The 144,179-nt window shown below is 41.5% G+C and overlaps 1 protein-coding gene, 2 long non-coding RNA genes and 1 pseudogene across 8 annotated transcripts; 1 reads left to right on the forward strand and 3 right to left on the reverse strand.

Moving 5' to 3' along the window:
• Nucleotides 1-2,303: 2,303 nt before the first annotated feature.
• LOC117530488 (gastrula zinc finger protein XlCGF57.1-like) lies at nt 2,304-69,211 on the reverse strand. 6 transcript variants are annotated; one of them, XM_034193404.1, is made up of 7 exons: nt 68,873-69,211; nt 64,616-64,734; nt 64,366-64,534; nt 48,129-48,732; nt 39,419-39,427; nt 30,490-30,494; nt 2,530-2,634 (listed from the first exon to the last, which is right to left on the reverse strand). In XM_034193404.1, coding segments are annotated over exons 2-7 (906 nt in total). In that variant the 5' UTR covers nt 64,733-64,734; nt 68,873-69,211; the 3' UTR covers nt 2,530-2,632. The 6 variants fall into 6 exon arrangements, with proteins under 6 accessions (XP_034049293.1, XP_034049292.1, XP_034049290.1 ...); XM_034193402.1 differs by lacking the exons at nt 30,490-30,494; nt 39,419-39,427; nt 48,129-48,732 and having other exon boundaries at nt 2,304-3,798; nt 68,873-68,938; nt 69,032-69,211; XM_034193401.1 differs by lacking the exons at nt 30,490-30,494; nt 39,419-39,427; nt 48,129-48,732 and having other exon boundaries at nt 2,304-3,798.
• On the forward strand, nt 3,466-48,433 carry LOC117530521. Its single transcript, XR_004566400.1, has 3 exons — nt 3,466-3,508; nt 11,854-11,858; nt 48,376-48,433. It is a non-coding gene; the product is annotated as an uncharacterized LOC117530521 (long non-coding RNA).
• A 38,550-nt stretch (nt 69,212-107,761) lies between the features above and the next one.
• Nucleotides 107,762-108,645, reverse strand: LOC117531356 (annotated as a pseudogene).
• A 12,772-nt stretch (nt 108,646-121,417) lies between these two features.
• On the reverse strand, nt 121,418-132,075 carry LOC117531133. Its single transcript, XR_004566537.1, has 3 exons — nt 132,065-132,075; nt 130,457-130,466; nt 121,418-122,114 (listed from the first exon to the last, which is right to left on the reverse strand). It is a non-coding gene; the product is annotated as an uncharacterized LOC117531133 (long non-coding RNA).
• Between the last annotated feature and the right edge of the window lie 12,104 nt (nt 132,076-144,179).

The raw sequence follows: 144,179 nt of genomic DNA on the forward strand, positions 1-144,179 counted from the left end.
GCAAAACACAGAAGAAAGAGTGGACTTCTGCTACGAGGTTCTTTCAGAGACTGCTTGTCAGTGTGGCCGGGGACGGAGCTGTGACTCGCCCGGTGTGAGGCCGGGTAGAGAGAGACAGCAGCCTACGGAACAGCAAACTTTGACTGTGGATACCCGGCTGCCGGGTCAATAGTCACTCCCACGCAGAGCAGACCGTGTACTTTTCAAAAATAGACAAACACACTTTCACTTTAAATGCGCAGTAAGTCTATTTCAGATGATCAGCGTGGACCGTCTTTCTCTTAAAAGGCTTTATTCTACTCTGTGTGTCACGTTGGAAAGCTGTAGCTTTTTGTGCTAAATTGATTAACGTTTACATGACTTATGTGCACTTACGCGCATCATTATCTTCTGTTTTTTTTTGGGAGGGGGGGGGGAATGTTACAGCGCCACACACAGGCCTGACATATGTACTATAACGTTAAACGGAGCTTCAAGGCACAGAATTTGCCTCGAACATTTTTTGTAATCGAATTATTAGTTACTCAACTAATCATTTCAGTCCTACTGGATCACTGGATCTATACTGGATCACAGTATTTTACTTTGCCTATACTGATCCAGTACAGACCCCTAATTCAAATATTGATATTGTTTCTCTTACAGCAGCTGTTTCAGATCACTCCCTTATTAAAGTCCATTTCAGTGGTAAATAAAATGAGAGAAATTAAGCCATAAACATGGGGAATTTAGCCTAAATTCACCTGCTGCTGGTCAGATTTGACCTGCATTGTTGATTGCAATTGTTGATTTTAGTGACATCATCTTTGAAACTGTCCTCTGAGCCACTGTGGCTGATGTATTGGAATAGAATGGGAAGAGTGTAATTTCTTACAGCTGAAATTAGTTTTTCGTGTTGTTGCATGGTAAATACATGCAAAAGAAGGTGAGAGCATTTTTTTTTAATGCCTCCTGGACAGACTGCAGAAATGAAGTTCGCAAAGCTTGGGAAAAGGCTTTAAAGGAAAAGAAAATGCACTGATAATTTATGATTGGGTTTGTAGATGATGATATTGAGAGACCATATGAAAAGCTGTAGGCATGTGTGATCATTTAAGTGCGTTCTTGTACGGCTGGTCTAAAGCCACCAGCAGCTGGCCATGCCGGCTGCTGGTGGCTTGGGAACAGGGTACGTCACATGGGAACAGAGGTTCAACACACTGGCAGTGTTGCTCTTCAGTATACTAGGGGCAAAGCTGATCCCACATCAATATCGGGTTCCAATACTGACGTAATTCGTGGATCGGAATTTCCCAATCCAACCTGCGGGATTTTCAGATACTGGAGAGAAGCCACGTCTGTGAAACCTCGCTCATGCTGCCTACTCTCTGCTGTGTTTATTGCTGAACGGGAGGAGAGGAGGGGGAATGGGAGGTTTCTGCACTGAAGTCGAGCTGTTTCTTCCGCGCGCCGCAGCCGAGACGAGGTTTTAAGCCACCCTTAATGGCAAATTTCCGCCCGGCTCTTGGGTTCAAATGATCTGTGCTGCTGAGCATTGATTTTCCAAAAAATGAACTGAACTGTTACCGAAAAATCAGCCGCTTCAACATCCCAAGGCTGTGAAACACTTTAACAGCAGCTCAGAGCACAGCTGAGGAGGACAGCCGAACAGAGGTTCACTTTCTCTCCGCTGAATGGGGGAAAAATCCTTCAGTGTTGACCCAGTTACTCCCGTGAGCACCTCTGATGATACATTTAGAAATTTAGTTTATTTTACAGTTGAAAGTTTTCATGCTTGCTCAGCAGGAAAACGGCGAGTGAGAGGAGGAGGAGGCGGGGGGGGGGGGGGGGGGGGGGGGGGGGAGGAGCGAGAGAGAGAAAGACTTACATCAGCTTGTGTTCATCATCTGTAGCTTTCTGTGCCCATGCTATGTCACAGCAGTTCCGCAAGTGATCCGGGGTTTTTTCTGATTGGTTAAAATTGTGTCAATGGCAGCATTTATAGCATTTAAAAAACTGATGTAACAAAGGATTATAGCTTTTCCACGTGTGCCCAGGAGAACTCTAAAAAAAGCATTTTGCCTCTCCTGAAAGCGTGGAACTGGCCATGATTTTGGTTTGTGCTGTGTCACTCCAGGCTAAGATAAGCTACCGGAGCTGGTGAGACTGGTGGAGGAATGCCATTTGCTGTGGACAAATGACAGTGCAGGCAGCTGAACAATTTTACATACTGAACACAGCAGGAGTAAAATCAGCAATGCACCTTTCAGGATATGTATTTATTATTGCTTTGTGATTAGCCAGTCTTACTGAGATGCAAGTAATTTTTTTTGTCTTTTCTCAATACACCACAGGTTATAAATAGGTGGAGACGGATCATATGTTGATCACAAAAAATACAAGAATTGAATGAATTAAAGCCATATTACATTTATAGACAAAACGCAACCAGCACAAGTGGAATAGTACTATGCTTTTATAGCTTTCCTTTATGGATTTTCATGTGTCTGACTAGACTGCTCTTATGACCAAATCTTTTACCACAATCAGAACAGCCAAATGGTTTTTCTCCTGTATGAATTCTTGTGTGCTTCATCAGATCAACCTTCTGTCCAAATGTTTTGCCACACACAGAACACCCAAATGGTTTCTGTCCTGTATGAATTCTCATGTGTTTGAACATATTGCTCTTATGTCTAAAACTTTTACCACACTCAGAACAGTCAAATGGTTTCTGTCCCGTATGAATTCTCATGTGTGTGATCAGATTTCCCTTTTGTCCAAATCTTTTACCACACTCAGAACAGCCAAAAGGTTTCTCCCCCGTATGAATTCTTGTGTGTGTGATCAGATTATCCTTATGTCTAAATCTTTTACCACATTCAGAACAGACAAATAGTTTCTGTCCTGAATGAATTCTCATGTGTATGATTAGACTGCTCTTTTGTCCAAATCTTTTACCACAATCTGAGCAGCAAAAGGTTTTCTCTCCTGAATGAGTTCTCATATGTGCGATGAGGTTGCCCTTTCGTCCAAATCTTTTTCCACACTCCGAACAGCTAAAAGTTTTCTCTCCTGAATGAACTCTCATGTGTGTAATCAGATTCCCCTTCAGGCCAAATCTTTTCCCACAATCAGAACAGGTAAAAGGTTTCTCTCCCGTATGAATTCTAATGTGTGTGATCAAATTGCTCTTATGTCCAAATCTCTTACCACAACCAGAACAGCCAAAAGGTTTCTCGCCAGGATGAATTATGTGTTTGTTCAGATCATTCTTATGTTTAAATCTTTTGCCACAATCAGAGGAGCCAAAAGGTTTCTTTCCGGTATGAATTCTTATGTGTTTGTTCAATTTACCCTTCAATCCAAATCTTTTACCACATTCAAAACAGTCAAATGGTTTCTCACTTGCTTGTATTTCTCTATGTTGTTTTGTCTGAGAGTTTAAACCTGAATGAAGTTCTCTGGCCTGTTTCAATTCACAACTGTTGTCAGTCTCAGTTTCAGAACAGTCTGAACTCCTACCACTGTGGTCTGGTTGTAAATGACTACTTGCACTTGAGTTTCTGATTGGCTGTGGTGCAGGCTCTGTGCTCGCATCAGTTTGCCTTTGATAAACTTGTGGTGACTGTGGTTTTTCATCATCATATTCATTCTTCACAGGGACAGCAGTGAAAGGGAACTCTGTTATATCAGCCTCATCCAGCTGGTGAAGCTGCTGCTCATGCTGACCTATCCAAAGTGTCTCTTGCTCCTCTTTAAGGTCTTCCTGGTGTTCTGGGAGAATTTCTTCTTTAGCCACCAACAAATGCTGCATGTCTGCAATGAAACAATGAAATTGTTAATATTCAGAAAAACACTCTTTAAATATTGATAAAGCTGCAGATGGTGACTGTGACCTGACCAAAGTTAAATTCTTGGACTGACTGAACTGATCGTATGGAAACATACATCACGAGTAGGGATGGGTATCGAGAACCGGTTCTTTTCGGTTATCATTAAGAAATGATTCGATCCACCAACATCAATAGCCTTTTTGCTTAACGATTCCCTTACTAGTCCTTCAGAGGAGCCGTTGTTTTTGAGGGTGTTTGTCGGGGAAAATGATAATTTTAGCATCTTAGCAACGTATATCGTAGCTTACAAAATAGTTGGTTCTTTTGTGTTTGATAACCCACAATAATTCATACTTTTGCCCACATTTATTTTATACGTATTTGTTAATACCGTTACTGTAGGTTTAACTACTCTATTATACTTTATACACTAATTACCGTTTTTGTTTACCGTGTTAGCTTGCTGGGTACGGTTGGTTTATTTACGGCTAATTTAGCTCTTCTACTATAACTAGCTTATTTTCGCCATTTACAATTCTATTTTACATGGTGTAAATTTTTAATGATTCATCAGTTTATGTGTTCCTTTAAAGATATCAACATATAGTACCTAGGTTCTTAGGTTTCCATTTGATAGCATAATGATTATACTTTTTATTTTCCTATACAACCCCTGGCAAAAATTATGGAATCACTGGCCTCGGAGGATGTTCATTCAGTTGTTTAATTTTGTAGAAAAAAAAGCAGATCACAGACATGACACAAAACTAAAGTCATTTCAAATGGCAACTTTCTGGCTTTAAGAAACACTATAAGAAATCAGGAAAAATAATTGTAGCAGTCAGTAACGGGTTACTTTTTTAGACCAAGCAGAGGGGAAAAAATATGGACTCACTCAATTCTGACGAATAAATTATGGAATCACCCTGTAAATTTTCATCCCCAAAACTAACACCTGCATCAAATCAGATCTGCTCGTTAGTCTGCATCTAAAAAGGAGTGATCACACCTTGGAGAGCTGTTGCACCAAGTGGACTGACATGAATCATGGCTCCAACATGAGAGATGTCAATTGAAACAAAGGAGAGGATTATCAAACTCTTAAGAGGGTAAATCATCACGCAACATTGCAAAAGATGTTGGTTGAAGAAATCAGGAAAAAAAAAATTGTGGCAGTCAGTAACGGTTACTTTTTTAGACCAAGCAGAGGGAAAAAAATATGGAATCACTCAATTCTGAAGAAAAAATTATGGAATCATGAAAAACAAAAGAACGCTCCAACACATCACTAGTATTTTGTTGCACCACCTCTGGCTTTTATAACAGCTTGCAGTCTCTGAGGCATGGACTTAATGAGTGACAAACAGTACTCGTCATCAATGTGGCTCCAGCTTTCTCTGATTGCTGTTGCCAGATCAGCTTTGCAGGTTGGAGCCTTGTCATGGACCATTTTCTTCAACTTCCAAAGATTTTCAATTGGATTAAGATCTGGACTATTTGCAGGCCATGACATTGACCCTATGTGTCTTTTTGCAAGGAATGTTTTCACAGTTTTTGCTCTATGGCAAGATGCATTATCATCTTGAAAAATGATATCATCATCCCCAAACATCCTTTCAATTGATGGGATAAGTGTCCAAAATATCAACGTAAACTTGTGCATTTATTGATGATGTAATGACAGCAATCTCCCCAGTGCCTTTACCTGACATGCAGCCCCATATCATCAATGACTGTGGAAATTTACATGTTCTCTTCAGGCAGTCATCTTTATAAATCTCATTGGAACGGCACCAAACAAAAGTTCCAGCATCATCACCTTGCCCAATGCAGATTCGAGATTCATCACTGAATATGACTTTCATCCAGTCATCCACAGTCCATGATTGCTTTTCCTTAGCCCATTGTAACCTTGTTTTTTTCTGTTTAGGTGTTAATGATGCCTTTCGTTTAGCTTATCTGTATGTAAATCCCATTTCCTTTAGGCGGTTTCTTACAGTTCGGTCACAGACGTCGACTCCAGTTTCCTCCCATTCGTTCCTCATTTGTTTTGTTGTGCATTTTCGATTTTTGAGACATATTGCTTTAAGTTTTCTGTCTTGACGCTTTGATGTCTTCCTTGGTCTACCAGTATGTTTGCCTTTAACAACTTTCCCATGTTGTTTGTATTTGGTCCAGAGTTTAGACACAGCTGACTGTGAACAACCAACGTCTTTTGCAACATCGCGTGATGATTTACCCTCTTTTAAGAGTTTGATAATCCTCTCCTTTGTTTCAATTGACATCTCTCGTGTTGGAGCCATGATTCATGTCAGTCCACTTGGTGCAACAGCTTTCCAAGGTGTGATCACTCCTTTTTAGATGCAGACTAACGAGCAGATCTGATTTGATGCAAGTGTTAGTTTTGGGGATGAAAATTTACAGGGTGATTCCATAATTTATTCCTCAGAATTGAGTGAGTCCATATTTTTTTCCCTCTGCTTGGTCTAAAAAAGTAACCGTTACTGACTGCCACAATAATTTTTCCTGCTTTCTTATAGTGTTTCTTAAAGCCAGAAAGTTTCCATTTGAAATGACTTTAGTTTTGTGTCATGTCTGTGATCTGCTTTTTTTCTACAAAATTAAACAACTGAATGAACATCCTTCGAGGCCGGTGATTCCATAATTATTGCCAGGGGTTGTAGTATGCTAACAGAGTTACTTTAGATAGACACCAGTACACTCACACACACTCATAGCTTCTGCTTCTATAGCTTAGCCTACTAACTATATTTGATTTTACTACTAGTCTACATACTAAATTACCTATACTACAATCTTCTCCTGTGATGTCTTATCCTTCTTATGTCTTATTATTTATTATATATACCTTTTTCTTGAGCTGCTTGGGTGGGTAAGGAGAGTTCCCATGAGATAAAAAAAGCTTTTTAACATACCATCCCTGGTTCTCAAGACCAGGCACCTAAGTGGCTCTACTCTACTCTTTTCTACTCTCCTATTTTACTCTTCCTTATTAGACATTTAGATATACCTTTGTATACTGGCATAGTTCCACTGTAGAACAGGAATATAATATATAAGATATACCTTACTAAATTTTCATTTCTCTACGATGATGTAATCAACTGTTTCTGCAGCGCGGCTTTGATTTGAACCTCGAACCAATGAAGCAGTGCTTTGATCCGCTGCTTCGTTGGATCTTTGCTTCGCTCCTCTTCAGAAGCATCAACTCTGCTTCTTATCCCCTCTCAAAGCCATTAAAATATGTCAATCGTGAGTCACTTTTGTGCGGATTAAAGTGACTAACTGGGACTCCTGTCTTGTTGCAAGAAAGAAACGAGACTCATCCTCTGTTCTGTCCGCTCGGAATTTATAATTTCAAAGCGAATCGCCATTTAAATCAAATGACACCTCTTTCCAAACGTTGTAATACAATCAACTGCAACTGATCGAAATGGGTTTTTTTCCCTCCCAAAATGAGACGTCCTGGCTGACGTGCAGCAGCCCAAGACTGTATGGCTGCAGTCCCGCAGACTCCAGCAGCCAGCTGAGCTCAGCTCAGACGTATGGAGAGAAATCTATGCCGTTAATGTCTGAAAGGAAATGCTTTTGACAAAATCTACAGATTTTTTTCTATGTCCAGAGATCAAGGATCCAGTGACCAATTTCATATTTACTTACTTTAAGACTCAATAAAATGTTGACATAGAAAACCTGTAAAGCCTACTTGTACCACACAGAAAATTCACAGTTGGTATCGATAAGGGAATCGATAAGAAATCGGATTGATAAGCATCGATAATGGCATCGATGTCGATAAAATCTTATCAATACCCATACCTAATCACGAGTGTTTGGTCGATGTTTCACACATTATTGAATTGCAGCCAGACATTACATTTTCACAATTTTAATGATTAGTCCAGTCGAATCTGAGTCACAATTTTTTACTGTGACAGGACATGACTGGACAAAAGTGACATCAGCAATGACAGTTGAGTGCAGTGCAAATTCCTGTCAAACACTGACTACTCGTTTTGATAGTTTTTTGTTGTTGTTTACATGACTATTGTGACTGAGAAATTAGTTTTGTTGGCTCTTGTCTGTTCCATTTGGTTAACCCTTATCCAACACATATGTGGAGGACATCTAGTGATTCAACTGGCTATTGCATGGATATCTGTATCAGTACTTGGGATCATTTTAGCACTCCCATGTTTCAAGCACAGTGCAATATGTAATTACCTCCTGACCCTTGGAGTAGATACGTCTAACAGTTGTTTTCACTTTTTTTCAGAACTAGTGGATTCACACGTGTGAATGCTTACATGATACTTTATCAGATGTTATCTATTAGCATGACTAGCCTGTTGATTTTTCCTCATGCATGCTACCTTGTTAGAGAGTATTGTGTAAAAGTATATATAAGTTTATAGTATGTGGGACACCTGGGTAATGGAACAAGTAGGGCATTGCCTGTTGGGGTGCAATACAGTGGAGAAATTGTGTGCCCCATGCCCACTACGGTAACCATGAAGGCCCAACAGGAACCTTGAACACAAGATGGCTAACGGGGCTCTGTTAAAAAAGACGTCTTCAACGGCAGATCAGGCAGAGGAGGTGACAGCTTGTAACCCAACAGCTGTGGAGGCACATTAAAGATTGCAGCACGTCCTCAGAACCCAATTGTCTGGGACTTCCCAGCCATTGCACCAGGCTAAGGATCTCTCAAGATCCATGTTTTTGTCTATGTGCAACAACATTCCCACAGGCATCTCTAGATCAACCCTGGATGTAGATTTTCTATGCTGTGCTGCACATCCACAAGTCTTTTGGTGGTGGACAAAGCGTGACAAGGGCAGGATTGTGAATCTGGAAGTCTTTAGTTCTGACCCGGCATGGAAATGGACGTTGGACCCTTGGAAGTAGTAAGTGGGTTTTTCAGTAGCTGTATCTGCGACTTTGCAGCCATATTTAGGATCTGTTCTGCCCACCCTAAACAAGAAGGGGGCTAGAAAAGGTGCTCCTAAACAATGGACACGGTAATCCAGACAGGTTAAGGTGAAGCAGACTGAGGGTCACCAACTCTGCAGTAGAAAAACAAAAACACAAGTGACGAAATTTGGTGCATGGAGCATACAAACCTTGATGGAAAACAAAAAATTAGCACCAACCAGAAAGGCAAGCAGCTCTCATCTCATGCAAACTCCAGAAACTTGACCTCAACATAGTCACCTTGAGTGAAACAAGACCAGGAGAAGGCCAGCTATGGGAGGGGCTACACTTTCTTCTAGAAAGAGCTTCCTGAAGAGAAACAACAAATTCACAGTGTCTGTTTCATCACCAAGTAGCCTCTCCTTCCAAAATATCCTGAACTCCTGGTGGGTGTCAGTAAAGAACTGATGACACTCCATCTCCAACTTGTGAGTGAGTGCCACCATCATCCGTGATTATGCACCAACACTTGTTGCCAACCATGAAGTGAAGAAAACCTTCTATAGCAAGCTGGACACCATTCTGTCTGCTATCCCTGCATCTGACAAGATCATCCTCCTCTGCAACTTCAATTCTTGGTTAATCAAGGACCACCAGGTCTGAAACAGAACCATCAGGAGAAACAGAGTGGGAAAGTTAATGTCAACAACACCATGCTTCTCAGAAAGTGTGCCAAATAAGATCGCATTATCACCAACACCATCTTCAGACAAAAGCAAAACTTTAAAGTCTCCTAGCAACACCCTCACTCTAAGCACTGGCACCTGCTCAACTACATCATCATTCGAAGATGTGGCCAGAAAGATGTCCCGTGTACCAAGGCAATGACTGCTGCAGGTGACCGTTCAGTCATGAAAGTGGCCCTTGAAAAAAGAATTTTTTTTTTCCCCCAAGATGTTGGGGTTGCTGCAGCTACTGGGGGACCGGGTGTCTGGGGGAAATACTACATGCAATTTGATGCAATCTGGTGCAATTAATAAGCTAAATGAGAGCTATTATCTAAGTCCCATTTTCTTGCTCATTTTAGTCATAAAAACCACATTTACTCATACTGGCAATATGACAGAACTATAATCCACAGTCTGTCATATGGATTACAATACGGTGTTTTTACTATTCCATAAAAATCACATTTGCATTGGACTGTTACTGTTCTCTCTCTACATTTATATAAACATTTGACTTCAGCAACTGGTGCTTTATTTATAATGACTGATAGTGTCTTAACATGAACAAAAATAAAATTTGGTACCAGTAAAGCTGCACTTACTGTTCATTAAGTTAAACAATATTTAACTTAATGAACAGTAAGATTCAGATGGCTTTCGGTGATGATCCTATGGGCATCACACAGATTAAGGAGCGGTACAACCGGTTTAAAGACGTCCGTACAACGGTGGAGAGCGAACCACGCTCCGGTCGGCCATCAACATGCTGAAATGACCAGGTCATTTCCAAAGTGAACACTGTGGTGATGCGGGACCGTCGTGTGACTGTCCGAGAAATTGCGGAAGAGGTGGACATCAGCACTTTTTCGGTACATTCCACTGTGACAGAAGATCTGGCCATGAAAAGAGTGGCTGTGAAATCCATGCTGCTGTTAACGGCGGAGCAAAAGCGCCTTTGTGCTGAAGTCTCACAGGACATGCTGTGACATGCCCACCTCTTCCACAATTTCTCGGATAGTCACACGACTGAAAAGTCACCGAAAACCGTCTGAATCATCCGAATGGTTTCCACCTGGCTGTCGCCCAGTTTCTGGCAAAATTTGATGCGGCACTGCTCCAGTCGTTCCATCTTTTTCCTTGCAATGAAAATCCGCCGAGCGCACTGCACATGTCCTCACACAAAGGCTACTTACCAGCAAATGAGGTTGGCTCATGCAAGCACACGTGATTCAAATCCATCAGGTTTTTGCAAAAAATAAAAAGGTCTGATACTTTTCTAACAGACCTCGTATTTGACTTTTAGAGCATGTACTTTCCTCCAGTTGGATATTTCATGCCCATGTAATAGATGAACCCTAAGATGCAGATTTAGCAGGCTGGAGTTTGCATGAAGACAATCTGAAGACAATTCTTCCCAAAGACAGATTTTGCAACATGATATAAATGTAACGCAATGCTAAAATACCCTTGGCTGTGTGAGCATTGTGTTCTTTATAATTTGCAGTTGTTTAATTAATTATTATGATGCTATTGTCTTATGTACAATTTGCACATGCTTAATAAAGCTTTACATAACATTTTACAAATAACAGAGTCACAGCAACAATAAAAAGAAAAGAAAATGCAACAAACCCCAGAAACTAAGTCACACACTGGCTTGTGATCATTTAGATTTTGCACATCATAAAATAGCAAAAAGTAAAGTGAGGGCCAAAGCAGGGGCATATAAAGGAGACATTTCTGATGCACAGAGGGAAGCTGTCATGCCAACGGATGGGAGTCAATGAACCAAGTCAGCTTGGTGTCTCCCATACACTTGGCACATCTGCACTCGGCAACTGTCGGCCATTAGCTGATTTTACACTGATTCAATACAGACAAACAAACACGTTCACACTCACGCACACACACACACCTACAGACAATTTAAAATTTCCAATTCACCTAACTTGCATGTCTTTTGGTTGTGGGAGGAAGCCGGATCACCCGGAGAGAACCCACACAAACACAGAGAGAACATACAAACTCCACACAAAAAGGCCACAGATGGGAATCGATCCCATAACCTTCTTGCTGTGCTAGAACAACAGTGCTAACCACTAAGCCACTGTGCTGCCCTGCTTTAAGTTTGTTAATACAAGAAAAAAAAATTGAACTGAAAATCTAAGTTCTGATTTTGCACTTTTAAAAATGCAACAATATTTCATGCTGAGAAAGACCACTATGATGCAATGTTAGCTGATGGAGAAGGCCTGAAGGCAATGCTTTGTGTATTTATGGATTCAGAGAAAGTGTCTGACAGGGTACCAAGAGAAGAGTTGTGGTATTGTCTAAGGACATCTGGTGTGGCAAAGACGTATGTGAGAGTGGTGCAGGATATGTACAAGGACAGCGTGACAACTGTGAGATCTGCAGTAGGAATGACACATGCATTCAAAGTGGAGGTGGGATTACATCAAGAGTCTTTTCTTGTTTGCACTAGTGATGGGCAGGCTGACGAATGAGATCAGACAGGAGTCTCCATTGACTTTGCAGATGGCATTGTGATCTACAGTGAGAGTAGAAAGCAGGTTGAGACAGGCCCAAAGATGTGGAAATACACTCTGGACAGAAGAGGACTCTCAGTAGAAGCAAGACTGAATACATGTTTGTGTAAATGAGAGGGAACCCGGTGAAATAGTGCGATTGCAAGAAGCAGAGATAGTGAAGATAAAATAAGTTTAAATACTTTGGGTCAACGATCCAAAATAATGGACAGTGAGGTAGAGAGGTGAAGAAGAGAGCAGTTACAGTGGAATGGGTAGAGAAAGGTGACAGGAGTAATTAGTAACAAAAGAGTTACAAGACAGAAGTGAGTCCAGCTATGTTGTACTGCTTAGCTTAGCGCTAACAAAATGAAAGGAGGCAGAGCTGGAAGGGGCAGAGGTGAAAATGCTGCAATTTTCCTTGGGTGTGACAAGGATGTTCAGGATTCAGACTGAACAAAGAGGGATAGCTCAGGTCGGGCGATTATCAGAGAAAGTCTGAGAGGTCAGATTGAGATCCTTTGGACATGTGCAAAGGAGGGACCCAGGGTACATAGGGAGAGGGATACTGAGGATGGAGCCACCAGGTGAGCAGGAGAGCCTTTCCCAGGGCCAGCACATTTCTGAATTTTGCATGAACAGAGAGAGGACCCGATGCAGCAGCATGCAACACGCCTGTTCAAGGTCAGATTTAACTGAAGAAAAACAGCTTGGCTGTGTGCTTTTTAATCCGGACGTCAGTGCACCAGGTAAATTCTCTTGGCGAGAAGGCGTCACAGAGTTATTTGATTTCCTCGCCGTTGCAGCCACACTGAAAACCAGCACGAGTAGACCCTGTCATCACACAATCACAGTGAGGTGCTGAATGCAGCTCTCTGTGGTGCCAATGGAAATTTCGACATCATCTGTCCATCAGAGCCCCAAATCCACGAAAGACCAATGGATTATGCAATTTTGCTGCTGAAGGAAGTATTTAAATACGTAATTAATACATTTGCTCTATCCATCACAGTGTGACACAGCCTTTAGACATAATCCAACCACTAGGAGCAGTTAGTTAGCAGTATATTAGTTCAAAACAAAATTGTACCTTATTTTGATTAACAGTTTCAAATGTTTTTAGAAATATATTATTGATTGGTTTTGAAAACATACTGAAAATCAATTACATGCTTTAAAATTCAGAGAAAAAAATTGTAAAAAAACCCAAAAACAAATATGAACTTGATCAAATCTGACAGATTTCTCTACGTAAATTGTGTATACAAGTTATATTTTGAGCACCATGCTTTAGTGATTTCAGCAACAACCATATAACACACTGAACATAAATTATACTCAAAAATATAAACGCAACACTTTTGGTTTTGCACCCATTTTGTATGAGATGAACTCAAAGATCTAAAACTTTTTCCACATACACAATATCAGACAGATGAGTGCGCTGCTGACTTTCAGGTTCCGGGTGTTCTCTGTTTTTTTTTCCAGTTTGGAGTAATTTCTCTTGTCGCCATTGCTTTTCTGTGCAATGTCATAAAGAACAGATCACACAATGATTCAACGTGCAAGACTCACACGTCATTGGTCTGGTTAACTCTCACGCAAAAAATAAAGCCCCGTTATTGGCGGAAACTCGGAAAGCATGGATCATGTGATGATTCAACATGGAAGACTCGCACATCATTGGTCTGGTTAACTCTCACACAAAAAATAAAGCGATTTAAAAGCACCATTTCCCACGGGGAAGGTTCACAAACAACGTCAGCTGACTCTCTGTTCACGTGAATCATGACACAGCACAACTGGTACACACAAGTGGATCAGAGAACTATTTTGGCTTTTCTTTGTGTGGTCTCTGGCGGTAACCACCATCCATTAAACAAAGAACCATTGAAACCTCCAGTATGTAAAAAAAAAAAAAAAAAACACACAAAAGGATAAAAAAGTGCACATCACACAAATACAATGAAAAAACAAGTTCGATACTTGTAAGTTTATTTATTTTTCTATTTTTCAATTTGTGGGAAGGAAGCAGAATCTCTTTTTATCAGATGATGCTTTTCCTCGTCTCTTCTGCATATGAAGTTGCAGGAAATGAAATGACTTCCAATGATATTTGAAAGGCAAAGTGCTACAGCTTCTCCTCCCCCTGTACCCAAGCGCCACCATACTCTAAATTTCTCGTGACAGCCGTGGGATGAATGTTTTTATCCAGAAAGAGTTTTGAAATTATTCTTGTCACCTTCTCACCAGAAAATGTGGACAACCTCATCTCTTGTTAAAAAAAAAAAAAAAATCAAATCAGTTTTTACTGTCTTTTGTACTTTTCATAGTTTTGACAGAGGCAGACTTTTTATTCAGCAATTCTGTTAATGTTGCAATTTAATCCAAGTTGTTCTTAAGTATTTTAAAGCAGTGGTTTTCAAACTGTGAGGCGTGCTCCCCCTGGGGGGCATCAGAGTTCTTCGGGGGGGTGCAAGGGATGGGTATCAAGAATCATTAAGAAATTATTCAATCCACCGACATCAATAGCCTTTTTGCCGATTCCCTTATCGGTCCTTCAGAGCAGCCATTGTTTTTGAGGGTGTTTTATCAGAAAAATTATCTTCTTTTTTTTTTACATTGATTGCAGACTATGCAGCAGGGCTGTAATCAACCGCTTCTGCAGAAGCTGTTCTTGAAGACCCACTGCTTCGTTGGTTCATTGCTTCGCTGCTTTTCAGAAGTGCAAGTCCGCTTCTTACCCCCTCTCAAAGCCATTTAAAAATGTCAATCTTGAGTCACTTTTGTACGGATTAAAGTCACTAACTGGGACTCTTGTCTTGTTGCGGGCAAGAAACAAGAATTGTCCTCCGTTACATTCACACAGCTCCAAACAATGTGCCACACTCTGCCGAGTCAAGTTAAAGTCCGGCAGGAATCAATAACTTCAAAGTGAATCACCGTTTTAAATCAAACATAAAATGACACCTCTTTCCAAATGTTGTACCACAGACAACAAACTACAACAGACTAAAATGTTTTTTCCCCTCCCAAAATGAGACGTCCTGTGTTCTTTATGAATTACAACAATGCTGATTTGCAGCGCAGCTGGCTGAGCTCAGAGGTATGGAATGACATTCATGCCATTAATGTTTGAAAGGAAATGCTTTTGAGAATTGTTTGTTTATTTTTATTTGTGCCCAGAGATCAAGGATCCAGTAACCAATTTCATATTTACTTACTTTAAAACTCAATAAAATGTTATTGACATATAAAACCTGTAAAACCTACTTTTAGTACACAGAAAATTCACAGGAGGTATTGATAAGGGAATCGATAAGGAATCGGATCGATAAGTGGAACTGATATCGGTAAATTCTTATCAATACCCATCCCTGAAGTTGAATTAATATTATTTATGTTAAAGTGTGTTAGTTATGCCAACGACATTTAAAAACACACAGAGATGCTTAAGTGTTAAAAAAAGATGTTTAAAATATGACAAAAGGTAAAAATAGAACAGAAAGTTCTTTAAAAACACGTTTAACATGTTTGAAAAGGGTGTAAAATGTGTGAAAGAATAGAAAGTTCTTTAAAAACATGTTTAAAATGTTTACAAAGGCTGTAAAATGTGTAAATGCATAGACAGTTCCTTAAAAACACACAAATACTTTTAAAATGTGTTTAAGATGTGTAAAAGTATAAAAAGAAACACGAAAATGTTGAAATTGTGTGTATGTGTGTCGTGGGGGAAGGGGAGCTCACTCTCCCACACGTTGAAAACGTATTCTGTAAGTATTCTGTAAAGCCGGGGTCGCAAACTCATGGCCAGCGGGCCAAATCCGGCCCACAAATTCATTTAATCCGGCCCACCACTTGATATCAACTTATAGTGAAATCCGGCCCGCTGTCGGGACTGAGAAAGAAATTTTCGATTTCCGAGGTGACCCTGAACGCACCATATTTACCAAGCCAAAAAAAAAAAAAAAAAAAAACATTCGGCACACTGGCAGCACCTTAACAACAAAAGAAAAGTTGATGTCAAGCACAAAGTGTTTCAGGAGAGGTGGAAAAATGATTATTTCTTTGTGGAGCTTAAGGGGAACGCCACCTCCCTTATCTGCAAGCAGAAAGTTGCCGTTCTGAAGGAATATAATCTCAAACGGCATTTTTTAACTAAACATGCAGAGCAGTATGCAAAGGTCGAGGGAGAAGAGCGGACACAGCGAGCTGCACAGTTAAAGAAAGAGCTGTCATCTCAACAAAATTTATTCCAGAGAGCCAAAAAGGAGGCCGATGCAGCACTTGAAACAAGTTACGTCATGAGTGAGATGATCGCCAAAGTGGGAAAGCTGTTCACTGAAGGTCAGTTTGTGAAAGACTTCATGCAGAAAGTTGCAGATATTGTCTGTCCAGAAAAAAAAGAGCCAATTCAGCAACATCAGTCTATCAGCCAACACAGTGGCAGAGCGGATCACTGAGCTCTCAAATGACATTTATGAACAGTTACGTGACAGAGGCAAACGTTTCAGCGCGTACTCTGGCTCTGGATGACAGCACAGACATTAATGACACGGCTCAGCTCGCCATTTATGTCTTAAGTTTTAACGGCCAGTTCGAATTAACAGAAGAGCTGCTCAGTGTGAACCCGATGCAAAATCGTACCACAGCTAAGGATGTATTTCAGCTGCTGTGTGACACAACTGAGCAGGCTGGCCTCTCCTGGAAGTCTCTGGTAGGAATAACGACAGACGGCGCACCTTCAATGATGTGGAGGAAAAACGGACTCATAGTGCTTGTTCAAAAAAAAAAAAAAAATGGAGGAGGAAGGTGCAGATTCTGCAATTGCTCTGCACTGCATTATCCACCAGCAGGCGCTGTGCAGCAGGTGCTTAAAGTTTGACAATGTGATGTCTATTGTCGTGAAATGCATCAATTTCATCAGATCCAGATCCTTACAGCACCGCCAGTTCCGTGCCTTTTTAGAGGAAATTGATGCATCATATGGAGATGTGCTGTACTTCACAGAGGTACGGTGGCTCAGCAGGGGAAATGTCCTGAAGAGGTTTTTTTGAGATGAGAACAGAAGTGAAGATGTTCATGGAGGAGGGCAGGCTGGACCTTCCTGAGCTTGATGATCCCAAGTGGCTGATGGACCTGGCTTTCCTAGTTGACATCACAGAGGAACTGAACACACTCAACCTGAAGTTGCAGGGCCCAGGCCAGCTTGTCACTGCAGCTTTGAAAATGTCAGAGCTTTCATGACAAAACTGATGTTATGGAAAGCTCAGATCTCTGAGAAAAAACTCTTCCACTTCCCAGCATGCAGCTCTCTTGTGGAGGAGGGCAAAGCATTCAGTGGTGAAAAATGTTGCTGCCATTGAGAAGTTACAGCAGGAATTTGACCAGCGGTTTGCAGACTTCAAGACACACAGTGCCACATTCCAAATGTTTGCTGACCTTCTCCTTTGATGTGCAGAATGCTCCTAGTGTGCTACAAATGGCCAAGTTCAGAGAGACCAATGGAAAAGCAGAAATGCTTGGAAAATTTCTCAGAGAAATACCCCCATCTTTCCCAGAGCTTTCCAGGATATTCAAGAGGACCATGTGTCTTTTTGGAAGCACATATCTCTGTGAAAAACTATTCTCAACCATGAACTTTAATAAATCAAAGTACAGATCCAGACTCAGCGATGACCATCTTAAAGCCATACTGAGGGTTTCAACTGCCACCTCCCTCAGAGCAAATGTGGTTAAGCTGTCTGAGAAAAAGCGTTCTCAGGTGTCTGGGAGCAAGCATTAGACAAAAAAAAAAAAAAAGCAAAATATGAATGTAAAATAGTTCATGTTGCGAAGGACAGTTGTTCGAAGCGGCCCTCTTGTAACAACATTGGATGCTCAGTGGCCCTCTGGTAATTTGAGTTTGAGACCCCTGCTGTAAAGCTTCAGACACCTTGTTCTCATTCAGGACCACAGACAAGCGCTCCTTATTTTCATTGCTCATTACATTTTTGTCAATGGGCATCTTTATTATTGGTACATTATCACTGAATAACTAGCTTGTGCTGATATTATTTCAAAGCCTGTAACTGTAATATAAAGATGGATGTTTGCTATATGACTATTTCTCTATTCAAATACTGAATATTACTGTAGAAACATGACTTGCTATAATCCTTTCAATTGCTAATTCAAGCTTTGTATAATAATTTCTCAAACTCTGTTTTTCTATTAGTGCAACTGAATACTGAAGAGTCTTAAGTACAAGTTGGATACTTTTACTGCTGTGCACAAAATAGGCATACTGCTGGGGACAGATCAATATCAGTATATTATCATATACCTATAAATGATACGCCAATATGATTGGATAAAACACTAAAGAATAAATAGCAATACACCCTTTTCGCAGACGGGTATTATTTTTCATACCACCCGAGTAATCAGCCAATCAGGTGTCACGTACAATTCTTTCCGCCTCGCTTAGAAAACAGTGCTTGGAACTCAAGGTGGATGGACGATGAAAGAAGCAAAACACCTTCGCAATTTATGTTGATATTTTGATGAATTTCTTCATTTACAGCAGTTTCATTAAACAAATGTACTCGAATGATTATCAGCACGACGGCGAGCTTACAGGCTAACCTCCGCTAACACTAGAAGACAGTTGCCAGTTATGGCTTCTGAAACAAGGGAGAAAAAAACCCCCAAAAAAAACAGCACCGTTCAGCTGAAGCATTATTGGACGTAAAATATTCTGTCTGTTAAGAGCCTCACCTCTTGTTCCACGTGTGTATTTCCCACCGGTGTCAAATACGTCCACTAATGCTTCAGCTGAACTGTGCTGTTTCTTTTTTTTTCTCCCTGGTTTCAGAAGCCATAACTGGCAACTGTCTTCTAGTGTTAGCGGAGGTTAGCCTGTAAGCTCACCGCCGTGCTGATAATCATTTGAGTACATTTGTTTAATGAAGCTGCTGTAAATGAAGAACTCATCAAAAATTCATCAAAATATCGACATAAATTGCGAAGGTGTTTTGCTTCTTTCATCACCCATCCACCTCAAGTTCCAAGCGCTGTTTCCTAAGCGAGGCGGAAAGAATTGTACGGCAGAAACAATTGTACGTGACACCGGTCGGCATCACTGCAATTACGCTTGCCGTTTTGATGAACAGCGCACGCTGCATGGTCTCGGTAACCGCAGCCGCAGAGGTCCGTGGCCATGACTTGGATTCTTTGCGGGTCCCGCATCCGTACCCCTGGAGGCAGTGAGCGAAGGGAGAGCATGTGCATTGTTTTTGCGTGCATTTATTATTTATAGGTATATGATAAAATCGTTATCAAGTTGTTTTACCAATGAATATGGCTTCGGCCGAAGGGTGTATGGTTTTCTTCAGGGTGTATAAAGCCATATTCATTGGTGAACAACTTGATAACTGATAATATTACTGTCACAACATATTTAACCTCCTAGGGCCTGGCATCCACATATGTGGACATGACATTTTTGGTTGTCTAGACCATAATACTAAGTTTTGTTTCATGAGAACCTCCGGGTCTTAGGAGGATAACTGTAACTTTGCTAAAAATACTCAGACTGCTGTATTTCACAACATTTTCACAAAACTTCTCATCAAAGTCTCATTAAATTCTTTCAATTTATTGTTCTAAAATGTATTTCAGAACACTGAGAACATTTCGGCTTCCCATTCTGAGGATTTACTTTTCCTCGGATTTATCTATTAGTGAATTACAACCCTGATATATAAACACAGAATCGCTGAAGGAGTATGCATGCAAGAGCATCCCTCGGAAGCTGGAGTTTGCGGTGAAGTTTTCATATTAACAAAAGTTACAAAAGGAAGAACAATGTCATTTCTGAAGCTGCCATCGCCAAACCCGTTGACATGGGGCAAGTCAGGACAGCAAGAAAACAAGCTGGTCTCTCATTCCGCTTATCCTATAGGACATGTCCCGGAAAATGCTCAATGTCTATGTTTGCAAATGTCATCAGTGTCAATGTGAGAACAGTCAGAACTCTTACCATCAGTATGTGGTTGTAAATGACTGCATGGCTGTGAGTTGCTGGCTGGTTGTGATCCTCCACAGTCATCTCCATCAGCTTCTATTTTCAGTGTTCTTGGTTCAGTTGAGTTGCTGGCCAGAAGTTCCACCTCCCTGCTCTCATCTTTTTTGCTTTGATGAAGCTGTGATGACTGTGGTTTTTCATCAGCTTCACTCTTCACGGAGACAAGCAAAAGGAAACTTAGTGATATCAGCCTCCCCCAGCCCATGAAGCTGTTTTTTCTCCTGACTTACCCAGAGTTCCTCTTTAATGTTTGGCGGCTCAGAGTCCTTTTGGTTCAGACTTGGATTCTGTTTTCCCTGATCAGGGAGAACATCATCTTTATTTACAAATGGCCGGTGCATGTCTGCAAGGAATAATTTAATGGATAAAATTAAGAACAATATTCAGTCTAATATATCAGTAGATTGGTGTGTCAGTGTCAGACGTGCCTACAGCATGTCCTATGAAATTCGAGTAAGGTCAGGCAACATATGCTGGTGCTGTGTGTTGCTGCATCCACCACACTACAGAAGTGCACAGGGTCCTGGTCTTCAACCTACCACAACTCCATCACCACCTCCAAAAGTAGCCGTGTCCTTGACTTTTTCCCATTATTGTTGTTCTTTACACTGAGGCACCTGGTCTCAAGATCATGCTCAGGGAAGTGCTCCACAAGGCTTTCATGTCATAGCTGATGTTACCTCACAAAGCAACAGCGGTACTCCTCATCTCAGTCTCTGTAAATAACCATTAATTTCACACATCATTCTGGTGCCCAAGGAAACTCCAGAGATGATCACAAAACAGTTAACTATTTTTTTGTATTATTATTATTGCAGTCATATGATATTGCGTTATTAATGACTCCAACATAACAGGTATAAGTCTGATGTGGTGAAGTTCACAGCATTAATTCATTTTCCATACCTGTTTATTCTAATCAAAGGTCACGGGGAAGATGCCAGGCTACTGCAGGCCCACATATAGACAGATAAACTCAGTCACACCCACCTGCACCCCTACAGTTAAGTTAAAATCTTCAATTCACCTAACCTGCATGTCTTTGGAAGTAGGAGGAATGCTGCGCACCAGGAGAGAATCCACACAAACACCGGAGAACATGCAAAGTCCACATAGAAAGGACCAGGCAGGAAGCGATCCAACGACATTCTTGCTGTGAGGCAACAGTGCTAACCACTAAGCCACCCTGTCGCAGAGTTCACTACAAAAATGCTAAATTTTACCAAGTATGTATATTCCTCTAATTTCCTGTCAAAATATCTAACTGTTCTTAATGTCTTTAAAATCTTCATAATTGAATGAGTCTTGAAAACATCTTTTGAGTCATATCTGAGACGAAACAGTTTTTGACTAACCTTAAGTTTTGTAAGCTCTACAGTTATTTGTAAAACACTACACACTTTGAAATAGCAGTAAAATAAAGATCAAAATGAGGTTTCTCAGCCAATTTCAAGAACTCTGAAGTGAATTTTCAGTTCTATTTTCATTTTTTTAACTTGTTGAATTTTGAATTGAATTTATTTCTATAAACATATACATACATGTAAAATACAGAGTAACCGCAATAAAGCAAAATTCACTTGTTTCCATTGTGGTCCAGAAATATCATAGACTCAAATAGCAAGAAAAGGACAGAATATGAAATGATATAATACATTGAAGATTAATATAAAACGATTATTTGCACAATATATTTATACATTTTACACAAATGTTAAAAAAGTTGTATATTAAAATAAAACAACTAATAACACAAAAATGTGTTGTTCTGTAAGTTTTATATTTTTTGAAACAGGTGTTTTACCCTTCTTTTTAACCAGACAAAGTATTGACAGTTGTATTTGACGAGGCAACTGTTCCACAACTTAACACCTGTGAACAGGAATGTTGAAGCACCAACGGATTTGAGTGATGGGAAGACCAAGGATGAGGCACTAAATCTGGTATTTCTGCTGTGAACTCGGACGTGAATTTAATGGGGGAGGATAGAGAGCTAGGAGGCCAAATTGTTCACAATTTTAAATGTGATTTAATTTGAGTTGTTGAAACCTGTTGTACTCCACTAGACGCAAACCGAACCATCACAATTCAGGAAGCCCTAGTGGGTCCTGGGGTGAGCATCTAGGAGGAAGCATATTATTTTGTTCTGCACTACCTGCAGCTTCCCCTGATATTTCTTAGGCCTGAGTACCAAGATGAACTATCATAGTCCATAGAACGCTGTGTAAGTGTTGACACCAGTAGCTGTTTTGTTTTAATGTGAACTGTTTGGCCTGTCCTGTACAAGAATTTCAATTTTGGCAATTAAATTTACTAATAATATCAGCAATCTGATCTACACTAACTATCAGATCAAGGGCCAGACCAATGCACTGCACACAGGATTTACTATTAATGCAGGCATATGAAGTGTAATTAGACATTTTGACAAGAAATAAGAACACGTTGCTAGAACACGGACACCATTGTGAAGCGAGGACAGCAGAGACTTTATCTTCTCCGTAATTGAATTGCTTTTCTGTCAGGCCTGCCTTCCTTTGTCGTTTTTATCAGTCTTTTATTGAGTCTTTTGTGTTTTTCATTTATCTGCTGGTTTCGCAGCCTCTCAGTGACAGACAGAAACAGCCTGAACAGCATTGTTAAAATCTGTTCAAAGATTATCGGAGTGAAACAAAGAGACTTACACTCTTTTTGTAATCAACCAATCCTCCGGAAGGCTGAAAGCATCTTGTCCTTGTCAGGTCGTGTTCTTTTAGGAGAGTTTTCTCTGCTTCCTTCAGGATGCTGTTACGTAGTGATGGGTCTGACAACACAGATGCGTCGGCGCATGCCTCGAGCTCATAGAGCAAAAACCCGTGTCGGTGCGAGTATTGCTTTAAGAAAGTCACATGACTGATACAGGAACTGTTTCGAACTGACACTGATGCGCCAAACTGAGTTTATATGGAAGTGTATCTGTCCATGCCTGGCAACACTTCTAGACCCCAGATTTAAATCACTCGGGTTCCGCAGTTCCTCCAAGTACAATGAGGCCATCAGTAGACTGCGGTCAGAATGTGCGTCTGTAATTGGACACAAAGGAGCCCCAGCAGGGACCGTCTTCACAACAGCTGTCTGCACCCACTTCAGGCATGTTATTCAGCATTATTTGTTGTCAGTAGGGCTGCAACAAACGATTATTTGGGTAATCGATTAATCTGATGGGGTTTCGACATGATTAATCGATTAATCGGATTAGCGGGGAATTTTTAAAAAAATGTTCCAGGGAAACAATTTTTCTCTCCTTCCATCAGTTTATTTAACAGTAAGTCCCTTCGGCTGCTCCCTTGTTTGCACTCGGGGTCGCCACAGCAAATCCAAGGTGGATCTGCATGTTGAATTGGCACAGGTTTTACGCCGGATGCCCTTCCTGACGCAACTCCACATTACATGGAGAAAGGTGGCGGGGGTGGGATTTGAACCCGGAACCTTCTGCACTGAAACCAAGTGCATTAACCACTTGGCCACCACCCCCTTCATCACTTTACTTAACAACAGAACATTATTTGAAAACTTAAAATACTTAAAAACTTATTTTAAAAACTTAAAATAAAAGTGCTGAGTTGCCATAAAACAACACTGAAACATATAAATGTTATAAAATACGTATATGGTGAAAAAATAGGTATTTTATTGCTGCAAATAAGCAATTAGCATAACCAGTTAACCATAAAACCTAAATCAAAAACTGTAGCCTGACTCACTATATGTGCAACATTCTCTGTATAACTTGTAAACTATGTGGTCATTTCACAATGACACGTGACTCATCCCACAAATACGTATTTCTCTCTCTCGCTCCTCCTCTCTCTCTCTCGCTCTCTCCTCCTCTCCCTCTCCTCCTCTCTCTCTCTCGCTCTCTCCTCCTCTCCCTCTCTCTCTCGCTCTCTCCTCCTCTCCCTCTCTCTCTCTCTCCTCCTCTCCCTCTCTCTCCTCCTCTCCCTCTCTCTCTCTCCCTCCCTCTCTCTCTCTCTCTCCTCCTCTCCCCCTATCCTCCTCTCCCACTCCCTCTCTCTCTCTCACACACACACACCGTACTTCAGCAAACTTTGGAAACATGAAGACTTTCAACAGTAAAATAAAGCCTATAAATGAATTTCTGGAGCTATACATCCAGAAGGAGCTCGTTTTATGTGAAGACTGACGGAGGTTTTTTCCGCTGCAGCGTCTGCGGGGGTGGGGTGGGGGGGCGGCGGCCACTTCTGCACAAACAGCCTGGCTGAATTTTTAAAAAATTCCTGAGAGCATGGCAGAGTGTGACAGCACTGTCAGAGCACTGATGGCGCGGCGTCATTGTTCCACTGTCTGGGTAGAACTCGGTGTTATCCATCCATCCATCCATCCATCCATCCATCCATTTTCTTCCACTTTATCCGGAGTCGGGTCGCGGGGGCAGCAGCTCAAGCAAAGCCGCCCAGACCTCCCGATCCACACACACCTCCCCCAGCTCCTCCTTGGGAACCCCAAGGCGTTCCCAAGCCAACTGACTCCTTTCGACGTGGAGGAGCAGTGGCTCGACTCCGAGCTCCTCCCGATGTTCGGTGTTATGTTTTCCGATTGTCCGCTGCGTGGAGTGTGGCAGGAAAAACCGAAAACGCTTTCTCGCGAGGTGCGAGAAGGATTTAAACGTTTTAAACCAAGAAAAAAAAACAAAAAAATGCCACTTGTCCGGTCGGACAACGATTTAGAACTTTTACTTGTCCGATCACATTTTACACTTGTCCCGGACAATCGGACAGGCGTTAATGTCGATGGTAGGACTTTGACAACATTAATAAAAAACTGTCGGTGCTGTTACTGTTCTTTCTTTTTCTCTCCCTCTCTGCCCCTCACCTTGCTGCTCTGGGAGACGCGCAGACAGCCTGAGCCTCCCGTCCCATGCGAGGTCCGACTTGCAAATGTTGCAGTTAACAAACGTCTTTGCGTTGTTTAACGTAAAGTGCTCCCACACTTTTAAAATCTTAACTTTCTTTCGTCTACTTGCATCTGCCATATTCTGTGTAGTTGTACGAAACAGCATCTGATCTGCTCTGTGCACTGGTCGCCGTCAGAAGCGGCCAGCAGCTTCTGGCTGCCATAATCGCTCAACACAACGCATCGATGATGCAATGTGTTGCCAACGCCTGTTGTAATTGATTTTTATCGATTTTATCGATTCGTTGTTGCAGCCCTAGTTGTCAGTAAATCATGTACTAAAATGCCAATTTGTTGTTTGTTAGATAACCTTTGGCAACATCTTGACATTGAAGTGGGCAGGCAGTCCAAAAGTGCCACAGCTGATGCCATCCAGGAGATGCAGAGATACCTGGCAGAGGGCAATATTGCCAGGTCCCAGGATTATTATTAGTTTTATTGTTGTTATATTGTTACATTAGTGTTTTGTTTTTTTAAACGGACTGCTCAAATTAAATGGCCCCTTGTGGGATTAATAAAGTTGTTGATTGATTGATAAGATTTTGGGTTGGTTAGTGCGCTTGGTTTCAGTGCGTAAGGTTCCCGGTTCAATCCCCACCCAACACATTTCTCCATGTAATGTGGAGTTGCGTCAGGAAAGGCACCCGGCGTAAACCTTGTGCCAATTCAACATGTAGATCCACCTCGGAGCTGCTGTGGCGACCGAGTGAAAATTAGGACGGCCGAACGGACTTACTGGTCTAAAATAAAATTTAGTGAACAAACCTGCTCTGTAGCAGCAAAGATCCGGCTTGGAAACAGCATCCAACACGTTGACTCGTTGCTTCTCTTTTTTAAGCCAATTTGTTCTTACGCTGTGTTTTTGTTTCTCTCTCCATTAGCAGCAGTTAGCCGCTGTTTCAACAAACTCCTCAGCTGTTGGACGTTTTTGCACAAACTTCGTCTTTTCTTCTTCGCTCGGTTTACTGTCTGTTTTTCCGGCTCTGGAGCTCTTTGTGAAACACAAGAGGTTTAGAGAGTATTTTTTTTTTTGTTGTTTGTTTGTTTTTTTTTGTATCTTTAACGAGGATTCCTGCGTTGACAGCTAGCTTCGGAAGCTAACAGGAAACAGTAGCGCTTCTTTTTCTTCTTTGCTTACTTTTATGGTACAAGTGCGCTACCGCCACCTACTGTGTCGGAGTGAACGACCCCCAACCTATTAAACCAGACCCAATCACTTTGAAAATAATAACAATAATAGAGATGGCAAGGGCGCAATTTAGAACTAGAAATTGGGGGGGACAAAGTGCGAGGCCCGCATGGCCGAAGCTCATAGGCCAGGGCTTTAGGCCCCCAGAAGCCAACAGTTTCTAGATAAGCTCAGATGCATTCTGAGCATCCAGAACAGTAATTTTAATGTTTTGAGAAAACCTTAAAGTGGACACCATTTGACTTATGCAATTTGAAACTGTGGATATAAGTACTTTATTCTGAGAATAGCTAGCATTGTTTTTATTAACATCCTGGTGTAAATAAGGTATCACCACATGTGTAGAACTCAAAAAGAATGATAGGTTGAGTTTTTATTAAACAAAAAAAACAACTGCAATGTGGTAAAATGTAATCATAAATATGAAAGAACAGGCTCTTAATAATTATTAACTATCGCATACTGTATTTTTTTCTCAAGATTTGTTTTTGCATAAGTTTGAAAAAACAGCAGATCATAAGTTTAGGATAAATTACTTATGAATTTAATTTTCAAAGTGGCACTAATGACAACACTCATACTGAACATAATTTTGCTTGCATAGAATGATTTTGGAGATCAAGCAATAATTGCAGATGGGCTTTCTGAGGTCCCAGATAGCTTTTCTCGTTTCTTTTTCTAACTTTCAGAATTTAGTAAATTAGCACATGGTCCATTGATACTTATGTGTAGACACTAGTCCCTAGAGGCAACTATTTTGGTTTCAAATCTGGGCAAATGCAGTCCCAGAAAATTCCAAATGTGACAAACAAGAAACAGGTGTTGTAAACAAGTCAATGCTGCTAAAAATACAAACTTGCAGAAACAAAGATACTATTCTGACATGGTTTTGCACATAAGACTGGCATAGTATGTTTCAAGTACACACATATACGAGGTCTGTTAGAAAAGTATCTGACCTTTTTATTTTTTCAAAAACCTGATGGATTTGAATCACGTGTACTTGCATGAGCCAACCTTGAACCTTTGTGCGCATGCGTGATTTTTTTCACGCCTGTCGGTTGCGTCATTTGCTTGTAAGCAGCCTTTGTGTGAGGACGTGCAGTGCGCTCGGCAGATTTTCATTTCAAGGTAAATGGCGGAACGACTGGAGCAGCACGACTGCATTAAATTTTTGCCACAAACTGGGCAATAGCCAGGTGGAAACCATTTGGATTATTCAGATGGCTTTCGGTGACGATCCTCTGGGCATCACACAGATTAAGGAGCAGTACAACCGGTTTAAAGACGGCCTGCCACAACGGTGGAGGGCGCGCCACGCTCCGATCGGCATCAACACGCTGAAACGACCAGATCATTTCCAAAGTGAATGCTGTGGTGATGTGGGGACCGTCGTGTGATTATCCGAGAAATTGCGGAAGGAGGTGGACATCAGCACTTTTTCGGCACATTCCACTGTGAAAGAAGATTTTGCCATGAAAAGAGTGGCGGTGAAATTCATCGGCACAAAGCTGATGGCGCAGCAACAGCGCCTCCGTGTTGAAGTCTCACAGGATATGTTGTAACATGCCCAGCTCGTCAACCATTCAGAAGATTCAGACGGCTTTCGGTGGCTTTTCAGTCGTGTGACTATCCGAGAAATTGTGGACAAGCTTGACATGTCAGGGCATGTTACAACATGTCCTGTGAGGCTTCATCACGGAGGCGCTGTTGCTCCGCCATCAGCTTCGTGCCAATGAATTTCGCCGCCACTCTTTTCACGGCAAAATCTTCTTTCACAGTGGAATGTGCCGAAAAAGTGCTGATGTCCACCTCTTCCGCAGTTTCTCGGATAATCACACGACGGTCCCACATCACCACAGCGTTCATTTTGGAAATGATTCGGTCGTTCCAGCGTGTTGATGCCGATCGGAGCGTGGCGCACCCTCCACTGTTGTGCGGACGTCTTTAAACCGGTTGTACCGCTCCTTAATCTGTGTGATGCCTAGAGGATCATCACCGAAAGCCATCTGAATAATCCAAATGGTTTCCACCTGGCTATTGCCCAGTTTGTGGCAAAATTTGATGCAGTCGCACTGCTCCAGTCGTTCCGCCATTTCCTAGCAAAGAAAAAACGATGAGAGACTACACCCATCCTCACACAAAGGCTGCTTACAAGCAAATGACGCAACCGACAGGCGTGAAAAAAATCACGCATGCGCACAAAGGTTCAAGGTTGGCTCATGCAAGCACACGTGATTCAAATCCATCAGGTTTTTGAAAAAAATAAAAAGGTCGGATACTTTTCTAACAGACCTCATATGTCAGAAGGTGGGTGGACATACCATATTCTGTCCCCCCTGGCTGAAAAGGCGGGGGGGACATGTCCCCCCCATCCCCCAACCAAATTGCGCCCATGACGGAGATGGAGACATTCAAGGAAGAAGTCAAAAGTCAAGTTTGGGAGCATACGCTGGTCCTGCACTTTGCTGCATCCACGACAATACAAAACCACCTTACGTTCTGGGTGGGCAGACAGACAACCAGTCCATCCCCACATCTCAAAAATAGCCATCTACCTGCTGCAGTCAGAGAAATGGGGTGTTCCCTTGGCCTTCTCCCGCGACTGGGGTCCTCTGCATTCAGGCACCTGCATGCTGGTTCATGCACAGAGAAATGGCCAAAATCTCGAAGCTTATGCTTCCTCACAATGCAAGTAATACTCCTCATCTTCATCTCTCCAAGTAACCACTCATTTGACAGAGTCATTCCAGTGGTACCCAAGAACCATCTGAAGAGACCGAGTACCAAAGACATCCAGTTGTCGCCTTACGTCACTGGTTAGTGTCCAAATCTCACAATGGTACATACACTAAGACAGGCAACACCAGGACTTGAAAGACTTGGACCTTTGATCTCCTGCAAAGATACTGGCATTGCCAAACAGCTTGTGGATTAGTGGTTAGCAAGTCCGTGGCCTGACAGGACACGTCCGGCCAGCTCACACATGCATGGTAGGTGGACTTGTTCAGCCACTTCCAGAAATGATGTTCCTCTTTGATCATATAAAAGGAAAAGTGTGTGTCAACCCCTCAAATTGTCCCACATGTTGTGCACATTCTGAGTCACAGAGACTACACATTGAGGGGTATGAGGTGCCCACCTGAATACTTGGTGAGGAAGTTTGTCGCACAAATTTTTGGTTCTGTTCAAAAATCAAGTGACACATGGGCACTGTGCCACAGGCGAAGGGACGGTGAGCACTCCTGAATGTTACGCTAAACTGCGCATATTCCCTCACGGATGCTATTCACAGGCTGTAGCAGCCCAATGAGACAGTAGCCTCAGATGAATTGAAGGAAACTCATCTAATCCATCAAGAACTTAAGGAGATGAAGCATTTTGTGTTAATTTTACTGCTTTCAACACAAAAAGTTCATATTTTTCCTAAAATTCACAATTTCAAATTTCTGCAAAATCAAAATCTCTCAAGAAATCTATCACAGCTTGAGGTCTACCAGGAAAACTCAGTTTTAAAGCTTTCATTCATACTCACCAACCCAGAAACAGCGGTATTATTAATAGGAAGCAGCTGGGTCACATTTTAATTATCAGCTCACAACCAATTGGAAAGATACACATTATTTAAAAATGTCAGTTCTAACTCACCTTTCTGCCAATTGTAGTTGTTGGCCAGAAATATGACCTCCACCAAGTTGGTTCCTGTGTCCACCCATGCCTTTTCCCAATAGCATGGGCCAATGAGGCTCCTGCAGCTGTTAAACAACGTGCCAAATCAACACATGGTTCAATACTGAATCTACCGTGGCAACCCCACATGAAAAAAGGAACAGTCACAACAATGGAAAAATCTAATTATGTGAGGGTTTCTTTTGTTTAGTTTTTTTTTTTTGACAGATATTACAATTATGATTATAGTTTTTGAAAGTTCCAGATTCAGTTCCGTATTCACTATGTACAACACTATGCAAAACAATATTGAGCTTCACAATTTCAGAGAACACTGAAATAATATGTATATGTCGGGGACATAAATGAATGAAGCTCTTCAGCATCTCACCAGGTTATTTAGGGATGGGTATTAAGATTTTATCGATATCAATGCCATTATCGATTCTGCTTACTGATCCGATTCCTTATCAATACCTCATGTCAATTTTCTGTGTACTAAAAGTAGGCTTTACAGGTTTTCTATGTTAGCAACATTTTATTGTCTTAAAGTAAATAAATATGAAATTGGTCACTGGATCCTTGATCTCTGGATATAAATAGAAACAAAATCTGTAGTTTTCATCAAAATCATTTCCTTTCAGACATTAATGGCATGAATGTCACTCCATACCTCTGAGCTCAGCTCAGCCGGCTGTGCTGCACATACAGCGAGTAAATACGAGGTCTATTAGAAAAGTATCCGACCTTATTATTTTTTTCAAAAACCATATGATTTTAATCACGTGTGATTGCGTCAGACAAGCTTGAACCCTCATGCACATGCGTGAGTTTTTCCACGCCTGTCGGTTGCGTCATTCAACCTGTGAGCAGGCTTTGAGTGAGGAGTGTCCACCCCCTTGGCAGATTTTTCATTGTCAGGAAATGGCGGAATAATTTGGGCTTTTTTCCAAACTGTTAGAGACTGACAGCTGGAAACCATTCGAAAAATGTATCTAGCTTTCGGTGAAAATTTTACAGGCTTCACAGAGAATAAGGACTGTTACTACAGCTTTAAGGACGGCTTTATGGATGCTCGGCGCGCCGCGCTCCGTGCCACCATCGAGAGCCACAAACCACCGGATCATTTCTAATGGATGGCTCTGTGGAGCTGGGACCGTCGTGTGCACTTTCTCTGGTTATCACAAGAGCTGGACATCAACCATTTTCCGGCAGATTTCACTTTTAACAAGAGATTTTGTCGTGGAAAGCCGAGTGGAGGCTTCGTGCGTCATGATGGATTCGCTACTGGAGCGAGACAAAACCACCTCCGTTTTGGTCTCACAGGACGGCTTTGAGATGGCGTTCAGACAGCTGTCGGTGGTTTTTCCATTGAGTGATTATCTGAGAAATTGTGGATGTGCCTGGACATGCCAGAACATGTCCCGTGAGGCTTCATCACGGCGTTGCTGTGCGACGCACGGAATTCCTCCGCTCCTCTTTCCATGACAAAAACTCCTGTAACAGTGGAATGTGCCGTTCATTTCCAAACTGGACACTGTGTTTTATCTGGGATGTCCTCTGACTAGCACAGGAATTGTGAAAAGACGTGGACATCAGCACTTTTTCGGCACATTGAGACAGACGTGTGGAGGAATTCCGCGCGTCACGGTGGAGCCGCATGGCGCAAAGCAACGCTGTAATGAAGCCTCACAGGACATGTTCTGGCATGTCCAGGCTCATCCACAATTTCTCGGTTAGTCACACGACTAAAAACCCACCGACAGCCGTCTGAAAGCCATCTCAAAGCCGTCCTGTGAGACCAACACGGAGGTGGTTTTGTGCCGCGCCATGAGCGGCACGGTGGCGCAATCCTCCGCTTTTCTTTCCATGAAAAAAACTCCTGTAACAGTGGAATGTGCCGAAAAAGTACTGATGTCCACGTCTCCTGCCATTTTTGTGTAAGTCAGACGACGTCCCGGATCAACAAAGCCTTCACATTGGATATGATCTGGTTGTTTCAGCGGGGTTTGAGCCTGTCGATCGGCGCTCGGAGCGCGGCGCACTCTCAGCAGCTGTGGGCGGTCTTTAAACCGGCTGGAACACTCCTTAATCTGTGTAATCCCCATAAAATCGTCCCTCAAAGCCATTTGAATTTTCCGAATGGTTACCACCTGGAGGTCTCTCACAGTTTCTGGAAAAAATTGATGCAGCAAAGCTCCAAATCGTTCAGACATTTATTCGCAATAAAAATCCAATGAGAGGGGTGGACCACTGCTCACACAAAGCCTGCTCACAGGCGAATGACACAACTGACAGGCGTGAAAAAACTCACGCATGCACACGAAGGTTCAAGCTTGGCTGATGCAATCACACGTAATTCAACTCCATATGGTTTTTGAAAAAAATAAAAAGGTCGGATACGTTTCTAACAGACCTCGTAATGTAAAAAAAAAAAAAAAATCCAGAAATCACAATGTATGATTTTTTTTTATAATTATTTGTATGTTACTGCTGCAAATAAGTATTTGATCACCTACCAACGAGCAAGAATTCTGGCTCACACAGACCTGTTAATTTTTCTTTAAGAAGCCCTCTTATTCTGCACTCTTTACCTGTATTAATTCCACCTGTTTGAACTTGTTACCTGTATAAAAGACACCTGTTCACACACTCAATCAATCACACTCCAACCTTTCCACCATAGCCAAGACCAAAGAGCTGTCTAAGGACACCAGGGACAAAACTATAGACCTGCACAAGGCTGGGATGGACTACAGGACAACAGGCAAGTAGCTTGGTAGAAGACAACAACTGTTATGATTATTTATTAGAAAGTGCAAGAAACACAAGATGACTGTCAATCTCCCTCGGTCTGGGATTCCATACAAGATCTCACTTTGTGGGGTAAGGATGATTCTGAGAAAGCTCAGAACTACACAGGAGGACCTGGTCAATGACCTGAAGAGAGCTGGGACCACAGTCACAAAGATTACATTAGTAACACATGATGCTGTCATGGTTTAAAATCCTGCAGGGCAGCAAGGTCCCCCTGCTCAAGCCAGCACATGTCCAGGCCCAGTGTTCACCAGTGACCATCTGTATGATCCAGAGGAGACATGGGAGAAGGTCATGTGGTCAGATGAGACCAGAATAGAGCTTTTTGGAATCAACTCCACTTACTATGTTTAGAGGATGAGAACAACCCCAAGAAAACCATCCCAACCGTGAAGCATGGGGATGGAAACATCATACTCTGGAGGTGCTCTTCTACAAAGGGGACAGGACGACTGCACTGTATTGAAAGGAGGATGGATGGGGTCATGTATTGCAAGATTTTGGCAAACAACCTCCTTCCCTCAGTAAAAGCATTGAAGATGGCTCATGGCTGGGTCTTCCAGCATGACAATGACCCCAAGGACACAGCCAGGGCAACTAAGGAGGGGCTCCATAAGAAGCATTTCAAGGTCCTGGAGTGGCCTGGCAAGTCTCCAGACCTGAACTCAACAGAAAATCTTTGGAGGGAGCTGAAATTCCAAACCTGAAAGATCTAGAGAAGATCTGTATGGAGGAGTGGACCAAAATCCCTGCTAACATGGATTTTCACAGGTGTTAAAATACTTATTTGCAGCAGTAACATACAAATAAATGATTTAAAAAAATCATACATTGTGATTTCCGGATGTTTTTTTAGATTATGTCTCTTACAGTCGACATGCACCTAAGATGAAAATTTCAGACCTCTCCATGATTTCTAAGTGGGAGAACTTGCAAAACTGCAGGGTATTCAAATACTTATTTTCCTCACTGTAATTGTAATTCATAAAGAACGCAGGACATGACATTTTAGGAGGTAAAAATGGTTTAGTCAATTGTAGTTTACTGTTTGTATTACATTTGGAAAGGTGTCATTTGATTTAAAACGGTGATTCACTTTGAAGTTATTAATTCCGTCTGGACTCTAACTTGATTCTGCAGAGAGTAGTGCAGCGCTTGTACCTGTGCGAATAGAACAGAGGACGATTCTCGTCACAAAAGTGACTCATGATTGACATTTTTCAATGGCTTTGAGAAGGGATAAGAAGCGGACTTCTCGCTTCTGAAAAGCATCGAAGCAGAGAACCAACGAAGCAGCGGGTCGGAGCATTGCTTCGTTGGTTCAAGCCAGTTGCACCCTGGGTTAAACACTATTTGAGTGGGAAGAAGTCAAAAACCACATCTCACTTCAGTTAAGTAGAAAAGTTAAATTAAGTAAACATATTTTTATATGGCTCAAAAATTCCACAGTGCACAACTGTAGCAAAACATAAACAAAATAATACTGTTTATACATTTTAGATTATGCTACTATTATTAGTAGTAGTACTGGTAGTAGGAGTATTCATTTAAAAAATATCTTCAACAGAGGACTTTTACTCTAAGGGTGTTGCGGTGCTCTTTCTGTGTGGATGAGGCCATGTACTGCAGAAAGCAGGGAGTAGGAAGAACAGAGAGCTTGTGTATTTATGTGGACAAAATCAAAAGCATGACCTGACTGACAGGTAAGACATTTTTTTTTTTTCTGTGCTTTTATCTTGTGCCACGCCATCTTCAGAAACAACTTTGCATGTTTTGGGAAGGAGGTAGCTGCCATTCTCTATTTTGAGCTTCTATGTAAAAGGGCTTTTCCACAGATCACCATTCCTTGCCGTTTAGTCCCGAATAACAAATCTGGGCAAGTTTGGAAGCATCATAGCATCTTCTTGATCCATCATTGTCAATCATCACATATGTAGTAGTTCTGGCCATCATCAGCACCAGATTCAGAATCGGGATCCAATTTTTGAAGTTTTAAAATTTCATCCAAATTAGCGAAATCACTAATAGTACGTGGTAACTTCCAGGTATTCGTAGTCTTAACAGCTTCAACAACGTTCAAACTTCTTTAAACAGGGTATTTGTAGTGACTGCACCTTTAAAAGTGCTCCATCGGGGTAAAAGTTTGAAGCTGAAGCAGCGTTTGTTGCCTTTTTTTGTTCCAAGTTAAACAGCTCATGCTCCTTTCTTTTGTTTTTAGGCGGGTTGCCAAGTCTGTACTTTATAAGCCAGCCTGTTCAGAGGCAAGATGGATTAGATGCCTCATCCAATTTTTTGCACTTTTTATTTGGCAATCCTAGTAGAATGGCACCCTGTGGAACAGGCCTGTTAGCTGCACTAACACAGCAGACTTTGAAAGAAACCAAAGCATGTTTGTAAAACAGCGTGGAAGGTGCTGCTCTTGTTAACTGCATCACCACCACGCTGTGGAGACAGAGAGATGACACAAACTGCTGTTTTCCCTCAACTCAGAGCTGTGCTAGTACTTTAATAATACCATGATCTGGTACAAACCCATAGACAGTACTACATGCATGATTTAATAAAACCAACATAAAAATTAAGAAGTGCAAATGCACACAAAAAACTACAAATCTCACTGTTGTTGGTGCTGGGAGCAGCCTTGTTGGATTTTGAACTCTGAGTATGTGGGCTTTGTACAAGTTGAAGAGCTGGAGTTCTGACTTCATGGAGTGTTCAGGGGTGGTGGGCAGAGGACAAGCGGACTGTCACAATAGTCTCCAGCATTATTTTTTTATTTTAATATGCTATGTGGTGGATTGTGTTGGATCATACTGTGCGCACTTCATCCTGCTGAACCCAAAGTGCCATTAAAGGATAAAAGAGATGCGCAAGATGAGATGTCATGTTTCCTGCAGCTGTAAAAGTGTCAGCAAATTAGCAGTACTATAAAGTTTTGCATTACCACAATGCCTGTTTTAATTATTTTGAGAAAAGTAGAAAATGTATTAATGCCAAACACTGAGCATGCACACACGCCTGTGCATCACAATGACATACACATAAACCTTTCACGTTGTTGGATTGCTAACAGTCCAGAGCAGGGTCAGTCACCTACATCAGCCTAATTTTAAAAAGGCAGTTTTAGCAGGTTGTCTGGGGTGCAACAGCCCCAACCCCTTTCCAGTTTTAAAATTTAGAATCAGTGAATGATGGGAGAGAGGAAGAGTGAGAATGGAGATATAGAACAAAAAGGATAAGCCACGATGTATCAATAAGCATTTTATAATAGAATTGCAGCCCCCTGAATCATAACGGAATCGAATCATGAGATGTCAAGGGATTCCCATCTCAATGGATATGCAGATGTGAGCCAAATGGTTTCTATTTTTTCCATTACTCTTGGATTTCTTTTTAATAAAATGCAATGGGCTCTAGACCCGGAGCCTATAGTTGCAGTCTAAACATTGCTGGCATTGTATGATGCCAGTAAATGGTTCAGTGATGAAAGTGGGCCATGGGGGGGTACTTGATTTTGGCAAGGGCCTAAGCCCTTGTGTGTTTTTGGGTGGTCTGGGTGTTCTCCCCTCAAAAAACCTGAAATCTCAGATGCATTCTAGTGGTCTATTTACCCACCCAAAAAAAAAAAAAAAATTTTTTTTGTTGAGTCGGGTCATTTTTTCTAACAGAAGAGTCTTTTCACAGAACTTGTATCATCACGATACAAACATTCAACTTAAGCAATTTGTGCTTTTACAACCCCTGGCAAAAATTATGGAATCACCGGCATCGGAGGATGTTCATTCAGTTGTTTAATTTTGTAGAAAAAAAGCAGATCACATACATGACACAAAACTAAAGTCATTTCAAATGGTAACTTTCTGGCTTTAAGAAACACTAAAGAAATCAGGAAAAAAAATTGTGGCAGTCAGTAACGGTTACTTTTTTAGACCAAGCAGAGGGGAAAAAAATATGGGATCACTTAATTCTGAGGAAAAAATTATGGAATCATGAATAACAAAAGAACGCTCCAACACATCACTAGTATTTTGTTGCACCACCTCTGGCTTTTATAACAGCTTGCAGTCTCTGAGGCATGGACTTAATGAGTGACAAACAGTACTCTTCATCAATCTGGCTCCAACTTTCTCTGATTGCTGTTGCCAGATCAGCTTTGCAGGTTGGAGCCTTGTCATGGACCATTTTCTTCAACTTCCACCAAAGATTTTCAATTGGATTAAGATCCGGACTATTTGCAGGCCATGACATTGACCCTATGTGTCTTTTTGCAAGGAATGTTTTCACAGTTTTTGCTTCTATCGTTTGAAGTTTCATTTGTGTGAAATAACTTGAATAATGTCAACTGACAACGAATTCCATCAAAAAAATGATATAATAAAATCGAAGACTTACTGGGAGTGTTAATGCTTCCGTATAAATGATGTAGCACATGGCCTCGCTTCGCCGTAATGAAATAAATACATTCTCAACAAAAAAACTGAGGTTTTGAACTGAGGACAGAGACTGTTGTGTTTTCACTCCTAACTGGGAAATTCCTGGTTCCATCTGGAGATAAGCTTTGGAGACACCCCCGTGGGCCTCCACTCTGGCCCCACATCACAACAGAACTGTATCTCAGAGTTTCAAAGGAGTCCTTGCTTGTTTATCAGTTAAATTTCAGTCACTGTGAATTACATGACATTATAATTGCTTCACTTCAGAATCTGAAATTTCCCAGGCCAAGAGAATCCACTTTTTATGGCCTTACGCCAAGGCCAGAAACTCTCCAGATGTGCAAGAGGAACAAATTATAAGACATGGCCATAAACTTTGAACCTTCACAACCAGCTATTATCTCTATGTCTAAGTGAAGAAAAAGGAGACCTTTGTTTAAACAGGAATGCAAGAGAACAGATTTTATGCATATATCAATCAATCAATCAATTTTTTTTTTTATATAGCGCCAAATCACAACAAACAGTTGCCCCAAGGCGCTTTATATTGTAAGGCAAGGCCATACAATAATGATGTAAAACCCCAACGGTCAAAACAACCCCCTGTGAGCAAGCACTTGGCTACAGTGGGAAGGAAAAACTCCCTTTTAACAGGAAGAAACCTCCAGCAGAACCAGGCTCAGGGAGGGGCAGTCTTCTGCTGGGACTGGTTGGGGCTGAGGGAGAGAACCAGGAAAAAGACATGCTGTGGAGGGGAGCAGAGATCGATCACTAATGATTAAATGCAGAGTGGTGCATACAGAGCAAAAAGAGAAAGAAACAGTGCATCATGGGAACCCCCCAGCAGTCTACGTCTATAGCAGCATAACTAAGGGATGGTTCAGGGTCACCTGATCCAGCCCTAACTATAAGCTTTAGCAAAAAGGAAAGTTTTAAGCCTAATCTTAAAAGTAGAGAGGGTGTCTGTCTCCCTGATCTGAATTGGGAGCTGGTTCCACAGGAGAGGAGCCTGAAAGCTGAAGGCTCTGCCTCCCATTCTACTCTTACAAACCCTAGGAACTACAAGTAAGCCTGCAGTCTGAGAGCGAAGCGCTCTATTGGGGTGATATGGTACTACGAGGTCCCTAAGATAAGATGGGACCTGATTATTCAAAACCTTATAAGTAAGAAGAAGAATTTTAAATTCTATTCTAGAATTAACAGGAAGCCAATGAAGAGAGGCCAATATGGGTGAGATATGCTCTCTCCTTCTAGTCCCCGTCAGCACTCTAGCTGCAGCATTTTGAACTAACTGAAGGCTTTTTAGGGAACTTTTAGGACAACCTGATAATAATGAATTACAATAGTCCAGCCTAGAGGAAATAAATGCATGAATTAGTTTTTCAGCATCACTCTGAGACAAGACCTTTCTGATTTTAGAGATATTGCGTAAATGCAAAAAAGCAGTCCTACATATTTGTTTAATATGCGCTTTGAATGACATATCCTGATCAAAAATGACTCCAAGATTTCTCACAGTATTACTAGAGGTCAGGGTAATGCCATCCAGAGTAAGGATCTGGTTAGACACCATGTTTCTAAGATTTGTGGGCCAAGTACAATAACTTCAGTTTTATCTGAGTTTAAAAGCAGGAAATTAGAGGTCATCCATGTCTTTATGTCTGTAAGACAATCCTGCAGTTTAGCTAATTGGTGTGTGTCCTCTGGCTTCATGGATAGATAAAGCTGGGTATCATCTGCGTAACAATGAAAATTTAAGCAATACCGTCTAATAATACTGCCTAAGGGAAGCATATATAAAGTGAATAAAATTGGTCCTAGCACAGAACCTTGTGGAACTCCATAATTAACTTTAGTCTGTGAAGAAGATTCCCCATTTACATGAACAAATTGTAATCTATTAGACAAATATGATTCAAACCACCGCAGCGCAGTGCCTTTAATACCTATGGCATGCTCTAATCTCTGTAATAAAATTTTATGGTCAACAGTATCAAAAGCAGCACTGAGGTCTAACAGAACAAGCACAGAGATGAGTCCACTGTCCGAGGCCATAAGAAGATCATTTGTAACCTTCACTAATGCTGTTTCTGTACTATGATGAATTCTAAAACCTGACTGAAACTCTTCAAATAGACCATTCCTCTGCAGATGATCAGTTAGCTGTTTTACAACTACCCTTTCAAGAATTTTGAGAGAAAAGGAAGGTTGGAGATTGGCCTATAATTAGCTAAGATAGCTGGGTCAAGTGATGGCTTTTTAAGTAATGGTTTAATTACTGCCAACTTAAAAAGCCTGTGGTACATAGCCAACTAACAAAGATAGATTGATCATATTTAAGATCGAAGCATTAAATAATGGTAGGGCTTCCTTGAGCAGCCTGGTAGGAATGGGGTCTAATAAACATGTTGATGGTTTGGATGAAGTAACTAATGAAAATAACTCAGACAGAACAATCTGAGAGAAAGAGTCTAACCAAATACCGGCATCACTGAAAGCAGCCAAAGATAACGATACGTCTTTGGGATGGTTATGAGTAATTTTTTCTCTAATAGTTAAAATTTTGTTAGCAAAGAAAGTCATGAACTCATTACTAGTTAAAGTTAATGGAATACTCAGCTCAATAGAGCTCTGACTCTTTGTCAGCCTGGCTACAGTGCTGAAAAGAAACCTGGGGTTGTTCTTATTTTCTTCAATTAGTGATGAGTAGAAAGATGTCCTAGCTTTACGGAGGGCTTTTTTATAGAGCAACAGACTCTTTTTCCAGGCTAAGTGAAGATCTTCTAAATTAGTGAGACGCCATTTCCTCTCCAACTTACGGGTTATCTGCTTTAAGCTACGAGTTTGAGAGTTATACCATGGAGTCAGACACTTCTGATTTAAAAGCTCTCTTTTTCAGAGGAGCTACAGCATCCAAAGTTGTCTTCAATGAGGATGTAAAACTATTGACGAGATACTTTATCTCCCTTACAGAGTTTAGGTAGCTACTCTGCACTGTGTTGTTATATGGCATTAGAGAACATAAAGAAGGAATCATATCCTTAAACCTAGTTACAGCGCTTTCTGAAAGACTTCTAGTGTAATGAAACTTATTCCCTACTGCTGGGTAGTCCATCAGAGTAAATGTAAATGTTATTAAAAAATGATCAGACAGAAGGGAGTTTTCAGGGAATACTGTTAAGTCTTCTATTCCATACCATAAGTCAGAACAAGATCTAAGATATGATTAAAGTGGTGGGTGGACTCATTTACTTTTTGAGCAAAGCCAATAGAGTCTAATAATAGATTAAATGCAGTGTTGAGGCTGTCATTCTCAGCATCTGTGTGGATGTTAAAATCGCCCACTATAATTATCTTATCTGAGCTAAGCACTAAGTCAGACAAAAGGTCTGAAAATTCACAGAGAAACTCACAGTAACGACCAGGTGGACGATAGATAATAACAAATAAAACTGGTTTTTGGGACTTCCAATTTGGATGGACAAGACTAAGAGACAAGCTTTCAAATGAATTAAAGCTCTGTCTGGGTTTTTGATTAATTAATAAGCTGGAATGGAAGATTGCTGCTAATCCACCGCCCCGGCCCGTGCTACGAGCATTCTGACAGTTAGTGTGACTCGGGGGTGTTGACTCATTTAAACTAACATATTCATCCTGCTGTAACCAGGTTTCTGTTAGGCAGAATAAATCAATATGTTGATCAATTATTATATCATTTACCAACAGGGACTTAGAAGAGAGAGACCTAATGTTTAATAGACCACATTTAACTGTTTTAGTCTGTGGTGCAGTTGAAGGTGCTATATTATTTTTCTTTTTGAATTTTTAGGCTTAAATAGATTTTTGCTGGTTATTGGTAGTCTGGGAGCAGGCACCGTCTCTACGGGGATGGGGTAATGAGGGGATGGCAGGGGGAGAGAAGCTGCAGAGAGGTGTGTAAGACTACAACTCTGCTTCCTGGTCCCAACCCTGGATAGTCACGGTTTGGAGGATTTAAGAAAATTAGCCAGATTTCTAGAAATGAGAGCTGCTCCATCCAAAGTGGGATGGATGCCGTCTCTCCTAACAAGACCAGGTTTTCCCCAGAAGCTTTGCCAATTATCTATGAAGCCCACCTCATTTTTTGGACACCACTCAGACAGCCAGCAATTCAAGGAGAACATGCGGCTAAACATGTCACTCCGGTCTGATTGGGGAGGGGCCCAGAGAAAACTACAGAGTCCGACATTGTTTTTGCAAAGTTACACACCGATTTAATGTTAATTTTAGTGACCTCCGATTGGCGTAACCGGGTGTCATTACTGCCGACGTGAATTACAATCTTACCAAATTTACGCTTAGCCTTAACCAGCAGTTTCAAATTTCCTTCAATGTCGCCTGCTCTGGCCCCCGGAAGACAATTGACTATGGTTGCTGGTGTCGCTAACTTCACATTTCTCAAAACAGAGTCGCCAATAACCAGAGTTTGATCCTCGGCGGGTGTGTCGTCGAGTGGGGAAAAACGGTTAGAAATGTGAACGGGTTGGCGGTGTACACGGGGCTTCTGTTTAGGGCTACGCTTCCTCCTCACAGTCACCCAGTCAGCCTGCTTTCCCGGCTGCTCGGGATCTGCCAGGGGGGAACTAACGGCGGCTAAGCTACCTTGGTCCGCACCGACTACAGGGGCCTGGCTAGCTGTAGAATTTTCCACGGTGCGGAGCCGAGTCTCCAATTCGCCCAGCCTGGCCTCCAAAGCTACGAATAAGCTACACTTATTACAAGTACCATTACTGCTAAAGGAGGCCGAGGAATAACTAAACATTTCACACCCAGAGCAGAAAAGTGCGGGAGAGACAGGAGAAGCCGCCATGCTAAATCGGCTAAGAGCTAGTAGCTACGCTAAGCTAGCGGATTCCTAAAAACACGCAAAGTGAATAATGTGTAAATAATTTAGAGGTGATTCAGCAGAAGGAGTGCTTTAGTTAAGGCACGTAAAGATTACACTGGGAAACAAATCGTAATCTAGATAACTAGATCAATCTAACTGCGCAGATTAAACAGCTAACAGATACAGAAAAACACCGCTGTGCTCCGGAACAGGAAGTGATACAATACCGCAGTGAGAGCCAACCACCAGTAGAGGCAAGCTGAGATGGAGGAAAATTCTAATGTTGTTTGTGTTGATTATTCAAACAAAATGCTTTGCATATAATCAATTCATTTAAATGACGTGTTCCTTGTAACTGATGTGTGTTTAAATGTGATCTTTCTGCATTATCAATATGTTGATGGTGAAATATTGTGTTTTAACCAAATGGAGTGGTAAAGTGACTATGAATGATGTGTATCCATTGGAGTGTCTTAGAACAAATAGTATGCCAAAACAGTTAATGTGGTTAAATAGTTGAATTATTTCTTTGTCTTTCTCTTCACATGAAGTTTCTGTGAAGTTACCCATTCACGTAGGTGGGGTTCAATTAAGGGACGTAAGTCCCTTTAAAAGTTTCAGAAAGGAGCTCTTCACTCTCTTGCCTCTTCTCTCATGCTCTGAAGCACTCGCCTCCCCTTTCGGCAACCCTTTGCTTCTCTCTTTTCTTCAAACGCTTAACTTTATTTTTAGTTCAACAAGGCCCCATGCTAACCTAGCTATGCTACTGCATGGCTTTATTCATTGTTTCATTCTTTGATAACTCTTAAATTAACAGCCTGATGTTTTTAAGGTTCGTCAAGTCTTACAAATTTTTAAGAGAACTTCCAAGCTGAACTTTTCAAAATAGCGAATTTACAGAAAAGCGACTTTCCTTTTCTGTACTTTACAACGCTGCTCTTAAAGTTTTAACTTTTTTCTAAATTCACAAAGACTTTTAATCTGGTGCCAACAAACTTTTTAAAAGCTACCAGAACCCATTTTCAACAAACGCCTTCCACCTCTGGGGTCAAGCAAGCTGACGGACCTGACTGCAAAGCATCAGCCATCCTGTCCGTAAAATCAGCCAACACTGAAGCCTTGGGATCGCCGGGGAGACCGCTGGTTTAACCCCTGACCCAAGTGAGCTCACGCTGCAAAGAGCCAGACAGTCGGTTCATCCGAACCATGTCTTCAATGGATCAGCTAAGTGACCCAGTTAAAAGTTCCACAAAAAGGGTTTTGTTATCAATGGATGCAAAGTGGCTTTTTAAACATATTCATATGTTTGTTTAATAATTTTCTTTATAACTGGCTTCAAATTTCATTACTAAATTCAAATCAGATTTATTTGTCTTTAAGCTTTATCTCACTACATTCAACGTCTCATGAGTAAGCAAATTGTGTCCATGAATGAACTTATTTAATCACTGTCCACACAAAATGCCAGTACGCTGTTCATTCTTTGTATATTTGTAAATGTAAATATTTCTGCTGTGGTTCATTTTGTGTTCAGAAGGAAACCCTTGGTCAATCGTATCGTAGAATTCACTTTCAGATTTGAGACTGATTAATTAAATTGAGACTGATTGATTAATTTGAGGCGGATTAATTCATTGTTGTTTAAGTTAAAGTACCTATTAAATAGGTGATGCCCCAAGATAATTAGATATTATTGTAATTAAGTAATTATTAAACCTTAAAATTGTTCATTATTTTGGTGACCCATTAAATGAGGTCTAGGCCAATTTAATTCAATTTGGGCATTTAACAATACTTCATTTATTTTCACTACATATTTTTGGTGCTCTCCGTGAGGCCAATAACACATGCGAGGCTTGACTACTTATTCACTACATATAAATTAGAGCCTCTGTGTGAGGTGCCATTCATTCCAAATAATTAAATTAATTTAATTTGTTACAATGATGATTAAAAAAAAGTTGGGTCAGCGTTTTGGTCCTTTTGGTCGAACCAGCCACATTTGAATTTATTCATGAGGAAGTTTAAATAGTCTCCCTGCAGCAGAATGTTTCATCCATTTCCTTTGTAATTTCAACACCATGTGGAGTTCACGGTAAAATCTGTAAAAGCATCTGTCATTCTCTGCAGTGTGGTCAAGCAGTGCTGCGTAACATTATCCTCCAGTCTCGGATCAGGATGTGAAAATGTGAGACTTAATATCCACTGTGACGTCTCGTCAGAGGTTTCCAAACAATTTTACAAATACAGACCACAGACTAAATCCGACGCGAGCCAAGAAAAGAAAAATAACCCTTTTTCTTCTTTTGAGTTTGCAAACTAACACGGTGCATTACCACCACCAACTGTTTGGGTGCGGAGCATTAATGGGTTCTGACGTATGCTACCAAAAATAGCCTGGAAGCGTTAACCACATAAATAAAAACCCAGTGTAGTTTGATGGCTTTATTGAAGATGGCGACTGTTTACTTAATTGCTGATAACTGCACCTCATGGGCACTTGCATGACCAGAGATTGCTTCGAGGTATTTCACTGGGTTTTTCTTCAGAAGCCCTGTCGCCTCGATTACAACTGGTATTGTTTATTTCTTCCAGTGACCGCGTTGTTCAAAGGTCATTTTTGTGATTTTTTTTTTTCTTTTAGCTTTATTGAGGCCAGGAACGCAGGGGTGGTGGCCAAGTGGTTCGAGCACTTGGTTTCAGTACGGAAGGTTCATAGTTCAAGCCCCGCTCATGTCATATTCTCCATGTAATGTGGAGTTGTGTCACAAAGGGCCTCTGGTGTAAAACCTGTGCCAATTCAACATGCAGATCCACCTCAAATTTGTTGTGGTGACCCCAAGTGCAAACAAGGGAGCAGTTGAAGAGGCTTACTAGCTTTATTGAGGCTAGTGGCACTGGGCACTATTAACTTCAATAATTGTGGCTGTTTTTCTTGCTTATTCCAAATGACAATATCAGGTTTTATTGCACCTCCTTTGACATATCCTCCTGCTGGTATTTCTGTCATAGAAGATGGTTACATCCCCCTTCAATGAGACCAGTGCTGGCTCATGCTCCCAGATGTTTTCCTTTACCTCCACCTTCAGCTCCTTGCATATTTTCCAGTGTTGATATTTACAGACATTGTGTCAGGATGTATAGTGTCTGTCTGCCATGAGGGTCTGGCAGGCTGATATTAGATGGTTTATACTTTCAATAGCTGTATGACAGAATTGGAACTCATAATTTTGTGAATTTAATTTGAAATTAATACATTTTTTAAACAATTTATTAGAAGTCCCTGATCTTGTGCTCCAACTATAATTCTTTCTCCATCAAAACCAAGTTCTCCATTTTTAATCCACTGCATTGATCCTTCTTTATCTATGTTTTCCTTTTCTCATCCTTCTGTGCACTCAAAGTTTCTGTTCTCTTTTGCCGTGGTTTATTTTTGCATTACCTCCCGGTCTTTGCCTTCAATTCATTTCTCTTGAATTTTTTTTGATGTATGAATTTTAACATGTCTGACTAGACTGCTCATATGGACAAATCTGTTACCACAATCAGAACAGCCAAACAGTTTATCTCCCGTATGAATTCTCATGTGTTTAATGAGATCAACTCTCTGTCCAAGTGTTTTACCGCAATCAGAACAGCCAAATGATTTCTGTCTTTTTTTTTTTTATTTCTCTTCAATTTCTTTTTTTACAGAGTGTAATGGGCCCCAACCCTGGGGTCTACAGTTACATCCTAATCATTAATCATTATTGGCATTGTATCCGAGGGCTCTCTTCAAGATGGTAACTGTTCCTTTAACTGCGGATATCTGCACCTCATGGGCACTTGGGTGACCAGGGATTGCCTCAAGATATTTCTTCAGGTTCTTCTTCATAAGCCCTGTTGCTCCCACCACGACTGGTATGATATCAATTTCTTTCAATGACCACGTTATTCGTAGATCATTTTTAAGGTCTTGGTATTTCGTAATTTTCTCCCTTTCAGCTCTATTCAGGCCATAGTCATTGGGGACTGTCACATCAATAATTTTTGCTGTCTTCTCTTGCTTGTTCCAAATGACAATATCAGGTTTTACTGCACCTCTTTCGATATGTCTTCCTGCTGGGATCTCTTTGTCATAAAAGACAGTCACTTTTCCATTGGATGAGACTGGTGCTGGCTCATACTCCCAAACGTGTCCCTCTACTTCCACCTCCAGTTCCTTGCATACTTTCCAATGTAAATACTTACAGATCTTGTTATGCCGGCTTGTGTAATGTCCGTCTGCCATGAGGATCTGACATGCTGATACTAAGTGGTTTACACTCTCAACAGCTGCATGACAGAAACGGCATTGATCATTCTGTGATATTCCTGCCATTTTTTTGAAGCCATTTGTTAATAGTCCTTGGTCTTGCGTTCCTACTATAATTCTTTCCCCATCAAAACCAAGTTCTCCGTTTGTAAGCCAGCGCACAGATCCTTCTTTGTCTATGTATTCTTTTTCAAGTTCTTCTTGGAATCGGCCAGCCCTTTTGTGCTGTTTCCATCTATTCATTCGATGTTTTTGTTCTCTTTTGCTGTATTTTTCCCTGGCCTGTCTTGCTAGTGTCGTTGCAGGTGTCAGCTCATTACTTTCTCTCTCTCGCAAAAGATCTCCGCCAAAGTTTACTGCCAATTTTATAATAGAGGTCTGTTGTGGCATAGTCTTAATATGATGTTGCATAACCTTTTTCATAACTTCTTCTTGAGAGCTCTTTAAGTACTGCCCAATACTTATTATAGATGCTCTATAAGCCTGGTTGATCTCCACTAGACCTAAGCCGCCTTCTCGACGGGGGAGATATATTCTATCCATACATTGATTTCTGTATGTAATTTTATGTAGGGTGAGCATCTTCCTAGTTTTAGTATCTAATTTGTTAAGCTCACCCTGTGGCCAGTCTACTATGCCAAAGCCATAGCTCAACACAGGCAATGCAAACTGGTTTATGGCCGTGATCTTGTTCTTTGGTATCAATTCTGATTTACAGATCTTCTTTAAGCGGTTTAAGTATTCTTGTGTTACTTTCTCTCTCATTTTTTTATGCTCTATTGTAGTATTTTCTTCAATTCCCAGATATTTGTACGTGGAATCCTCAGCCAAATCTTCAATAACGTTCCCCTCATCCAACTGTATATTTTCTGTGACCTGCTTTTTACCACCTCTGATTGTACATTTAGAGCACTTATCCAGCCCAAATTCCATACCGATTTCCTTAGAAAAAGTATGGACTGCCTCCACTAATCTCCTGAGTCCCCTCTCTGAATCTGCAAATATTTTCAAGTCGTCCATAAACAGAAGGTGACTCACCACCTGTTTATGTTTTCTTCCTCTACCTCCATCTAAGTCATACCCAATGTCCAATTCCTTGAGGATCTTGCTTAATGGATCAATACTAAGACAAAAAAGGAGTGGAGAGAGACTATCTCCCTGGAATATCCCTCGCGTCACTTTTATGTCTGGGATTATTATCTGCCCCTCTGCATGGTTTAGAGTGATGGTGGTGTTCCACTTATTCATTTGTGTTTTCAAGAGAGATCTTACTTCCTTATTGATGTTATAAAGTTCTAGGCATCTCATAATCCATGAATGTGGGATTTTATCAAATGCCTTTTTATAGTCAATCCAAGCCATGCTGAGGTTTCTCCTCCTTCTTTTGCAGTCCTCCAGGATAGCATTGTCTATCAATAATTTCTCCCATGTGAATTTTTGTGTGTGTGATCAGACTGTTCTTATGTTGAAATATTTTACCACAATCAGAACAAACAAATGGTTTCTGTCCCATATGAATTCTCTTGTGTGTTATCAGACTGTTCTTATGTTGAAATATTTTACCACAGTCAGAACAGCCAAATCGTTTCAGTCCCATATGAATTCTCATGTGTGAAATAACATTGCTCTTTTGTGTAAATCTTCTGCCACACTCTGAACAACCAAATGTTTTCTCTTCCATATGAATTCTCATGTGTGTCATCAGATTCCCCTTTCGCCCAAATTTTTTACCACACTCAGAACAAATAAACTGCTTCACTCCTGTATGAATTCTCATGTGTGTCATTAGATTACTCTTCTGACCAAACCTTTTACCACATTCAGAACAGTCAAACGGTTTCTCTCCTGAATGAATTCTCAAGTGTTTGATCAGATTGCCCTTCAGTCTAAATCTTTTACCACATTCAGAGCAGGCAAATTGTTTTTCACTTTCTTGCATTTCCATATGTTGATTTGCGACATTGGTATTTGTTTGGCAGTTGAAACCTGAATGAAGTTCTCTGGTCTGTTTCCATTCCCAACTGTTGTCAGTCTCAGTTTCAGAGCTGTCTGTATTCCTGTCATTGGGGTCTTGTTGTGAAGGACTATATGGACATGAGTTGCTGGCTTGTTGTGGTCCTCTATAATCCTCTCCATCAGCTTGTGTTGTCAGTGTTCTGAGTACAGATGAGCTGCTGGCTACTGGCTCAGGCTCTGTGCTGTCATCAAGCTGACTTTGATGAAGCTGTGATGACTGTGGTTTTTCATTGTATTCACTCTTTACAGGGACAGCAGTGAACTTAGTAATATCAACCTCCTCCAGTGGGTGAAGCTGCTGTCCCTGCTGACATATCCAGAGTTGTTGTTCTTCCTCTTTAATGCCCTTCTGGTCAACAGTCAGTTTACACTCCTGGTGTTGTGGAAGAATTTTTTCTTTAATAACCAACACCTGCCGCATGTCTGCAATGAAACAAATAAATTGATAATATTTAGGAAAATGTTCATTAAAATAATGATCCACTAATCCACTGGTGATCTGGCCAATCAGTTCAAACTGAAGCACCATTTTTATTACCAAGACATGATTGATTTTTCTCTCTCTCTCTCACACACACACACGCGCGTATTTCCCTCATGGTAATGGTACTGTCTGTCACCATCACATTATGTGAAGGCAGTTATAAAAGATTACATCATTTTGTAGACATTCAGTAATTAAATCAATCATGAATTGCTGCCTGAAGTTACTCCCCTTGCTCAGGTTGTCTGTCCCAGTGTCTGAAAAGAAATAAAACCTTTGCCCAGATCAACCACAATAAAACTCACAAATAAAGTGAGGGAAATAAGTATTTGAACACCCTGCGATTTTGCAAGTTCTCCCACTTAGAAATCATGTCGGGATCTGAACTTTTCATCTTAGGTGCATGTCCACTGTGAGAGACATAATCCCAAACATCCCCCCCCCCCCCCAAAAAAAAATCCGGAAATCACAATGTATGATTTTTTTTAAATAATTTATTTGCATGTTACTGCTGCAAATAAGTATTTCAACACCTGCCAATCAGCAAAAATTCTGGCCCTCAAAGACCTGTTAGTCCGCCTCTAAAACGTCCAGCTCCACTCCACTTATTATTCCAAATTAGAAGCACCTATTTGAGGTCTTTGGCTGCATAAAGACACCTGTTCACCCCACACAATCAGTAAGACTCCAACTACTAACATGGCTAAGACCAAAGAGCTGTCCAAAGACACCAGAGACAAAATTGTAGACCTCCACAAGGCTGGAAAGGGCTACGGGGCAATTGCCAAGCAGCTTGGTGAAAAAAGATCAACTGTTGGAGCAATTATTAGAAAATGGAAGAAGCTAAACATGACTGTCAATTTCCCTCGGACTGGGGCTCCATCCAAGATCCCACTTCGTGGCATATCAATGATCCTAAGAAAGGTGAAGAATCAGCCCAGAACTGCACGGGAGGAGCTGGTCAATGACCTGAAAAGAGCTGGCACCACTGTTTCCAAGGTTACTGTGGGTAATACAAAGTGAGACGTCATGGGTTAAAATCATGCATGGCACCGAAGGTTCCCCTGATTAAATCAGCACACGTCCAGGCCTGTCTTAACTTTGCCCATGACCATTTGGATGATCCAGAAGAGTCATGGGAGAAAGTTATGTGGTCAGATGAGACCAAAATAGAACTTTTTGGTCTTAATGCCACTCGTCATGTTTGGCGGAAGAAGAATGCTGAGTACCATCCCAAAAACACCGTCCTTACTGTGAAGCATGGGGGTGGAAGCGTCATGCTTTGGGGGTGTTTTTCTGCACATGGAACAGGACGACTGCACTGTATTAAGGAGAGGATGACCGGGGCCATGTATTGCGAGATTTTGGGGAACAACCTCCTTCCCTCAGTTAGAACATTGAAGATGGGTCATGGATGGGTCTTCCAACATGACAATGACCTGAAAAACACAGCCAGGATAACCAAGGAGTGGCTCCGTAAGAAGCATATCAAGGTTCTGGAGTGGCCTAGCCAGTTTTCAGACCTAAACCCAATAGAAAATCTTTGGAGGGAGCTCAAACTCCATGTTTCTCAGCTACAGCCCAGTAACCTGCCTAATCTAGAGAAGATCTGTGTGGAGGAATTGGCCAAAATCCCTGCTGCAGTGTGCGCAAACCTGGTGAAAAACTACAGGAAATGTTTGACCTCTGTAATTGCAAACAAAGGCTACTGTACCAAATATTAACATTGATTTTCACAGGTGTTGAAATACTTATTTGCAGCAGTAACATACAAATAAATTATATATATATAAAAAATAAAAAAAAATCATACATTGTGATTTCTGGATTTTTTTTTTTTTTTTACATTATGTCTCTCACAGTGGACATGCACCTAAGATGAAAATTTCAGACCCCTTCATGATTTCTAAGTGGGAGAACTTGCAAAATTGCAGGGTGTTCAAAAGCTTATTTTCCTTGCTGTAAACCATTTTCCCCTACCCTGATGAATAAAGACACACTTTGTCAGTCACTTCACTTGACAATTTTCACATCTGTGTATACGCATAATTAACTTTTAAAGCATATGTCAGCCGATACTATTATTTTCCCATCCTGGTGTGGCCAGGGGTGAATAATAAGAAAGGGTTAGTGGTAGAGCGGGATTTTGCTGAAATTAAAAACAGAAAATACTCAAAGGCAACTTGAAATTATTACAGATAAAGATGCATCTTGAAAATTATGACAAAGTTCAATATTTGTCATATTTCAGAAAGAGAAAACTTTATATATTTTAATCCAATTACATATAAAGTAAAATGTTTCAAGCTTTTTTATTTATTTAAGGCCTAAAGGTTAAAAAAAAAACCACGTCATCTCAAAATATTAGAATATTTCATAAAACAAAAATGAAGTAAATAAAAAACAGAACATGAAAATTTTGTTCATTTGTGCACGCAATACTTGGTTGGAGCGTCTTTTGAATGAATTACTGCATCAACACAGCATAGTATGGAGCTTGTGGCACTGTTGGGGCATTATGGACGCCCAGGTTGTTTTGATTTGAACAGGTTAGTTGTTTTGAACAGCCTTCAGCTCATCTGTATTGTTAGGTCTGGTGTCTCAAATCTTCCTCTTGACAATACTGTATAAAGAACCTATGAGGTTTTGTCTATGCTGCTAATCAAGTACAGTATCTGACTGTTGGGAAGGTGTCGTAGCACGGACCCACAACAGGGGGCGCAAATGAACGGACAATGAATAAGCCAAAAAGTAACAATTTAATGTTGTGATAATACACAACTAAATACACAGAAATTGTACAGTCAATTGACACCAGGTGACGTGTGGGCAGGCTCAAAGATAGAAGACCCCCGACGAGAGAGAAGCCGCGTCCCACACGGCTTCCACCACCAACGGTCTGAAGAACACCGGAGCCGCCAAGTCCCGAGTCCCCAGGTGGCCTCTGTCTTCGGCTGTCAACCCTAGTACTGCTGGCAGAAAGCAGAGACAAGATGAATGAGTGCGAGTCCGCACACTCAGTAATCCACAGTCTGTACACAGTTAGGAGGGAGCACCTCCACCTCCAATCACACACTCGTGCAGCTCCTGGTTAACCACTTATCTGGTTTGGAGTGTGAGGCGAAGCCGTCGCTGTCACACCAAACGCCAATCCCACAAACAAGGAAAACCACCAGGAAAACGGCTGCAACAGAAGTTCAGATTATTATACAACGTATGTGTCAGCAGAGAAATTACCTCTTCAGTAGTCGATTTCTCGGCGAGGAGGTGGAGTTGCAGTCCGGCTTATAAAGTGGTGTAGATGAGTGACAGCTGGTGCGATGAGTGACAGCTGTCACTTCTTCTGGGTCTGGTGCCCTCTCGTGCTTGGAGCCCGCACTCCAAGCAGGGCGCCCTCTGGTGGTGGTGGGCCAGCAGTACCTCCTTCAGCGGCCCACATAACATCTGACCTTGTCTTTGGTTCAGGAGTAGCTTGACATTCTGAATGTGACAATTGCAACTCATTTCCTGGACACGTTTATGAGTAGTGGCTGTTTATGTATGTATGTTCATTCAGTTGTTTAATTTTGTAGAAAAAAGCAGATCACAGAGCATGACCAGAGATTGCTTCGAGGTATTTCACTGGGTTTTTCTTCAGAAGCCCTGTCGCCTCGATTACAACTGGTATTGTTTATTTCTTCCAGTTGTTCAAAGGTCATTTTTGTGATTTTTTTTTTTCTTTTAGCTTTATTGAGGCCAGGAACGCAGGGGTGGTGGCCAAGTGGTTCGAACACTTGGTTTCAGTACGGAAGGTTCATAGTTCAAGCCCCGCTCATGTCATATTCTCCATGTAATGTGGAGTTGCGTCACGAAGGGCCTCTGGTGTAAAACCTGTGCCAATTCAACATGCAGATCCACCTCAAATTTGTTGTGGTGACCCCAAGTGCAAACAAGGGAGCAGCTGAAGAGGCTTACTAGCTTTATTGAGGCTAGTGGCACTGGGCACTATTAACTTCAATAATTGTGGCTGTTTTTCTTGCTTATTCCAAATGACAATATCAGGTTTTATTGCACCTCCTTTGACATATCCTCCTGCTGGTATTTCTGTCATAGAAGATGGTTACATCCCCCTTCAATGAGACCAGTGCTGGCTCATGCTCCCAGATGTTTTCCTTTATCTCCACCTTCAGCTCCTTGCATATTTTCCAGTGTTGATATTTACAGACATTGTGTCAGGATGTATAGTGTCTGTCTGCCATGAGGGTCTGGCAGGCTGATATTCAATAGCTGTATGACAGAATTGGAACTCATAATTTTGTGAATTTAATTTGAAATTAATACATTTTTTGAACAATTTGTTAGAAGTCCCTGATCTTGTGCTCCAACTATAATTCTTTCTCCATCAAAACCAAGTTCTCCATTTTTAATCCACTGCATTGATCCTTCTTTATCTATGTATTCCTTTTCTCATCCTTCTGTGCACTCAAAGTTTCTGTTCTCTTTTGCCGTGGTTTATTTTTGCATTACCTCCCGGTCTTTGCCTTCAATTCAGACCTTGCAGTGTGTGCAAACCTGGTGAAAAACTACAGGAAACGTTTGACCTCTGTAATTGCAAACAAAGGCTACTGTACCAAATATTAACATTGATTTTCACAGGTGTTGAAATACTTATTTGCAGCAGTAACATACAAATAAATTATATATATATATATATATATATATATATATATATATATATATATATATAAAAAAAGAAAAATCATACATTGTGATTTCTGGATTTTTTTTTTTTTTTTTTACATTATGTCTCTCACAGTGGACATGCACCTAAGATGAAAATTTCAGACCCCTTCATGATTTCTAAGTGGGAGAACTTGCAAAATTGCAGGGTGTTCAAATGCTTATTTTCCTTGCTGTAAACCATTTTCCCCTACCCTGATGAATAAAGACACACTTTGTCAGTCACTTCACTTGACAATTTTCACATCTGTGTATACGCATAATTAACTTTTAAAGCTTATGTCAGCCGATACTATTATTTTCCCATCCTGGTGTGGCCAGGGGTGAATAATAAGAACGGGTTAGTGGTGGAGCGGGATTTTGCTGAAATTAAAAACAGAAAATATTCAAAGGCAACTTGAAATTATTACAGATAAAGATGCATCTTGAAAAAATTATGACAAAGTTCAATATTTGTCATATTTCAGAAAGAGAAAACTTTATATATTTTAATCCAATTACATATAAAGTAAAATGTTTCAAGCTTTTTTATTTTAATAAGGCCTAAAGGTTAAAAAACACAACATGTCATCTCAAAATATTAGAATATTTCATAAAATAAAAACGAAGTAAATAAAAAACAGAACATGAAAATTTTGTTCATTTGTGCACGCAATACTTGGTTGGAGCGTCTTTTGAATGAATTACTGCATCAACACAGCATAGTATGGAGCTTGTGGCACTGTTGGGGCATTATGGACGCCCAGGTTGTTTTGATTTGAACAGGTTAGTTGTTTTGAACAGCCTTCAGCTCATCTGTATTGTTGGGTCTGGTGTCTCAAATCCTCCTCTTGACAATACTGTATAAAGAACCTATGAGGTTTTGTCTATGCTGCTAATCAAGTACAGTATCTGACCTTGTCTTTGGTTCAGGAGTAGCTTGACATTCTGAATGTGACAACTGCAACTCATTTCCTGGACACGTTTATGAGTAGTGGCTCTTTATGTACTATGCCAAGTTTACCCCTTGTGAAGCTCCCCCAAGTTCGTCAATCAGCTTTGCTTTTTTTTTTGACAATCTTCTCAAGGTGTTCATCCTTGTTGCTTGTGAATCTTTTCCAACCACACTTTTGCCTTCCAGTCAACTTTCTATGACTATGCTTTGACACTACACTCTGTGAACAACCAGCCCTTGGAGCAATGGGATTCTGTGACTTACCCTCCTTGTGAAAGGTGTCAATTAGTGTCTTCTGGACATCTGTTAAGTCAGCAGTCTTCCCAAGACATAAGTAGGGTGAGGTGAAAAAGTTTGAAAATGTCAATGGACTGCGAGTACCAACGATAGGAAGGGTTTGGGAGGGCTGTCCCTTTCTCAGGTGGCGGTCCGGGGGCCTCCCAGGGAAAAGTTTTTTTTTTTAAATTAGCTACAAAATGGTGCAATGTGAGCACAATTTTGGGGAAGAATATAATAAAAAGTCCCTATGTGCTCACATTTTTTTTTTTTTTTTTTGTATTTTATATATTTACACAGAGGGAGGGTAATAATAGCAGGAAAAAACTGTACTCATTTCCATTCCAATAACTTTCCATTCATGACATAGAAGTCACAGCTAGGACACTAACTCACTCACTCATCTTCTACCGCTTACTCTAGTCAAGGGTCACAAGGGGCTTGGAGCCTATCCCAGCAGTCACAGGGCGTGAGGCAGGGTACACCCTAGCCTGACAACCGGCCCAAATTAGGCTGGATACTGCCACCATTTAGGAGTAGTAATTCCTGCTTCTAAATGACCAATAGGAGAGCAGCGCTTGTGCCAGGAGTAGGCATTCCTGCAATTCTGTCCCTGGTGTCCTTAGGCAGCTCTTTGGTCTTGGCCATGGTGAATAGGTTGGAGTGTGATTGAGTCTGTGGGCAGGTGTCTTTCACACAGGTAACGAGTTCAAACAGGACCAATTAATACAGGTAAAGAGTGCAGAAGAGGAGGGTTTCTTAAAGAAAAACTAAAAGGTCTGTGAGAGCCAGAATTCTTGCTGGATGGTCAGTGATCAAATACTTATTTCATGCAATAAAATGTGAATTAATGAATCAACAGTGGATAAAATACTTACTTCCCTCACTCTACAGACAATTTAAAGTTACCATTCAGGCTAAATTGCATGTCTTTAGATGTGAAAAGAAGCTGGACCACCTGGAGGGAACCCACGTAAACACGGGGAGAACATGCAAATTCCACACAGAAAGCCACAAGTGGGAATTGAACCCATGATGACCTTGCTGTGAGGCCACAGTACTAACCACTAATTCACCATCCTGCCCTGCACAGTAAACTAATTGAACAATATTCAATTAAACTTATTTTAACTGATATTCAATAGCAGAATAAATCTGTCAATAGCTGTGTAATTCAAAACAATGAGGTTCTATGATAATATGTCATGCGGTAAAATAAAACTATTTTAACATGGCATGCCAGTGCTGCTTTATCACATATCAGTGAGAATGCAATGGCTTAGACTGTACTAAGCTAATACTGAGCCAATATAAACCTGAACCACTTGGGCACCCAAATCAACATTCAGGATTTAAGTATCCCATTGTAATTTTACACTCAACAAAAATATAAAAGCAACACTTTTGGTTTTGCTCCCATTTTGTATGAGATGAACTCAAAGATCTAAAACTTTTTCCACATACACAATATCACCATTTCCCTCAAATATTGTTCACAAACCAGTCTAAATCTGTGATAGTGAGCACTTCTCCTTTGCTGAGATAATCCATCCCACCTCACAGGTGTGCCATATCAAGAAGCTGATTAGACACCATGATTAGTGCACAGATGTGCCATAGACTGCCCACAATAAAAGGCCACTCTGAAAGGTGCAGTTTTATCACACAGCACAATGCCACAGATATCGCAAGATTTGAGGGAGCGTGCAATTGGCATGCAGACAGCAGGAATGTCAACCAGAGCTGTTGCTTGTGTACTGAATGTTCATTTCTCTACCATAAGCCGTCTCCAAAGGCGTTTCAGAGAATTTGGCAGTACATCCAACCAGCCTCACAACTGCAGACCACGTGTAACCACACCAGCCCAGGACCTCCACATCCAGCATGTTCACCTCCAAGATCGTCTGAGACCAGCCACTCGGACAGCTGCTGAAACAATCGGTTTGCATAACCAAAGAATTTCTGCACAAACTGTCAGAAACCATCTCAGGGAAGCTCATCTGCATGCTCATCGTCCTCATCGGGGTCTCGACCTGACTCCAGTTCGTCGTTGTAACCGACCTGAGTGGGCAAATGCTCACATTCGCTGACGTTTGGCACGTTGGAGAGGTGTTCTCTTTATGGATGAATCCCGGTTCACACTGTCCAGGGCAGATGGCATGTGTGGCGTTGTGTGGGTGAGCGGTTTTCTGATGTCAATGTTGTGGATCGAGTGGCCCATGGTGGCGGTGGGGTTATGGTATGGGCAGGCGTCTGTTATGGACGAAGAACACAGGTGCATTTTATTAATGGCATTTTGAATGCACAGAGATACCGTGACGAGATCCTGAGGCCCACTGTTGTGCCATACATCCAAGAACATCACCTCATGTTGCAGCAGGATAATGCACGGCCCCATGTTGCAAGGATCTGTACACAATTCTTGGAAGCTGAAAATGTCCCAGTTCTTGCATGGCCGGCATACTCACCGGACATGTCACCCATTGAGCATGTTTGGGATGCTCTGGACCGGTGTATACAACAGCGTGTACCAGTTCCTGCCAATATCCAGCAACTTCGCACAGCCATTGAAGAGGAGTGGACCAACATTCCACAGGCCACAACTGACAACCTGATCAACTCTATGTGAAGGAGATGTGTTGCACTGCATGAGGCAAATGGTGGTCACACCAGATACTGACTGGTATCCCCCCCCCCAATAAAACAAAACTGCACCTTTCAGAGTGGCCTTTTATTGTGGACAGTCTAAGGCACACCTGTGCACTAATCATGGTGTCTAATCAGCATCTTGATATGGCACACCTGTGAGGTGGGATGGATTATCTCCGCAAAGGAGAAGTGCTCACTATCACAGATTTAGACTGGTTTGTGAACAATATTTGAGGGAAATGGTGATATTGTGTATGTGGAAAAAGTTTTAGATCTTTGAGTTCATCTCATACAAAATGGGAGCAAAACCAAAAGTGTTGCGTTTATATTTTTGTTGAGTGTAAGTAGTTCACAAACATTTCCAGGTTGGTCACGGTAAAATCAGGTCACATTAAGCAAGTGGTTGACCAGCATTTCAGTCATTTCAAAACCCAGTATTAATGGGAAAACAATCACTTCCTGAACATCAGATTTGGGAAATAAGTGGTGGCTGAAAACACGCTGCAAACCAGCAGCGTGTTTTCAGCCTCACTGAACTGTTTGTCAGCTTCACTGAGCTGTTTGATGGTGTCTGAGACACACTTTAGCTCAGAACACCCCCCAAACTCAGCTCCTCTGCAGCAGCGCTGCACTTCACACAGAAGTTTTCCTGGATTAAAAAACTCTGTGGGCATTATGGTGATTAGGCGGTGGAGTCCAAATCTCTATTGCGAAGTAAGCGCAATGTTTTTGTGTTGCATCTCAGTTTAAGGCAGTCGTAAAGGGCGACAACGCTGAAAATTAACGTGAATCGACCCGATACCATTCCCAAATCCGATAGCAACCGATTCTTGCAAAATAGCCGTACTGGCGTCTGATACCGATACTGAGTATTGGCTCGGGACATCCCTAGTTTTAGCATTTAGACACATGCTGCAGTGCAGTATGGGTAAATGAGTTTCCTGACGTGAGTGGTTGGCTGCACACACAACTTACTGAAACGTGTGGTGGGTTTTACATTTGTTAAGAAAAAGGCAATCTGAAACTGAAAATTCTGTTAAGTACAACCCCTGGCAAAAATTATGGAATCACCAGCCTCGGAGGATGTTCATTCAGTTGTTTAATTTTGTAGAAAAAAAGCAGATCACAGACATGACACAAAACTAAAGTCATTTCAAATGGTAACTTTCTGGCTTTAAGAAACACTATAAGAAATCAGGAAAAAAAATTGTGGCAGTCAGTAACGGTTACTTTTTTAGACCAAGCAGAGGGAAAAAAATATGGACTCACTCAATTCTGAGGAATAAATTATGGAATCACCCTGTAAATTTTCATCCCCAAAACTAACACCTGCATCAAATCAGATCTGCTCGTTAGTCTGCATCTAAAAAGGAGTGATCACACTTTGGAGAGCTGTTGCACCAAGTGGACTGACATGAATCATGGCTCCAACACGAGAGATGTCAACTGAAACAAAGGAGAGGATTATCAAACTCTTAAAAGAGAGTAAATCATCACGCAATGTTGCAAAAGATGTTGGTTGTTCACAGTCAGCTGTGTCTAAACTCTGGACCAAATACAAACAACATGGGAAGGTTGTTAAAGGCAAACATACTGGTAGACCAAGGAAGACATCAAAGCATCGAGACAGAAAACTTAAAGCAATATGTCTCACAAATCAAAAAATGTACAACAAAACAAATGAGGAACGAATGGGAGGAAACTGGAGTCAACGTCTGTGACCGAACTGTAAGAAACCGCCTAAAGGAAATGGGATTTACATACAGAAAAGCTAAACGAAAGGCATCATTAACACCTAAACAGAAAAAAACAAGGTTACAATGGGCTAAGGAAAAGCAATTGTGGACTGTGGATGACTGGATGAAAGTCATATTCAGTGATGAATCTCGAATCTGCATTGGGCAAGGTGATGATGCTGGAACTTTTGTTTGGTGCCTTTCCAATGAGATTTATAAAGATGACTGCCTGAAGAGAACATGTAAATTTCCACAGTCATTGATGATATGGGGCTGCATGTCAGGTAAAGGCACTGGGGAGATGGCTGTCATTACATCATCAATAAATGCACAAGTTTATGTTGATATTTTGGACAATTGAAAGGATGTTTGGGGATGATGAAATCATTTTTCAAGATGCATCTTGCCATAGAGCAAAAACATTCCTTGCAAAAAGACACATAGGGTCAATGTCATGGCATAGGGTCAATGTCAATGAGCAGATCTGATTTGATGCAGGTGTTAATTTGGGGGATGAAAATTTACAGGGTGATTCCATAATTTTTTCCTCAGAATTGAGTGATTCCATATTTTTTTCTCTGCTTGGTCTAAAAAAGTAACCGTTACTGACTGCCACAATCTTTTTTTCTTGATTTCTTATAGTGTTTCTTAAAGCCAGAAAGTTGCCATTTGAAATGACTTTAGTTTTGTGTCATGTCTGTGATCTGCTTTTTTTCTACAAAATTAAACAACTGAATGAACATCCTCTGAGGCCGGTGATTCCATAATTTTTGCCAGGGGTTGTAGATTCAGCACTTTTAGCCAATGTGTGGCGGGCGGCAAATGCTGTTCATACTGCCATGAACACCGGAAGAACACATGGAAGTGTGTTCTTCCATGAGTTGTAGGCTATAAACGTTCCTCTGATGAATGCTTTAGGAGCGTCCCACACGGTGGATAATCTCTGTTGTTTCTTTATTTAATTCCTAAAATATTCTTATATCTTCCCCAAGTTTTATGGCAACTTGATCATCCTGTAACAAACTCATGTTCATTCTCCAACGTCCATCCCTTTAGCCAATGGCCACTGCCACTGGCTACTGCCGTCTTATTTGAACAAGAGATGAACGTAAATTAAATTTGTTCAAGGATAAAACCAGGATGAAAATATTCTGAATCATAGTTTTTCACACTTTTGTGTTTCACAAAGTGAGGCTGTGTGCAAAAGATGATCGTTAAGTTGCTCTGCTGTTTTAAGGAGCGTTTAGCGCTAAATTCCTTTGTTCACACAAATGATCATGTGATCATGTGATGTTATAAACAGGAGATGACATATCCCCCCAGTCCACCCAAGTACACCCTTATGTTAAATATGTATGAAATAGGTCAAATGGTTCTTGAGATATCGCACTAACAAAAGTGGCAATGACAATATCTTGAATATCTCACTGTGACCTTGAAACTGACCCCATGGTTATCGTAATAGACCAATTTCATTCACATATCACAGCCAAATCATAAGCTGTTTACCATCTACCTTATTTATACACATCCTTTTGCGATTGTGTCCTAGGGTTTAAGGTAAAACAAGGTGGAGACAGCTAAGAAAACAGTAAATTGTTCTCCTGCTGAACAAGATTATATATACAAGCCCAATTCCAATGAAGTTGGGACATTGTATAAAATGTAAATAAAAACAGAATACAATGATTTGCAAATCCTCTTCAACCTATATTCAACTGAATACACCACAAAGACAAGATACTTAATGTTCAAACTGATAAACATTATTGTTTTTGTGCAAATATTTGCTCATTTTGAAATGGATGCTGCAACACGTTTCAAAAAAGCTGGGACAGTGGTATGTTTACCACTGTGTTACATCACCTTTCCTTCTAACAACACTCAATAAGTATTTGTATTTCAACAGTCTGGGGTCTCCATTGTCATATTTTGCGCTTCATAATACGCCACACATTTTCAATGGGTGACAGGTCTGGACTGCAGGCAGGACAGTCTAGTACCCCCATTCCTTTACTATGAAGCCACACTGTTGTAACACGTGTAGAATGTGGCTTGGCATTGTCTTGCTGAAATAAGCAGGGACGTCCCTGAAAAAGACGTTGCTTGGATGGCAGCATGTGTTGCTCCAAAACCTGGATGTACCTTTCAGCATTGATGGTGCTATCACAGATGTGTAAGTTGCCCATGCCATGGGCACTAACACACCCCCAAACCATCACAGATGCTGGCTTTTGAACTTTGAGTGACTAACAACCTGGATGGTGTTTCTCCTCTTTTGTCCAAAGGACACGAGGTCCATGATTTCCAAAAACAATTTGAAATGTGGACTCATCAGACCACAGCAGACTTTTCCACTTTGCATCTGTCTATTTCAAATGAGCTCGGGCCCAGAGAAGGCAGCGGCATTTCTGGATGTTGTTGATATATGGCTTTCGCTTTGCATGGTAGAGTTTTAACTTGCGCTTGTAGATGTAGCTATGAACTGTGTTAACTGACAATGGTTTTCTGAAGCGTTTCGGTTTTTAATGCAGTGCCACCTGAGGGATCGAAAGTCATGGGCATTCAATGTTGGTTTTCAGCCTTGCCCCTTACGCGTAGAAACTTCTCCAGATTCTCTTAATCTTCTGATTATATTATGGACTGTAGATGATGGATTCCCTAAATTCCTTGCAACTGAACGTTGAGAAACACAGTTCTTAAACTGTTGGACTATTTTTTACGCAGTTGCTCACAAAATGGTGATCCTCACCCCATCTTTGCTTGTGAACGGCTGAGCCTTTTGGGGATGCTGCTTTTATACCCAATCATGACACTCACCTGTTTCCAATTAACCTGTTCACCTGTGGAATGTTCTAAACAGGTGTTATTTGAGCATTCATCAACTTTCCCAGTCTTTTGTTGTCCCTGTCCCAGCTTTTCTGAAAGGTGTTGCAGGCATCCATTTCAAAATTAGCAAATATTTACACAAAAACAATAAAGTTTATCAGTTTGAACAAATTAAATATCTTGTCTTTGTGGTGTATTCAATTGAATATAGGTTGAAGAGGATTTGAAAATCATTGTATTCTGTTTTTATTTACATTTCACACAACGTCCCGACTTCAATGGAATTGGGGTTGTAGATATTAGGGCACAGAAGACTCCACTGAATTTTGGAGGTGATCCGGATCAGGAATGGAGGACACCAGAAATCTCGGATTGCTCTTTTGTTTGCTCTACTCTGCTCCCCCTCCCCTTCTGTTTCTCCAGGTGCCACATCACTGAGCTGATTTTCCACACCTGTCTACAATCATCCTCACCTGTATATAAGCCCTGGTTTCTCCACTCCAGAAACTCAGTTCAGCTCTGTGATAACCTGACCTCTGTCTATCTTCCCTGATAGCAGTATCAGTGCTTGTTAAACTCAGTTCAGCTCTGTGATAACCTGACCTCTGTCTATCTTCCCTGATAGCAGTATCAGTGCTTGTTTTTGACTCTGTGACCTCTGTTGTTTGACCTGTCGTTTTGCTCCCATTTCAGCGTTCCTGTCTCCTGTCAGTTCCGTTGTGACCGCCTGGTTCTGGTTCCCCGCTATTCTACACATTCTGGTCTGGCCTATGTCTCCATGTTCTGGTGCCGCCTCCAAAATCATCTGCAGTATTCAATCTTCCTTTGTTCAAATAATTTATCAGCTCAACTGTAACAAACTTAGACCCAGAGTAATATTGATTTAAACATTTTATTTGTTAAAATTACTATTATAAGTACTAGCAGCATGAAAAATGTATTCAAAAGTAGATGACTAATCAATTGGTGTTGTGGAGGGAACATGCCCCCCACAATACCCTATTTCTGTCTGGATTCACTCCTGGTATGCAGTCTCTGAGCAGGAACAATCAAGAATTGGTGTATTTATGTGGAAGGCGTGACCTGATTTGAAGTAGAAAGTTTGAATAAGAAAGTTTTATGAGCGCATTTTACATTGACATACTCAGAAAGAGATTTTAGGTGTATTTTTTTTTGGGTGGGGGGGGGGGGGGGGGGGTTGTAAAAAAAAACCATTCATGTTTGTTGTTACTGCACCATGCAGGTCTGCACAACTGTATTTTTAGTTTAACCACAGCGAGGACACTCACAGACACTCAGAGCAGATTTTGAAAGAAAAGAAAAATTTAAAAATGTGTTTGTAAAACTCTGCTTTTTGCTTGCTGTGTCGGTCGTCCCGACTCTGACACACTCAAAGATATGGTGTCAGGTCGGTGCTAAAACCACTCATGTAAAAAAATGCGTTTGGCCATATTATATTATTTCGCATGCGCAAATTATCTCTGCACGTGCGCGCACTCAGAGGAAACTGCTCCTTGAGCGAGGAAAAAGGTGCTGCGGGTGAGAAACAGTGCGCCCATTCCCTCTCAAAGTTGATTTCTGCCAACGCGCAATGCATTTCTGCTCTCTTGCCCTAAACTTGGGCGAGGGTTTTGGCACTTTGGGGGAGGGAACAACAGCTTTAAATAAAGCTGTGATTAATATAATTTTGCTTCTTGTTGCCTTAAAGTATGTATCACTAGTTTAAAAAAAAAAGTCAAATGAGTTATTCTAAATAAATAAAGAATTATGAAAATATTGATGTATTGCATTTTATTTTTGGTGTCATCTGCCCTGAAAGATTAAATCAAACATGGGAAATTTAGCCTGATTTCACCTGCTGCTGATAAATACTCAGAAATATGAAGCTGTGAGGAATGTGCACTTTGATGACATAAGGGTAACACTCCTTGAGGTCCTCTATTGAAATGAATGGGGGAAAACTGAATTTTCTACAGTGTTTTTTTTTGTAGACTTTGACGGTAAATATGTCAAAATGGTTAAAATGTGCTTTAGGAGGATGTAGTCAAATTACTAGTGATGTTTATTAGGTGGACAGATTTTCCAAAAATAGTACTTTGAGGAGTGGGAGGTATTTTTATTTATTTGTTTTGAGTGCCTCTGGACAATCAGGCATATAATTGTTTAAAAGATAGTGTTTACTTATGCCCTTTAAGTATTGAATGTGACAAGTCTGACTCCAATCTGACTTGTGTACATTATTTTTCTTCCCCCAAGAGGCCTTTTTGGACAGGTACAACTTGTACGCTGGAAAATATGGTCCTCTGTTAAACTATTATACAAGCCTTCAAAAATATTTAGTACTTTCACCTTTTCAAAGTTTCAAATTTAGGCATTCCATTAACTCCAGATATCATGAGTGTCAATGTGAGAACAGTCAGAACTATTACCATCAGTATGTGGTTGGAAATGACTGCGTGGCTGTGAGTTGCTGGCTGCTTGTGATCCTCCACAGTCATCTCCATCAACTTCTATTTTCAGTGTTCTGGGTTCAGCCGAGTTGCTGGCTTTTTGGGTTTGCTGAAGTTGTGATGACTGTGGTTTTTCTTCATCCTCATTCTTCAGAGACAACAGAGAAAGCAGGAACTTAATGGCATCAGCCTCCCCCAGCCAATGAAGCTGCTTTCCCTCCTGACTTACCCACAGCTCCTCCTGTTCCTCTTTAATGTTTGGCGGATCCAAGTTCTTTTTGTCCAGATTCTGATTCCATACCTGCTGCTCAGGGAGACCATCTTTATTCACAAATGGCTCCTGCATGTCTGTAATTAAAAATTCAAATGGATAAAATTAGGAACGACATTCTTTTTAATTAAGGTGTGTTTCCTGATATAAAGCGGGATCTGACACAGTGTGTTAATCTACTGAGGTTGTGTCTGGAATCATGTGCTGGTGTTGCATGTTGCTATAGAACTGAACTGGGTCCTTGCTGGCAGCAAACCACCAAACAAACTAGAAAGTCCCTTCGGCTGCTCCGCTGTTTGCACTCGGATCACCAAATGAGATCTGCATGTTGAACTGGTGCAGGTTTTACACCGGATGCCATTCCTGATGCATCTACACATTACATCTGGTGTATTGCAGTTGTGAATCTCACGGTCTGTAACTCATACGAGAGGTCGGTTTCAGCAGAGTTCCAGTGTCAGGAGCTCAGCACTCACAGTGTAAACACATCTCATGAAGTACGGACAATAAATCAACATCGGGGCACAGCAGAAGCCCATCACAGGTGCTACACCTCCGTGAGATAACCCTTTCAACTTGGGAGAGTGTATCATAATCGCCTGTGAACTCGCTAAATCAACACCATCCACATCCTCGCTTTGGGATTATGGAAGACACTGAAGTACCGAATAGAGAAATGTGGCAGGAGTGGGGTTTGAACCGGGAACCTTACACAATGAAATCAAGCGCACTAACCACTTGGCGACCACCTGCGTAAACCACCACTTCAACACCACCTCTAAAATGGAGCCACTGAACTGATACATGGGCATATCCTTGGCAACTACGCCCTCTATCGTACTTGGGGAAGTTCACCACATGGCCACAGAGTCGTAGCTGATGTTACCTCAAAAAGCAAGTGGTACTCCTCATTTGAATCTCCCTAAGTAACCATTTCACACAGTCATTCTAGTGGTACCCAAGGATCCTCTAAAGAGCATCACACAGTCTGATTTTTTTTTTTTAATTTCTGGGTATTTTTTGTTTGTTTATATTTTGGGTAGGGGAAGGCGGTGCAAGTTGAGTCACCACCTCCCAACCACTTATGAATCAGTCAGCCAAATCAGTGGTGCCATCTATAGATAATCAATAACATTACTCCAAACTCCTCCATTTGTTTTCTAGATTGAAACAAAATGGTAAAGAGAAAAATCTAATAAAAGTAAAAAGCACTGAAATAGGTAAGTGTGTGGTTCTTCTATATGTAGCATAGATATAATATGGATATCTCGTGACAACTGTTAGCCTAGGTATGGATCTCCATGCTTATGTTTATGTGTAGACACCTCAGGAAGGTCAGACTGTTCAATATGTTCATGATGAAAATCAGGAAAATGCCATTCTGATACTGTTCGTCATTACCAAGAATAACACATGTAACTGACATGCAGCCGGCTGCTTTGATAGAAAGAGAGAGTACGTTGAATTATTGAGCAATTAAATTCAATGCATTGAAGAAAAAAATGTTTTGAGGTGGACTTTCATTACCATATACAACGTATTCAATATTTTTCTCTTTCAGAAGCACACGAGAAATGCATAACTACATGCGTAAGATTAAAAAGCACAATTTAAAAGACATGATTAAATAAAAACAAGGCAAATAGCACAATAAAAATTGTAATGCCATAAAATATTAATCATAAGAATGGAAAGCAAATACGTTTTGAGCCTAGACTTAAAAATGTCCACAGAATCAGACTGTCTCAGTGACACAGGGAGACTGTTCCACAGAGCAGGGGCCCGGTAAGCTGACCCGCTGACTTTTTTTTTCCCACCCTAGGAACACAAAGTAGTCCTGCATCCTGTAAACACAGAGCCCGGGCCGGTACAGCCTGATAGGAGGCAAGTCAGAGTAAGCCGTTTCATGCCATTTATGCACTTTTTCTGGATTGTGGAGGATGGTAATAGAATGATGTTCTGTGGAATAGGGGTGTACGAAGGACTTGCACCAAGTTTCACAAAATTCCTCCTAAAAATGTGACAGGAGTTGATTTCAGAATGCTTATAACCTTTTTGGGATGAATGAACAGAGGGATGGATGGAACTTGCCACAACATAATCCCCCTCCAGGCCTTTGGCCAGCGGGGGCAAAAAAAAAAACCCAACAGGTTTTTAATATGACGTGGTAGAGTTCACTGCAAAAACATAAATTTTTACCAAGTATATTTGTCCCCAATTTTTCATAAAAATATCCAATTACACACAACATAAAATCTCATAACAATCCCAATTTCAATTACTTATTTTTAGGAAAAATACATGTTGAAGATCTTCAGTGAAAGTGTCTCAACTGTATCATATCTGAAACAAACCTTGCTTTGACTCACCATAAGCTTTTTAAGATGCTGTTATTTGTAAAGGCAGTGTCTATAGTGCCATCCGACGGGTCCCGACTTTTTCTGATGTTCTGCCTTCACTTTCGGTGCACATGTGCAGTTTGGGTGCCGATGGCACATGAGGGGAAATGCTAGTTAACTGTCGTGCAGACATCTGATGTGCTTGATACAAGAATTAATTTTTTTGATGACGTCAAGAGAGAGAGAGGGAGAGAAACAGATGGACAAGAAGTTACACAGTGGAGTGGGGGATCTGAATGCTGACCGTGATGCTGGTGGCATTTTGATGTTCAAGGAAATGTTTGTTATTAAACATTTTGGGTACAATCCATAAATGTGTATTTTGCATTTCTGTATTTGAGTTTAGCATCCCCCCTTTCACATTGCAGAAAATAAGCTTTTCGTACTGCAGGTTTTTCGGCCACTGTGTCCCCACTGCATACCTCTTACACTTTTTCCTGAAAGCTGCGATAGTCCTTGTGTCCTTCTTCCAAAACAAAATGGACTGCGCCTTCTCAAAGACCGCTATCGCGGCTTCAACTGCCTCAAATGAGTCAAAGTTATCACCAAAGGACAGACAACTGCGCGTGCGTACCAGAAGTGAGGCAGAGTAGCAGAAAATTTGGGACCCACTCTCATGTACTGAGATTATCTCCACACCAGATTTGTATATTCTCTGTATGTATGTATGTGCAAAAAAAACAAAAAAACGGGAAATTTGTTCTGTACCGAGTTTACCCTTTCTGTGTGTGGACAAAAATCAGATTTGTTAATAAATCCTGATTTTATTCCTTAATGATATTGCTTCCCTGGACTCATTCAGCAATACTTTCTCTGGACAGGGTTTAAATCAAATGAATTGTATTTGATTTTTCTCCATATATTGAAACCAGTTCTCAGTCTTTGTGGGTAAACTCAGTACAGAACAAACATCCCATTTTTCACAGTTGCACATATACAAATCTGGTACAGGTGTAATATCAATCCGTGACACCATAGGACTGTGATTACTACAGCACTATTCTCAACATCAGGGAACCATGATCCTTTGTGCATGTGGGGAGTTACGGCCCCACGGTAACATTGTGTTGCGCTGAGATTTGTTGTTTCTTCGCAATTAGCGGGACCTTCTGTAATGGGTATGTCAATGGCACCTAATCTAGGTGTGATTCATCATAGGATCGGATGAAAAACAAACATTAACCTATGATTAATACCTTTGGTGACAGCATTTCACGCTGGTTTGATCTTTTTTGAGTTCTGTACTGAGTTTAGCTACCATGTGTGTGGATCAAAATCAGGTTTAATGTGAATAAATTCTGTTCATATGTCCACAAAAAATGTAAAGTTTGTTCCGTACTGTGTGCGCGGACCAAAATCACGTTTACAGGCGGGTTATTTTTCTCCATAAACTGAAATCAGCTTTGCACACACTGAAAAGTCAAACTTGGTACAAAACAAACTTGCCATTTTTTTGCACAATGCGCAGATAGCGAATACACAAGTCTGGTACAGGTTATCTCAGTACATGACAGCGGAACCCGCACCCTTGGGTGCAAAGGATCATGGGTCTCTGAAAGACTCTACAGACACTTCAATTTGTAAAAGAAGTAACATTTTCTAATAGTAGCTTCAAAAAACTCAAAATGATTTTTTTTTAGCCAATTACAAAAAAAGTACATTTTCACATGTTCACCTTCATTTATTTATACAATTTGACTTAACCTATTCTGTATTATACTAAGTGTAATTAGATATTTTGTCAAGAAATCTTGATGAGATTTTGCATTTTTACAGTCAGTGTTGGTCGGAAAAAAAAAAACCTTGGAGAACAAACCTGCTGCGGAGCGGCAAACATCAAGCTTGTAAACAGCATCCAGCACTTAGACTCGATTCTTGACTTCTGTTAAAACATGAATTTCTTCTTTTCACTCTGGGAGCTTCCTGCTTCTAGTAACTCAAACATTAGCAGCAGTTAGCCGCTGTTTCAACAAACCCCAAAGCTGCTGGACTTCTTGCACTAACTTCGTCTTTTCTTCTTTATCTGGTTTATTGTCGACTTTTGTGGCTCCGGAACGGTTTAAAAACATTTTAGGGGATTAAAAAGGGAAGTTTGGTTTGTTGAGAGGAGAATGGTCACGGTGTCCAGCCAGCTAGCTGTAGCAACGGAAGCTGACAGGAAACAACCACTCGTCTGTTTTGTTGCGTTCAGACGAAAGTGGATTACTGCCACCTCCTGGCTAGAGTGGGGATAACAAATTAAATTTAAAAGATTAACATAATCAAGAATAAAGTCCTCAGAGCAGCACAGATGGATAATGGCAAATAAACGGGAAATGTTCTGTGCAAGAGAAGCCCAAGGGGACGCCCACATTTCTTCTGACTGCAGCAGACAGATGGAGTGGTTGTCTGTCTGTCCACCCAGGACCCAAGGTGGTTTTGTGGTTTCATGGATGATGCAAAGCACAGCATAATCACATGCTCCCAAACTTAACTTTCTTACTTGTATGCGTTTGCTTCTCTCTCTCTTACTCTTGTTATTATTACGAGTGAAACAAATTAACGTGACAGTGATATTGGGATTGCTGGACTATAACACACTAGGTAGCGATAATGCGCATTTGTTGCCACTCACCATAAAACTGTAAGAAGTGAGTCTCTGTTAGGGCATGAGGCTACACATCCTACAAAGCAGGTGTTAGAGGATTGCTGGGAATATGGGCGCACTGTGACCTGTAGTTTTGGATGGAACAGCAATAAAGAGGCGGATGATATGGGAATCAGTACAATGCAATAACAGTCAACTTAAGCACAATTCCACCTTGGTTCTTCTGTTCACCTATAATTAACCTGGAAATGAAAAACATAGCCAAGACAACCTTTTCTGTTCAACAGTATTTAAATATCTTGTATGATGCAGTACAGATATACATAGATGAATCCACAGACCCAGCAGATAAAACAGGGTTGGCTGTTTACATTCCAAAATACAATATTTCAATTCAGAAAAGGACCTCAGATCACCTCTCAATATTCTCTGCAGAAATGATGGCCATTATTATGGCACTACAGCGGCTAGTAGAAGTTAAGCCATATAAACCTGTGATTTGTACAGATTCTACATGCTCTTTGATGAGCATCCAGAGTGGGAATTCTGCATGTAGACAGGTTCATCTACGTAGATGAAGTTTTTCAGTTGATTTTTAGAATGACTCAGTTAAAACTCACTTTACATTTCATTTGGGTTCCAGCTCATACCGGCATTGCGGGCAATGAGAAGGCAGACAAGTTGTCAAAACAGGCACTTGAAGCAGAGCAAGTAGAGGTACAGGTCCCACTCCCACTCAGTAAGTCAGAATTCAAAGCAATAATCAAAGACGGTACTCAGAAGCTTTGGCAAGACAAATGGGATAAGGGGGAGAAGGGCAGGCATCTATACAGTATTCAACAAACGGTAACAGTTAAAACTCAGTTTATTCAGACGCCAGGAGGACACCTGGTTCACCAGGTTAAGAATAGGACACACAGCACTGAACAGCAGTCTTCTCATAATAGGGAACCATGAGACGGGGATGTGTCCGTACTGCAGAGAGGCGGAAACAGTAAAGCATGTACAGCTACAATTTGCCAAAAGGTGTATCTAAAATGAAAGCCTAGATTTGATGTTTTTATGAAAGAATTAATTGCTTTAATTTTTTATAGACTTTTATAGCCTTGTTTTTATAGACTTAAAGAGAAAAGACATCACTCTCTCGTTCTGTTTGTCTCCCTCTTCCTCTCTCTCTCTTTCTCTCACTATGTCTTTCTCTCTTCCTCTGTGTCTCTCATTTGCTCTCTCTCTCCCTCGCTTTCTTTCCCTCTCTCTTTTTGGAAACACCAAGCCTTTCAAACGTAAAACCATAAATTTCTAAATGTATCATCAGTGACGTTCACGTGCAGGATTTTAATGGAGACTTTTTTTTCCCCTTTCAACGGATAGAATCTCTGTTCGGCTGCACGCTGAGCTGGCATTTTACATGCCTCTGGACGCTGAAGTGGCTAACTTTTCAGCACACATTTTCAGCAACAATTCAGTTAATTTTTCAGAAAATCTGTGCTCAACAAGATTTTTAACCCAAGAGCCGAGCGGAAATTTGCCGCTACCCGCAGCTAGAACATTGCAGAAGAGAGCTTTCTCAAACAGCCCGGCTTCAGAAAACCTACCCCTCCCCTCCTCCCTCAGCAGAAAACAAAGCAGAGAGCAAACAACAGCAGTTCAGAGGATTCACAGTGGCTCCTCATGTATTGCAAAACGTTGCGGGTCTGCGGTTCTAATTAATCTCAAAATGTGGGCAATTAAGGGGATTTGTGAATGAGACATGATATGCATCCGTAACTACAGGGGATATGGGAAGATCAAGAGCGCAGAGATGATGTGTGAGGTTATCAGATCCAGAGAACATTCAGGACAAAAAAAATGGGACCTCCATGCTTAGTATATAGATTAAGGCATTTTCTTCAAGTATTTGTATGTGAAATCCTCAGCCAAATCTTCAATGTAGCTCCCTGTAGCTCTGTCTTTGTTTTTTCATTTATCTTTGATGTCTTGTTAATAGAATGCAGTGGGCCCCAGACCTGGGGTCTAAAGTTGCACCCTAGGCTCTATAGTTACCCTAACCAGACCTGGCATTGTATCAGAGGGCTCTCTTCAAGATGGTGATTGTTCCCAAATTGCAGAAAACTGCACCTCGTGGGTGCTTGGGTGACCGGGGATTGGCTCAAGGTATTTCTTCAGGTTCTTCTTCGTCAGGCCTGTTGCTCCCACCACAACTGGAATGATATCAATGTCTTTCAATGACCACATTGTTCATAGGTAATTTTTCAGGTCTTGGTATTTTGTGATCTTTCCCCTTTCAGCTCGATTCAGGCCATAGTCATTGGGGACAGTCACATCGATGATTTTGGCTGTTTTCTCTTGCTTGTTCCAGATGACAATATCAGGTTTTATTGCACCTCCTTCGATACGTCTTCCTGCTGGGATCTCTTTGTCGTAGAAAACAGTTACTTTTCCGTTGGATGAGACTGGTGCTGGCTCATGCTCCCAGATGTTTTCCTTGACTTCCATCTCCAGTTCCTTGCATACTTTCCAGTGGAGATATTGACAGTTCTTGTTGTGTCGGGATGTATAATGTCGGTCTGCCATGAGGATCTTGCATGCTGATGTTTACACTCTCAACAGCTGTATGACAGAATCTGCATTTGTCATTTTGTGAGATCCCTGCCATTGTTTTTGAAGCAATTTGTTAGAAGTCCCTGATCTTATGCTCTAATTAGAATTCTTTCTCCATCAAGTCCAAGTTCTCCATTTTTCAGCCACTGTATTGATCCAACTTTATCAATGTACTCCTTTTCGAGTTCTTCCTGGAATTGTCCAGCCCCTTTGTGCTGTTTCCATTTGTCCACTCAATGTTTTCTGTTATGTGCTGACGCGGGTCAGAGAACCGAACCAGCATCTGACAATGGCCCAACGCTAAATAACCAGAAAGCGGTTCCAAGAAACAAATTTATTCCCCCTCATGTGCAATAATCTGTGTACAACATAAATAGTCAGCTGTCTTGGCAAGGTGAAGGACGGTGCGCTCTCCAGCGCCCAAATGGATCAAAGTCCGGCACTTCTGGGCTCAGATTCACCGCCGAACACCCCCCAGGTGAATACGACAAACTGACTCTGTGAAGGACGGAAAAGGTGAGGTAAGTCAACAGAGCTACAACAAATATCCTTCAGAGGCACACACTATCAGCAACACATTCAGGTCTGAATTTAAGCCTTATGTAAATGAGCAGCTTCTCACAACAGGTGGAGGATCATCAATCCGTACGCCACGGCAGTGAGAAGCAAACTGCACAATTCTCATCAATGTTCAAATATACTGCGTTACTATTAACGATTATTCAGACGATAATCACCTCTGATGTGTGCTGACAGCATGTGTCCCTCACCCGTCCTCCTTCACAGGCACGATGTGTCAAACCCTGGCGCGGTCCTCAGCGTCTCACAACCGAACGTCACAAGGTCGAGTTCCCGGCAATTCTGCTCAAATCACTCATGGCTTAAATGCAGAACGCCATCTCATTATCTGCTTCAGCTGAAAGTCTTTAAGTCTGCACGTGAGCATCATCCACAGGTGCTGCAAGTTGTTAAGCCTGCACGTGAACATCCTCCACAGGTGCAGCCAATCGTTCTGATAAGGGTGAAGGACTCTTCCGCCAGCACCTTCTCCACAGAAAAAAACAGTTTGCATACCACCTGGAGAGCAAAGAAAAGAAAACAGCACCCAAATGTCCAGCCAAACCCCCCAACACAAAACAGTACCCCCCCCATCAACGGGAGGCCTCCCGGCGACCAAACAGACCAGGCCCGAGAATAGCACCTCCCTCCGGGGTCCACGACAGGAAGCAGATGGTGTAACGCCTCCAAAGTCCACAGCAGACAGCAGGACAGGGCACCGCGGCTGGAAGGCCGGCTGGCATCAACAAAAACCCCAAAAGAGTCCCAAGTACAACCTAACATACAAGAAAAATACAAAACCCACCCAAACCCTCCCCAGGGGACCGTCCCATCCAACCCCGGGAAGAAAAGAAAAACTCCCAAATCCAATAACCCAACATAGCCCCGACAACACAATACAAAGACAATTTCACAAAGAAAAATAACAAACAACCCCTCCAGACGACGTGCAGAGCTCAACACCCCCCAGAAGACCTTTACCGCCAGTTCCAGGAGTAATAACCAAAGCCGGAATCCCACAGAGGTCCCCAGGTATACATGAAGCAACAGCGCCCCCCAGAGGACCGTACCATCAACCCCAGGAGGCACCCTCCCCACAACCCAGGAACCCCAGACCAGGCCACACTTGGCTAGTCGGCCCCACAATCAATTCCCCCCCAGAGGACCGTCCCATCAACCCTGGAGGTGGAACCTGGAAGGAAACATAAAAAAAACACAAAAATCCAACCCCCGGCGGACTCCACTAAACCACCCTGGGGGCAAAGAAAACAACCGGAAACCCTGTTACCCTCCCCAGCACCCCGAAAGACCCCAGATTACTCCCAGAGCCTATCATCAGTACAATTTCGGCACAAAACTACCAAGCCGGGGAAGGAAACAGGAAAAACTAACCCAGTCCCATCCCCTAAGCGCAGCGGAAAACCGGAAATACGTCCGGTGCCCCTAAACCGACCATACTACCAGCCTATCGGGAGGGGTGGAACTACCGAAATGGTGAACGGCACAGATCGGCCCACCACTCCGACTGAGGTACGTTCCGGCTGCACTACACCCCGGTAACGCCAATGACGAACGGTCAAAGGCCCACCGGGGCTGGAGTGGAACCGGGTAACAACCAAACCCAAAAAAACGCCCCTGACAACCCCCCCCAGGCGCAGAGGTTTTCTGAGAAGCGCTCAGCGTAACCAACCTGCACCACCCCACAACCCAAAAGACAAACGGTCTTAGAGTACGTGAGGTTGGGGTTAGGGAAACAGGGAAATAAAAAACAACAAAACAAAATGACCCAATCCACAAACAAAAATTACCTAAGTTCAAATAATGAAGACATACGATTACCTGAGTCCAGCCGAGCTCCGAACTGCCAGTCGTTCACCCAACCAGAACGGCCTCTAATTCCCTAAACACTTTATAACCCCTACATGAAAACAAAAACAGACCAAATAACTAAATAACCAGAGGTCTGCCCCCTTTTTCTTTTTTTTTTTTAATTTTTTATATATATTATGCCTGTCCAAAAACACCTGGAGATACGTCATCATTATCTTTCTTGACGCTTATGTGACCGGGGCAATATGGCTGTTTCACCTCGTCCGAGCTGCATGGGCTCATCCGCAAGAGGAACCAGAGGTCCCGTCGGAGGAGTCTCAGTGGGGCGAAGAAGAGGTGGCCCTGAACTGTGTCGGGGAAAGCCCCGAGACGGAAAGACCCGCTCAGATGTCCGCCCTCTCTCGCGTCCAAGCTCCTTTATCCGATCATCTAGACGAATAACCAAAGATATTAGCTCATCTAAATCTTTTGGTTCGTCATGGACTGCTAGCTCGTCTTTTAATAAATCGTTCAAACCATCCACAAACACTCCTCTCAAAGCTGCGGCATTCCAACCAGACTGAGCAGAAAAAATTAGGAAATCAACGGAATAATCCGCCGCACTCCGCCTCCCTTGCCTGAGATTCAGCAACCGTTGGGCAACGGTATTTGTTTTCACCGGATGGTCAAAAACCAATCAGAACTCCCGGGAGAAATCCTTAAAGGATCCTAACAATGGAGAGTTATTGCTCCACAACGCAGTGACCCAAGCTAAGGCGTCACCTCGAAGCAAATTTGTCACATATGAGACACGGCTACCATCAGAAGAGAAGGAAGCCGGTCGCTGAGCAAAAACCAGAGAACATTGCATCAAAAACGGAGCACAGGCTTCAACGTTTCCCACATAAGGTTCCGGATGACAAATAATTGGTTCGGAAGCCGACTCTCTGGGTGACGGAGTTATCTGCACCGGTATCGATGGTGCCGCAGCTGGAGCAGCAGGAAGCGGAACGGCTTGAGCTGCGAGCTCCGTAACGCGGGCATCTGTTTAACTTGGTTTGCGAGATGCTGTAATTGCTCCCATATCTTCTCCAAGTGTTCTTGAACTCTTTCTGCAAATGGAACCGCTTCTGTCGCTGGGTCCATTTAGTACTGGCCGGAAACTACTGTTATGTGCTGACGCGGGTCAGAGAACCGAACCAGCATCTGACAATGGCCCAGCGCTAAATAACCAGAAAGCGGTTCCAAGAAACAAATTTATTCCCCCTCATGTGCAATAATCCGTGTACAACATAAATAGTCAGCTGTCTTGGCAAGGTGAAGGACGGTGCGCTCTCCAGCGCCCAAATGGATCAAAGCCCGGCATTTCTGGACTCAGATTCACCGCCGAACACCCCCCAGGTGAATACGACAAACTGACTCTGTGAAGGACGGAAAAGGTGAGGTAAGTCAACAGAGCTACAACAAATATCCTTCAGAGGGACACACTATCAGCAACACATTCAGGTCTGAATTTAAGCCTTATGTAAATGAGCAGCTTCTCACAACAGGTGGAGGATCATCAATCCGTACGCCACGGCAGTGAGAAGCAAACTGCACAATTCTCATCAATGTTCAAATATACTGCGTAACAAAACGCCAAATTACTATTAACGATTATTCAGACGATAATCACCTCTGATGTGTGCTGACAGCATGTGTCCCTCACCCGTCCTCCTTCACAGGCACGATGTGTCAAACCCTGGCGCGGTCCTCAGCGTCTCACAACCGAACGTCACAAGGTCGAGTTCCCGGCAATTCTGCTCAAATCACTCATGGCTTAAATGCAGAACGCCATCTCATTATCTGCTTCAGCTGAAAGTCTTTAAGTCTGCACATGAGCATCATCCACAGGTGCAGCCAATAGTTCTGATGAGGGTGAAGGACTCTTCCGCCAGCACCTTCTCCACAGAAAAAAACAGTTTGCATACCACCTGGAGAGCAAAGAAAAGAAAACAGCACCCAAATGTCCAGCCAAACCCCCCAACACAACATTTTCCTTCTCTTTTGCTGTATTGTTCTCTGGTCTGTCTTGCGAGTTTGGTTACAGGCGTCAGATTTTTGCTTTCTCTCTCTTGTAGAAGTTCTCTGCCAAAGTTTTTGCCAGTTTGGTGACTGAGGTCTGTTCGGATAAGGTCTTCTCGTGATGTTGTGTGACCTTTTTCATGATTTCTTCTTCAGAGCTCTTTAAGTACTGTCCCAAATTTTATCGATGCTGTGTAGGCCTGGTTGATTTCAGTGAGACCCAGACTGCTTTCTCTGTGAGAGAGATATATTATGTCCATGCACTGATTTCTGTATGTGACTTTGTGGAGAGTGAGCATCTTCCTGGTTTTTGTGTCCAACTTATTAAGCTCATGCTGTGGCCAGTCTACGATGCCAAACCCATAGGTCACCACTGACATTGCAACTGGTTTATGGCTGTGATCTTGTTCTTTGGTGTCAACTCTGTTTTGCAGATTTTTTAAGCGGTTTAGGTATTCTTGCGTTTTTGTTCTCTGTCTGTTCTGTTCTGTTTGTTCTGTCTTTTGGTTTTTCATTTATCTTTGATGTCTTTTTAGTAGAATGCAATGGGCCCAAAACCTGGGGTCTAAAGTTGCACCCTAGGCTCTATAGCTATCCTAACCAGATCTGGCATTGTATCGGGAGGGCTCTCTTCAAGATGGTGATCGTTCCCTTAATCGCAGACAACTGCACCTCATGTGCACTTGGGTGACCGGGGATTGCCTCAAGGTATTTCTTCAGGTTCTTCTTCATCAGGCCTGTTGCTCCCACCACAACTGGGATGATATCGATGTCTTTCAATGACCATGTTGTTCTTAGGTCATTTTTCAGGTCTTGGTATTTCGAGATCTTTCCCCTTTCAGCTCGATTCAGGCCGTAGTCATTGGGGACTGTCACATCAATGATTTTGGCTGTTTTCTCTTGCTTGTTCCAGATGACAATATCAGGTTTGATTGCAACTCCTTCAATGTGTCTTCCTGCTGGGATCTCTTTGTCGTAGAAGATCATTACTTTTCCGTTGGATGAGACTGGTGCTGGCTCGTGCTCCCAGACATGTTCTTTGACTTCCATCTCCAGTTCCTTGCAGATCTTCCAGTGGAGATATTGACAGATCTTGTTGTGTCTGGATGCATAATGCCCATCTGCCATGAGGATCTGACATACTGAAGTTAGATGGTTTACACTCTCAACAGCTGTATGACAGAATCGGCATTTATCATTCTGTGAGATCCCTGCCATTTTTTTGAAGCCATTTGTTAGAAGTCCCTGATCTTGTGCTCCAATCAGAATTCTTTCTCCATCAAAACCAAGTTTTCAATTTTTTAGCCACTGCATTGATCTAACTCTGTCTATGTATTCCTTTTCGAGTTCTTCTTGGAAACGTCCGGCTCTTTTGTGCTGTTTCCATCTTTCCACTCGATGTTTTCCTTCTCTTTTGCTGTATTGTTCTCTGGTTTGTCTTGCAAGTTTTGTTGCAGGCATGAGACTGTTGCTTTTTCTCTCTTGTAGAAGTTCTCCGCCAAAGTTTTTTGCCAGTTTAGTAATTGAGGTCCGTTCAGTTATGGCCTCGTGGTGTTGTGTGAATGTTTTTACGATTTCTTCTTCAGAGCTCTTTAAGTACTGTCCAATACTTATTATCGATGCTCTGTAGGCCTGGTTGATTTCAGTGAGACCCATACCGCCTTCTCTGCGAGGGAGATATATTCTGTCCATGCACTGATTTCTGTATGTGATTTTGTGGAGGGTGAGCATTTTCCTGGTTTTTGTGTCCAACTTATTAAGCTCACATTGTGGCCAGTTCACTATGCCAAACCCATAGGTCACCACTGGTATTGCAAACTGGTTTATGGCTGTGATCTTATTTTTTGGTGTCAGCTGTGTTTTGCAGATCTTTTTTAAGCGGTTTAGGTATTCTTTTGTTGTTCTTGTTCTCATTTTCTTGTGCTCAATTGAATTACTTTGTTCAATTCCCAAGTATTTGTATGTGGAGTCTGTAGCCAGATCTTCAATGTAGCTCCCTTCATCCAATTGTATGTTTTCGGTTTTTGTCTTTTTTCCTTTTGTCATTGTGCATTTTGAGCATTTATCCAGTCCAAATTCCATGCCAATGTCTTTTGAGAACTTATGGACAGTTTCCACGAGCTGAGTGAGTCCGTTTTTGGTTTTCCTTTCCTTTGTCTTTACTTAAGTCATATCCGATGTCTTGCTCCTTCAGGATCTTGCTGAGTGGGTCCATGATTAAGCAGAATAAGAGAAGCGAAAGGCTGTCTCCCTGAAGTATCCCTCTCTGAACTCGTACGTCTGGGATTGTTATTTGTCCCTCTGTGTGATTGAGGGTGATGGTGGTGTTCCACTTGTTCATTTGTGCTCTCAGGAAAGATCTTATTTCCTCATTGATGTTGTAGAGTTCTAAGCACCTCATGATCCAGGAGTGTGGTACACTGTCAAATGCCTTTTTGTAATCAATCCAAGCCATGCTGAGGTTCCTCTGCCTTGTTTTGCAGTCCTCCAGGATAACTTTGTCTGTCAGTAACTGGTCTTTAGCTCCTAATCTTCTTTTGGAACATCCTTTCTGTTCATTTTCCAGGTAGCCACCAGTGTCAAGATGTTCATAAATGGCATCAGTTATGATTCCTGTCAGCCATTTGTACGTTGTTGTTAGGCAGCAGATGGGTCTGTACTTGTTGGGAAGCTGTGTATCCTTGGTCTTTGGAATTAGGCTTGTGTTCCCTGTCGTTAGCCAGTCTGGTGTGTCCTCTTCTCCGTTCAATATTTTTGTGAAAGACACAGCATAATGTTGGTGTAATGCTGTCAGTCTTTTCAGCCAAAAATTTGGGATTTTGTCAATGCCAGGTGCCTTGAAGTTACTGTATTCACTCATTTTCTTTCTGATCTCTTCTTCATTGATTACAATTGCTGGCATTTGTTGTTTATCTTTGTTTTTCTGTTGTATTTTTTCAATCCACTCAGCCTCTTGGTGTTGTTTTGGGTCTTCAAAGAGTGGTCTCCAGAATTGTTCAATTTCCTCTCTCTCAGGTGGCTGTTGTACTTCTATTGTGTCGTTTGCCAGCTTTCTGTACACTAGTCTGTGATTTTTTTCTGTCCTGTATGAATTATCATGTGTCTGTTCAGGTTGTTCTTTTGTCGAAATCTTCGACCACATGCAGAACAGCCAAATGGTTTTTGTCCTGTATGAACTATCATGTGTTTTTTCAAGTCGCCCTTTCGTCCAAATCTTTGACCACATTCAGAACAGACAAATGGTTTTTGTCCTGTATGAACTATGATGTGTTTTTTCAAGTCGCCCTTTCGTCCAAATCTTCGATCACATTCAGAACAGACAAATGTTTTTTGTCCTGTATGAATTATCATGTGTATGTTCAGAGTGCTCCTCTTTCCAAATCTTTGACCACACTCAGAACAGAGAAATGCTTTTTGCCCTGTATGAATTATCATGTGTATGTTCAGAGTGCTCCTTTTTCCAAATCTTTGACCACACTCAGAACAGACAAATGCTTTTTGTCCTGTATGAATTATCATGTGTCTGTGCAAAGTGCTCCTTTTTCCAAATCTTTGACCACACTCAGAACAGACAAATGCTTTTCGTCCTGTATGAATTATCATGTGTCTGTGCAGAGTGCTCTTTCGCCCAAATCTTCGACCACACTCAGAACAGATAAATGCTTTTTTCCCCGTATGAATTACCATGTGGTTGTTCAGAGTGCTCTTTCGCCCAAATCTTTGCCCACACTCAGAACAGACAAATGCTTTCTGCCCTGTATGAATTATCATGTGTCTGTTCAGAGCGCTCTTTAGCCCAAATCTTCGTCCACACACAGAACAGACAAATGGCTTTTGTCCTGTCTGAATTCTAGCATGTCTATTCAGAGTGCCCTTCTGTATCTGTCTTTTACTCTGATCAGAACAGCTAAATGGTTTTCCACTTGCTTGCCTCTCCTTATTTTGCTCTGAGTTGTTCATGTGACCAGATGCTTTTCCATATTTAGAGCCTTTAAATTGTTTCTCATCAGTCTTGCCTGAACAAACAATATTGGTATTTTTTTGACAGTTAAAAACTGACTGATGTTCTCTGGTCTGTTTCCAGTCATCACTGTCGTCAGTCTCAGTTCCAGAACTGTCTGAACTCCTGCCACTGGTATCTGGTTGTAAATGACTGTTTGGACCCGAGTTGCTGGCTAGTTGTGGTCCTCTGTCATCCTCTCCTTCAGCTTCTGCTGTCAGTGTTCTTTGTACAGATGAGTTGCTGGCTACAGGCTCAGCCTCTGTATTCTCATCACTTCGGCTTTGATGAAGGTGTGATGACTCTGGTTTTTCATCATCATTTTCACTCTTCACAGGGATGGCAGTGAAACCAAACTTGGTGAGATCTGCCTCCTCCAGCTGCTCTCCCTGCTGACTTATCCACAGCTTGTCTTCTTCTTTAATGTCCTCTTGGTCAACACTCAGATTCCATTCCTGGTATTCAGGGAGAGTTTCTTCTTTCATCGCCAACAACGGCTGCATGTCTGTAAAGAAATAAATTAACAATAAATGTCAGAACAACAGTCATTAAAATAAAGTAGCAGAGTGGTGAGTTTGGCCTGATGACAGTACGTTATTGCACTGATGGAACTGATTTTAATTCAGCCTTTATGTTCCACAATTGACAACTGTAATGTTTCATTTTCTGCACTGCCACATAAAGCCCAGGTCCCACCGAATAATGAACAATGAATAATGAGCCACATGGCATGTTATTTTTGGTACGAGTCCAGTTACTCAACAAACATGGGAGAATAGTGGCTCTTAGAGGCTTAATATTCGCCTAACGAGGGTCATCTCTGAGCGTGGCGCTAATTTCAAGAAGTTAAAAATTTTGCAACAACAGCGTGGAGCATGAGGACAAACGAGGCATGTTTGTAGTGAGGACGAGGCTGTTAAAGTGTAGGTGACACGTAATGTTTTCATGAATATTTAAGACTAAAATTAAACAACAGTTTGAAATTTGTCTTTTCCTGAAGTGCAGCTCTTGAAGAGATAAATATTTGGATTTTGCACTGCGCACCACTAAACACCAGGAACTTCCTGGTGTGCTGACACTGGACAAGGAGGAGGAGGAAGTGGCGTCAGCTCCAGAACCATTTTCTTAATTGTCCCATTAATTTATGGATTTTCACAAGCTACTGACAGCCCTATGTCAAACCTGTTTCCAGTGCACGTTGGCCTCCGCCAGGGCTGTCCTTTGTCACCGGTTCTGTTCATTATTTTTATGGACAGAATTTCTAGGCGCAGCCAGGGTGTAGAGGGAGTCTGGTTTGGGAACCACAGAATCTCGTCTCTGCCGTTTGCGGACGATGTGGTTCTGTTGGGTTTGTCAAATCAGGACCTTCAGCGTGCACTGGGGTGGTTTGCAGCCGAGTGTGAAGCATCCGGGATGAAAATCAGCACCTCCAAATCCGAGGCCATGGTTCTCGACCGGAAAAAGGTGCTTTGCCCTCTTCAGGTCGGTGGAGTGTCCTTGCCTCAAGTGGAGGAGTTTAAGTATCTCGGGGTCTTGTTCACGAGTGAGGGACGGATGGAGCGTGAGATCGATAGACGGATCGGTGCAGCATCTGCAGTGATGCGGTCGCTGTATCGGACCGTTGTGGTGAAGAGAGAGCTGAGTAGGGGGGCAAAGCTCTCAATTTACCGATCGATCTACGTTCCGATTCTCACCTATGGTCATGAGATTTGGCTCATGACCAAAAGAACGAGATCACGGGTACAAGCAGCCGAGATGAGTTTCCGCCGCAGGGTGGCTGGGCGCTCCCTTAGAGATAGGGTGAGGAGCTCGGTCACTCGGGAGGAGCTCGGAGTCGAGCCGCTGCTCCTCCACGTTGAAAGGAGTCAGCTGAGGTGGCTCGGGCATCTTTTCTGGATGCCCCCTGGACGCCTCGCTGGAGAGATGTTCCGGACACGTCCCATTGGGAGGAGGCCCCGGGGAAGACCCAGGACACGATGGAGGGATTATATCTCTCGGCTGGCTTGGGAACGCCTTGGGGTTCCCCCGGAGGAGCTGGGGGAAGTGTGTGTGGATCGGGAGGTCTGGGCGGCTTTGCTTGAGCTGCTGCCCCCGCGACCCGACTCCGGATAAAGCGGAAGAAAATGAATGGATGGATGGATGGATGACAGCCCTATGGTTCAGGTCAGAGTTGCACCATGTTTTTGGTGACAGAACGGTTACTTTTTTCCAGCAGAATGGCAGGTGGAACACTTATATTGACGAGCGCGCCCTTGCACGGAGTCCCTGGATGCAACATTCCACACTGAGACAAAACTGAGTATTTTCAGATTATTTTATTGTTTTCTGGATCATGGGATAATGTCGTCGCTTGCAGATTGAGACATTATGAGCACACGAGGCGCTGGCAGTCTTTTTCTTGCAGTGCAAAGCCGCTCGTTAACAACACAAACTGGATCCATCAGCTGCAATAACTGACTACAGCCGGCGTGGGAACCTGGTACCAAAGTCCAATGTGACAAATGTTTTCTTCAACCAGGACAGAAGGAATTAAATTATTTTCAGATGTGGTTTTGTAAAGGTGGATAAATTTAAAGATGATCTCACTGAAACGGTCAGGTAAGACTATATACAGTATTTACTTCTTGTGTGAATGGTTTTAATATTTAATAATAATGTATTCAAGAAGGAAAACAATATTTGTTTTAAAGATAGCTGATATTTTCAGTCCCTCATAGCATTTTTCCACAGTTAGGATTGGGGGTAGGAGTAGGGTTAGAAATAGTGAGTTAAAAAAAACGTGAGACTGGGTTGGGTTACTTTTGTGAAGCGCCTTGAGGCAACCTTGTTGTGATTTGGCACTATATAAATGAAAATAAATTGAAATTGAATTGAAACTGAGCTGCAGGAAAAAACATTTATGTAACATTTATGTAAAAACATTTATGGCAATAATAACCAAAATGTGGGCCATGAAAGCACTGCAGATAGTCCATGAGACATCACCAAATTAAACTGTCTCATTTTCAATCTTGTAAAGTCTGAAAATTACCCAAAAGATTAGATTTTAAAAAATGTATTCAGAAATAATAAAACAAAGCCACAGGTTTTAAAATATGCATTATTCTTCACTTATGTCTCACATTTTAATAGAAAATATTTGGAAATACTTCATATTTGTTCCATGTGTTTAAAATTTGGGTGGGCTGCAGAAGTTTTTCAGATCCACAATCTCAGCTCTTTGCCCCTTTGTGTCCTGCTTTAATTCATGAGAATGCAACATATTTCTGTCAGCACTAAGCTCTGGGTCTCTGGATCTCTGTCCTTCTGTGAGACACTGTTACTGTGCTCGTCATGTCATTGTTGCTCATGTGTTCTAGTCTTCGTCTCACTCCCTCGAGCTGTTCACAGACACTGTTCCAGGTTCTGAAGGTTCCTTCCAGGTCCTGCAGGTCCTGAACTGCTAATGCTGCTTCCTCGGACCTTTGACCTTTATTAAACCTTTTGTCATTCAGATTATGAGCTAATGTGCTGGATTGGACCTCACAACTGTGCAGCATAACAAGAGGCTAAAAATTAGTGTCTCAGGAATAAAGTTTTAAATATGTTCACATTTCAGAGAATGCAGTTAATATTTTACCAATTACTGATTTATTTACCTGCAACAATTAATCATAAAGTCTTTTTTTTTTAATCACTTTGTCTGCATGACCGGTGGATTATCCGTAATGTCTGTGGATATTGGTGCATCATAGGGTTATCAGTTATATGGACCAAATAGAGAGTTAAGGTACTTTGACACTTGCACAAATTTGGTTGCTATCACAAAACCAAAGATAGTTCAGTTAAAGACTGTTTCTGGGACCAGACTTCCATCACAGCCTCTCTTTCTCCATCTCTCTCTTTTGCAAACGCATTTTCTGCACACTTCCACATTCACACTATTCAGGTTGACGTCACACTTGGTAGCAAAGCCGGCTATTAATGCTACCAAGTTACCAAGGAAATGGAGGAATAGCCAATGAGGAAAATATTTGACCATTACAACATGTTATTAAGTGTCAGTAAAGCCGCGTTCACACCAAGCACGACGCGAGCGACAGCAGCGACAGGTTGCCATGTAATCCCTATGTAAGGTGTTTTGGTGCCAAGACACGCAGTGCGACGCGATGGACGCGAATGAAGTGATGTGAGTGAAGCGATTTTGAGCGATTGGCGCATCTGTGGTGCGATATTGCGTTGCATCACGTCGCGTTCCTTAAGTCATATCCGATGTCTTGCTCCTTCAGGATCTTGCTGAGTGGGTCCATGATTAAGCAGAATAAGAGAAGCGAAAGGCTGTCTCCCTGAAGTATCCCTCTCTGAACTCGTACGTCTGGGATTGTTATTTGTCCCTCTGTGTGATTGAGGGTGATGGTGGTGTTCCACTTGTTCATTTGTGCTCTCAGGAAAGATCTTATTTCCTCATTGATGTTGTAGAGTTCTAAGCACCTCATGATCCAGGAGTGTGGTACACTGTCAAATGCCTTTTTGTAATCAATCCAAGCCATGCTGAGGTTCCTCTGCCTTGTTTTGCAGTCCTCCAGGATAACTTTGTCTGTCAGTAACTGGTCTTTAGCTCCTAATCTTCTTTTGGAACATCCTTTCTGTTCATTTTCCAGGTAGCCACCAGTGTCAAGATGTTCATAAATGGCATCAGTTATGATTCCTGTCAGCCATTTGTACGTTGTTGTTAGGCAGCAGATGGGTCTGTACTTGTTGGGAAGCTGTGTATCCTTGGTCTTTGGAATTAGGCTTGTGTTCCCTGTCGTTAGCCAGTCTGGTGTGTCCTCTTCTCCGTTCAATATTTTTGTGAAAGACACAGCATAATGTTGGTGTAATGCTGTCAGTCTTTTCAGCCAAAAATTTGGGATTTTGTCAATGCCAGGTGCCTTGAAGTTACTGTATTCACTCATTTTCTTTCTGATCTCTTCTTCATTGATTACAATTGCTGGCATTTGTTGTTTATCTTTGTTTTTCTGTTGTATTTTTTCAATCCACTCAGCCTCTTGGTGTTGTTTTGGGTCTTCAAAGAGTGGTCTCCAGAATTGTTCAATTTCCTCTCTCTCAGGTGGCTGTTGTACTTCTATTGTGTCGTTTGCCAGCTTTCTGTACACTAGTCTGTGATTTTTTTCTGTCCTGTATGAATTATCATGTGTCTGTTCAGGTTGTTCTTTTGTCGAAATCTTCGACCACATGCAGAACAGCCAAATGGTTTTTGTCCTGTATGAACTATCATGTGTTTTTTCAAGTCGCCCTTTCGTCCAAATCTTTGACCACATTCAGAACAGACAAATGGTTTTTGTCCTGTATGAACTATGATGTGTTTTTTCAAGTCGCCCTTTCGTCCAAATCTTCGATCACATTCAGAACAGACAAATGTTTTTTGTCCTGTATGAATTATCATGTGTATGTTCAGAGTGCTCCTCTTTCCAAATCTTTGACCACACTCAGAACAGAGAAATGCTTTTTGCCCTGTATGAATTATCATGTGTATGTTCAGAGTGCTCCTTTTTCCAAATCTTTGACCACACTCAGAACAGACAAATGCTTTTTGTCCTGTATGAATTATCATGTGTCTGTGCAAAGTGCTCCTTTTTCCAAATCTTTGACCACACTCAGAACAGACAAATGCTTTTCGTCCTGTATGAATTATCATGTGTCTGTGCAGAGTGCTCTTTCGCCCAAATCTTCGACCACACTCAGAACAGATAAATGCTTTTTTCCCCGTATGAATTACCATGTGGTTGTTCAGAGTGCTCTTTCGCCCAAATCTTTGCCCACACTCAGAACAGACAAATGCTTTCTGCCCTGTATGAATTATCATGTGTCTGTTCAGAGCGCTCTTTAGCCCAAATCTTCGTCCACACACAGAACAGACAAATGGCTTTTGTCCTGTCTGAATTCTAGCATGTCTATTCAGAGTGCCCTTCTGTATCTGTCTTTTACTCTGATCAGAACAGCTAAATGGTTTTCCACTTGCTTGCCTCTCCTTATTTTGCTCTGAGTTGTTCATGTGACCAGATGCTTTTCCATATTTAGAGCCTTTAAATTGTTTCTCATCAGTCTTGCCTGAACAAACAATATTGGTATTTTTTTGACAGTTAAAAACTGACTGATGTTCTCTGGTCTGTTTCCAGTCATCACTGTCGTCAGTCTCAGTTCCAGAACTGTCTGAACTCCTGCCACTGGTATCTGGTTGTAAATGACTGTTTGGACCCGAGTTGCTGGCTAGTTGTGGTCCTCTGTCATCCTCTCCTTCAGCTTCTGCTGTCAGTGTTCTTTGTACAGATGAGTTGCTGGCTACAGGCTCAGCCTCTGTATTCTCATCACTTCGGCTTTGATGAAGGTGTGATGACTCTGGTTTTTCATCATCATTTTCACTCTTCACAGGGATGGCAGTGAAACCAAACTTGGTGAGATCTGCCTCCTCCAGCTGCTCTCCCTGCTGACTTATCCACAGCTTGTCTTCTTCTTTAATGTCCTCTTGGTCAACACTCAGATTCCATTCCTGGTATTCAGGGAGAGTTTCTTCTTTCATCGCCAACAACGGCTGCATGTCTGTAAAGAAATAAATTAACAATAAATGTCAGAACAACAGTCATTAAAATAAAGTAGCAGAGTGGTGAGTTTGGCCTGATGACAGTACGTTATTGCACTGATGGAACTGATTTTAATTCAGCCTTTATGTTCCACAATTGACAACTGTAATGTTTCATTTTCTGCACTGCCACATAAAGCCCAGGTCCCACCGAATAATGAACAATGAATAATGAGCCACATGGCATGTTATTTTTGGTACGAGTCCAGTTACTCAACAAACATGGGAGAATAGTGGCTCTTAGAGGCTTAATATTCGCCTAACGAGGGTCATCTCTGAGCGTGGCGCTAATTTCAAGAAGTTAAAAATTTTGCAACAACAGCGTGGAGCATGAGGACAAACGAGGCATGTTTGTAGTGAGGACGAGGCTGTTAAAGTGTAGGTGACACGTAATGTTTTCATGAATATTTAAGACTAAAATTAAACAACAGTTTGAAATTTGTCTTTTCCTGAAGTGCAGCTCTTGAAGAGATAAATATTTGGATTTTGCACTGCGCACCACTAAACACCAGGAACTTCCTGGTGTGCTGACACTGGACAAGGAGGAGGAGGAAGTGGCGTCAGCTCCAGAACCATTTTCTTAATTGTCCCATTAATTTATGGATTTTCACAAGCTACTGACAGCCCTATGTCAAACCTGTTTCCAGTGCACGTTGGCCTCCGCCAGGGCTGTCCTTTGTCACCGGTTCTGTTCATTATTTTTATGGACAGAATTTCTAGGCGCAGCCAGGGTGTAGAGGGAGTCTGGTTTGGGAACCACAGAATCTCGTCTCTGCCGTTTGCGGACGATGTGGTTCTGTTGGGTTTGTCAAATCAGGACCTTCAGCGTGCACTGGGGTGGTTTGCAGCCGAGTGTGAAGCATCCGGGATGAAAATCAGCACCTCCAAATCCGAGGCCATGGTTCTCGACCGGAAAAAGGTGCTTTGCCCTCTTCAGGTCGGTGGAGTGTCCTTGCCTCAAGTGGAGGAGTTTAAGTATCTCGGGGTCTTGTTCACGAGTGAGGGACGGATGGAGCGTGAGATCGATAGACGGATCGGTGCAGCATCTGCAGTGATGCGGTCGCTGTATCGGACCGTTGTGGTGAAGAGAGAGCTGAGTAGGGGGGCAAAGCTCTCAATTTACCGATCGATCTACGTTCCGATTCTCACCTATGGTCATGAGATTTGGCTCATGACCAAAAGAACGAGATCACGGGTACAAGCAGCCGAGATGAGTTTCCGCCGCAGGGTGGCTGGGCGCTCCCTTAGAGATAGGGTGAGGAGCTCGGTCACTCGGGAGGAGCTCGGAGTCGAGCCGCTGCTCCTCCACGTTGAAAGGAGTCAGCTGAGGTGGCTCGGGCATCTTTTCTGGATGCCCCCTGGACGCCTCGCTGGAGAGATGTTCCGGACACGTCCCATTGGGAGGAGGCCCCGGGGAAGACCCAGGACACGATGGAGGGATTATATCTCTCGGCTGGCTTGGGAACGCCTTGGGGTTCCCCCGGAGGAGCTGGGGGAAGTGTGTGTGGATCGGGAGGTCTGGGCGGCTTTGCTTGAGCTGCTGCCCCCGCGACCCGACTCCGGATAAAGCGGAAGAAAATGAATGGATGGATGGATGGATGACAGCCCTATGGTTCAGGTCAGAGTTGCACCATGTTTTTGGTGACAGAACGGTTACTTTTTTCCAGCAGAATGGCAGGTGGAACACTTATATTGACGAGCGCGCCCTTGCACGGAGTCCCTGGATGCAACATTCCACACTGAGACAAAACTGAGTATTTTCAGATTATTTTATTGTTTTCTGGATCATGGGATAATGTCGTCGCTTGCAGATTGAGACATTATGAGCACACGAGGCGCTGGCAGTCTTTTTCTTGCAGTGCAAAGCCGCTCGTTAACAACACAAACTGGATCCATCAGCTGCAATAACTGACTACAGCCGGCGTGGGAACCTGGTACCAAAGTCCAATGTGACAAATGTTTCTTCAACCAGGACAGAAGGAATTAAATTATTTTCAGATGTGGTTTTGTAAAGGTGGATAAATTTAAAGATGATCTCACTGAAACGGTCAGGTAAGACTATATACAGTATTTACTTCTTGTGTGAATGGTTTTAATATTTAATAATAATGTATTCAAGAAGGAAAACAATATTTGTTTTAAAGATAGCTGATATTTTCAGTCCCTCATAGCATTTTTCCACAGTTAGGATTGGGGGTAGGAGTAGGGTTAGAAATAGTGAGTTAAAAAAAACGTGAGACTGGGTTGGGTTACTTTTGTGAAGCGCCTTGAGGCAACCTTGTTGTGATTTGGCACTATATAAATGAAAATAAATTGAAATTGAATTGAAACTGAGCTGCAGGAAAAAACATTTATGTAACATTTATGTAAAAACATTTATGGCAATAATAACCAAAATGTGGGCCATGAAAGCACTGCAGATAGTCCATGAGACATCACCAAATTAAACTGTCTCATTTTCAATCTTGTAAAGTCTGAAAATTACCCAAAAGATTAGATTTTAAAAAATGTATTCAGAAATAATAAAACAAAGCCACAGGTTTTAAAATATGCATTATTCTTCACTTATGTCTCACATTTTAATAGAAAATATTTGGAAATACTTCATATTTGTTCCATGTGTTTAAAATTTGGGTGGGCTGCAGAAGTTTTTCAGATCCACAATCTCAGCTCTTTGCCCCTTTGTGTCCTGCTTTAATTCATGAGAATGCAACATATTTCTGTCAGCACTAAGCTCTGGGTCTCTGGATCTCTGTCCTTCTGTGAGACACTGTTACTGTGCTCGTCATGTCATTGTTGCTCATGTGTTCTAGTCTTCGTCTCACTCCCTCGAGCTGTTCACAGACACTGTTCCAGGTTCTGAAGGTTCCTTCCAGGTCCTGCAGGTCCTGAACTGCTAATGCTGCTTCCTCGGACCTTTGACCTTTATTAAACCTTTTGTCATTCAGATTATGAGCTAATGTGCTGGATTGGACCTCACAACTGTGCAGCATAACAAGAGGCTAAAAATTAGTGTCTCAGGAATAAAGTTTTAAATATGTTCACATTTCAGAGAATGCAGTTAATATTTTACCAATTACTGATTTATTTACCTGCAACAATTAATCATAAAGTCTTTTTTTTTTAATCACTTTGTCTGCATGACCGGTGGATTATCCGTAATGTCTGTGGATATTGGTGCATCATAGGGTTATCAGTTATATGGACCAAATAGAGAGTTAAGGTACTTTGACACTTGCACAAATTTGGTTGCTATCACAAAACCAAAGATAGTTCAGTTAAAGACTGTTTCTGGGACCAGACTTCCATCACAGCCTCTCTTTCTCCATCTCTCTCTTTTGCAAACGCATTTTCTGCACACTTCCACATTCACACTATTCAGGTTGACGTCACACTTGGTAGCAAAGCCGGCTATTAATGCTACCAAGTTACCAAGGAAATGGAGGAATAGCCAATGAGGAAAATATTTGACCATTACAACATGTTATTAAGTGTCAGTAAAGCCGCGTTCACACCAAGCACGACGCGAGCGACAGCAGCGACAGGTTGCCATGTAATCCCTATGTAAGGTGTTTTGGTGCCAAGACACGCAGTGCGACGCGATGGACGCGAATGAAGTGATGTGAGTGAAGCGATTTTGAGCGATTGGCGCATCTGTGGTGCGATATTGCGTTGCATCACGTCGCGTTCCCCTCCTCCCCAAGTTGAAAAATCGGAACTTTTTCGTCTTGTCGTGCTGCGATGACCAATCAGGGACTGAATATGTAGTGACGTGGAGATGTCTGGAGTTTGACTGAAGATGTGAACATGTCCTGTATCTGGTAGCAGCCTGTGAGCAGGACTTATGTTTCTTTTGTCCTTTATTTCACAATTATGACAGAGTTTTTGGAGTGAGCAGCAGCGGGAGCGGAGTTTCTTTCTCTTTTTATTTCACGTCGTCCATGGAGATTATTTTACTTATTAACTACACAGATGTATAATAAAACAAATGGTGACTGGTTTATAAACACAATTATGACAGAGTTTTTTGGGGAAGAGCGAGGAGCAGCCCCACAGCAGGGGGAGCGGAGTTTCTTTCTTCATTTTTTTACGTGCGCGCACGAGCAAATTGTCTGTGGAGAATATATTATTATTTAACTACACAGATGTATAATGAAACAAATGGTGACTGGTTTCTAAACACAATTATGACAGAGTTTTTTCTGGGGAAGAGCGAGCTCCAGCTCTGCAGCAAGCAGCGGAGTTTCTTTTTTTTTTTTTAATTGTTTAATTGTTTACACGTGCGTGCATGAATGGGACAGGAGCGTCTCATGACGTTGGTCAGCTTTCCACAACTCGCTCTGTGTGATCAAAGTCCGTCATGTTAACTTAACTGACAACCGAAGCCGGCGAGCGGAATGGAAGCTCGTCCTATCTGATGACACACCGGGGCGAATTTTCGCAGCAAAAGCAGAGCGACACACCGGGCCATGGTGGCGCGTCCGTCGCCACGCAAACGAAGTGAATGTGTGGCGTTTGGTCGCACCCAGTGTGAACGTGGCATTACACAAACAAAGCTAAGTGAACAAACCTGTTCTGTAGACGAGATTTGGAGGATTAAAAACAGCATCCAGCTCTTTACCTCTTTTGTTCTCTTCTTTTAAATGACACATTTCTTCTACCTGGTCTGCGATCATTCCTTCATCAGCAGGTGTTACCTGTAGTTTCAACATGTCCCTCAGCTGCTGGACTTCAGACATGTTTGTAGAAAGACTTTAAACACACAAAAGAAAGAGAGAGTCAATGACCAAGTGGAGGAAAGACTAAAAACAGGCCAATTTAACAATCTGATGCTGCTCTGCTGCCCAGGCTGACTAATCACAAGTGTGAGACAACGCTGAAATGTCACTGTGCTGGGACAGATATCCTAAAGCAGGAGACACCAACCCTGATCCCAGAGATCACCTGATGTGAATGTTTTCCCTATGTACCTACTGCAACCAGCTAATTAGAGAGAGAGAGAGAGAGAGAGAGAGAGAGAAAATGTCCATAACATGTTTAAGTAAAACTAAGAAGGTGCTAAAATAAAATTAATGGTTCTGAACATACACAGACAGTGATACAGCAATAAAATACAACAGCCAATCACATCTACTGCTCACACCGAGCAACGACAAAGACAACTGATGATGTCATGTAGCCCAGCTGTGGGCGATGTAGCCTCAGAATTTTCTACGACATTCTATAACTCTTCCCTCTGCCACTCATTAACATAACAGCTGTCCCCTCGATGTCTCACTGTGTCTCATCAGTCATCCTTTTTATGCTCCTCAAATGTCCAATAATAACATCTCTGCAGCTGCTCACATGTCCAAGAACTCTTCCTCTCAGAATGTGCAATAAATCATTTGTATGTGTGATATTATCAACACTATCAGGAATCATAATTCACCCTCAGTGTTAAAGAGGTTTTTAAAGTCGTCTTATCCAGATAGATCTTCAATTTTATTTTCCTCTAATATGGTTATTGTTATTATAGGGCAACGTAGGGGTTAGTGCGCTTACTTCTAAACCAGAAGGTTGCAGTTTCAAGGCCAGCCGTGTCCATTCTCTATGTCATGTGGAGTTGTGTCAGGAAGGACATCTGGTGTAAAACTTGTGCCAAATCAACATGCAGATACATATCAGATCTGCTATGGCGACCCTGAGCAACAGAGATGCTAAAAGAACTTACGATGGTTATTTTTCTTATCCAGTCTCCTGCTCTTCATGTCGACTTGTATCTCTGTTTATCTGTGCAGTTGGAACATCAGCAGTTTCCTTCAGGATAAATTAAGTCTTCTGATTCTAACTGGTTATCAGGGTACTGCGTTTTGAAGCTGGGTTTTTCTACAAAGTATGATAAATGATGCTTTTTATGTTCAGAGGTTTGCATCACTGTGATTTAGAATCTTTGAGTGAAACCATGGTGTTGTGCTCATAGCAGTTTGGAGTCATGATGTTGATACGAGCTTCAGATTTTATTAATTGTGTGCAAAGTTCCATTTTTGTGTATAAAATGAGGAAAAATTGTAATCAATAGTATCGACTGGTCGGGCAGCTGATCTGCTCTGTGTAAGCCTGATCCCGTCAGATCTCAGGCACTAAGCAGTACGGGACCTGGTTAGTACTTGGATGGAAGACCTCTTTGGCACACCAGCGGCTGTGTGTGTTTCTCCAAGTATAACTGGAGTTGTGTTAGGAAGTGCATCCAGCGTAAAACTTGTGCCAAATACCAATGCGGATGTAGCCGTATTCGCTGTAGCGACCACAAATGAATCGGACGTTGCCGAATGAACAACAACAACAACAGTACAGACGGTTGCCCAGTTCCGGATCACCTTTTTTAAAGTCCCATTATACAGAGCCATAATGCAACTGAATGTCCTTTAATTGTGTATTGTTGTATCGGGTATTTGGGTGTTATTTAGCTGAAAAAGTCTAGGTGGAGTAGCGCTTCTACTTAAAGTGTGAAGCCACATTATGTGTGGTGCAATTTATTTGCCAGAAATGGATCACTTTTGCCAGTTCCGGATCACGACACTCTGCGTCACTTTGGGGTCATTTCTGGCATCTGGCTGGAGCCCTTCTAATGCAGAATGATACACGCTGTGCCTGAGAATGTGTTTTGAACACAAAATGATATAAATTATACTTATTAAATGAGAATTTACTTTGTTTCGAAAAGCGCCGTTATACGTTTTTACGAGCAAAAAATGAAGTGTAAAGGTGAGATTTCTCCCGAATTAAAAAGTAAAAGCCCCCACATTCATGTCCATTCGTGATGTTGAGATGACCCCCAAAGTCCACAAGCTCACAACTACAGACACGAGGTTGTTGCTTCAGTGATCCGCAACCGGCAAACTTTCGCATCAGAGATAAATGTGTGCAGCAATTAAACAGCAAGACATAACACACTGACATTTTCTACCCAAGTAAGTAAGTATTTTCCCACTCTAAAACCAAAAACACCGAATGGCTAACTCACCTTTGCTACGTTTTAGAGATCGTTACTTTCAAACTTGCAGGAATGAGTGAGTCAGAAAAAGCGCGCACACCAGACACCGGAATGTTTTGATTACTCTGCTGATCACAAGGACGGCTGGATCCGGTCGAGCTTGTGGTCGTTTGTAGACAAAACATCAGTCTTTCCATTGGTACCAAGTATTAGCTTATTCATCCTGATTACGAGAAACGGCGGCGTAAAAACTACAGCAGTGAACCGGAACTGGCAATGATCCGGAACTGGGCAAGTGACTGCATCGATTGATCGGCTTCATCAGTCCATTACCAAGCTGAATTGTCCTTCATTTATCATCACAAAGCACAGTTTGTCTTATTTATTTTTGCTGATATTTGGTGTTCAGTCTACAATAAGAACTCCAACACAAACTAACATCTATCATTTGGATGTGGTGGAGTTGGTCTGAAATAAAGTTTAGTGGACAAACCTGCTCTGGATCAGCGAACTTCAGTCTTGAAAACAGCATCCAGCACGTTGACTAGTTTCTTCTATTCTTTAAATCCACTCGCTTCTTCTTGTTGATCTATGATGTGTTTGTTTCTACCAACTCAAATATCTCGGCATTAGCAGCCGTTAACCGCTGTTTCAACAACCTTCGCAGCTTTCGCGCTAACTTCGCCTTTTCTGCTTCTTCCGGTTTACTGTCGACTACATCTAAAGGTCTTCAAAAACATTTTCGAGGATCACAGAGTGAAGTTTGATCTGTTCAGAGAAGAGTTTCCAGCGTCTCAAGCTAACTAGCTTTAGCCACGGACGACAACAGGAAACTGTTCTTCGTTGGATTCTAAAGACACTTTTTGTTGCATTACCGCCGCCTACTGGACTGGAGTATGCACAGAGACGAGAAAAAGAAAGAGAAAAAGCTATATTCTCTCCAACAATCCTCTAATTTAAATATGTTGAACTGTTGGGTCTTTCAGTGTGCTCTTCACACTGCTGTCATTGTCAGAGTGCAGCAGATATGCAGTGCATAGTTCTCCAGCCTGCATAAATGTCCCAAATAATTAAGATGCTGTCTATGGCAGAAATTCCCAATTGGCAACATGTTTTTTACTTCTCAAATGTGTTCCTTTAAGATTTTATATCTCCAGTCCAGCTCATTGTCCATATCTACATTTTCCCAGAAGTTGCACAAATGTAAAAATCAGGTGTCAATAGAAGGATGTTTATTCTTACATGGAGTCACTGTTGCCTCATCCTGGATTTTATTCTGACCTTTGGAAGTCCATGTCACTAACATAACCAGAATTTTATGAGTGAAAGACCATTGACTCCAGAGAAAGAGTTTCAGATTTTATCATGTTCATTCTGTTTTCATATTTCTTCACCAGTTTATTTGTTGGTCTCACAACCTCAAACTAGTATATACGAGGGCTGTCAATAAAGTATAGGTCCTTTTTATTTTTTTCAAAAACTATATGGATTTCATTCATATGTTTTTACGTCAGACATGCTTGAACCCTCGTGCGCATGCGTGAGTTTTTCCACGCCTGTCGGTGACGTCATTCGCCTGTGAGCACTCCTTGTGGGAGGAGTCGTCCAGCCCCTCGTCGGAATTCCTTTGTCTGAGAAGTTGCTGAGAGACTGGCGCTTTGTTTGATCAAAATTTTTTCTAAACCTGTGAGACACATCGAAGTGGACACGGTTCGAAAAATTAAGCTGGTTTTCAGTGAAAATTTTAACGGCTGATGAGAGATTTTGAGGTGATTCTGTCGCTTTAAGGACTTCCCACGGTGCGAGACGTCGCTCAGCGCTCTCAGCCGCCGTCGTCAGCCTGTTCAAGCTGAAAACCTCCACATTTCAGGCTCTATTGATCCAGGACGTCGTGAGAGAACAGAGAAGTTTCAGAAGAAGTCGGTTTCAGCATTTTATCCGGATATTCCACTGTTAAAGGAGATTTTTTTAATGAAAGACGTGCGGATGGGTCCGCGCGTCGGGACGCAGCCGCCGCGACGCTCCGCCACAGGAAAAACACCTCTGTTGAAAGCCTTAAGGACAAGTTGGAACATGTCCTGCCTGTTAAACAATTTCTCATATACTCACTCCACTGAAAGCCATCAAAAGCCGCCTGGATTTTACAAATGGTTATCAACACGGAGGTGTTTTTCCTGTGCCGCCGCACCGTTTTAGTCGCCACAATATGTACATCAAAGTGTGAAACTCAAAAAAAACTGGACACGAGGACTCAGTGACTACCTCTTAATATTTTTTAATGAGGATGTTATGGTCATCATACAGCTGATTTCTTTTCCTCTGAACACTTGCAGCCTTTGTTCTTCATTCTGCTGATTTTTAAAAATTCAACAAACTGGTTCCTTTTTATCAGAAGGATTTTATTCCTCTTGTTGCAGGGTTGACCTTTGTTAACCTTTGGGCAGGATATACTTTTTGTCTTTTAAAGAAGTTCCAGGATTAGAAGAACAGATCCTATTACAGTTTATGAGCTCCAACAGAGTGAACATGATCAGCGTTTGTTAGCAGGATTTCTCAAAATGTTTTCAATCAATTTCCATGAAGCTGAGCATCATCAGAGGTCATTTTCATTAAGAGGAAAAACCCAGTAATTTTTATTGATTAATTGATTTGACTGTTCAGCCTGAGCAGAATAATATGTCCTTCAAGCTTTTCTTTCCCCCGGGTTCCATAAAACTGTTTAGTAAAGCTGTGACTTTTTTTTATTCTTTGCATTCTGGCTGAGAGACGAGTAAAATGTTTCCTGACTTTTTTTTAAGTGAACAATTAATCATCATAAAATAACTGACAGATTAATTAAAATGAGAGAAAACAGTCCACCTCTGTGTTTTAGGGTTACTGAAGTTACCCCCCTCTACCAGTGGAACTGAAGGCCACGTTCCACCACGCCATTTCAGGGGGGCTGATGTTTATTTGATTTTGGGACCTTGAAGCTGCAGATAGTTTTAAATGAGACTTATTTTTATTTCATTGTCTATTTTGTAAAGTTATTTTCCCTTTTATTCCATTGGGGGAAAAAGTATAAATGTTAACCTTTAAAAAAAAAGAAGAAGAAAAGTATTGTGTTCATTTATTTTGGAGAGATTTCTCCAATATGTATTTAACAAAAATAAAAATGAATTTATTTTTCGGTTATTTCTCATCAATGTGGCTTCACTGGAGAGTCTCCAACTTCAAGAAACATTTTTTTTAAATCAATCTCAAACAGTCCGGATTATTTCTTGTCTTGTGATTTATAGATTGTATCTGCTGCATTCATGTAAACATTTCTGTGATTTACAAACCTATGATTAGACTGTCATTGGCTGTCATTGATAGAGTTCATCACTTTTCAAACACAGAAATAATATTACCAAAACAAATGGAAATGCCAAACTGAGAAAAAAAAACGTTTATTCAGTTTAAAATCTGCTGTGGTAAGATTTTTTATTTTATTTTATTTATTTATGCTGATTCTTCTCCACACATGTAAAAATCTTACTCTGGTTGTTGATTGGTTTTGTAACTTATTTTTCCAGACTTACCTCATATAGTGGTTTTAAGTTCCTGTGAAAAGCTGTCACCCACAACTCGTCTTTGGCTTTTATTTTGAAAGTGCCGAGCGGAAGGGTGGTAGGCAGTGTGGTGTTTTTGATTTGACAAAAAAGAAAAAGAAAAAGAGTGAACCGAGGAATAAAACAACTTCATGAGACCTCCAGCCTCCTCTTTTATTATTTTATGGTTCTTATGAGACCAACCAAAGTCTCGGCTACAGTTTTAATTCCAACTGAGATTTTTATTTTTGAAATAATCTTCAATTTCTTCAACAAACACCCTTCAAATACAACTGCTGTATAAACCTGCAAGAGTTAAATTTGTTGCAGAAATTCTGCAAATATAAACTCGGGGGTTATCATTTCCACACAAAGTATCCAAAATTAGATGAAAAATCACACTGGGAATGTCCTATTTGACAATTATTATGCGTCCACTCTGGTTTTTGGCGCCCGTTCTCTCAGCCGCGATTTGGGTCTGTTCATGCTTAAAACAATCAGACTTTTACACGCGGAATGTTACGCCAATTTTTGTCCTCCGCGCACGCGCTTACCCCTCGGACTACCAAGTCCTTCCATAGAGCAAATTGGATCCGATCATGGTGTTTGTGTACTCGATGAGGATGAGCGTCGCGTCCGTCTGCATCAGGATTGATGGAGAGCTTTGTTATTTTCCCCCTTTTACTCGTCAAGTCAGTGACATCGGTAAAGTTAGAAAGATATTCACAGATTCGAAGTTCACGGCTCAATAGATCTGAAGAGAAACGTTGTAGAAAGACAAACACCACTAGTTTCTAACCTCAGGAAGGTAGACAACAAGCTACAACCTTATTTTTATCCATATGAACCGTCCTCTGAGCTGAAAAAAATATCACTGATCTGAACGGGCAGCCGGCAGAGAAACGGAAGCTTAGGGACCGTCTACAAAGTGCATACATGGAAAAAAAAAGACACCAGAAAATTATTGAATAAATCATTGTAATAAGGAGTGATATCACCAAATTCACTGCACACATCAGTGGGGTCCTGCTGATTATACTACAGAGCTCAGTTTGAAAAAAAAAATGCCATTATGAAAAACTTTGCAGAATTGTTTATTTTTTAAATTTTTAATAGCATCAAAGTCACAAGATGTGGTGTCACCAAATTCACTGCAAACAACAGTCGTGTCCTGTTGATTATACTACAACACTCAGTTTGGAAAAAAAGTAATTTAAAAAAAATTGGAGAATTTTTCATTGATTATATTTTCAATAGCATCAAAGTCATAAGGTGTAGTGACACAAAATTTACTGCACACAACAGTGGTGTCCTGCTGATTATACGACAACACTCACTTTTGGAAAAAGTCATTTTAAAATTTTTGGAGAATTTTTATTGTTTAAATTTTCAATAGCATCAAAGTCACAAGATGTGGTGTCGCCAAATTCACTGCACACAACAGCCGTGTCCTGTTGATTATACTACAACACTCAGTTTGGGAAAAAGTAATTTTTAAACATTTTCGAGAATTTGTTATTGATTAAATTTTCAATAGCATCAAAATCATAAGGTGTAGTGACACAAAATTTACTGCACACAAAAGTGGTGTCCTGCTGATTATACTACAGAGCTCAGGTTGAAAAAAAATGCCATTATGAAAAACTTTTAATAGCATCAAAGTCACAAGATGTGGTGTCACCAAATTCACTGCACACATCAGTGGGGTCCTGCTGATTATACTACAGAGCTCAGTTTGAAAAAAAAATGCCATTATGAAAAACTTTGCAGAATTGTTTATTTTTTAAATTTTTAATAGCATCAAAGTCACAAGATGTGGTGTCACCAAATTCACTGCAAACAACAGTCGTGTCCTGTTGATTATACTACAACACTCAGTTTGGAAAAAAAGTAATTTAAAAAAAATTGGAGAATTTTTCATTGATTATATTTTCAATAGCATCAAAGTCATAAGGTGTAGTGACACAAAATTTACTGCACACAACAGTGGTGTCCTGCTGATTATACGACAACACTCACTTTTGGAAAAAGTCATTTTAAAATTTTTGGAGAATTTTTATTGTTTAAATTTTCAATAGCATCAAAGTCACAAGATGTGGTGTCGCCAAATTCACTGCACACAACAGCCGTGTCCTGTTGATTATACTACAACACTCAGTTTGGGAAAAAGTAATTTTTAAACATTTTCGAGAATTTGTTATTGATTAAATTTTCAATAGCATCAAAATCATAAGGTGTAGTGACACAAAATTTACTGCACACAAAAGTGGTGTCCTGCTGATTATACTACAGAGCTCAGGTTGAAAAAAAATGCCATTATGAAAAACTTTTAATAGCATCAAAGTCACAAGATGTGGTGTCACCAAATTCACTGCAAACAACAGTCGTGTCCTGTTGATTATACTACAACACTCACTTTGGGAAAAAGTAATTTAAAAAAAATTTTGGATAATTTTTTATTGTTTAAATTTTCAATAGCATCAAAGTCATAAGGTGTAGTGACACAAAATTTACTGCACACAACAGTGGTGTCCTGCTGTTTATACTACAAAACTCACTTTGGGAAAAAATCATTTTAAAAAAAAATTTTGGAGAATGTTTTATTGTTTTTATTTTCAATAGCATCAAAGTCACAAGATGTGGTGTCGCCAAATTCACTGCACACAACAGCCATGTCCTGTTGATTATACTACAGCACTCACTTTGGGAAAAAGTAATTTTTAAAAATTTTGGAGAATTTTTGATTGATTTTATTTTCAATAGCATCAAATTCATAAGGTATAGTGACACAAAATTTACTGCACACAACAGTGGTGTCCTGCTGATTATACTACAACACTCACTTTGGGAAAAAGTCATTTAAAAAAAATTTGCAGAATTTTTCATTGTTTAAATTTTCAATAGCATCAAAGTCATAAGGTGTAGTGACACAAAATTTACTGCACACAACAGTGGTATCCTGCTGATTATACTACAACACTCACTTTGGGAAAAAGTCATTTAAAAAAAATTTTGGAGAATTTTTTTATTGTTTATATTTTCAATAGCATCAAAGGCATAAGGTGTAGTGACACAAAATTTACTGCACACAACAGTGGTGTTCTGCTGATTATACTACAGGACTCAGTTATGAAAAAAGTAATTTTAAAAAATTTGGGGGGATTTTTCACTATTTAAATTTTCAATAGCATCAAAGTCATAAAGTGTAGGGACACAAAATTTACTGCACACAAGAGTGGTGTCCTGCTAGTTATACTACCGTACTCAGTTTGGAAAAATGTCATTGTTTAAAATTTGAGATTTGTTTTGTTGTTTAAATTTAAAATGACTTTTTCCCAAAGTGAGTGTTGTGGTATAATCAGCAGGACATCACTGTTGTGTGCAGTGAATTTGGCGACACCACACTTTATGACTTTGATGCTATTGAAAATTTAAACAATAAAAAATTCTCCAATTTTTTTTTTAAAATGACTTTTTCCCAAAGTGAGTGTTGTAGTATAATCAGCAGGACACCACTGTTGTGTGCAGTAAATTTTGTGTCACTACACCTTATGACTTTGATGCTATTGAAAATTTAAACAATAAAAAATTCTCCAAAAAAATTTTTTTAAATGACTTTTTCCCAAAGTGAGTGTTGTAGTATAATCAGCAGGACACCACTGTTGTGTGCAGTAAATTTTGTGTCACTACACCTTATGACTTTGATGCTATTGAAAATTTAAACAATAAAAAAATTCTCCAAAAAAATTTTTTTAAATGACTTTTTCCCAAAGTGAGTGTTGTAGTATAATCAGCAGGACACCACTGTTGTGTGCAGTAAATTTTGTGGCACTACACCTTATGACTTTGATACTATTGAAAATTAAAAAAAATAAAAAATTCTCCAAAATTTTTGAAAATGACTTTTTCCAAAGTGAGTGTTGTAGTATAATCAGCAGGACACCACTGTTGTTTGCAGTAAATTTTGTGGCACTATACCTTATGACTTTGATACTATTGAAAATAAAAACAATCAAAAATTCTCCAAAATTTTTGAAAATGACTTTTTCCAAAAGTGAGTGTTGTAGTATAATCAGCAGGACACCACTGTTGTGTGCAGTAAATATTGTGTCACTACACCTTATGACTTTGATGCTATTGAAAATAAAGCAATCAAAAATTCTCCAATTTTTTAAATGACTTTTTCCCAAAGTGAGTGTTGCAGTATAATCAGCAGGACACCACTGTTGTGTGCAGTGAATTTGGTGACACCACATCTTGTGACTTTGATGCTATTGAAAATTTAAACAGTGAAAAATTCTCCAAATTTTTTTTAAAATGACTTTTTCCCAAAGTGAGTGTTGCAGTATAATCAGCAGGACACCACTGTTGTGTGCAGTGAATTTGGTGACACCACATCTTGTGACTTTGATGCTATTGAAAATTTAAACAATAATAAATTCTCCAAAATTTTTGAAAATGACTTTTTCCCAAAGTGAGTGTTGTAGTATAATCAGCAGGACACCACTGTTGTGTGCAGTAAATTTTGTGTCACTACACCTTATGACTTTGATACTATTGAAAATAAAAACAATAAAACATTCTCCAAAAATTTTAAAATGACTTTTTCCAAAAGTCAGTGTTGTAGTATAATCAGCAGGACACCACTGTTGTGTGCAGTAAATATTGTGTCATTACACCTTATGACTTTGATGCTATTGAAAATAAAGCAATCAAAAATTCTCTAATTTTTTAATGACTTTTTCCCAAAATGAGTGTTGTAGTATTATCAGCAGGGCACCACTGTTGTGTGCAGTACATTTTGTGTTACCACACCTTATGACTTTGATGCTATTGAAAATATAATCAATGAAAAATTCTCCAAATTTTTTTAAAATTACTTTTTTCAAAACTGAGTGTTGTAGTATAATCAACAGGACACGGCTGTTGTGTGCAGTGAATTTGGTGACACCACACCTTGTGACTTTGATGCTATTAAAAATAAAAAAAAATAAAAAATTCTGCGAAGTTTTTCATAATGGCATTTTTCAAACTAAGCTCTGTAGTATAATCAGCAGGACCCCAGCGATGTGTGCAGTGAATTTGGTGATATCACTCCTTATTACAATGATTTATTCAATAATTTTCTGGTGTCTTTTTTTCCATGTATGCACTTTATAAACAGTCCCTAAGCTTCCGTTTCTCTGCCGCCTGCCCGTTCAGATCAGTGTTATTTTTTTTTCAGCTCAGAGGACGGCTCATATGGATAAAAATAAGGTTGTAGCTCGTTGTCTACCTTCCTGAGGTAAGAAACTAGTGGTGTTTGTCTTTCTACAACGTTTCTCTTAAGATCTATTGAGCCGTGAACTTCGAATCTGTGAATATCTTTCTAACTTTACCGAAGTTCTGCACTGCACCTCCAGGAGGTGGCGGTAATGCAACGATAAGTTCGTCGACGCTGTTATAATGCAACGAAGAAGAACTTTCCTGTCGGCGCCAAAAGCTAAAGCTAGTTAGCTGGAGACGCTGGAAACTCTTCTCTGAACAGATCAAATTTTTCTCTGTGATCCTCGAATATGTATTTTGAAGAGCTCCAGAAGCACAAAGGCCGACAGTAATCCGGAAGAAGAAGAAAAGGTAAAGTTAGCGCGAAAAGGTGAAGCAGATGAGAAGGTTGTTGAAACAGCGGCTCGAGTTTTATCTTTTGGACGATCGTCTGCGTCTTTTTTCCCCCATTTGTTGCTTTTATTGAGATAAAATTTTGAAATCACAGAAGAAAAGAGAAATAAGATGGAGTAATAAACAGTGACGAGACAAAGGATGTTCTGAGAAATAAGCTTGCGGTGTAATTTGTTGATTATATGTGTGCACTAGATAAGAATATTTAAATGACTTAGCCTTGTTTATGGTCATCTGAGAAAAAGATACTGTCACAGCATTCAGTCGACTTCCTTGATGCTTGGGCCAGAAGAATAAAAAATAAAAACAGGTTTTTTTATGTTGACACCACTAATGGAAGAGTAGGTAGAACTCAAAATAATTAGTGCAACTAGTTCACTCATCTTTTTAAGTTGAGGCAACTAAACTTTTTTACAGTGTGCCCATAAATTAATACACCTATAGTAAACAGTTTTATTTTCTATATGTATTGCAGTTTTATTATACATAATTATGGGTCCAAGCTAAAAGTGCTGGAGCCCTCTTGAAATTTGTGGCATTCTTATTATCTATTAACTATTAGTATCTGCATTGTGAATATACTCCCAAAATACCCCCCAGATTTTTCGCCATTTCACACTCAGTGTAATTTGAATGATATTTTCCCTAATTAGTGAAATAAATTTGCTACGATTAGCTATAATTAGTTATTTTGCCACCTTTGACACCTTCCAGGGGGGGAGATAGGAGGGGATGCATTTCGTGGGAAAAAATGGCGTGCCATAAAATGCACCCCCCCTAAAAAATATCCTTCTGTTAGTCTTACCATGAAATGCTTTTAAGAGTACATTCATAGCACAGATATTGATAGATACAGCAAATTTCATCAACGTGTCACCTTCCAGAGGGGAGATAGGAGGGGATGCATTTCGTGGAAAAATGGCTTGCCGTAAAATGCACCCCCCTAAAAAATATCCTCTGTTAGTCTTAGCATGAAATGCTTTTTAGAGTACATTCATAGCACAGATATTGACAGATACAGCAAATTTAATCAACGTGACACCTTCCAGGGGGGAAATAGGAGGGGATGCATTTCATGGAAAAATGGCTTGCCGTAAAATGCACCCCCCTAAAAAATATCCTTCTGTTAGTCTTAGCATGAAATGCTTTTAAGAGTACATTCATAGCACAGATATTGATAGATACAGCAAATTTCATCAACGTGACACCTTCCAGTGGGGAGATAGGAGGGGGTGCATTTCGTGGCAAACTGGCTTGCTGTAAAATGCACCCCCCTAAAAAATATCCTTCTGTTAGTCTTAGCATGAAATGCTTTTAAGAGTACATTCATAGCACAGATATTGATAGATACAGCAAATTTCATCAACGTGACACCTTCCAGGGGGGAGATAGGAGGGGGTGCATTTCGTGGCAGGCTGGCTTGCTGTAAAATGCACCCCCCTAAAAAATATCCTTCTGTTCATCCCAGTGTGGAATGTTTTTAAGAGTACATTCATAGCACAGATACTGACAGATACAGCAAATTTCATCAATGTGACACCTTCCGGGGGAGATAGGAGGGGGTGCATTTCGTGGCAAACTGGCTTGCCGTAAAATGCACCCCCCCCTAAAAAATATCCTGCATGACACCTACTCTTTATGTTTTATATACGAGGTCTCTTAGATAATAAACCGACCCTTTTATTTTTTTTTTTAACTATATGGATTTGAATGACATGTGATTACACCAATCATGCTTGAACCCTCGTGCGCATGCGTGAGTTTTTTCACGCGTGTCGGTGACGTCATTTCCCTGTGGGCAGGCCTTGAGTGAGATGTGGTCCCGCCCTCTCGGCTGAATTCCTTTGTTTCACACGCTGCTCGAGACGGCGCGCGTTGCTTTATCAAAATTTTTTCTGGACCTGTGAGGAATATCCGAGTGGACACTATTCGAGAAATTACGCTGGTTTTCTGTGAAAAGTTTAACGGCTGATGAGAGATTATGGGGTGTTTCTGTCGGTGTAAGGACTTCCCACGGAGCGGGACGTCCTGCAGCGCTTCCAGGCGCTGTCGTCTGCCTGTTTCGAGCTGAAAACATCCTAATTTAAGGCTTAATTCACCCAGGACATCGTGAGAGAACAGAGAAGATTCAGAAGAGGCCGGCATGAGGAATTTATGCGGACATTCCACTGTTTAAGGACATTTTTTTAATGAAAGACGTACGTGCAAATTCGCCGAGTCGTTTCCGTGACGACTCGGCAAATCTGTGTGCGCCGCGACAGGAAAAACACCTCCGTGTTGAAAACCATTTGTAGAATTCAGGCGGCTTTTAATGGCTTTCAACAAGTGAGTAACTGAGAAATTGTTTAACAGCTTGGGCATGTTCCAACTTGCCCGTTAAGATTTCCAACGGAGGTGTTTTTCCTGCCGCGACCCCCCGCGGTCAGGTCCAGCCCGACATGCGACTCTGCCCGCACGTTCTTTCATTACAAAATGACCGTTAACAATGGAATGTCCGAATAAACTCCTCATGCTGACTTCTTCTGAAAGTTCTCTGTTCTCTGACGACTTACTGCGTCAACAGAGCCTGAAATGTGGAAGTTTTCAACTTGAAACGGCGAGACGCTGCCGCCTCGAAGCGCAGATCGCCGTCAGGCGCCGTGGACCGTCCTTAAAGCGACACTACCAGACCAAAATCTCTCATCAGCCGTTAAAATTTTTACCGAAAACCAGCTGAATTTATTGAATGGTGTCCACTCAGTTGTGCCTTACAGTTTTGAAAAAATTTTTATCAAACAAAGCAACAGTCTCTGAGCCATTCCTAAACAATGAAAAAAATCGACGAGCGGGTGGACGACTCCTCACTCAAAGACTGCCCACAGGCGAATGACGTAACCGACAGGCGTGAAAAAACTCTCGCGTGCCCACGAGGGTTCAAGCATGTCTGATGTAATCACACGTGATTCAAATCCATATGGTTTTTGAAAAAATAATAAGGTCGGATACTTTTCTAATAGACCTCGTACTTTAAAGATGCTAAAATCCATGGTCAATTTTACAGAGGAGGCCAAAGATTGACAAAATAGTAATAATAATGATAATACTACTAATAAAAATAATGACATTTAAAATGAGGCTTATCTTCATAATTAACTGGTTTATTTAATAGAGAAAAATAATCACATTTGATTTCACTGACATGGGAATGCTGGTAACATTTCAGTTTAAATTTTCTTTTGGCCCACAGATGAAGACCAAAAACTAGGGGAAAAAAGAAAACACTGGAGTGTCACATTTCTGTCAAACCTAAACCTTTTTCAGATTACTTAATGCAAAGTACACATTTAGCCGAATATTTACAAATATCAAGTTTCATATTTTTCTAAATGTTGAGACAAATATGCACATTAATAAAGAGCTCATTGTTCCTCCCTGAAAGACAGATTAATAAAGCATAAAATAATGTAATAATAATATAAAAATAATAAAAAATGTCTGTTTGTGCAAAATGTTGTGGGTTTTTGGGGGGGTTGGGCTGGAAGGGGGTCTGGCCCAGGGAGTAATTAATTGAAGAACCGCCACTGCTCTCCCCTTCCACGCCAATAAATCTATTTCCATGTAATTAGTTAGACAGAAAATATATCTGACACACTTCCAAAAATACACATGTTCTTTTCACTTTTGTGTTGTATTTGGACATTAAGTAACATGGAATGACAACCATTGTTTTGATTACATTTTTATAATAATAATTCTGATGATGATGATGAGGATGCTCTGAATAAAATAATATATTATATACAGACATAATACATATACAAACAATAGGAATGGACGCTAATTTTAAGAGTCCTTAAACATTCCACAGTGATTCAAGCTGCATATTCATTTATAACGTCAATGAATAAAATTAAAATCATTTAAACAAATAAACACTAAAACACCGTGTGATGAAACGTCATGAAATAAACATGAAAATAGAGACGCTTCGTTTCGACTAAACAAAAGCAGCCAGTTAGTGCTCGTAAATGTGAACATATTCTGTTCACTCCCACATATCTGGAGACAGCGTGACAGAATAAAGATCATGTTGATTTGTGAACATGTTTGTTTGCGCAAACTGATTTGTGAACATGTTTGTTTGCGCAAACTGTGTATCTGTGCTGTTAAATGTGAGTTTAAAGGCGACGAGGTTCAAATGCGCGTTCCCGCGAAGGGGGTGCATTTCACGGCAGGGGTGCTGAATCTGGCACAACACCGGCTCCACCTGGGAAGCCATCTGGCATTCCGCCAGGCTTACCTCCTTGGTATAGCTTGCTGATGATGGGGTTTCAAACCTTCTCAAGTTCCTTTTGCTGGTGATCATACTCATCCTTCTCTGCCATCTGGTTCCTGTCCAGCCAGACAATGACTTCATTACACTTGTCCACAATGCTCTTTTTGTCTTTGCGACTAATCTTGTCTTGTAACTTCTCATCCTCCACGGTGCTCTTCATGTTGAAGGCCAGAGACTCCAGAGAGTTCTTGGCTGTCACTTTGTCCCTTTGGACCTCATCCTCAGCTCTGAACTGTTCTGTTTCCTGCACCATGCGCTCAATGTCCTCCTTGCTCAGACGTCTTTCGTCATTGGTGATGGTGATCTTGTTTTCCTTTCTGGTGTTTTTGTCCACTGCAGACACATTGAGAATACCATTGGCATCAATATCAAAAGTCACGTCAATCTGAGGAATCCCTCTGGGAGCAGGTGGAATCCCAGTCAACTCAAACTTGCCCAAAAATATTATTATCCTTGGTCATGGCTCTTTCACTTTCATAAACCTGAATGAACACACCAGGCTGGTTGTGTGAGTAGGTAGTAAAGGTCTGCGTTTGCTTGGTGAGGATGGTGATGTTCCTTTTGATAAGCGCAGTCATTACTCCTCCAGTGGTCTAGATTCCCAGGGACAGGGGTGTGACATCCAGCAGGAGCAGGTCCTGCAGGTTCTCAGATTTATCACCAGCCAAGCTGGCTGCTTTCACAGCTGCACATTAAACCAGGGCCTCATCTGGATTGATGCTCTTATTGAGGTCAGGGCTGTTGAGGAAGTCCTGCAGGAGCTTTTAAATCTTGGGGATACGTGTGGAGCTGCCCGCCAATACCATGTCATGAATCTGTGACTTGTTCATCTTGGCGTCCCTCAGAGCCTTTTGATTTCAGTGTACCCGTGATTATGTGGACCTGGTCAGGATGGGGTTCACCTCCTGACCAGGTCCGCATAATCACGGGTACACCTCATCAAAAGTCTATAATTGTATAGTAAAAACCCTCCCATGTGTTGCTTCTACCTGTGCACCTAAAACAGGTGATCTCTATAATGAGCTCATCCACCTGCCTGAAGAGCTGAACTACACTCAACAAAAATATAAACGGAACACTTTTGGTTTTGCTCCCATTTTATATGAGATGAACTCAAAGCTCTAAAACTTTTTCCACATACACAATATCACCATTTCCCTCAAATATTGTTCACAAACCAGTCTAAATCTGTGATAGTGAGCACTTCTCCTTTGCTGAGATAATCCATCCCACCTCACAGGTGTGCCATATCAAGATTCTGATTAGACACCATGATTAGTGCACAGGTGTGCCTTAGACTGCCCACAATAAAAGGCCACTCTGAAAGGTGCAGTTTTGTTTTATTGGCGGGGATACCAGTCAGTATCTGGTGTGACCACCATTTGCCTCATGCAGTGCAACACATCTCCTTCACATAGAGTTGATCAGGTTGTCAATTGTGGCCTGTGGAATGTTGGTCCACTCCTCTTCAGTGGCTGTGCGAAGTTGCTGGATATTGGCAGGAACTGGTACACGCTGTCGTATACGCCGGTCCAGAGCATCCCAAACATGCTCAATGGATGACATGTCTGGCGAGTATGCCGGCCATGCAAGAACTCGGACATTTTCAGCTTCCAAGAATTGTGTACAGATCCTTGCAACATGGGGCCGTGCATTATCCTGCTGCAACATGAGGTGATGTTCTTGGATGTATGGCACAACAATGGGCCTCAGGATCTCGTCACGGTATCTCTGTGCATTCAAAATGCCATCAATAAAATGCACCTGTGTTCTTCGTCCATAACAGACGCCTGCCCATACCATAACCCCACCGTCACCATGGGCCACTCGATCCACAACATTGACATCAGAAAACCGCTCACCCACACGACGGCACACACGCTGTCTGCCATCTGCCCTGAACAGTGTGAACCGGGATTCATCCGTGAAGAGAACACCTCTCCAATGTGCCAAATGCCAGCAAATGTGAGCATTTGCCCACTCAAGTCGGTTACGACGACGAACTGGAGTCAGGTCGAGACCCCGATGAGGACGCCGAGCATGCAGATGAGCTTCCCTGATACGGTTTCTGACAGTTTGTGCAGAAATTCTTTGGTTATGCAAACCGATTGTTTCAGCAGCTGTCCGAGTGGCTGGTCTCAGACGATCTTGGAGGTGAACATGCTGGATGTGGAGGTCCTGGGTTGGTGTGGTTACACGTGGTCTGCGGTTGTGAGGCTGGTTGGATGTACTGCCAAATTCTCTGAAACGCCTTTGGAGACAGCTTATGGTAGAGAAATGAACATTCAATACACGAGCAACAGCTCTGGTTGACATTCCTGCTGTCAGCATGCCAATTGCACACTCCCTCAAATCTTGCGACATCTGTGGCATTGTGCTGTGTGATAAAACTACACCTTTCAGAGTGGCCTTTTATTGTGGACAGTCTAAGGCACACCTGTGCACTAATCATGGTGTCTAATCAGCATCTTGATATGGCACACCTGTGAGGTGGGATGGATTATCTCAGCAAAGGAGAAGTGCTCACTATCACAGATTTAGACTGGTTTGTGAACAATATTTGAGGGAAATGATGATATTGTGTATGTGGAAAAAGTTTTAGATCTTTGAGTTCATCTCATACAAAATGGGAGCAAAACCAAAAGTGTTGCGTTTTTATATATATATATATATGTATATGTATATATATATGTATATGTGTATATATATGTATATGTGTATATATATGTATATGTATAGAATTGGATTTGCTGTAGCGACTCCGAGTGCATACAAGGGAGCAGCCGAAGGGACTTACTTACTATAGAATAAGGCAGTTTCACTTTAGAAATAAAGCGCTTTGTGATCATTTTTAAATTACTTTTTTATACTTTAATTTTTTTATTAAATTGCAATTTTATTATTAACAACAGCACAAGCTTGAACATCTCATTACCAAAAAAAACACAGAGTGCAAAGGCACGAAAGAGGAACAAAACGAAACCAAAGCTAACGTTGATCTCCGCGCTTTAAACGAAACGCGCCTGGAGCCACTGCTGGAGCAGTGTGTGTCTGCATCTCTGTATTCCAGGACTCAGCGCTGGGACGGAGCTCAGCTGCAAACAGAAGCTCGTGATCCGACCCACTGCGCTCCGTCTTGCTCCAGTTTAAAAAAAACAAAAAACAAACAAACTGAAGTGCTTGTTCAACATTCATAAGACACCTCAGTTTTACAAAAAAACAAAACACCACCACACCACACATGCTAAATACACCATCAAAATTATACACACTGCAAATGCCAAATATTTGTCAAATCTGTGAAATACCAAAACTCTTATCACTGTCTGTACACCCGAAATGCAGGTGTAAGGGGGGGACTCTGTCTGTCTGTCTGACTTTTTTTTTCATAACTCTAGTGTTTCTAATCACCTGCGCTGCGGCTGTGTGTCAGTCGCACGCACGTTCAATTACCAGTTCTGATCAAGCACGCACAGGTGCTGTGTTCCTAGATCAGACGCACGCACGCGTGCTTCACCTGCTCTCCAGCTCATTCACTCTGGATGAATGCATTCAGTGTTTGGATGTGTTGTAGCGCACGTATGTGCGCACACAGAAGGACTGCCTCGTACATAATTTAGCGACTCAAATGTTCAAAAAAAAAAAAAAAAAAGACTGCAGCCATTTGCAATTACACTGGATTTTCTGTTTCATATGTCACACCTCTGTGGATCAAAGCTGCTCACACGCGAATGCCCGCTGCTGCTGGAACTTGTTTCACACTCGATGGCTCAAAGTCACACTTCTGTAAACTGCCGGCTAGTTTGCACAAACCGAGGTGCAGTTCTCTCTGAGAAATCAGAGTAGATGACACAAAATATTATGACGTCGTGTCAGCCATCAGCTCCATGGAAACAAAGCTGATTGCACTGCTGCAAAGCCCTCCCGCTGTGAACAAATACACAGTGATCAAGGATCAGTTCCTCAAAGCATTTGAACTGTCAGACGCTGAAAGGAGCAGCAGGCTTTTCTGTCTGCAGAGGCTGGAGGCCTTCAGAGCTCATGGACAGAATGCTGCAGCTCTGGCCGGACTTCTTGTGCAGCAACTCTCTCTTCAGGTCTGCACAGCACTGGCCAACACCACGATCACGGGCTGCCGTGCACTGGCAGAGAGGCCGACCAATTCTTCCTGGCTGGCCATCACCACGGCATGGCCGCAGCAGCACTTGCACACAACGGCAGAAGCCCCACACCGCACACACCAGCACCACCGTGGAAGCACAAGCACCCCCAAACCTGCTTTTGTACTGTGTGAAAACATTCAGCTGGTTGAAAGAAGTCAAACTAAACGCTAACGTTACAAAAACTAAGCAAACAGTAAAAAACAGCCAAGAACTACAGCAAAAAGAAATAAGGACGAATTTAGGTTTTTGGTGGCATTCATTCAAATTTTTCGACAGTTTAAAAATCCTGATGAAGCGCCAGCTTTCGTTAGGGCTTTGTTGCCCTTCATTAAGTGCCGTGTGACTGGGCCTTTAAAATGTCTTAAACTAAGGAGTTAGAAAATAATTCATCCCCCTGTGCAGCAGGGGAAACAAGCTGTACAGACCAAAATTGTTTTTTGTACCATGTTGTAAAGGCGTTTATTTCTGCTCTAAAGTTGCACATTTTGGTATCGGCTTCTATGAGAGCCTGCTCCCTTCAGCCAGCCTCACTGCAGTGGTGTTCAGGCAATAAATAAACGACAGCACACACAGTGTATACCCCTACCAAGGAAAAACACTTCTAGCTGTTGACCTACAGAACATAGAAAAAAACTTAACACCTTCTATTGAAACGTCTGACTGCTCTGATGCAGACAGCAGCGGTAAAGCCCTTTTCACACAGGTGCAAACAGAGAGTAGCATTTTGTTGCATTTAGAGTAGGCCTGAAATGCATGCGTACTCTGCATTTTCCCTGCATATCGAGAGAGAGAGAGAGCTGCTGGTTTTTGTTTTGTTTTGGGTTTTTTTTAAGATCTGCTGTTTGTGTTCTCTGGATTTTGAAAGAATGTAACCATATTTTCTGATGTGCATTTTAACGGATGGATCCCTGCCAGCTCATCCACACACGCCATTTATCGCAGACTCGCGCACATTGGATCACACGCGCTGCTTGGTGGATGGAGCGAACCTGTTCACGCACGAATCTGAAACCTTTTCAGACTTGAAGTTACGCTTCTGTAAACTGCTGCCTGGTTTGCACCGTTCACTCTGATCACTGTGTCAGCCCTCAGCAGCACCAAGACAGCGAGGGTGATCGCGCTCCTGCAAAGCCTCTCCCTCCACAGCAGCGCTCACAAACTGGATTCTGTTTCTACAGGTGCACTGACATGTGTATGGCTTTGATTCACACATTTGCACGGCCTGTGTCGTGCAGGAGAGTAAACCCGTCTTTAATGGGTATAGACTGAACCTGAGAGGGGCACCGGCACGTGCAATTGCACAAAGAGAATTTTGAAATGTTCAAAAAAATCCTTCACGCGTAAATGTCATGCTATGTGGCGCAATCTGCTCGCCAACACAACGTGCAGCTTGTCAAGTGGCGTAAAGAAGTGAACAGAGTGAGTGGTTGCGTCAGCGGAGCGCATCAGAGCGCAGCTCGTCTGAACCACTATAACGAGATGTTGAATCTATCATAAACATACTTTAACAGCTGCAGACAAAATGGAAAGAAAATGCAACTGTTTTACCAATCCATGACAATGTAAACATGACAAATAATTACCTTTTTAGACAGTGCAAATGCTTTCTCCAGCTCATTCAGCGCGTGCACGGCGCTGCTGGAGTGGCCCTCTGTGATTCAGGAAGTGATTAGAGCCATTTTCAACAGATAACTTGCAGAGAAAATGATTAATCCGCTTCGAAATAATTATTTTATATACGCAGCGCAGAGCGAGTGGCAGGCAGTGGAACAAAGGACAGCATCCAGCTGGAAACACAGCGGGTGGGATCATCACGACGACGTGCGTGAATCAAAGTTATGCACGTGTCAGTGCACCTTACCACGCACCTTTCGGAGCCACTGACTCAGTTTCTACAGTGTACAGCTGTGTAGATTTGCATGCAGTAGCTACTATTATAGCTACTATATATTTACTATTTATGGGTTATTTTTTAACTACGGGCACTATTGGCCTTGTAAATGTCATTTCCACCACACCATTGCCTTACAATATAAAACGCCTTGGGGCAACTGTTTGTTGTGATTTGGCGCTATATACATGTGCTCTGATGTCACTGTTTATCTCCATAGAAACTACCCAAACAATCTTTCATACAAACTGTTTAAAGGGACATTACAGTGTTGTGGTGGAAATTACGGCAATAGTGTGGGACAACTACATTTTGTTTAAAAAAAAAATCACAACAGTTGTATGACATTGAATACCCCAGTTATGTTTTGATTATTTTACTGATATTTTATTCAGAGATATTTTAAAACATTAGAAAAAACATTTCTTTACCATTCATTTTTATCATTGAAGATCAAAAGTCAGGGTGTGGGACAAGCACAAAACGGCAATATTTGCATATAATGATGCTGAAAAAAGGTGAAAAAGTCATCATAGACTAGAACAAATTTCTTAACACACTTTCATTGTAAAGATAACTATAAAAGTGTGAAATTTCCCCTTTTTTCTGTTTTTCATACAATATGATCAAAGGACATAAGTGCTCGTAGTCTAAGAATCACCCTTATAGCTAGTAGCACAGACTTACATGCAGAAGTGCAGACTTGCTTAAAACAGCATGCTTTAATCATCCAGTGCTGTACACAGAAAAAATTAAACGTTTAATTTCTTCTGCGTACTGCTGCGTTGGGGAGCAAAAACTCGGCGATGAGCTGCATAACTCAACATAGTAGGTACGCCACAATGCGCAACTCTACATTTGTGCCGGTGTGAAAGGGGTTTAAGGGTGTCATGGATCACAAAAGCCACAGATCGGATCGTTTTTCAGATCGGCAAAAAAACAAATACCAAAAACAAACCTCAGGCAAATGCTACACTATGCACATTTATTAAAGTAGAGCAGGGTTATACTATGTAATTGCAAATGAATGGACATAATTGTGTACAAATTTGTTTGTTTTGATATTTATGAGTATTCTTGAGTGGTTTGGCTGTTTTTCTTACAATTAAAATCCACAAATTAATCCAAATTAGCTTGGTATGCCAACAAAACACTTATTAAACTAAATTTAAACAGTCAATATGATGTACCCCCCTCGGGCGTGTTTACACACTCCTGGCATTGATTTGACATAATCCTAATAATCCTGTCAATAGTACAAAAATGTACCTGCTCCTTTAATAAATGTAAGTAGTGTACATTGCTTCCATTTAAAAAAAAAAAATGGGCAAAGAAAACAAGTAACGTTTGTCCGTATTCCTGAATGAAAACGTCTCCAATGTTTTACATAATATGCTGTGGCGGGGGATTATTTGTAAAACCTATACTGAAGTGCAACTTAAAGTGCTCCACAGATCTCATTTTGCAGTTTTTCCTCATACAATTACGTCTTTATTCTCGTAAAATTACACGTTTAGTTTCGTAATATTATGAGGGTTTTTTTTTTTGTCTTAGTATTACAAGTTTTTTCATTCTTGAAGTCAAAAAAAAAAAAAAAAAAACCTCAATGTGGCCCAAAAGCGCCATCATACATTTCAGACGTGTAACACACGTAAAAAAAAATTGTAACATGCATAATGTTGTATTTCACCTGATGAAGTTCTCTTTAGTCAAATTTTCTTAATTCCAATTTTGCAACGAAATAGTAGTGCTATCATACAGTAAAATTGTATTGAAAATTGTTTACAATTTTGTCCCTGATGTCCTTAGACAGCTCTTTGGTCTTGGCCATGGTGTATAGGTTAGAGTGTGATTGATTATGTGGACAGTTGTCTTTTATATAGGTAGAGTTCAAACTGGTGCAGTTAATACAGGTGAAGACTGCAGCATAGGAGAGCTTCTTCAAGAAAAACTAACAGGTCTGTGAGAGCCAGAATTGCTGCTGGTTGGTAGGTAATCAGATACTTGTTTCATGCAATGTAATGCAAATTAATTATTTGAAAGCAGTACAATGTGATTTTTTTATTTTTTTTATTTTTTTTAGGTTCTGTCTTTCACAGATGAAGTGTACCTACAGTATAAATAACAGCCCTCCCCGTTCTTTGTAGGTAAGAAAACCTACAAAATCGACAGTGGATCAAATACGTATTTGCCTCACTGGATGTCGGCAACAAAACCTTGAAATCTGCTTCTTAGAGTCATATGGAGCCAGTGAAAGGAAGCCAGAATGGTTGTGATCAAGTCTCCTGCTTTTCATCAAAGCTTGAGCAGCAGCATTCTGTCCTTTTTGTACACATCCTATACTATTTTGTAGCAATTCAGAAAATAAAGCATTACAGTAGTCAATTGTGGAAGACAAAGATGTGAATTAAAATTTGTGAAATTTAAAACAAATCTTGATGTACATTTAACTTTATCAGTTCCATCAGTGCAGTAATTTGCTGTCTTCAGGTCAAACTCACCACTCTGATACTTTATTTTAATGTGTGTTGTTTTAACATTTACTGTTAATTTATTGTTGTTTTTTTACAGACATGCAGCCATTGTTGGTGTTTAAAGAAGAAATTGTCCTTCAACACCAGGAATGGAATCTGAGTGTTGACCAGCAGGACATTAAAGAAGAGAAGCTGTGGATAAGTCAGCAGGGAGAGCAGCTTCAGCAGCTGGAGGAGGCAGATCTCACCAAGTTTGGTTTCACTGCCGTCCCTGTGAAGAGTGAAAATGATGATGAAAAACCAGAGTCATCCAGTGGCGGGAGTTCAGACAGTTCTGGAACTGAGACTGATGACAGTTATGACTGGAAACAGACCAGAGACATTCAGTCAAGTATTAAATGTCGAAAAAATACCAATATTGTTCATTCAGGCAACACTGATGAGAAACAATTTAAAGGCTCTAAATATGGAGAAGCATCTGGTCACATAAACAACTTAGAGCAGCAAAAAGAGAGACAAGCAAGCGGAAAACCATGTAGCTGTTCTGATCAGAATAAAAGACAGAAACAGAAGGGCCCTCTGAAGAAACACATTAAAATTCTGGCACGACAAAAACCATTTGTCTGTTCTGAGTGTGGTAAAAGATTTGGGCAGAAGGGCCACCTGAACAGACACATGATAATTCATACAGGACAAAAACTATTTGTCTGTTCTGAATGTGGTCAAAGATTTGGACAAAAGAGCAGCCTGAACAGACACATGATAATTCATACAGGACACAAATTATTTGTCTGTTCCGAGTGTGGTCGAAGATTTGGAGAAAAGAGCACTTTGAACAACCACCTGTTAACTCATACAGGGCAAAAAGCATTTGTCTGTTCAGTGTGTGGTCGAAGATTTGGGCGAAAGAGCAGCCTGAGCGACCACATGATAATTCATACAGGACAAAAGGCATTTGTCTGTTCTGTGTGTGGTCAAAGATTTGGGCGAAAGAGCCACTTGAAAGCACACACAATAATTCATACAGAGCAAAAAACGTTTGTCTGTTCTGAGTGTGGAAAAAGATTTGGACTAAAGAGCTACCTGAACAGCCACATGATAATTCATACAGAGCAAAAGCCATTTGTCTGTTCTGGGTGTGGTCGAAGATTTCGACGAAAGAGCGAGCTGAAGAAACACATGATAGCTCATACAAGCCGCTTACTCAAAGCGTGAGAAGTGGAGCATGAGGACAAAGGCATTATTTGAGGAGAGCATAAAAGATTTGCAATTAAGGGAACATCACCATTTTGAAGAGAGCCTTCGGATATAGTGCCAGCAATGTTAAGAGTGCAACTTTAGACCCCGGGCCTTGGACCCATTGCATTCTATTTTAAAAAAATCCAAGAGAAATTAAAAAAGAAAAGGCAAAAACCATTTGGCTGTTCAGAGTGTGGTCAAAAATTTGGTTAAAAGAACAACCTGAACACACACATGATCATGGCTCAACAGGCCCGATGAAGAAGAACCTGAAGAATTACCTTGAGGCAATCCCCGGTCACCCAAGTGCACATGAGGTGCAGTTGTCTACAATTAAGGGAACGATCACCATCTTGAAAAGAGCCTTTGGATTCAATCCTAGCTCTGGTTAGGGTAACTATAGAGCCTTGGGTGCAACTTTAGACCCCGAGTCTGGGGCCCACTGCATTTGATTTACAAGAAATCAAAGATGAATGAAAAAACAAACGCAATACCAAGACCTTACAAATGACCTACAGTAGTGTTCAGAATAATAGTAGTGCTATGTGACTAAAAAGATTAATCCAGGTTTTGAGTATATTTCTTATTGTTACATGGGAAACAAGGTACCAGTAGATTCAGTAGATTCTCACAAATCCAACAAGACCAAGCATTCATGATATGCACACTCTTAAGGCTATGAAATTGGTCTATTAGTTAAAAAAAAAGAAGTAGAAAGTGGGGGTGTTCACAATAATAGTAGTGTGGCATTCAGTCAGTGAGTTCATCAATTTTGTGGAACAAACAGGTGTGAATCAGGTGTCCCCTATTTAAGGATGAAGCCAGCACCTGTTGAACACGCTTTTCTCTTTGAAAGCCTGAGGAAAATGGGACGTTCAAGACATTGTTCAGAAGAACAGCGTAGTTTGATTAAAAAGTTGACTGGAGAGGGGAAAACTTATACGCAGGTGCAAAAAATTATAGGCTGTTCATCTACAATGATAACCAATGCTTTAAAATGGACAAAACAACCAGTGACGTGTGAAAGAAAACGGAAAACCATCAAAATGGATAGAAGAATAACCAGGATGGCAAAGGCTCACCCATTGATCAGCTCCAGGATGATCAAAGACAGTCTGGAGTTACCTGTAAGTACTGTGACAGTTAGAAGACGCCTGTGTGAAGCTAATTTATTTGCAAGAATCCCCCGCAAAGTCCCTCTGTTAAATAAAAGACGTGCAGAAGAGGTTACAATTTGCCAAAGAACACATCAACTGGCCTAAAGAGAAATGGAGGAATATTTTGTGGACTGAAGAGAGTAAAATTGTTCTTTTTGGGTCCAAAGGCCACAGACAGTTTGTGAGACGACCCCCAAACTCTGAATTCAAGCCACAGTTCACAGTGAAGACAGTCAAGCATGGTGGTGTAAGCATCATGATATGAGCATGTTTCTCCTACTATGGTGTTTGGCATATCGCATACCAGGTATCATGGATCAGTTTGGATATGTCAAAATACTTGAAAAGGTCATGTTGCCTTATGCTGAAGAGGACATGCCCTTGAAATGGGTGTTTCAACCAGGGGCGGTCCTGGAGGCGGGCTGACCGGGCAGCTGCCCGGGGCGGCATCGGGGGGGTGGCACAACCATGCGAAAAAAGAAAAAAAAACCGGGGGGGGGGGGGTGTCCTGACGGCGGGGTTCGTGGTTACGTTACGGCGGAGCGGCGCCCCCGTCCTCCCCCTCCCCTCCATCCCATGGTGGGAGGTGCGCATCTGGCGCCTGTACAATCCACTGTCCTCAGATAACAGAATGGTAGCCTCATAATACAAGCCGACGCCGTTCCACCAGTGGAACGCTGTAATAGTCATTGAAATGTTGACTACCAAGAACTACACTACGACAGAGGCGATTGCTCTAAAACTGCAAGGGAAGCTCAGCTTCCCCTAAAATGTCAAAAAAATAAGTGATCAAATATACTACTGTTGTGTGTACGTCATTGACTAAATATGCTCTACAACGCGCTCAACTTTTGTTCAGAATCAGCTTCTTATCACCGGTAATGACGCTGCTTTCCTCTCACTCATTCCCGCAGCTTCACAGTGCTTTAAACAGTGTGGATGCTGAGCGCCCACAGAGTTCAATAGCGAAACAAAGACTGCAGCGCAGCGAGACGAGTCTTTGGATAAATGCTGGGCTTTGTCCCGCCCATCGGACGCTCAGCATCTCTGGGGGTCTATGGGGCAGTGGGCTGGCCTCGGCCGACCTGGACGCTCAGCTTCTGCTTCTGCAATGATTATTGGATGATCTGTCTGAGGCTGAATCCCTTTTTGATTGACAGCGAAATGAGCGAATCAGTGATCTTTTGGTGTAGACATCCGTGGGAGCATTTTTTTTAATTTTCATTCTGTTCTGAGTTGAACCGGAGACTTTCCTAATCCTCTTAGCGGCATTTTCTTTGTTAAAAACGACTAGCGACAAATCGAGCTTCTATTTCTGGTGTTTTTTTGGGTTTTTTTGTGGCTGCTTGTGTTTGGAGACTGACTTCTATCACTCTTTCTGACTTCTATCGCAGTTTCTGTCCCTACCGAGCAGCGGGTGCTGCTGAGCTCCTCCACCATCACAAAGCACTCACAGGCGGACACACTTCACACTAGCCTCGCGCCAGTCCCAGCTAGCGAGCTAAGCTAGGTAGCAAGCTGCACATAATGGCAGACAATTTGAATGTTGTGGACCGGATTTTGGCGAAGCCATTTGATAGTCTTCCTTACGAAGAAGCCATGGCTGCAGTCATGGCTTCAGCTGTCAATGGTTTGCAGGCCAAAGTTAAAGCCATAGCCCCCGGTGCAATGTTTGTGCATTGCTACGCACACAGACTGAATCTGGTTCTGTCGCAGGGGGCTAAATGCTTATCTGAGTGCAGAATATTTTTTGCATCACTCTCTGGGTTTGCCACATTTTTCTCAAAATCCACAAAGAGGATGTCTTTTCTTGAGTCTGCAGGCTGCTCAAGGTTGCCCAGAAATGCTCCTACTCGATGGAATTTCACATCAGATAGTGAGCACTTATTTATATGGTGCGACTTTAATGGAGGTTTAAGTCTTGTTCATTATGGTGAATGGTACTCTATGATAATGCAAAGTGCACTCTGTTGGTAAAACTGAATGACTTGTGCAATATTTTGACCATCGGGTGGTGCTGTAGTGCAGTTGTGCTTTCTTAAATACCTGTACTGTACATAGTTGTAATGTGAAGTCACTGAGTCTTTTGTTTTTTTATGTTCAGAAACTTTATTGAAGTAATTATTGTTTATCTTTGTGTTTGTTATTGCAGTAGTCATTAAAACTGGAAATTTGTTCTTGAAAATAGCTGTTGTGAGTTAATTTGTGGGATTGTGGGTGTTCTGGACGAAGTTAGTGTTTTCATGGGTGGTGGGGTGGAGGTGGTGGCCACGTTAGTGTGCGCGGGGGGTTTTGCCCGGGGAGTGAATCACTCTAGGACCGCCACTGGTTAATGCCTTGCAGATGTGAAGAAATCATGAAAAACTGTGGTTATACAACTAAATACTAGTTCAGTGATTCACAGGATTGGTAAAAAAGCAGTTTGAACATAATAGTTTTGAGTTTGTAGCGTCAACAGCAGATGCTACTATTATTGTGAACACCCCCCTTTTCTACTTTTTTTTTATTAAAAGCCCAATTTCATAGCCTTAAGAGTGTGCATATCATGAATGCTTGGTCTTGTTGGATTTGTGAGAATCTACTGAATCTACTGGTACCTTGTTTCCCATGTAACAATAAGAAATATACTCAAAACCTGGATTAATCTTTTTAGTCACAAAGCACTACTACTATTCTGAACACTACTGTACGAACAACATGGTCATTGAAAGAAATTGATGGTTATAGCCTTTTTGGTGCCCTAGGGCTCAGATTTGCTGTGGCAAACAGCCGAAGGGACTTTTTTAGGCGAGATTATGTTTTAGATTATAGATTGACAACAGCCGTATGACAGAACTTAGTTTAATTGTGATCGAACACACTTGTACGCAAACAAACACATTAACATAAATAAAAATGATAAAAACCAGAATACCTTGTCAGATTTTGTGCAAATAGTATTTCTAAAGTCCTGACAGCTCCCCTATTATGAATAATAATAAAAAGTGCTATGTTCAAACAATCCAAAACAGTGCAATATAACATAAAAATAGAATAAAAAAGTTGTAGTGCAGGTTAAACTCAGTCAATCCTAATGACAGGAAATCTTTTTTTCTTTTTCTTTTCTTTTTTTCCTCAGCAACATAAATTGGAAATGGTGCTATGGTCAGTGAATACTTTGTATTTGTAACCAATGGTCCTTATGGAAGCAGAATGTGCAATCAAGACAACATAAAATTATAATGTAACACTAAAGCTTATCCAAAGCTCGTCAACCTTAACTGTCTACCTGTCTGCTTTATAACAACAGCACGGAGGTCCGTCATGGCGCTGTGCAGCTCCGCTATGATTTATGACATCACGTGAAATCTCTGAGTAGAATTTTCCAGTCATGAGCTCCAGTAGGGGACCCCGAACTTTCCTTTTACCGGGCCACATTAACCACCTCTAACTGGGGGATGCCGAGGTGTTCACAGGCCATTGTGGAGATATAATCTCTCAACCTATTCCTGGGTCTTAACCAGGGTCTCCTTCCAGTTGGATATTCCTACAACACCTCCCTAAGGAGGCCCAAGTGCATCCTTACGAGATGCCAGAACCACCTCCACTGTCTCCATTCAGTGCGAAGGAGCAGAGGCTCTACTTTGAGCTCCTCACGAATGACTGGGCTTCTCATCCTATCTCTAAGGGAGACCCCAACCACCCTCCACCCATTTTGGCCCATATAGAAGCATTTACCTTCTATATGTATCTTTAATTTATAGTAATTTAAAAAATAATACACGACATACTTACAGTATTTGTTGTATGAAGCTCCTGGGTTTTTCTGCAAAATTACTTTATTCTTAAATATTACAAATAGTAAGCCAATGATGATGATAATATATTTAATAGCTTATTTTTCAAAATATTATGTGCAAAAAAAAAAGGTATTTAAAATTGCTGCGAAAGTGGACCTTTAAGGGGTTTTGGGAGCCCTTCCTCACCCCTCACCCCTGTGGCTCCACCCCTGCACCAGAGGCCTGCAGAATTTGTCTGCAGCAGCAAAGAGTTTGCTGTCTGTTCTTATCAACTCTGTGCTCTCAAACAATGACACAGATGACCTTAAATAGACTTGTTGCGCATTTAAAGTGAAGCAGTGTGTTTGTGTATTTTTGTTAAACACATGGTGTTGTATGTCAACCCCCTGAAGTGAAAGGAAGCACACTTTTTTATGTGAATCAACTGATTAAAAAAAAAAAAACATCTTTATCGGGTGGATTCTTATTGGATTTGAACTTTCAGAACTTTCATCTGTTCATCAACATGGCGGATTTATCAATGCAGCTTTTGTGTGAAAGCTTCACATACGTGAGGCTGTTTTTCACAGGCTGCGGTCACAATGTGCACACGCACTGTCAGGAAAGCTCCGAAACTCAATGACACAAAGAAATACAGCAATGGAAGTTGGGATATTCAATTGAATACACCACAAAGACAAAATATTAAATGTTCAAACTGAAACTTTATTGTTTTTGTGCAAATATTTGCTCATTTTGAAATGGATGCCTGGAACACATTTCAAAAAAGCTGGGACAGTGGTATGTTTACCACTGTGTTACATCACCTTTCCTTCTGACAACACTCAATAAGCATTTGGGAACTGAGGACACTAATTGTTGAAGCTTTGCCGGTGGAATTCTTTCCCATTCTTGCTTGATGAACAACTTCAGTTGTTCAACAGTCCGGGGTCTCCGTTGTCGTATTTTCTGCTTCATAATGCGCTACACATTTTCAATGGGTGACAGGTCTGGATTGCAGGCAGGACAGTCCAGTACCTGCACTTTTTTACTACGAAGCCACACTGTTGTAACACGTAGAATGTGGCTTGGCATTGTCTTGCTGAAATAAGCAGGGACGTAATAGGAAATATCATTAGATTACCTGCTAATAATAATTTTTAATCAAACGTATTAATTTGGCCCTTTTCTTCACACCGCCCCTGCAGATGCAAGAAAAGAGCTTGCAGCACTTCACTATAGTCTGGATAATGTTCTTAATCAATTTTAGTCATCAATCTGATGATCTGTGGCAGATATGGGGTAATCACAAACTGTAATTGTAATTATAATCATTGCATTTTTTTTCATGTAATCTGCAGTATTGAGAAACAGATAAATGTAATCATAATTTAATTGTAATTGTGAGAATAATGTCAAGATTACTCTAAAATAAAATTATCTTAAATAGTTCAACAATAAATTTGTTCAGAAGATTTTCTTTACATTAATACCAACAATATGTAAGCAATTTAATGTATTCTTTTGTGATCCCTTGAAGGTGTGGCATGAGCGTTAACCCTGTAAAACGCAAATATAGAAAATCTCTTAAAAAAAATCCAACTATTCAGAAGTTGTTGGAGGCCTTTAGGGCTGAAAATGAAGTGTTTTCAAAAAGTTGCATTTTTGTAAGTTTTTACAGAAATGTTGGAATATTGCAACGTTCGGCTGAATTGCTGGATTTTGCTTTTGTCCCAGAACTGTATAAAGCCTCGGCTCCACCAAATAATAAAGCCATGAATAGTGAACCGCATATGGATTTGCCAGAAATTTCAGTGATTAATTGAATAATGATCCATGTATAAATCTATCACGTATCCACTACGAAGAAGCCTCTATGTGCCTTTAGTACCTTGCATATGCCAGGTATCGTCCTCTAATCTGCCACGACTGACCTGTCATTTGAGCCCTGTCCAGCCTCGAATGGCTTGTGTCGCCGCATATGATCCATGTCAAGCCACATATGATCCACGTAGCGCCATGTAATGTGACGGTGGTGCACGTTTAGGCATGGGTTTGGTCCAATCCTGCACCCCTCCCACACTTGATCCTTTAAAGTGTGGGTTTACAGAATACAATGATTTACAAATCCTCTTCAATCTATATACAATTGAATACACCACAAAGACAAGATATTTAATGTTCAAAGTGATAAACTTTATTGTTTTTGTGCAAATATTTGCTCATTTTGAAATGGATGCCTGCAACACGTTTCAAAAAAGTTGGGGCGGGGCAACAAAAGACTGAAAAAGTTGATGAATGGTCAAAGAACACCTAATTGGAAACAGGTGAGTGTCATGATTGGGTAAAAAAAAAAGGCTCAGCTGTTCACAAGCGAAGATGGGGAGAGTATCACCACTTTGTGAACAACTGCGTGAAAAAATGGTCCAACAGTTTAAGAACAATGTTTCTCAATGTTCAATTGCAAGGAATTTAGGGATTCCATCATCTACGGTGTTGGGTTTGCACCCTGTTTTTAAAGAAATGAGAGGCACAAACACTGAAAAGAAACCAGCCAGAGAGAGACATATATATATTTTTTGCTCTGCGCAGAGGAGGAGAACAATGAAGCAGCTTGTAAGTGCTCAGCTACAAAGCTCTCCTAAAATCTCCTCCTCTGGCCCAGCCTTTTATTTAGTTCAACGTGAGAAAAAACAAACAAGGACAGTCGGGAGAGGTTACACATGAGTCATGTCTGCAAGAGGGTGATAGCAAAGCGAGGTAACAGCTGAAACCTTCCATTCCTGCAACATGAGCCTTGGCGCTCATCAAAGCAGGATAAGGCAAAATGAAAAATAGTTTGCTCAATCATGAAGAATGCAGACAACAAGTCTTTCTTTCTAAAACCTCCTCTTCTCACAAAGAGGAAAAATAAGCATAAACTATAAGAAAATAAATAATAATATAAGCATAAACTAAAGAAAATAAATGATAACAAGAGCATGAACTATATAAAATCCTTGACATAATCCTCCCTGTTTATCGTTTATTTACATAAGTTTGTCATGTCCAAAACACACTTCAATAGAAAATTTGTCCACTTTAACCACTTGTCTTATTACATTTTCAGCTAAAGCTTCATAGGCTAAGAGTGTGTTAACTCATCACATCAACAGTTCAAGCTTGAACCGGAGTTGTGAGCTTTTCAATATCATCATAATTCTCAACACAGTCATTATAGTTTTCTCCACTAAGGTCTGACTGTTTCAATGCTTGATATTTTGGCATAGTTTGTTGGAAAGCCAGATTACACTGTACAAATGTATTTGACACCATTTTGCCAACCATTGTTTTGATACAAGGGATCACACAGCACATGCAAAGTCCAATCAGAATTAGGACTATAATAACTGTCTATTTTCAATAGTAACTGCCACCATGGTCCTGAAGTCAACCAGGACCAGGTGGTTCACGGCTAGGGTGTCTTTATGCATTGCATCACGAAGTTTATTCAGCTCTTCCAATGCGTCCTGCACATCCACTGAATGAACGGAGTCTGGGATGAAAGTACAGCATGTTGTGTTCAGCAGAACACAAACTCCTCCCTGTGAACCAGTAAGCAAGTCTAAAACCATGCGATTTTGCATCACCATGGTAAATAAAGCATCTATTTCAGTGTTTTGAGCTGCTACTATTTTCTCAGTTACATTCATGAACAGACCCAATCGATAATTCAGAGTTTCAATCATTAATGAATTTTTTACCACTCCTATCCAGGGGAACAGTGAATGTGCTATTTTATCTCCTACAGACCACAATTTTTGGTCCTTTGGTACATCCGAGCCCCACATGTGGTAACACATCTGGGTATATCGATCTCCTCCGTCTGGTGCTGCCATTCTTCTCTGTGGAGGTCCTTGGCACTACCACATATGTATGGTCAGTCACCTGGGTAGGTGCACACACACCACCCCAATTTGGTGGGAGACTCATGTACAGTCTGGAACCACAAAGCCAATAGATGTCATCATACACCGGAGTACCATTTACAGGTGGTAGCAAAAACTTACTAACATAAGCACATGATTCATCCGTTCCCCATGGACAGGAGCCTGTATAATTACATCCCCTTCCAATGTGATGAAGATAAGTACCATCCACATATTATGTTTTGGTTAGGCTTAAATTATTTGATAAAACATATGTTTGGGTACACAGACGTTTCTTAATTTTACCTACAGTTTTATTCCCTGTCCCGTAAAAGCAAATCGGGAATGGCCGTTGTGATGACAATTTAACGTGATAATATTTTTGCGTTTCCCTTCAGTCTAGTCAATGGAGCAGCACTTGGGCACGCTTGTACATCTTCTGTTGAAATCCCTATCATATAAGTGGTTGCACTGAGGCAAGTGGTATTACGTCTTATCAGATTTGCTGAGAACTGCTGCCCCCGAAATACAGTTTGATTATGCATCCGTATGATAAGACATTCTGTCACCCTAGCAGGGTACAGTTTAGCCGTCAGAGCTGGGTGTGTTGAGGATATAGGCATTTGCGAACAAACATAACAATTAGTAACATGTAATTCCATAGCCAATAAATGAACATATCTGTACCACATATTAGTATGGTATATATGAGGGTGTCCATCTGTCTCATTCACATTATGAATAAACCTCTTCTGACGTTGCTTGCGTTGTTCTCTGGCTCGGTCCACAGTGAGCTGCAATTCTTGGGTCAACCACCAGGCCAGGAATCCGAGGAGCACGAAACACACTAAGATCACAACGCAACCAGCTGCCCTACCAACAGTCCGGCAGCGGCGGCGCTGAGCATGCCGCTCCGGGGTCTGCTGTAGTTCAGTCATGATTGCTAGGATACAGTGTTGTTAACCAACCTCACCTAATAGTGCAAGGATCTCCCTGCTTCACTGGCATTGAGACAATCTATTGCTAATTAAATAGACTCCCTTTGTAGCCAGACTTCCCCTTACACTGTGGAGGCAGCCAACACACGCTGTATCTTACAGTGACTTAGATGTATCCACGTTGATCTCTCCGCGATCTTTACTGCAGTTGGTGTTGTTAACAGCACTTGGTATGGACCTTCCCAACGAGGACTGGACCAGTTCTTCCTCTTAATCACTCTGATGAACACCCAGTCTCCTGGCTGGACTACTGGAAGGCCGTCCTGTGGGAGATCAAAATTATTCGGCAGTAAATGTGTTTAAGTTATCTCTTTCTGTGTTAATGTCTTTTTCATAAAATCTGCTAATGTTTGTTCCTCATCTGCTGTTTTAGTATCCATGTCAAAAATTGGTAGACGATATGGTCGTCCATAAAGTATCTCAAATGGTGTTAAACCTGATGGTGTTGGTGTTATTCTCATATACAATTTTACTAGGTCCAAACATTCAATCCAGGTTCGTTTTGTCTCTTCTATACATTTCCTTAATCTTATTTTTATTGTGCCCTTTGTCCTTTCCACTAATCCTGCACTTTGTGGGTGGTAAGCACAATGATGTTGTAACTTAATTTTCATGTGTTCTGCTACTCTTTGTACAACTTCATTTACAAAATGTGTTCCATTATCACTGTACAATGTCTCTGGTATTCCATAATACGGAATAATTGTCTTACACAATGCTTTTGCTACTGTTAAAGCATCTGCTTTTTGTGATGGAACAATTTCTACCCATTTTGAAAAGGCATCAATTAATACTAGACAGTATTGATAAGGTCCACATCGATTTAGTTCAATAAAGTCCATATGAACAATTTGGAAAGGATACTGTGGTTTTGGGAATTGCCCTCTCTGGAGTCTTATACTTCCCTGTGGGTTGTGTTTCAATCAGGTAACACAGGCTTTACAAAAATTTTTCGAGTATAAATTAAATCCATAGGTAGTAAAGTATTGGTCTACCATATATACCATCCCCCCTGTTGACACATGCGTTAACAGTATTTGGTAATTGAACAACAGCATAGCCTGTTAATGTCTGTCCTTTCTGATCTTTGAAACATGAGCCATCCACAAAGTAATGTAGTCCATCTGTAAATGGTTCGTCTGTTAAGTCTGGTCGAGGTAATTGTTGTTTCTGTGTGTCTGCCAAACAATCATGCAGTTCACCGTCTGTCTCAGTAGGTAGGAGCGTGGCGGGATTCAAGGTGTTGCATCTTTCAATGGTAATATATGGCTGAGACAACAGCGTTGCTATATATGCTATCTGTCTAGCAGGTGATAAGAATGTATCCAAACGTTTGGAATAATAGCCAACTGGTTTATTTTTATTACCATGTTGTTGTAGCAAGACTGCACACATGAATCCCTGTTTTGTGTCCACCATGAGAGTGAATGGCTTGGCATAATTGGGCAGAGATAATACTGTGGAACTCACAAGTTCTTGTTTAAGAGCTGTAAACTGTTCTTCAGCTTCTTTATTCCACTGTATTTTGTCAGTCATATCCATTGGTATAGAATGTATTAAATCCTGCAATTTCTGCACCTTCTCTGCATAACATGGAATCCAGGCTCTGCAATAATTACAGATACCTAAAAAAGTCATCATTTCCTTTTTTTGTTGACGGTTTTAACGGATATTGTTTAATCCGTGGTCTCCAATCAGATCGTGGCTTAATTTTGACTGGCGGAATATTTTTCAACAGTCCTACATCTGTGGGTGCATTCACCCAGAGATGAGGAGGCAGTTTGGCCAATAAAGTCTCATCTTCCTGTGTCAACAACACAGATGTTGTTAAATTTCAATCGTCCAGATCTACTTCATGTATCACCGGTGTCGTCCAAGCACTTACAAACATGTATTTCCGATACAAGCCTGTGGATGGACTGAAATCTCACACCGACATTGCATCTGCTTCGTGCCAATCAGTCACTTCCTCAGCTATTTTAGCAATTCCTCCAAGGTCCTTCCAGGACTGAGTGTCTGCCCTTGTCAGTGAAATATGCGGCACAGCCTCAGGTTTTCCTCTGTACCATTTGTCTGCACTTTGGGTCAGCACTACACTACACACAGAGGTGGTTTTTCTGTCTGTGTATAGGTGTGCTACTGTCTGTAATTCTGATGGAATCTTCAGAAATCCTGCTCCATACCTTTCATCCTTTTGTGGAGTGAATAGCATAGTTATGTGTAGATCTTTTGGTGACATCATTACTACATGTTCTCTGTTTTCACAGGTCATCAGACCTTCCTCCAATAATTGTTCAGTTTGTCTCAGCTCCGACAGATCCAAAGAGTACTGCCAGGCCTGGGCCAAATTTGTATATACAGTAGCGGGCTGCCTCACAGCTCTCATACCACCTACTGTTGGCGTGACTCCTATAGATAAGGCAGTCATCAAATCTCGTCCCAGTAAATTTACTGGACAATGGGGCGAATAAACCACAGAGACACAAGCAGTTTGGTTCGTTTCAGGATCTTCAAAATTGACAAACTTCAATATTTTCTCTGAATTCACCTGTCTATTTGCAGATTTTACCCAAACAACGTCTTTTGCAAATTTAGTTCCAGGAGGTCTGTCTGTTATCACTGTCCTACATGCTCCTGTGTCACAGAGAAAATCCATGTCCTGTCCATTTACCTTTAGAGTCACCCCAGGTCTTTCTTTCAGGAGTGGTAATGACCATGCTCCATGAATATCCACTGTGATTATCTGTTTTTCTGGTAACTCATTAATGTTGTCACTGATTGGTGTGTTTGTTGTTACGTCCAGTATCTTAATCATATCATCTGAGTCAGTGGTCACATTGTGCTTTCTAATCCATGCACTAATTTCTGGCTTCAAACCATTCAGGAGGGCTTGTTTCAGCTGATTTTGATATGCTCCCGCTTGATCATCATTATGCGGTATACCGCTGTTTGCACGGAAAACTGTCCCTAAACGCTGATTATAATCATCCACATCCTCATCTGCCTTTTGTTTACACGCATTTATTTTACCATAGTCCGCTTTCTGTTTAAACTTGTTTTTAACTCTGGTCATTAGATCGGTTATTTGAGCCTGTAACGCCACTGCTGGATCTTCCTCATTCCCGTATGGCAGGACCGTGCCGTCTGCAGCACGTCCTGTAAATGTCCCTCTCACGGCCGTCTCATTATCTTCAGGTTTTACAAACATTACTTTCCCCTCTGACTTTCCTTTCTCGTCTTTCTTCCTCTTTATGGCCTCTACTCTCATCCGTGCTTCACTGAGCCATACTTTTGCACTTTCTCTCTCTCCTTCTTTTCTTACTTTCCTGTTACCCTTTTTATTTGCTGCTGCTGCTGTAAGCTTTAACACCAAACCTTCACAATCTGGTATAACCAATTTACCTGAAAAGCCATATTTCTTTTTTCATTTAATTATGTACTTCAGATTTCCCAGATTGCGTTTGTGCATGTATTTTTCGTCGCCCTGAAATAGGGGCTTATTTTCTGTGCATGTGTTTCCCATGTTGGTCACCTATTCCCCTTCACTCTGCAAAGTTCAGGTCAAGCTTCTACCCCGTGGGGCGGACCTTCCTTGGAATCCCCCTCTTTGCAGACTCGTCAGGAATATGTGAGTGTGGTGCATATGGACTTAAAATGACCTACTTTGCAGACAACGGCTCCACTTTTATCCCCTGATAAAATGGGATATCAAGCTGTCCGTCCTTAGTCACTCACAGTCTCATTCTTTTATCATTACTAAGGAATACTCAGTCAAACAATACCACACATACAGTCCGACACTGTCTCACACACACACACACACACACTCCCACAACCGCTCCAACTCTCACACACATACAAAATAAATTACAGATTACATCAATGATTGCAATTACAGACAAGCCCTCATCTAAAAAAAATAAAAAAAATTATAATAATACATAAATAACACAACAAAATCCTTACAACAAAACAACAAAAACAGAATTTTCTCTCATTCATACCACAAACACTTAGTTTCACTTTTGAAATAATCAATTAATTCGCGTCTCTCTAACTGCTTCTCCTGAAATTTATTCTTACTCCTCCTGTATTTCATTTGGTTCGGAGGCGTCGTCAATCTACTGCGGCGAGCGGAGGTGGACGTCTATAGTCACCGGCCCGACGGAGAATTCACTCCTCAGGACTTTCCTTCGATCCCTCTAGTGGAATCGGCTGTGCACGGTCTGCGGCGTGTCTCCCTCCGTTCGCTCGAGAAGATCTGTCGACGCCCCACGTTGGGCGCCAAGAAAAAACTGTTGGGTTTGCACCCTGTTTTTAAAAAAATGAGAGGCACAAACACTGAAAAGAAACCAGCCAGAGACAGACAAATATATATATTTTTTGCTCTGCGCAGAGGAGGAGAACAATGAAGCAGCTTGTAAGTGCTCAGCTACAAAGCTCTCCTAAAATCTCCTCCTCTGGCCCAGCCTTTTATTTAGCTAAACATGAGAAAAAACAAACAAGGACAGTCGGGAGAGGTAGAGCAAAGCGAGGTAACAGCTGAAACCTTCCATTCCTGCAACATGAGCCTTGGCGCTCATCAAAGCAGGATAAGGCAAAATGAAAAATAGTTTGCTCAATCATGAAGAATGCAGACAACAAGTCTTTCTTTCTAAAACCTCCTCTTCTCACAAAGAGGAAAAATAATAAGCATAAACTATAAGAAAAATAATAATAATAATATAAGCATAAACTAAAGAAAACAAATGATAATAAGAGCATGAACTATATAAAATCCTTGACAACAGTCCATAATATAATCCAGAAGAGTTAGAGAATCTGGAGAACTCTGTACACATAAACGACAAGGCCAAAAACCAACACTGAATGCCCGTGACCTTCGATCCCTCAGGCAGCACTGCATTAAAAACTGACGTCATTGTGTAAAGGATCTTACCGCGTGGGCTCAGGAACACTTAAGAAAACCATTGTCAGTTAACACAGTTCGTCGCTACATCTACAAGTGCAAGTTAAAACTCTACCATGCAAATCGAAAGTCATACATCAACAACATCCAGACACGCCACAGCCTTCTCTGGGCCCGAGCTCATTTGAAATGGACAGACACAAAGTGGAAAAGTGTGCTGTGGTCTGATGAGTCCATGTTTCAAATTGTTTTTGGAAATCATGGACATCGTGTCCTCCGGACAAAAGAGGAGAAAGACCACCTAGATTGTTACTAGGGCAAACTTCAAAAGCCAGCATCTGTGATGATATGGGGGTGTGTTAGTGCCCATAACATGGGCAGCTTACACATCTGTGATGGCACCACCAATGCTGAAAGGTATATTCAGGTTTTGGAGCAACACATGCTGCCATCCAAGCAACGTCTTTTTCAGGGACGTCCCTGATGTGTTCTTTAACAAATTGTAACCTCTTCTGCACGTCTTTTATTTAACAGAGGGACTTTGCGGGGGATTCTTGCAAATAATTTAGCTTCACACAGGTGTCTTCTAACTGTCACAGCATGTACAGGTAACTCCAGACTGTCTTTGTTCATCCTGGAGCTGATCAATGGGTGAGCTTTTGCCATTCTGGTTATTCTTCTATCCATTTTGATGGTTGTTTTCCGTTTTCTTCCACATGTCTCTGTTTTTTTTTTTTTTTTGTCTATTTTAAAGCATTGGAGATCATTGTAGATGAACAGCCTATAATTTTTTGCACCTGTGTATAAGTTTTCCCCTCTCCAGTCAACTTTTTAATCAAACTACGCTGTTCTTCTGAACAATGTCTTGAACGTCCCATTTTCCTCAGACTTTCAAAGAGAAAAGCATGTTCAACAGGTGCTGGCTTCAACCTTACCTATTTGTTCCACAAAATTGACAAACTCACTGACTGAATGCCACACTACTATTATTGTGAACACCCCCTTTTCTACTTTTTTTTTTTTTTTTACTAATAGCCCAATTTCATAGCCTTAAGAGTGTGCATATCATGAATGCTTGGTCTTGCTGGATTTGTGAGAATCTACTCAATCTACTGGTACCTTGTTTCCAATGTAACAATAAGAAATATACTCAAAACCTGGATTAATCTTTTTAATCACATAGCACTACTATTATTCTGAACACTACTGTACTAGACTGGCCTGCCTGCAGTCCAGACCTGTCGCCCATTGAAAATGTGTGGCGCATTATGAAGCGCAAATACGATAACGGAGTCTCCAGACTGTTGAACAAGTGAAGTTGTACATCAAGCAAGAATGGGAAAGAATTCAGCCTACAAAGCTTCAACAATGAGTGTCCTCTGTTCCCAAATGCTTATTGAGTGTTGTTAGAAGGAAAGGTGATGTAACACAGTGGTAAACATACCACTGTCCCAGCCTTGAGCAAGTATTTGCACAAAACAATGAAGTTTATCAGTTTGAACATTAAATATCTTGTCTTTGTGGTGTATTCAATTGAATATACGTAGATTGAAGAGGATTTGAAAATCATTGTATTCTGTTTTTATTTACATTTTACACAACGTCCCAACTTCATTAGAATTGGGGTTGTAAATGATTTGACCACTTTAGAAAGAAAACTTGAACTTGTCTGATTCGGGTCAAGTTCTAAAGGATCTGTGCTGTCCAAAAGGCAGAGTTCATGCTGACGCCGTCCTGACACAAAATCATCAAGGCTGGACACAAGATATAAAATTTACTGCATCCCCGGGACACAGTGACCACAAGACACATGCGCACCACGTCGGGCGTGAGTTAAAAAAGTAAAAATAAATAAATGTACTGCAGAGTAAATTCATCCAACACGAATGACAAACTGTTAATGAAAAGAAGAGTTTGCATTTACACTCTGTCCCATGGTGTTAAAGTGTCTGATGCAGCTCTGCTGTTCAGATTAAAGCTACTGTGTGTAGATTTGTGAAAACTGCAGCAAATCTTGCAAAACGTTTTTTAATTAGCCCAATAGATTGTAATTGGTGTTGAATGAAGTAAAAGCTGTAGAAAATCTGTCCCCTTAAAACGTGTTTGCTGAAGTATTTAAGGGTGATTCTTTAACTACGGGCACTATTGGCTTTGTAAATGTAATTTCCACCACACCATTGCCTTACAATATAAAGCCCCTTGGGGCAACTGTTTGTTGTGATTTGGCACTATATACATGTGCTCTGATGTCATATTTTAAAACATTAGAAAAAACATTTCTTTAACATTCATTTTTATCATAGAAGATCAAAAGTCTGGGTGTGGGACAAGCACAAAACGGCAATATTTGCATATAATGATGCTGAAAAAAGGTGAAAGTCATCATAGACTACTAGAACAAATTTCTTAATACTCTTTCATTGTAAAGATAACTATAAAAGTGTGAAATTTCCCCTTTTTTCTGTTTTTCATACAATATGATCAAAGGACATAAGTGCCTGTAGTGTAACAATCACCCTTAAATAATGTGGAGTTTAAAGTCTTTTTATAATATGATGCTGCATTAGAAAAGAGCAGCAATGGTTAGTGAGTGAAATATAATCTTGTTCAGTGGGAGAACAATTTGCAGTTTTCTTAACTGTCTCCACCTTGTTTTTGTTATGTGGGCCGCTGAAGAGGAGGTACTGCTGGCCCACCACCACCAGAGGGCGCCCTGCTTGGAGTGCGGGCTCCAAGCACGAGAGGGCGCCAGACCCAGAAGAAGTGACAGCTGTCACTCATCGCACCAGCTGTCACTCATCATCATCACCATAAAGGCCGGACTGCAACTCCACCTCCTCGCCGAGAAATCGTCTACCATTGGAAAGGTAATTTCTCTGCTGACAGACACTTTGTGTGTTTAACCTGAACTTCTGTTACAGCCGTTTTCCTGGAGTGTTTCCTTGTCTGAGGGATTGGCGTTTGGTGTGACAGCGACGGCTTCGCCTCACATCCCAACCCAGATAAGTGGTTGAACCAGGAGCTGTACGAGTGTGTGATTGGAGGTGGAGGTGCTCCCTCCTAACTGTGTTTGGACTGTGGATTACTGAGTGTGCGGACTCACACTCATACATCTTATCTCTGCTTTCTGCCAGCAGTACCAGGGTCGACAGCCGAAGACAGAGGCCACCTGGGGACTCGGGACTTGGCGGCTCCGGTGTTCTTCAGACCGTTGGTGGTGGAAGCCGTATGGGATGCGGCTTCTCTCTCGTCGGGGGTCTTCTATCTTCGAGCCTGCCCACACGTCACCTGGTGTTAATTGACTGTGCAAATTCTGTGAATTTAGTTGTGTATTATCACAACATTAAATTGTTACTTTTTGGCTTACTCATTGTCCGTTCATTTGCGCCCCCTGTTGTGGGTCTGTGCTACGACACCTTCACAACAGGATTTCTCGGCCAATCGTCATGGACTCCGAGGGGCGTCAACCCGAGTTTGAAGGGCCAATGGAAGAGCCAGGAGTGCAGGCGTCAGCGGGAGGCGTGTTGAGTGAGCTGCAGCAAATCTTAACCGCCTTCACGGCTCGGCTGGATTTAGTGGCCGAGCAGAATGTTCTCCTTAACCGGAGGGTGGAGGCTCTCACCGCCAGGGTGGAAGCGCGCGATCAGGGCGCTGCTGCAGCCACTCCTCTTGCTGGTCCTGGGCCTGTATCAGACGTTCCACTGGTCGTTCAACGACCCCCCCCCACCGTCCCCTGAAGCATACATAAGCCCTCCGGAACCATACAGAGGCTGTGTTGAGACATGCGCAGATTTCCTCATGCAGTGTTCGCTCGTCTTTTCACAGCGTCCTGTCATGTACGAGTCAGACGCCAGCCGGGTGGCTTATGTTATTAGTCTGCTTCGAGGAGAGGCACGCGCCTGGGCTACGGCGCTTTGGGAGCAGAATTCACGGCTCCTAACGTCTTATGCTGAGTTTATACGGGAGTTCAAACAAGTTTTTGACCATCCCAACAGAGGCGAGACCGCTTCGAGCGTGCTGCTGTCAATGACACAGGGGCGCCGCAGCGCAGCCGAGTATGCAGTCGACTTCCGCATCGCGGCAGCGAGGTCCGGCTGGAATAACGTTGCGCTCCGCGCCGCCTTCGTAAATGGACTGTCTCTGGTCCTAATGGAGCACCTGCTGGCTAAGGAGTAACCGCGGGATTTTGACGGGCTTGTCGATTTGGTTATACGCTTAGACAACCGTTTGAATGAGCATCGTCGGGAGCAGGCCGGGGGGCGTGACCGGGCACGAGCCGTCCCTCCCCCTTCCGGTTCCGAAAGGGTGACGTCGTCCCCACGCTTCACTGCCAGAGAGCTCCGTGTGGCTACAGCTCCCCCTGCTGAGGAGGCTATGGACACGAGCAGGGCCAAAATAAAAACAAACGTCAGACAAAGGAGGCTGGCCCGCGGGGAATGTTTTGTCTGCGGCTCTTGTGAGCATATGCAGAAGGACTGCCCCAAAACGGTCAAACTACAACGCCCGTCCTTAGAAACTGGGCTAAGGGTGGGTCATAACATGCACGCGGGGAAACCCCGCAAATCTGCACGAATCCCAGTAACGATCCTTTGTGGGGATTTAACCCTTCACGCCCCAGCACTGGTAGACACGGGGTCGGAAGGGAATCTGCTAGATAGCAGATGGGCAAAGGAAGTAGGGCTCCCCCTGGTGGCTCTGCCGGCACCATTGCAGGTGCGAGCACTAGATGGCACCCTGCTTCCATTAATCACACATCAGACACAGCCAGTGACTTTGGTTGTGTCTGGTAATCACAGGGAGGAGATAGTGTTCCATGTAACACCTTCTACCTCCCGAGTGATTTTGGGATTTCCATGGATGGTGAAGCACAATCCCCGGATAGATTGGCCGTCCGGGGTTGTGACACAGTGGAGCGAAACCTGCCACCGGGAGTGTTTAGGATCCTCGGTTCCTCCCGGCACGACGGCTAATGAGGAGGTTAAAGTCCCCCCCAATCTATCGGCGGTGCCAAAGGAGTACCATGATCTGGCTGACGTTTTCAGCAAAGATCTGGCACTCACTCTTCCCCCGCACCGACCGTACGATTGTGCCATCGATTTGGTCCGGGGCGCTGAGTACCCGTCCAGTAGGTTGTACAACCTCTCACGTCTGGAACGCGAATCAATGGAGACCTACATCCGGGACTCTTTAGCTGCCGGGCTGATCCGGAACTCCACCTCCCCGATGGGTGCTGGTTTCTTTTTTTCTCTCGTCCGGGTACCACCCCCAGACAAACGGCCAGGCAGAGCGGGCCAACCAGGAGCTGGAGCAGGCCCTTCAATGCGTCACCTCCGCGCACCCTGCGGCCTGGAGTCACCATCTGGCCTGGATCGAGTATGCCCATAACAGCCAAGTTTCGTCTGCTACCGGCCTCTCCCCTTTTGAGGCATGTTTGGGGTTCCAGCCCCCATTGTTCCCGCTGGTGGAGGGAGAGGTCGGTGTGCCCTCGGTCCAGGCCCACCTCAGGAGGTGCCGCCGGGTGTGGCGGACCGCCCGCTCTGCCCTGTTGAAGGCCTGGGCGAGGGCCAAGACCCATGCAGACCGCCGGCGTTCCCCGGCCCCCACATACCAGCCCGGGCAGGAGGTGTGTCTTTCAACAAAGGACATCCCTCTTTGTGTGGACTCCCCTAAGTTGAAGGACAGATACATTGGACCATTTACAATCCTCAAAATCATCCACCCGGCCGCAGTGAAGCTCCAACTCCCAGCTTCACTGCGGATCCACCCTGTGTTCCACGTGTTCCGTATCAAGCCACACCACACCTCGCCCCTCTGTGCACCTGGACCTATGCCGCCTCCTGCCCGGCTCATCGACGGGGAGCCTGCTTGGACAGTCCGCAGGCTCCTGGACATCCGTCGTAAGGGCCGGGGGTTCCAATATCTGGTGGACTGGGAGGGGTATGGACCTGAGGAATGCTCCTGGGTGAAGAGGAGCTTCATCCTGGACCCGGCCCTCCTGGCCGATTTCTACAAACGACACCCGGACAAGCCAGGTCGGGCGCCAGGAGGCGCCCGTTGAGGGGGGGGTCCTGTTATGTGGGCCGCTGAAGAGGAGGTACTGCTGGCCCACCACCACCAGAGGGCGCCCTGCTTGGAGTGCGGGCTCCAAGCACGAGAGGGCGCCAGACCCAGAAGAAGTGACAGCTGTCACTCATCGCACCAGCTGTCACTCATCATCATCACCATAAAGGCCGGACTGCAACTCCACCTCCTCGCTGAGAAATCGTCTACCATTGGAAAGGTAATTTCTTTGCTGACAGACACTTTGTGTGTTTAACCTGAACTTCTGTTACAGCCGTTTTCCTGGAGTGTTTCCTTGTCTGAGGGATTGGCGTTTGGTGTGACAGCGACGGCTTCGCCTCACATCCCAACCCAGATAAGTGGTTGAACCAGGAGCTGTACGAGTGTGTGATTGGAGGTGGAGGTGCTCCCTCCTAACTGTGTTTGGACTGTGGATTACTGAGTGTGCGGACTCACACTCATACATCTTATCTCTGCTTTCTGCCAGCAGTACCAGGGTCGACAGCCGAAGACAGAGGCCACCTGGGGACTCGGGACTTGGCGGCTCCGGTGTTCTTCAGACCGTTGGTGGTGGAAGCCGTGTGGGACGCGGCTTCTCTCTCGTCGGGGGTCTTCTATCTTCGAGCCTGCCCACACGTCACCTGGTGTTAATTGACTGTGCAAATTCTGTGAATTTAGTTGTGTATTATCACAACATTAAATTGTTACTTTTTGGCTTACTCATTGTCCGTTCATTTGCGCCCCCTGTTGTGGGTCCGTGCTACGACACCTTCACAACAGTTTTACCTTAAATCCTTGGACTCCATCACAAAAGTGTTTCTATAAAAATGTTAGGGTTATGTTTTTTTTTCTTTTGTGTAATCTAAGACCTGTTCACAATTCTTCCTCACAGAATTTTGAAATTTTTGTGAAAATGGTGAAAATCATCACAACACTTTCTTCTTCCGTTTCTGATGTTTAACTCTGATGGCTTTCTTTATTCATTCAAACACTGTTCACAATTCTTCTTCACTATATTTTGGATTTTGTTGTAAACAGACTACTTTTTTGAAAAATGATAAAATTCTCCCAAAATACTTAATTCCCTCCAGTTTCTGATTAATTTTAATTCTAATGGTTTTGTTTGATTCATCAAAGCCCTGTTCTTGAAAGCAGAATTTTTAAAATTTGAATATGGGGAAAAAATATAAATTCTTTGTCATGAAAATGATCAAATTCACAGAAAAGTTGAGCATGTTCCCGATTTTCATGTTTTCTGGTAGAAACAACCTGACTGTATTCAAGAAAATTTACACATTGTCATAACATTTTGTAAAAGAACGTCAACTTCCAGCAAAAATATTTCCAGCAAATTTCTGTCCTCTGATACAGTTGACACACTACTGTCAACATTTCAGCTGGAACTTCAGGTTTCATTCAAGGGTGATTCTTAGACTACGGGCACTTATTATGTCCTTTGATCATATTGTATGAAAAATAGAAAAAAGGGGAAATTTCACACTTTTATAGTTATCTTTACAATGAAAGTGTTTTAAGAAATTTGTTCTAGTAGTCTAATGACTTTTTCACCTTTTTTTCAGCATCATTATATGCAAATATTGCCGTTTTGTGCTTGTCCCACACCCAGCCTTTTGATCTTCAATGATAAAAATGAATGGTAAACGTTTTTTCTAATGTTTTAAAATATCTCTGAATAAAATATCAGTAAAATAATCAAAACATATGTAATCCAGCCTTTGGGGAAGTTTATTTGCTGGTTGGATTTTGGAGTGCCGCTCCTTGATGGTTGCTATGGTAACTGTGGGCGCACCTGATTTCTTTTGGACCTTTGCAATCAGCTCACCTGGAGTGTGAAGTGGTGGATACAAAAAGGGGTTTTGTAGCGTGAGGGGAGGACTTCATTTCATTCTACTTCACTTCACGGAGAGGAAAGGATCTGGTGGTGGAAGGCATGAAGAGCAGCTGGTGAGAGCGACTGGATAACGTGTTGACGTTGATGTTACTGGTTCCAGCTGAACGCTCGCGCCGGAGAAACTGCCGTGTCTGTGAGTACGCTCTCATGTGTTTGTGAGGTGGTGCTTTTTAAGCAGAAAGTTGGAGTTTCACGCGGGGACGGAGTTGTGTGCTCGCTGGCCTGGGTGTGTGTGTGTGTGTAGGTGCACGGAAGGCGAGGTGACGGAGAGAGACGCCAGGAGGAGAGACGAGTGACGAGGGGCGTTACGTGCCACAGCCGGGGAGGAGCCTTCCCTCGGCTGAGAGAGTGCGCGTGCCACGTCGGAGGAGAAAAGGACACGCCCCTAAGCTGACAGTGGGAAAACGTCCGCGGATTGGTGGATGTTTGGTTGGGTCCGGATTGGTTGGCTCTGCTGGAAGTTGTTTTAAAAAATTTTTTTTTCTCTTAATTGTATTTTAAGATTTTTCTTAATTTTACGTTGTAAAATTGGCAATAAATTATTAATATAAGGTTTGCCTTGTTTGGTCACTCCAGCTCTATTTGACAATAACCAGTAAATTGGATATTTTGTGCTTTAACTTATTATTCAAAACTTACAATAATACATAAACCTTGCTCACACATAATTGGGGTATTCAATGTCATACGACAGTTGTGATTTTTTTTTAAACAAAATGTAGTTGTCCCACACTAGTGCTGTAATTTCCACCACAACACTGTAATGTCCCTTTAAACAGTTTGTATGAAAGATTGTTTGGGTAGTTTCTATGGAGATAAACAGTGACATCAGAGCACATGTATATAGCGCCAAATCACAACAAACAGTTGCCCCAAGGCACTTTATATTGTAAGGCAATGGTGTGGTGGAAATTACATTTACAAGGCCAATAGTGCCCGTAGTTAAAGAATCACCTGTAAATTCTCTGATCGTAAAAAGTTTATAAGCGTAGAGGTTAGACTATTTATGATGGAATGTTCTGGAGTTATGGGTTAAAAAAAAAAGCAGAAACAGTGACAAAGGTAAACTTCAGTGCACACAGGGGTCAAAAGTTAAAGTTACTCCAAATTTGTTAAGTGATGCAAATTATTATGATCTGTCAAATGTGGTATATGCTTCAATTTTATTGGAGTATTTTTAAATGTTAACCCCTGTGTAATCCTTAGTTGACCTCTACCTGGTTCCAACTGCCACCCTGGGATGGCTCCATGTTTTACTGAACCACAAGGCAAAATGACACACCGGCCAGGAATGAAATTTTGGCTTTTATGAAAGTCTTTTTTGAAGGTTTCTGTTTTCAGTTGTGTTCAATTTTCTAAAATGAATTTTTGTTGTCAACATTTCTGAAGCTGCTTAACCAGGACAATGTTCCAGGTGAAGAAATTATGAATAACTGAAGTTTTTTTTTTTTTTTTTTTTTTTTTTTTTTATTTGCACTGTGACAGCGTTCACATTCGATCAAATTTCTTTTCTTTTTTTTCCACACTGCAGAGACACAATTCTACTGTATTTGTCTGGCGTGTGAACATGTTTATTCTGGGTTTGGGGTCACATGCAGACAGAAAATGTCCAGATTTGAATCTGCTGTTTGGGATGTTAGAGGATGGACAGACTGATGAACTCGGTTAGGTCTGTAGCAACCTCACAGACTTTATTTTGAAAAACAGACTCTTATTGTGGAAGTGCGACAAACTGGCTTATTTTCAAAAATAACTGATTTCTCAAAAAATATTGTTCTGATCACCTTGCTGTTTTCACCACTTGAAACCTTATGAAAATATTCACAAGTACGACAAAGGACGAAAGTCAAGTCTTTCTGAATTTCAATTGATGCTCCGGCTACACAAACACACAGGCCACTTCCCTTTTTTTTTTCTATCGACGTCAACAACCTGTCTGTAATCTACTCCAGTAGGTGGCGGTAATGCACATGTAAACTTGTTTGACACAACGATCCACCGAAGAACTGTTTCCTGTTGTAAGTCCGAGGCTAAAGCTAGTTCGCTGGAGACGCTGGAAACTCTTCTCTGAACAGATCAAACTTCATTCTGTGATCCTCGAATATGTTTTTGAAGAGCTCCAGAAGCACAAAGGTCGACAGTAAACCGGAAGAAGAAGAAATGGTGAAGTTAGCGCGAAAAGAAGGTTGTTGAAACAGCGGCTAACTGCTGCTAATGCCGAGATATTTGAGTTGGTAGAAACAAACACATCACAGAGCAACAAGAAGAAACGAGTGGATTTAAAGAAGAGAAGAAACTAGTCAACGTGCTGGATGCTGTTTTCAAGCCTGAAGTTCTCTGATCCAGAGCAGGTTTGTCCACTAAACTTTATTTCAGACCAACTCCACCACATCCAAATGATGTTTGTGTTGGAGTCCTTGTTATAGACTGAATACCAAATAGCAAAAATAAGACAAACTTAAGTCCAGTTTGGTGATGGACTGATGAAGCCAATCAATAATCGATACTATCAATTTCATTTTGTCCTGATACGCAAAAATGTTACTGTGCGCACAATTCATAACTTCTGAAACACATATTATCCCCCCTGTTTGTGAACAGCATGGAGCCCACAATTTTTCTTATACCGTTATGAAATTTATACTGAACATTCATATCCTGATAGGCAAGAACTGATTCAGTTTTCAAGGTCATCGATCAAAGTCAGGAAAAATCTTGGCAAACAGGAACAATCCCTATCTTTAGCACTGAACAAATTTTCCAAAATTCATATCTATACCAAAAAAGATCAAATTTCTTTTTTGTCGATATATGAATATTATCTTTGGAACTCTAAGAAAAGAAAAACTTGAAAATGTCATCAAAGTAACAATTATTCTGCGTAATTTTTTCATTCACAAATGTCATTTTTTGAAAACAAAACCATCCTTCACTTTCCACAAAGAAATCTGCCACTTCTTATCTGTAAAATTTATGGATAAAAAAAAAACACCTTTATGAACACTTTTTCTTATTTTCCGTCATTTTTACTTCTTTCTTCTGAAATAGGATGTTCTGGCACTATGTTAAACTGGAGAACTGTTGTTTACGCCATATTTGTTGTAAATGTTTATCATAGTTCATTTAAAAAAAAAAAAATTCGCGCCTTCGGATTCTCCACAATGCCGGAAGTGATGTGACTCCGCGGCGACCCATAAACCGGAAGAAGAAACCGTGAAGTTAACGCGAAAAGGTGGAACAGCTGAGAAGGTTGTTGAAACAGCGGCTAACTGCTGGTGGCCTTTTGTCTTTTGGGCGGTCGTCTATTTATTTATTTTTGTATGTGTGTCTGCTGTTGACCGTCGGTAATCAGGTAAAAAAAAAATTAAGCTGTGGCTGACGTTAATGTGTTAAAATGTTGGCTAATTGTTTGTTTCCTCGTTTTTTCCGGTTTTTAACGTTTATTTGTGAAGAAAACGCTGTTGCGTGTTCTTGTATCTTAATTTGTAGCGCCGTGTGCGCAGGCTGTGAACTGTGTTGAAACCCCGAACCATGTGTCGAGTCTTGTAGTGACCGAAGCCATCGTGTTGTAACAAATAAACGAACAAAACACAATGTTAAAGTCACAGTATCACCGTTATAAATTGAAAGATATTTATCTATACTTGGATCAATTACAGTATTAAAAGCTCCCCCTATCAACACACAAGCATTAGGAATTGCAACCATACACATTTACTAATATACAGATGATATTGTCCACTTTTACAATTAAAAGAACAAAATTACCCTGAGTATCACATTCAGTGTGTAAGATAGCTTCTCTGAAGTTATTTTTCATACAGCATACCCCTGCAGAAAATTATGTACCGTGTGTGTGTGTGTGTGTGTGTGTGTGTGTGTGTGTGTGTGTGTG

This window comes from Thalassophryne amazonica, chromosome 18 (assembly GCF_902500255.1).
Source record: "Thalassophryne amazonica chromosome 18, fThaAma1.1, whole genome shotgun sequence".
Taxonomy (NCBI): Eukaryota; Metazoa; Chordata; class Actinopteri; order Batrachoidiformes; family Batrachoididae; genus Thalassophryne; species Thalassophryne amazonica.

What these genes read in the sequence shown, in the direction of transcription:
- LOC117530488 (XM_034193399.1), bottom strand. Translation starts at nt 20,412, where the DNA reads ATGCACCGGCCATTTGTAAATAAAGATGATGTTCTCCCTGATCAGGGA. An exon ending in ACATTAAAGAGGAACTCTGG is followed by an intron (nt 20,223 to 20,301) that starts GTAAGTCAGGAG and finishes GTCTCCGTGAAG; the next exon opens with AGTGAAGCTGATGAAAAACC. An exon ending in TTTACAACCACATACTGATG is followed by an intron (nt 3,799 to 20,026) that starts GTAAGAGTTCTG and finishes GTTTCATTGCAG; the next exon opens with ACATGCAGCATTTGTTGGTG.